We start from the raw sequence: 121,896 nt of genomic DNA, 5'->3' as shown, positions 1-121,896 counted from the left end.
TCTGATCTCTTGGGTGAGGATTATTGGCTGCTCTGGAGAAGAGACCCATTTTGTTTTCTTTCTTTGCTCCAGTTTTCATAAATCAGCCCCAATTTTTGCACATTTATGGGACATATAAAAAAAAAAGTGCAACAAATATAATACAAATAAAAAAAGGAAAAAATACAAAGTAACCAATGATGCCTCCTTTTTTATTTAATCATCCCAGAACATGAGCCTTGATTGGTATGAAGAGACCCACAATCAGCAGTTCTCGGCCACCTTTGCAAGTATAAGGATCACCTGTGTGCATAGCAGTCCCTGACCAATCAGACTGAAGCCCCGCCCTCTCTCCAGGGTATAAATCTCAGGTCAGGGCTGAGGGTCAGGATTACAAGTGATCATCAAGATGGGATCTTCCAGGACAGGAATGGGCTTAGCACTGCTGTTGTGGAGCTTCAGTCTGTCCTGGTTGCTGTGTGAGGCCAATGGACACTTTGAGAGCTCCTCGCTCCTCCACTGTGCTCTGGACAAGATGGAATTGTCCTTTTCTATGCCCAACGAAGGGGCCACCTCTTCCCTCAAAGTGTTGGGTAAGTCTGTTTCCTTTTTTTTTATTTCTTTCATATTTAACTTATTGTGGTTTAAGGTTGGAAATTGCACATGATGAATGGGGATCGGTGTGATATTATCCAGGATCTGCACTAGAATGTAGCCAATGTCCTGAGATAATAAAGATCTAGTGATTGGATGGGTATACCTCCTTATTATAAAGTGGAATTCAAGATTATTCCTCCCACCCTTACCAATCTACCCCACTGGAGAGATTTCACTTCCTGTACCACAAAATGGGAAGTGGGGAGAGACGGGGCACCCCCTTGCAATGAATGGTCTGCCCTACCCATGATTCATGGTGATAGGGCTGGATGGTGTGCCTATGCCTTCTACCTGCAGCGCAGTAAAACAAAGTCTTGGGTTGTCCCCAGGGCTTTTATATATATATATATATATTATATTTTTTTCAGCAGGAACGCAGTTCTGTCACCTCTAGCTCTGAATGTATGTAATGGTGTTCGGGGGTGGAACCAAGGAATGGTGCTCGGGGGTGGACACAAGGGGTGACTCAGGAGGGAGTTCCTGCACCTATTCTCTAAGGGGGGGGGGAGCCCTGGTAGTCCCCAGAAAAGTAAGGGGGTGGAATCTTCCAAAGAGGACACAATTTCGTGTGACCTGGGGGTCCCCAAGGGATTCCATTAATTTGCAGGTGTTTCCTCACTGCCATTTTTTTTATTTTTTTTGTTATGAACAGGAAGTAAAGGGAAATCTCCCTAATGGGACACAGATGGCAAAAAAACTGACAGGGGCTATAACCTTCCCTTACTCTATCTGAAATGTTGCCTATACTCCGAATTTAACAGTAAATGTGCTATGATGGCCAATGGGCTACATATAACTAAACCGTTCGGCCAACATTACTATTTGGGGGAGGGGGGGGATGTAGTAAAGTAAATATACCTTCCTATTTGGTTACTTCTGGCCTAGATCTGTTATGTCTGTAACTCCACACAGTAATGCAAGGCTTTCTCCCTGGTGTGGAGTGTCGCGCTCGCCCCCTCCCTTGGACTACAGGAGAGTCAGGACGCCCACTAACACACGGCTCCTTTAACTATCTGCAACATAGAGAGCGTCCTGACTCTCCTGTAGTCCAAGGGAGGGGGCGAGCACGACACTCCACACCAGGGAGAAAGCCTTGCATTACTGTGTGGAGTTACAGACAGAACAGGAAGTGAGGATTTCTCAGAAGAAATAAGGACATTTAAAAGCAAAATAGAAGGATGAGGTGAGTGAAGGAGGACTGCACTAAGGGAAAGGAAAATATTTAGGGGGGGTGAATTCCTTTACAACCCCTTCAAGATGCCCTCAGCTGGAAATTCCAGGGTTTCAAAGTAATTTCTCAATCAAAACTAATCATGGCTCCATTGGGGGGGGGGGGGGGTGTTCTATCTTTCTATCTCAAAGGAAGTGAAGGGGAATCCCTTGGACCACCAGGTCACCAGAACTAGTGTCCCCCCTCGCGTTTGGGAACAACCCACAATTCTGCACTTATAATTTCACTTTCAATGATCATAATATGTAGGACAAATGGAAGCGGGTGAATCCTAACAGACAGGTGTTCTAATCCCTCTCCACTCTGTACAAAAACTTTCGTTTTATTTCAGGTACTTGTATAGCGCAGTCAATTAACGTCGTACTTTACATATACATTGTACGTTCACATCAGTCCCTACCCTCAAGGAGCTTACAACCTAAGGTCCCTAACATAGGGTGACCAGACATTCCCGGTTTCCAGGGACAGTCCCCGGATTGAGGACACTGTCCCTGGACAAAGTTTGTCCCCGGATTGGATTTGAACAAGGGCTGGGGCAATTTCAAAAACAGTCAGTGCCGAATAAAAAAATCTGAACTGCACATCTCCACTCCGCCATTCCTACTAGCTTAGGGGGTGTATTTGTTTTCCGTTATCTGTGCCCCTTTCCGATGATCATGTGCTGGTCAGAGGGAGTATTTCTTCCATTTTGGGTGCATGCCCATTCGGCTCCGCTCGCATGTTCTTCTGCTTTGGCTCAAGTCCCGGCCAGCCTCCTGTTTATCTCCTTCCCTTCCTTGGCGGAGTGATCTTCCTTCGTTCCCCACCCAGTAGTAGCCGGGGCCCAGAGAGTAAAACTTGATGGTATGTGAGGCAGGTGACAGGCAGAGAGTCGCTGATTGCCACCATTACTAGTGAAAACAAAATATGTCCCCGGATTTCATATTAAAAATCTGGTCACCTTACCCTAACGCACATTCATACATAAACTAGGGCCAATTGACTTGCCAGCATGTCTTTAGAGTGAGCAAACCAGAGTACCTGGAGGAACCCACACAGGCAGATGGTGTCGTGGTTGGGATTCAAACCAGCAACCCTTTTTACTGCTAGGTGAAAGTGCTAACCACTGTGCCTTTTAGTTATACTTTAACTGTTTGTCTAACGAAGCATTTTCATGATTTGGTTGGTCCTAACAATCTTGTGCTAATCTGACTTCAGAAGTAAATGACACTTGGTTTGGCATAATGTGCCTTTAGTAAGCGACTAACTTTTTGTGTTCAGATTTCCAGGATAAATTTCAGGATCCTGCCAATGACTCTGCTTGTGGGATCTGGCTGAGTCATGGATCCAATAACACAATGGTGATCGCTGCTGCCTATGATGGATGCTACGTAAGGGAAGAGGTAAGCCTGACATCACTGACTTGGGCTTTTTGATGCGGTCATGGGACAACTCCTTTCAAAGATCTAGGTTTCCAATAGAATCCAAAAACTATAAATCTTATCTATGCTAGTAATGCATTCGTCGAGTGTATGTATAGCCAGAACATTAGCTCTGTAGAGCAAAGACTGCCTAGGTTTATTGTCCACCCCCTTAATGGGTCATCTGTCTGGCAACCATTGCCACCAATGGGAGATCATTTAGCTGTTACCAGAACAAGCGGTGAAGGGGAATCAAATGACAACGCATGTTCTGGTGGCATGTTTCGAAGGCAATGTCCTCCCTTTAGAATTCACGTGTAGCATCTTCAAAACCGAAGTGAAGGGAGAACTTCCAAATTGGACAGTACTGTAACCCTTCGTTGGCAAAAAAAATATGTCTAAGCATGCTTGACCTGTGCTGGTTATAAGTGGAAAGCCCCTGCTAACTTATAAAATAAGTGCCTGAATCCTTGGTAGGTGGGGAGGTTTAGCCATGGATCAGTAGGCTTTGGAACAAGGGATTGGGGCAACGCAACTTGGTTTGGTGAAATGCAGGGAGGTCTCCAAACCCGTCTGCAGGCTGAGTGGCCCTTGGTACACTAGTCGTCCCAGTGACCACAAAGCCTACAGCTTCGTTTGCTTCCACCAATTCCTCGGCATTGTCTACTCCCACTGACCGCCGCCCCCTAAAGTTTGAAAGGAAGAAAACGGGCCCTTTGTGTTCGAATTTGGGAGACCCCTGGTGTAATGCGTACTGGGTTTTATTTTTTCTCTAGGATGGGGATTATATGATGGTTCTGCTTCTGGAAGAAAATGATGATGGTGCTGTTGACCAATACAAGGCAGAGAAGAGATGTCCAATACAGAATGGTAACATGTCTAATCTTCTAAATGGGAATCTGCATTGTCCCCTGGGACAAAAGCACAATGTAGCTTCATTACTTTGGGGGGGGGGGGGGAGCTACTGGGACGGGGTATGTCTTGTTTCTGAAGTCCTAACTGTAGAAAAATCTAAATGTACTGCATGTTATACACTCTTCCTCCTTGTATAGAAGCCATGGATGCCCCCAGCCCTGATGTCTGCTCTGCCATAGCTAAAGAGGACAAACTGTCCTGTGCTGACACACCTGTAACCAGTGACTCCTGTGCTGCAATGGGATGCTGCTACTCCCCGGGCGATGCTACAATGCCCTGTTACTTTGGCAACAAGTGTAAGTAGGATGTTGCTTGATGCACTAAAGTTGGGAAGCCATATTGGCCTGAACATACTATGGCCAGTCTTTAGGTAAAAACATAATGATCTGATTTTTTTCATTTCATAATTGAGAAACTTGAAGCCCAGTCTAGAATGTACTTGTTATAACAATGGTGTTTAGAGCAAACTAGTACTAGTGTCTGTGTTTTTTTTTTTTTTTTTTTTTTTTTCTTCTAAGCCACACTTTGATCTTTTTTGGGTACAATGGGCAACCCTCTGGGTGTCTCTAACATTTTAGAGCAGACCGTAGAAGGTCTTGCACTCTTTTCTGCAATCAAACCTGTACAGATGCAAGTTGGATTAGGCAATTCATAAATACTGCAGTGGGCATGTTATCAGCGACTCAATAATTTCATATCTGGTCTACATGGTGACAACCCAATCTTGTGTTCTACAGTGACCACACAATGCAGATTTGATGGCAACATGGTGATTGCCGTGTCCAGTGAACTGACCGTGCCATCTTTGCTTCTGGACTCCGTCAGGGTGATTGGATTGGACTCCTGCAGTGGACTGACCAAAGATACCAGTGACTCCTTTGTAGTGTTCAGATTCCCATTATCCTGCGCCACAGCATATCAGGTAGGTATTGCAATACAGCCTGAATATAGCAGTCTGACCCTTATGGTGTTAGCAGGGCTAACCTTTGCACATTTTTCTATTTTGCATATGAAATTTGAGACATTTAGAACTGATGATTGAGGTTCTTGGAACTTATAAACTCTTGGCTACAGATCTGGTCTTTAGGCTGTGATATCACTTGGTAAAGGTGAATATTGGTTCAGCTTTTTCGCCCAAAATGGTGAGGATGATGGCACCTTTTGCTTCTAAAGATCATTGTGATGGAACTGTCGGCACCCAGCTTGGGTGCTTCCTTCAGTATACATCTTCCTCCAGTCTGGAACCAGGTGTTATAGCTGAGCACTAGGGTTGCCACCTCATCCCTTTCAAACCGAACACATATGAACTACACAGGTTCTGTGGCTGATCAAAGGTGGTAATTAAACGTGGTGCCTTATCTGCATTAAATTGGCCTTAGAACTTTATTTTTTTTCCAGGGGTTAAAGGGATGAGGTGGGCACCCATAATACTAGCTTGGGAAAACTGGAACTCTATTGACAATTTGCACAATTTATAGCCCAGATCAGGTAGAATCTGATCACATTACCCTCACAATGCAAACTATAAACAGGAATGTAACAGCAAACAGTCATTAAGCTAAATTAAATTCGCCATCCAGGTGACACAGTGCCCACCTAGATATCCAGCACCAAGCCCACAACTCCTGGATACAATGTATAATGCACATTATCATAAACCTCCCACAATCGTTCAATAAAATAAGTGGTCACATCTCCAAGAGATGATCAGACAATGGGTGACTTGATTAACAATGAAATGTACACAAATGAGACCTGCTTAACACCTTTAACAAGTGATGGTGAACTTTAGCATCCCAGATGTGTTAGAACTACATTTCCCATGATGCTCAACTACACTTCAGTGTACATGAACATCATGCAAAATGTAGTTCCAAAACATCTGGGGTGCCAAGGTTCACCATCACTGCCTTGGACTATAGCAGGTGACCCAGGATCTGTTTTCTTTGCGTTGATCATATTCACATCTTCTGTCTAGTCTTTGCTGTGGGGGTTCCCTCCTCGGTAGCATTCCCATAAAAGCCAGTGTCCATAGACCACCCTGCAGGCCCCTGTTTGGGTTGAGTCAGTCCAGCAAAGTTGCATAGTTGGTCAGGTTGAGAAGTCCATCTAGTTCAACCATAATAAATAAACCATCCCATATACCAGGGATATGCAATTTGCAAACCTCCAGCTGTTGCAGAACTACAAGTCCCATGAAGCATAGCAAGAGTCTGACAGCCACAAGCATGACACCCGGAGGCATGATGGGATTTGTAGTTTTGCAACAGCTGGAGGTCTGCTAATTGCATATCCCTGCCATATATTAATACTATACCCAGTTCTTCAAGGGGAAGGTAGAAAAACCCCAGCAGAGCATGATCCAATTTGCTACAGCAAGGGAGAAAATTCCTTCCGGGGCAACCCCCCCACCCACCAGAGAGGCAATTTTTTTTTTTTTTTTTTTTTTTTTTTTTTCCCCTGGAATAACTTTACCTATAAATGCCAGTACCTGTTATTTTGTGTGCACTTGGGGAAAGAATCCAGACCTTCCTTAAAGCAATCTACTGAGCTGGCCAGAACCACCTCTGGAGGAAGTCTATTCCACATTTTCACAGCTTACTGTAAAACATTTCCGTATTTAGAGATGACCTTTTTCCTATAGACGTAAAGTGAATAACTACATCAAGTTCACTATATGGACCCCCCCCCTATATAGTTGTACATGTTGCTCATGTCCCCCCCCCCCTTAATCTCATCAAGAGAATAAATGCAGTTCCTCTAATCTTTTCTCATACCTGAGTTCCTCCATGCCTCTCATCAGTTTGGTTGGCTATAGACCAGCTGAAATTCAGCCAATTTTGGATGACTGTTCAATTCATGAGTGATCCAACTACTTCCTTCATGAACTGGCCTAATTGGCACTCCAATACTCTACTGCACCATCAACCCTACTCCTGTGCTTATCTAAAACCTACTTAACAGACACTTCTGTAGGTTTCTTGTGCTGTACAAAAAGCTACTTTATTTCTATATGATGTAAGCACTTCTGGTGGGTGGTATTGCCTTTAAAAATGTCATTGACTACCTATCCTGGTTTGTTGGAATCACACTTTTCTTCACCCAGGTGCCCAATGGTCCCATGAACTATGAAGCTACTATTGAAGCTGGTAGACAAATCCAGACCTGGCAAGGATCTTCTATTACTAGGGACAGTACAATGAGGTAAGATGAGCAATCCTGCTGTAGTACATGATGGGAATGGGGGGGTGCACACTGCATCTAATCCTGTACTGTTTCTTTAGGGTGACTGTGCAGTGCAGCTTCATTCAAACTGGTATTGTGCCCCTGCTGAGTTTTACAGTCAACACTTTGCCACCACCTCTTCCTGTCAGTACATCTGGTCCTCTTGAGCTGGAGATGAGGATTGCACAAGGTGAGAATAAAACTTCAGCTTGACTAGTGGAAGCATATTGGCTTGCTTCTAGCTAGTGCCCATTGGTGTAATGCAGGGGTCACCAACTTTCTAAACCAAGGGCCAGTTTACTGCCCTTCATACTCTGGGGGGGCTCATATGTGGATAATGTCCTGGCATCAGGAGTAAGCTATGCCCCATTAAAGTAATGGTTTCTAACACAAGTTGTAATGAGCTTCTGTAATTTCTCTACAGTCAATCTTGTAGCTCTGAGCTCCCAGACTTACTGATCCACTGCCACTGGATCTCCTGAGCTTTTCCAACCTTCTCACTGAGTATCTTCCTCAAGTGTCAGCCCAAGACATTGTGCTGCCTGGGACCAAGAATGAAATGCTGCCCCCCCCCCAGAAAAAAAATCACGCCAACCAAAAGGCCCCCACATTCATTATTTTATATCATGATAACTAAAGGGGACCCGTCATGGCTCTATACATGTATAAAAGAGTATAACGAGAGACTGTCATGGCTCTATAGATGTATAAAGAGAACCTGTCATGACTCTATACATGTATATAGAGGACCTGTCATTACTCTTTACATGTAAAGGAATGTCAAGAGGACCGGTCATGGCTCTATAAATGTATATAGGACTATAAAGAGTACTTGGCATGGCTCTATACATGTATAAAGAGGGCCTGTCATGGCTCTATACATGCATATAGGCGTATAAAAGGACCTGCCATGGCTCTATACATGTATCCAGGAGTATAAAGGGATCTGTGAATTGCCGGCAGCCACAATGTCTTTTGCGCAAACTAATCAATGTACGCTAATTGTGTTTTTTCTCACCTCGTCTTTCAGGACAGCACCTGGAGAGAGAGCAGCTCCACCCACTTCCCAGGAAACACTGCAGTCAATGCTATAAATTCCGCCCCCTTCCACCATGGCCTCAGTTGTAGTGTTTCCTCCGGCCATGGTGGAAGCGCTGCAGGGAACCAGGGGTGTGCTGTTCTCTCCCCAGGCGGGGAAGGTGGATTGTGTTTGAGCATACCGGTGTTTTAGGTTAGGAGGTGATCCTCCAGAGGCGGACCCGACTTCTCCCCTGACGCGCGGGTGAAGGTCGGGTGCTTCTCCTCTTCGGTCCGGCGAGGACAGAGGCTGCTGGAGGTCCCGCTCCCTTAGTCCGGGCATCGTAGCTTGCGGGGGGGCGGTCAGGTGCCGTCCTTCCGGCATACGAGGCTCCGGAGCGGAGGGCGTAGTGACGTCCTTTCCGGGTGGGGAGTGAGCCTCGGCGGTGCTATTTCCGGGTCTCGCAGCGGCGAGAGGAACCCGGGAGATTTAAAAGAGCTGTCGCACGCCCGCAGCGTTCTGGGACCATGGAGCCAGAAGACGCAGCGGAGGTGGCGGGAGCAGGAGCCACAAGCACCAGCCCGGCCCAGGTAGGAGACCCAGCGAGGGTCAATGTACCAGGGTATTATGTCCCTCTTTTCTGCCCCTTCGGGGGAGGGGAGCCTGCCTCACTCACCCTAGTCACTTCTGTGGGTGCGTGTAGTTTTCTGGTACAGCGGTGATGGGTGCTGGTTTTTATTTGTTCACTAGCTGTGTGCACTTGTGTGTTTTGTTGGCTGGCGTACAAAGGTTAAACATAGCGTTGTTGTCCTTTGTGTCGTTTCAGAAAGTTAAAGAAAAACTTAAAGTGGTAGAACCTCCTCCTTCCAAGAAGCGGTGTGCTACTTGTAAAGCTTCCCTTAAAGGGAACTGGACCAAACCTTTATGCAAAACTTGTATTGCGGAGATTGTCAGGGGGGAAGCCTCTACTAGTTCGGCCTCTGAGCAGACCATCGTCAAGGGAACGGGGGAGTTGCTCTCTTCATTTAGGGAGGAGTTGCACCAGACTTTCCAGTCTTTTCGCTCCTTCCTGGACAAGGGTCCGACTAAAGGATCTAAGGCCAGGGCCAGTACCCCCTCCACATCTAGAAGGTTAGACAGTGAGTCCGAGGAGGAACCTGAAAATGCTATTTCAGGATCAGAGGCGGAGGATGAAGAAGAAGAAAGGGATACTTCTTCCTCACGCTATAAATTGTCCTTAGAGGAGGTTGATGACCTATTAAGGACAATTCATTCTACCCTAAACATTAAAGAAGATGCGACTCGGCTGTCATTGCATGACAGGATGTACCAGGGTTTGGATGAGGTAAAACATCGTACCTTCCCGGTACATAAATTATTGTCTGAGACAATTAAAAGAGAATGGAAGGACCCAGAGAAGGCACCCTTTTCTAAATCTCTGAAAAGGAGATTTCCCTTCGATGAGGATCCAACGCAGGCCTGGAATAAAAGGCCTAAACTGGATGCAGCATTCTCAAAAGTTTCCCGCAATACGGACCTAGCTTTTGAGGATACAGGTGCCCTTAAGGATCCCCTGGATAAAAGAGCAGATAGCCTGCTCAAAAAAGCCTGGGATACCTCCTTGATTGATCTTAAACCAGCTATGGCATCCACTGTGGTGGCCAGAAACCTTGAGCATTGGCTGGATCAGCTCAAGGGTCACATCGAGGCCGGTACCTCTCGTAGAGAGCTTTTGGAGTCCTTTCCAGTCCTTATGAAAGCGGTAGGCTATATAGCGGATGCTTCGGCTGAATCCGTGAAGCTCTCCGCCAGATCCTCGGCGTTGATAAATTCAACCAGAAGGGCCTTATGGGTTAAGACCTGGCAGGGGGACACAGCCTCTAAGCTGAAACTGTGTGGGTTACCTTTTGAAGGAGACTTGGTTTTTGGCACAGGACTAGACACCGTCCTAGATAGGACGGCGGATAGAAAGAAGGCTCTTCCTTTAAAAAAGGTAGATTTGGGGCCCAAGAAAAATTTTCGTCCTTTTTTCCAAGCCAAGGGTCCTAAGGAGGCACAAAGAGGTCAGGGTGGTAGACCCTGGAGGTCCCAGAGGGGCCGCGGGAAGCCTGGGGTGTTTCGCTGCCCCAGTGACGGTCTCCCAGATGTGGGTGGTCGGCTCCAAGCCTTCCTTCCACAGTGGGCAGAGGCGACGTCCAGTCCGTATGTGCTCAAACTGATTGCAGAGGGATACGCACTGGAGTTTTCGGGGAAACCACCGTCGCGGTTTTATGTGACCCAATTGCCCAGGGAGCAAGGGAAGTCTCAGGCTATGCTGACATTAGTGGAGGATTTTCTCCAACAGAGGGTGATTACGCCAGTTCCCCAGAGAGAACAGGGGGAGGGCTGTTATTCCCATATATTCCTTGTAAAGAAGCCGTCGGGCAAATTCAGGTTAATTTTAAACCTAAAAGTCCTGAATCTAGCTATCCGGTACAAGAGATTCCGCATGGACTCTATATACTCGGTGAGAAAGCTTCTTCCCTTGGGGTGCTTTCTAGCATCAATAGATTTAAGGGATGCATATTTGCACGTCCCGATCAGGACTTCCTCCCAGCGCTATCTGCGCCTAGCCATCAGTACAGAGAGCGGAGTGAGACATTTTCAATTCAGAGCCCTCCCATTCGGCCTTTCCTCCTCTCCCAGAGTCTTTTCAAAGGTGGTGGCAGAGGCCTTAGCACCCCTAAGGCTCAGGGGGATTTCTATAATTTCATACTTGGACGACCTCCTGCTGTTCGCCAAGTCGGAGGAGCAGCTTCTCCTGGACCTGAGGAGGACCCAGGCTCATTTGGAAGGGCTCGGTTGGATCCTGAACAAAGAAAAGTCAAGTCTAGTGCCCTCCCAGAGGATAGTCTTTCTAGGATACGTTATAGACTCTGTTCAGGGGAAAATCTTTCTACCAGAAGAAAAGATAGAGAAAGTTCAGGCTGCGGTGAAGACAATTCAGACGAATGTGCCGATTTCTGTGCGCTCAGCCATGTCCACAATGGGCTTACTCACGGCCGCCATTCCGGCGGTGCAGTGGGCTCGTCTCCATTCAAGGGGCCTGCAACAGGTGATCCTTCAGAATTGGACCCATGGGGAATCCCTAGAGAAGAGATTCAGAGTTCCGTCTTCAGTGAAGAGGAAACTTTGGTGGTGGAGAAGCCAGGCAAATTTGCGCCTAGGTCTGTCTTGGTCCTTCCTCACTACAAAGGTCCTAACTACGGACGCGAGTTCGTGGGGATGGGGTGCTCACCTGAACGGGCAGATGGCACAGGGATCCTGGACGAAGGAAGAGTCCAGAAGGTCCTCCAATTGGAGGGAACTCAGGGCCATTTGGTTAGGGCTAAGGGCCTTCCAGGAGCTGATTCTGGACCAGCATGTCCAGATTCTGTCAGACAACGCCACAGCAGTGGCGTATGTTTCCAGACGGGGGCACGAGAAGCAGAGTACTCCTCAGTCTGGCCCTACGGACTCTGTCCTGGGCAGAGGCGAACTTGGCTTCCCTATCGGCAGTACACCTAAAAGGCAGCCTAAACATGCTGGCAGACTTTTTAAGTCGGACGAGGGTTCTGGAATCGGAGTGGTGTTTATGCCCGGAGGTCTTCCAAGAGCTAGTAAACAAGTGGGGAACTCCTCAGATAGACCTGTTCGCGGCCCAGTCCAATGCCAAGGTTCCGGCTTATTTCTCTCTAAACAGAATGGACCAGGCAGAGGGTCTAGATGCGTTAGTTCAACGCTGGCCCTTCCGCCTGTGCTATGCCTTCCCCCCGGTTCAGATCATTCCCTTAGTGTTACGGAAGCTTCAGGAGGAGAAGACTACTCTGATCCTGATAGCCCCGTGCTGGCCCAAGAGGCCTTGGTTTTCGAGTCTGTTGGAACTGGCGGTAGAAGACCCCTGGGTTCTACCAGTCAGAAGAGATCTACTTTTTCAGGGCCCTCTACTGCATCCAGACGTGAGTCGGTTAAGGCTCACGGCCTGGTTACTGAAGAGCTAATTCTTAGCAGGAAGGGTCTATCCAAACGTTTGGTAGATACGCTACTTAGTAGTAGGAAAGAGGTCACGAGGGCCATCTATTTCAAGACTTGGAAGGTTTTCAATTCTTGGTGTGAAGTTAAAAATTATTCTCCTTTGAATACTTGTTCCGTCTTGGAGTTTTTACAAGACGGTATGGATAAGGGTCTGGCAGCCAGCACCTTGAAGGCGCAGGTGGCGGCTTTGTCAGTGTTTCTAGAGAGACGTTTATCTCTAGAGCCCTATGTCATCAGATTTTTTAAGGCCTTAGCCAGGGCTAGGCCTTCCCCGTTTAAATTTTTCCCCAAGTGGGATTTATCAGTGGTCCTGGGGGGTTTGACTCAAAAACCCTTCGAACCACTGGTAGACGCCTCTGTAAAGTTTCTAACTTTAAAATTGGTGCTTTTGGTGGCGGTCACCTCAGCAAGGAGAATTAGCGAGCTTCAGGCGCTTTCCGTTTTGGAGCCTTTTTTGTCAATCTTCCCTGATAGGGTAGTATTAAGAACTGATCCGAGTTTTCTTCCGAAGGTAGTGTCAGTATTTCATAGGACGCAGGAAATAGTGTTACCTACCTTTTGTTCAACTCCTTCTTGTCCGAAGGAGAGGGAATTCCATTCCTTAGATGTCAGGAGATGCATTAGACGCTATCTAGAGGTCTCTAGCAAGTACAGAAAGGCGAATTCGCTTTTCGTTCTGTTTTCAGGATCCCGCAAGGGGCATGGGGCTTCCAAAAGTACTCTGGCTAGATGGTTACGCATGGCTATCCATGAGGCATACAAAGCTAAAGGTTTGGATCCCCCTCCGGGAGTAATGGCCCATTCTACTAGGGCGGTGGCAACTTCCTGGGCAGAACGGGCTGGAGCTTCACCAGAACACATCTGTAAAGCGGCAACGTGGACGAGCTTTTCCACCTTCGCTCGTCATTATAGGATGGATTTGCTCTCTGTCAGCAGTCTTTTGGCAGGAAAGTCCTGCAAGCGGTGGTCCCACCCTAGAGTAATTACTCGGTTATCTCCAGGTGCTGTCCTGAAAGACGAGGTGAGAAAACCTTAGTTAGACTTACCGGTAACGGTATTTCTATGAGTCTTTCAGGACAGCACCGATAACCCGCCCTTTTATTATTAAAGATAATATATATATATATGCTAATGTGTGTAGTTTCTATGTTCTGCTTATCTAATTTCAGCGTGGCCGGAGGTACTCGTGAACAACTGAGGCCATGGTGGAAGGGGGCGGAATTTATAGCATTGACTGCAGTGTTTCCTGGGAAGTGGGTGGAGCTGCGCTCTCTCTCCAGGTGCTGTCCTGAAAGACTCATAGAAATACCGTTACCGGTAAGTCTAACTAAGGTTTTTTTTTTTTTTCTTTTTTTTTTTGGGTACCAAAAATATGTAGAATACATATTGGCCTAAACTGAAGAAAAGTTTATTCTAAATTTTGGGAATATTTATTATAGCAAAAAGTTAAATAAAAAAAAAAAAATTATATATATATCACAAAAAATAAAAAGCGCAGAGGTGATCAAATATCACCAAAAGAAAGCTCTATTTGTGGGGGGGAAAAAGGACATCAATATTTGGGTAGCGGAGCTGGCAGAACGGGTTGGTGGGCATCAGTGTGCTGCCTGGTACCACCCGGTCCCATCATAGGGTCAGCCCTGCCCCTGCTTGCCTACTGGGTCCCCAGCTTGGCACAAAAGGCTGCTTTCTAGGCATCACCTCTGCTGGCTTGATACCTGCTGAAGTTCCCCAATTCTTTACCGTCCCTGGTTGGTGAGAATACTGCTCTGGTACTTTCATTACTCGCTGGTAATAAGGTGGTTGGTCCTTTTAGTGGCAACAGGCTGGCAGAACAGTTATGGCTGCACTGCCAACCCTACTCAATTCTGAATAGGCCTAGCAGCCAGATGTCCCCCAGGGAAGCCCTCAGACTCTGGCCTAGCAGCACATGTCCACCCAGACAGCTTGTCCAGATGGCACAGAACTCAATCACCTGACTCCACCCAAATGGGCTCTCCCAGTAGGTCTAAGGACCCAAGAAGATCTCTGCCCATGGCTGAGATGCCCCATCTAGTTCTAATCTGTCCTTGCAATGCCCTGGTTTTATCTAATGTCACCAGATACCCGGCCATCTAGTGAAGCGCAGCAATTCCAGAAATGGGGTGGAATCACTCAATTGGCCAAGGCAACTATACCTGCAGGTAAACTTGCTAGCAACCCTGCCTAACATCAGGGTGCTACACACGGAAAGGGGCAAGGTATGTTTAGTAACACCTGAGGAAGGTGGAGATTCAAAGCTGTGCCTCAACTCCAAAACCCTATTATGCCTGTCGGTCATTCAGAGTAGCTGTTCTCGGATCCTAACATGGAGCTCTACCAGAGGGAGGTTCTCGCTGGTTCCATTAAAGTGCTACTAAACATTGACATGAAAAGTGGTGATGGCAGCCTAGTTCTTACTGCTAACCTGTTCTCTGCCTCATGAATTCCCTAGTAGCTCATGCTGGCTTCCCTTGGCTCTTGGATTAACAAAAGCTGCAATGTGTTGCGAATGGGTGACTGTTGTAGTTTAGCTAGGGTTATGGACATGCGATGGTGCTTATGGCTGGAACATTTCCATTCCCAGAAGTACCAGGTAGCTTCACTTGGCATTTAACTCCTTTGCCTTAAAATGCCATAAAGGACATGACCTCTAACAAAACGGGCCATGTAACTTGTCCAGTCTGTGGTATTGCATCAAAGGGGTGTGACAATGGCATAATCTCAAAGCAAGTGATCGGCTACCAGTCTGGCATGCTAACTGGCCTCTTGTTAACGTCTGCATCTGGGAATTTATTCATCAGATGTTATGCTTGTTGGGTCCATCATGACTTCACAAGTCATGACTTGCATATGTAGGTTTCCAAACCAGCTGCTTTAAGGACTGCTTGTAGTTCAGTTTACTTCTAGTTTGCCAGTCAAGCCCTGATGGAAGGGGGCACTTGGACCCCCAAAACACTTTTTTTTTTTTTTTTTTTTACACCCTTGCTTAAAAAAGTAACATTTGTATCTGGACCTCTTGGGTGTCAACTCCCATCACATGACTTGCATGTTCTTCCATAAAATGTTTTTCAGTTTTAGATGTAAAACTCTTCATCTGTTCAATAAAGCCTTGTGCCTTCCTCTTAGGGTTGGCTTCCCCAGGGATAAGATGTGTGTTTATTGGAAGAATTTCCTTTGTCTAGTAAAAGGGACTTCCTTTCATGGGGTTCATGAACCAACCACTTAAGAACTTTATAAAGAGAAAATTGTTGCCCTTGTGTAACATGTTCGCTATGTAATGCAGATTTCGACTATGCCTCATACTACACTGATGCCCAGTACCCTGTGGTCAAAGTGCTCAGAGACCCAGTCTACCTGGAGGTTCGTATCATCGGCAGAACAGATCCAAACCTGGTCCTTGTCCTAAATGACTGCTGGGCTACCAACTCTGCAGATCCTATACCCCTTCCTCAATGGCCCATCTTGTTTGACAGGTGAGTAATGGAATCTGTAGAATGGAAGTTATCCCATCTACCTTGTGCAGATCTCAATTCTCCAGTCTTTTGGCTTTTCAGTTGCCCTTTTAATGGAGACAACTACTTGAGCCAGCTGATTCCTGTTGGAGCTCTTTCACAGGCTGTACCTATACCAAGCTACTACCAGCGCTTTTTGGTCAGCACCTTCACGTTTGTGGACTCCACCACCCAACTTGCCCTTGAAGGACTGGTAAATGAATACAACGTATTGTATGTCTCTTTATCTAATGCTTTGCTGTGATTTAATTGTGTATAAACTTGCCTTCAGGTATACTTCCACTGCAGTGCTTCTGTTTGTGTTCCATCTGCCAGGGACAGCTGTGTGGTTTCTTGTGGTCAAAAGAGAAGTGAGTATTTTATATTCAGGTGGCAGAATCTTGGATTTTTCACGACTCGCTTTTTAAAGAATATCTACTATAGAATTTAAACTTGATCCTATTTTTAGGGAGAATGGCTGAACTTCAGTCTCTGAAGAACACAGTGACTTCTCAAGGACCTGTTGCATTTGTTTCTGTGGATGATAAAGCAATCCTAAAACTAGAAGGTAATCAATCTGGGGGGGGGATGGTTGGCTTCAGTTGAGATTCAAGACTTACACTTTTTTTTTTTCCTTCTTCTCTTAGGTACTGATCCATCAGATTACTCCGCATTGGACCTGGCTAGAGCGCTGGCAACTGCTGGGGTTGTTGGGTCTGTGGCTGTTGCTGTTCTAGGCTTGTGGATGTACCGCAGGAGTCAAACATGTAACCTGAAAACTGCAAATGTTTAAATAAATTATTTTTCTAAATCTGTCTCATAGCTTTATTCCCAACATGGTTCCTGAAAGACCTAAAATTGGCTTTGTTGCTTGAAATTAATGCTGGTCAAATGGTTTCCCACCCAAAAAATACACAACAGGTTATCCTTCAAAATGGGCTAGGATAGGACTTTTACCTGCTAACTTGGCTATTATCCTGCCTCAGTTTGGTTATGTATGTATTGGCCCAATCATGTTAAAAGCCTGAATGCTTAAAGTTGCTCTCAAGCAGCTTTAGTTGATGTAAAGGGATTTGTCAAACTGTTAGTGGTGCCACTGAGAATTTGTTCACCTTGAGCTGACTGGGGGCAGGGCTGCCATCAGGAATTATGGGGCCCCTTACACATCTTCATGCATGGGCCCCTAGAGCAGAGAACTGGGGGGGGGGGGGGCTGCCGCCTGAATTCGAGAAGCAGGGGGGTTCTTTATAAAAAAGGGGTTGCCATACAGGCCCTTTACAGGTGTACTGCCTGTACCCCCTTGATGGTGGCCCTGACTGGGGGACTGAATCATGGTGTCCCTCTTGCCTATAAGAGGGTTGTGACAACAGGAAGGGCTACAGACCTCTTGATGAAGGTGTAGCTATTAACTGATGTACAAGTGTTGTGTTCCCTTTAAAATCTAGGGCTGTCTCGTCACTAGATTGCCAGGAGGTGCATTACCTCTAGCCGGAACTTTGGCTGGGGGTAAGCTTATCTCCTGACTTCAGCCACTTTAGCTTTGCTCTTGTCCATCCTGGGCTTTCTCAAACCTAGCCTCATATTTCTAATGACTTTATTGGCTACTTGATGGCTGAAGTTTATTTCTCAGCAAGCTGAGATGGGGGTACTGTAAAGCTTGCCTCTGCTAGTAATGGGGATATTGGGTAAAGTAACAGTCTTTGCCCCAGACTGTAGTCATGCCTGATTGTGATAAGGGAACTGAAGAGCATGCTTGGTACCACTAATGTGAAGGAAGCTAAGGGCACCTTGCATCCTGACTTTTTTAAACCGCCCCCCCCCCCCCCCCCGAAAGACTTAGTCAAGTTAAGGGTGCTTGTCTTAAAGGGGTTTAAAGTGGTTTTTTTTTTTCTTTGTCAATCTCTCACTTCCTGTTTCTCCTCAGTAAGCTTTCCACCATCCAAGCCATGGTTGGTCAGCCAGAACAGCTTTCTGAGGAGGAACAGGAACTGAAAAATTCAGACAAGGGGGGTGGGGGGGTTAGGAAAGAAATCAAAGGTAAAGCTATGTTGGGTTCCATTAAGCTAGTGCATAGTGAACTATTTAAAAAAAAAAACCTTTACAACCCCTTTAACTGTATTATGGGATTGAGTCTATTGGGCATAGACAGAAGAGCTGCTAATATTGCTTTGCTGCTAGAAGCTTGCTGTGAAGAGGTGATGTTGCTGCTCCGCCTCCATGTCATATGGATCTAATAGCGATCTGGAAAGAAAGTTGGAGTCACCTGTCTCTTATAGAAGCTGGGGAATAACCTCCCGAGAGCTGACTAAAAGTTGTGTTAAACCATGAAGTAGCGGTGCTCATATTGACTTCTGGTGTGCAACCAGAATGGAGGTAGCCCGGTGTAAATTGACTAAAGCCGGTTTACATCCTACAGCTCATAGGGGAGGAGGGGGTCTGATTGACAAGACAATTGGACCTCTTAATGTAAAGGACGTGCACCCATAACCTTAGTGTTTCCCAAGGCAACCCCCTTCATCTGTGGTCCCATCCTTTAGGCTGTCTCTAACTGATTCTCTGTGTGGACCCTTGTGAACAAAGTAGGGGAGAAGTCACAATTGGATGTTGGTGTATAAACTTCAATCTGTGCTGAAAATCAAGTATTTAAAGTCCACCTTCAGCCAAATAACGCCAGGTCTTGCCAATGACTTCGGCACAACAGGCCTGTTGTGTCCCACTTTCATGTATTTTATGTCTTGAACTGCAATGGGGTTTTTTGCGTCACACAGACCTTAAGTCCACTTTCCCATCTATAGGAGCCCTAACGATATTAAAAAGGCAAAGACACAAAAACTGATTGCAACTAATGTATTGTCGGGTCTCAGTAATACAGATACAACTCAAAGGGCATTGGGTTCCCCAAAAGGTCTGGTATTAAGGGGAACCAAAATCCATACCAGGCCCTTCAGGTATGAATTTTAAGGGGAACCCTGCACCAATTTACTAAAAAGTGGCATAGGGGTCTCCCCAAGATTCCATTCCAGACCCTTATCTGAGCACGCAACCTGGCAGGCTGTGGAAAAGGAGGATGAGAGCGCTCCCCTCCTGAACCAGGCCACATGCCCTCATGGGGAGGGCTTCATCCCTTGCCCAGTGGTTGTGGGGCTTATTTGAGTCTGGAAGTCTCCCTATTTGATTTGGTAGCAGGGTACATTGTATGCCCCTGCCCACCATTTCACAAAAAAGTGGTAAGACAAAAAAATTATGTCCAGCGATGTATATCCCCCCAGAGACCAAAAATAAACAGTTAAACTCTGTGGAAGGCTCCCGCTAGTGACAGCTGTTACATACCTGAGGGCTGGGCCGTCCGGTGATGTAAACGGGTGACCCCACCCTCGGGTATATAATGGCTGTCAAAACGAGTCAGCAGGAGCCTCCAATGGAGGTGGAGCTGTTCAGCTAAATAGAAGATGAATGGACATCGCTGGACTTTTTTTTTATATATAATAAAGAACTTGTCCTGAAGTGTCTCCTGTCGTTTTTACCATCTTTGACACTTTTTTTGTGAAATGGTAGGGGTACCCCTTACCAATTCACATGGGGGTCGGGATCTAAGGGTCTAGATTTTGGGGGGGCCCTACGTCATTTAAAAGAAATTTGTGCAGGATTCCCCTTAACATCCATACTAGACACGAAGAGCCTGGTATCAATTTGGGGGGACCCCCACACTTTTTTGGGCTCCAGTTTACCTTAATATAAGACCCAAAGGGTCTGGTAATGGGGTGGGGGGGTTAGAAACTCATGCGTTTTTTTTATGAATTTTATCTGTATTGCCGGGACCTGACAATTCATTTGAAATGACAGAGCTCAATTCTTTTCGGATCCGTGGGTGGATGCCATCTGGTCCAGGTGCTTTATCCACCTTTATTCTGGGGAAAAAAAATTATTTGCCACCTGTCTCGGGTCACGGTGCTGTCCTCCACGCTCCCTCCAAGTCCTTGATGTCTTCTCCCCGTCTTCTGCTATGATTGGATGCCTGATAGTGCTGTTTAAGCAACATTGCCCCTGGCCTGGCACCCAGTATCAGGAGGGTTTACCATCCAACATTCGGGGTCTTCTAACTCCATGAGAGACTGAACCTGGAGGGACGGTGCAGTAGGGGGGGGGGGGAATATACATGCAACAACCAAAGTACCAACTGCAATCAACAGGTGACCTGGAAAATTACCAAAAAAAACCTCCAGTGGGGGAGGGGCTGTCTTCCAGACGGGCGTTAACCCATTGTGTGCTGACGTGAGGTAGGGCAAGGGAATTGAAAAGGTTAATCAAATAAGTTGTTATATCCTCTGTGTTGAGAGGGAGACAAGACTCTGGTCTGGTACAATGGATGTTTATTCAGTACATGTTGTACCCTAGAACATGCATCTCAGGACGTTACAGGTTATCTCTGCTTTCTACATGTGGTCTCTCTAAGATGGCTACTATGCCCCTTGACCCTTGTCATCACTGCTGGGTGGAGCCAGCCTTAAAGTGCCAGTACATGTGAAACCCTTCAGGTATAACACCTTCCACCCATCCCTAAAAAAAACAAAAAAAAACAAAAAAAAAAAAAACACAACAAAACAATAACAGGCACAAAACATTAACTGATAGCTGTCCAATAACAGTCCTCCAAACAAAGGAGAATTACGGGACTTCAAGCTTCCAGGAACCGTTGCGGGGTTAATATGTCATCGCATCACTTCCGTCGGCCCCGTCGAAAGTCTCGTAACCGCTCTTGCAACTGAAACCGGTCAGGAGGGCGACCGTATCGTTGAGGCCGGGCATCCAGCGATTCGGGACCGGAGGATACTGGGCTGGCCGGAATGGGTACCGGCGGGGCCAAGAAGGGATCCCCCAGCTCAGAGGGTAAACAGACCTCCGGACCAGAGCTGGAGGGCTCTGTTGGAGACGAGTTCAAAAGTTCAGAGTCCCCACAATCATCAGTCTCTGTGCATCCTGATTCGCTGGGAGCAGATCCTTGAGACACTGGTGGTTCAGCTGGCATCAGGGATTCGGGCAGTTGAGAACGAGGACGCAGTTTGTCCGCATGATGTCTGCAAATGGAACCATCTTCCAGGCGGACCTTGTACATCTTGGGTCCCAAAGTCTCTGCAATGACAGCAGGAAGCCAACGGGTGTTGGAAGCCCCATAAGATCGGGCCCATACCTTTTGTTGGGCTGTGAATCGGGGGAGCTCGTTGTGTTTGACCATTTTGTCTTGGGACTGTAGTACATGTTCCTGGACTGTTTGAGGGCGGAGCATATCCAAAACAGTCCATGGCTGCCGCCCCAGAAGGAGTTCTGCTGGAGTTTTCCCAGTGGTTGCATGTGGTGTGTTTCTGTAAGCAGAAAGGAAGGAGTCCAGCTGCTGGGGTGACAGGGACTGTTGTTTACTTGCAGCCACTGTAGCTTTGAAGTAGCGTTTAAAAGTCTGCACAAACCGCTCTGCTTGACCATTTGTAGCCGGGTGGTAAGGTGCGGTCAACTTGTGCTTGATGTTGTGGGAAGTCAGGAAACGCTGAAACTCCTGACTGGTGAATTGTGCACCGTTGTCTGTGACGATTTCTCTGGGGTATCCAAACGTAGCAGCGAGATGTAACAGTATGGAAACCGTTGCCTTAGTCGTTGGCTGAGTAGCAGGAATGACCTCAGGCCACTTTGAATGGGCGTCCACTATGATCAAGAAGGTGTGTCCTCTGATCGGGCCAGCAAAGTCCAAGTGTAGGCGAAACCAAGGAACCGTGGGCCAAGTCCAGGGCTGGACGCACCCTCGAGGAGGGTCTCTTGCCGTTTGTGCACATCCAGCACAAGCATTCACATATGTTGTGATATCTGAGTCTAGGTTTGGCCACCACACATAGCCTCTGGCCTTTTGTTTCATACGTGTGCTCCCGGGATGACCAGTATGTAGCAAGTCCAGAATGTGTCTCCGGAGGGTCTGTGGAATGATCACTCGGTCTCCCCATAAAACACAGTTGCCAGCCACAGTTAATTCCATACGCCTACGGAAATAAGGTTCATACTCCTGTGTGACAGTTGCAGGCCAACCGGAACGTACCCAGGAGAGTATGGTTTTCAGAAAGGTATCCTTGGTTGTATGGGCTGCTATCTCCCCAGAAGACAAGAAGGACAGGCTGGTGTAACGACAACTCTTGACCGGTGGAGAAGAGTCCATGGACCTCCCTGTCAGTCGGGACATAGCGTCCGCATTAGCATTGGCATCATGACCACGATACTGAATTTTGTAGCTGTATGCCCCAAGAATAGGGCATAGCGTTGGAGGCGGGCCGCAGTAGTCTGGGAGATGCCTTTGTCAGGGCTAAAGATCTGAAGGAGTGGTTTATGGTCCGTCAGTATGGTGAATTCCCTACCATACAGGTAAAGATGAAACTTCTTAATTGCCCATATCAGCGCAAGAGCCTCTTTGTCAATGTGTGAGTAATTGCTTTCTGCTTTTGTCAAAGACCTGGAGGCAAATGCCACTGGTTTTTCTGACCCATCTGGTAAGATGTGAGATAGTACCGCCCCCAGACCATAGGGTGAGGCATCACAAGCCAAGGTGAGAGGCTTCTGGAGGTCATAGTGCACGAGCATGCGTGACGCCAACAGCTTCCGCTTAGAAACTTCAAAAGCACGTTGGCATGCAGCCGACCAGTCCCATATGGAGTGTTTCTCCAAAAGCTTGTTCAACGGAAACAAGGTGTGTGCCAGATCTGGCAGGAATTTGTGGTAATAGTTCAGCAAGCCAAGGTATGATCGCAGCTGCTGGACGTTGGTTGGGGCTGGAGCTTTGACTAAAGCATCAACCTTGGCTTCCGTGGTGTGTATACCTTCTGCATCCACAAGGTGGCCACAAAACTCCAATTTAGGCACCATGAATTGGCATTTTGCTAAGTTCACTTTCAGACCCTGTTCTTGGAGTCTCGCCAACACAAGCTCCACATTCTGCTTGTGTTCCTGGTCGGTCTGACCTGTAATGAGCATGTCATCTAGCAGGCACTGAGTGAAAGGAATGTCCGCCAAAATCTCGTCCATTTTTCGTTGCCAAATGGCTGGGGCAGAGGCTACCCCAAACACCATCCGATTATATTGATACAGTCCCTTGTGGGTGTTGATGGTCAGAAACTTGCGGGAAGAAGGATGGACCTCAAACTGTAAATATGCTTGTTTGAGATCAAGCTTGGTGAACTTTTGACCTCCTGCAAGAGAGGCAAAAATGTCATCTACTCTGGGTAGGGGATACTGGTCTATTTCCAGTTGAGAGTTCAGTGCCATGCGGAAATCGCCACAAATGCGCAAGTCCCCATTTGATTTCTTTACCGGTACAACTGGTGATGCCCACTCGCTGTGCTCTACCTTTGAGATGACACCTTGTTCCTCCAGCCGACTTAGTTCTGCTTCCACACCTGCTCGGAGTGCGAAAGGTACTGTCCGAGCTTTGAAGAACTTAGGCTGAGCGTTGGGTTTCAGCTTGAGTCTCACACAGTCATGCTTTATTTTTCCCAACTGGTCATCAAAAATATTTGGGAACCGCTGCTTCAGGGACACCACCCATCCCTCATTATCTCCTAATGGAATGGTAACGGTGTTACAGGGACTTATGGCGATGTCTGGCATACCAAAGTGAGCAATCCAGTCTCTCCCAAAGAGAGGGGGTCCCCCATTTTCTAGGATATATAATGGCAGTCTCTTTGTCTGACCCTTGTACAATACTTTTACTTTTGCGTAACCCAGTGGGTGGAGTATCTGCTTTGAGTATGTCTGCAGTTTGATTGGTGTTGGGCGGACAGTTTTTCGTGTCTGAAGTTGTCTCCATTGTTTCTGGGTGATAACTGAAACTGCTGCTCCTGTGTCTACATCCATCTTGAGTCTCTTTCCCTCAATGGTTACATCTACAGTCATTGCGGAGGGTGCTGAATGCATATGATGTATGTCTAACCTGTGGAGCACAGCCTCATCCTCTGACTCAGATGATGATGTATATCTTCCCACCATATATGTCTTAGTCTTGGGGTTCAGAGGTTGTTTATCTCGCACCTTCTTGCTACGGCAAACTCGTTTCAGATGGCCGGTCCTACCGCAATTATGACAGGTCTGATCCTTAAACCGGCAGACTTTGTAATCATGGTCTGTATTCCCACAATGGTAGCAAGCTGACTCCCGGCTTGGTGGGGGTCTGTATTTCCAGTTTGCAGCAGTTGGTTTGACTGCTGTTCTGAAAACTTCCTGCTTCACCTCTTCCCTTCTGCTCTGGGGGTTCAATTCCTCTGTATCTTTCACAGCCATCTCCATCACTGAAGCTATCTCAATTGCCTTTGTAAGGGTAAGGTCTTTCTCTGTTAACAGTCTCTTTTGGGTCGACTCACAATTCAGTCCCATGACAAACTTATCTCTCAGTGCAGTAGGTAGGTAGTCCCCAAAAGAACAGGTAGAGGCTAGTCTGCGAAGGGCGAGCACATAAACTTTAATCTCTTCACCTGTCTGCTGCTGCCGCTGATAGAAGCGAAATCTTTCTGCAATCTCTAATGGTTTAGGCTGGAAGTGATCCTCTAGCAGTGTCAGCAGCTCTGCCAATGTCTTAGCTGCTGGTTTTACAGGGGAAAGCAGATCCCTCAGAGTGTCATATGTCTTGGCCCCAACCACTGTCAGGAACACTGCTACTTGCCTGTTGTCTGGGATGTCATTTGCACTGAAATACTGTTCCAGTCTCTCAACCCAGGAACTCCAGGATGTCTGTTCTCCATCAAACTCACTTAATGTCCCGATTAATGACATTTTCCTGCTGGGATCTGTGATTGCTTTTATCCAGGTGACAATCCACAATGTCTTTGTCTCTCTCTCAGACTGATAGACACTTTGTAAATCCCATCCTCGTCGCCACTGTTATATCCTGTGTGTTGAGAGGGAGACAAGACTCTGGTCTGGAACAATGGATGTTTATTCAGTACAGCTGTACACTGCAACATGCATCTCAGGACATTACATATCTCTGCTTTCTACATGTGGTCTCTCTAAGATGGCTACTATGCCCCTTGACCCTTGTCATCACTGCTGGGTGGAGCCAGCCTTAAAGTGCCAGTACATGTGGAACCCTTCAGGTATAACATAAGTAATAAAATGTTGGTGGCTCAATGCATCTGACACGTGTGCGTGGCACTACAGAGCACATCTCCCTCTTTCACGTTCCGCCCTACTGGGCCTGCGTCTCATATATCGCTATCTTCAACTATATATAATTGCAAACGGTATGTTGGTACCCCGAAAAAACAACAGTATCACTACATGGTAACAGTCTCTATAACCAAATAGGAACTTTTATGTATTACCTACGCATGTCACACGTGGAATGAATGTACAGAACAAAGGAAATATGTTTGTGTGTTGGAAAATTGTACATCTTTGTGGGAAATAAAAACGTTTGATTCAAAAAATAAGTAATAAAATAATAAGAATATAAAGTGTATTTAAATCACCCCCGTATGAATACGTAGGTCGCACACACGCATACATAAACAGCATTCGGATCACACGTGAGATATCGCCACCGACATTATAGTGAGAGAAATAATTCCATCACCAGATCTCCTGTGTAACTCTGAACTGGTATCTGTAAAGCATAAGTGCCCTCCAGCTGTTGCCGAACTACAATTCCCATCATGCCTTTGGGAGTCAGGCTTGTAACTATCAGCTTTGCAATGCCTCATGGGACTTGTAGTTCTGCAAGAGCTGGAGGGCCATAGGTTGAACACCTGTGCTGTAAAGGCTGATGAAGTGTCACCTATAGATATTTTTAAGCACCATAATTTGTCACCATTCCACGAGTGTTCACAATTTTAAAGCGGAGCTCCTGCGGCTGACTGTGCCCATTAAACACTGCCACTGTGCCCATCAAACGCTGATACTGTGCCATCAAACGCAGCCGCTGTGCCCATCAAACGCAGCCACTGTGACCATCAAATGCAGCCACTGTGCCCATCAAACGCAGCCACTGTGCCCATCAAACGCAGCCACTGTGCCCATCAAACGCAGCCGCTGTGCCCATCAAATGCAGCCGCTGTGCCCATCAAATGCAGCCACTGTGCCCATCAAACGCAGCCACCGTGCCCATCAAACACAGCCACTGTGCCCATTAAACGCTGTCACTGTGCCATCAAACTCAGCCACTGTGCCCGTCAAACACAGCCACTGTGTTCATGAAACGCTGCCACTGAGCCTGTCAAACGCAGCCACTGTGCCCATCAAACGCAGCCACTGTGCCCATCAAACGCAGCCACTGTGCCCATCAAACGCTGCTACTGTGCCGTCAAACGTAGCCACTGTGCCCATCAAATGCAGCCACTGTGCCCATCAAACGCAGCCACTGTGCCCATCAAACGTAGCTACCGTGCCCATCAAACACAGCCACTGTGACCATCAAACGCTGTCACCGTGCCCATCAAACACAGCCACTGTGCCCATCAAACGCTGTCACTGTGCCATCAAACTCAGCCACTGTGCCCATCAAACACAGCCACTGTGCCCATCAAACACAGCCACTGTGTTCATGAAACGCTGCCACTGTGCCCGTCAAACGCAGCCACTGTGCCCATCAAATGCAGCCACTGTGCCCATCAAATGCAGCCACTGTGCCCATCAAACGCTGTCACTGTGCCATCAAACTCACCAACTGTGCCCATCAAACGCTGCTACTGTGCCATCAAACGCAGCCACTGTGCCATCAAACGCAGCCACTGTGCCCATCAAACACTGCCACTGTGCCCGTCAAACGCCGTCACTGTGCCCATCAAACGCAGCCACTGTGCCCATCAAATGTTGCCACTGTGCCTATAAAACGCTGCCACTGTGCCCATCAAACACAGCCACAGTGCCCCTCAAATGCAGCCGCTGTGCCCATCAAACGCAACCACTGTGCCATCAAATACCATCACTGTGCCATCAAATGCAGCCACTGTGCCCCATTTAACTAGCACCCCCTGCCCGCTCGTTGTCTGACCGCCACTTACCCCATCTTGGTGGCAGGTCAGGCAGCGGGTGACGGCGGCGAGCAGTGTCTTCCATGCTTCCACCGTGCCCCTTTCTTCTTTCCTCCTGCTAGGCGTCTAATAGGTTTGCCTGTGCTGTCAGCCAATCAGGTGATGGGTATCAGACCCGCGCTTCCTGATTGGCGGAGAGGTGGGTCAGCGTTAGAAAATAAATATTCATTTGCTCTCTACCACACATGGGTGAGCTCCGAGCGCAAGGCTCTGCATTCCGAGCCCACCCTATTTTGAAGCCTATTAGAGCCTATGGCTCTAATCAGGCCCCCTCCTTAGCAACCAGATATATACAGTGTAAAAAATAAATAGAAACAAATCGCAGCAAAATCACGGTAAAAACTTGTGTCCAAAAACGCAGCAAGCACCGCAAAAAGCACCACAGAAACGCTCAAAATCAACATGCATAGATGTGAATGGAGCCTGAGGGCCGGACATTGGAAACTGGAAACGAAACCCAAATCTGATCTCTTGGGTGAGGATTATTGGCTGCTCTGGAGAAGAGACCCATTTTCTTTTCTTTCTTTGCTCCAGTTTTCATAAAATCAGCCCCAATTTTTGTACATTGAGAATAGGTTCACACTGCTGTGAATTCAAAATCGCGGTAAAATGCGCGATTTTACCGCGATTTCGCGGCCGCGATTTTGCCGCGATTTCGGCCGCAAATTAAATGTAAATCGCGGCCCGAAATCGCAAAAAGTAGTACAGGAACTACTTTTTGAAATCGCGGATGCGGCGTCGCACTGATTAGGACAGTGCCATTGCCGACAATTGCCGCCGATTTGAGATGCGATTTGACATGTGAAATCGCATCTCAAATCGTTCCAAATCGTACCCAGTGTGAACCAGGGCTCATGGAACATAAAAAAAAAGTGCAACAAATGAATGAACCTTGATTGGTATGAAGAGACCCACAATCAGCAGTTCTCGGCCACCTTTGCAAGTATAAGGATCACCTGTGTGCATAGCAGTCCCTGACCAATCAGACTGAAGCCCCGCCCTCTCTCCAGGGTATAAATCTCAGGTCAGGGCTGAGGGTCAGGATTACAAGTGATCATCAAGATGGGATCTTCCAGGACAGGAATGGGCTTAGCACTGCTGTTGTGGAGCTTCAGTCTGTCCTGGTTGCTGTGTGAGGCCAATGGACACTTTGAAAGCTCCTCGCTCCTCCACTGTGCTCTGGACAAGATGGAATTGTCCTTTTCTATGCCCAACCAAGGGGCCACCTCTTCCCTCAAAGTGTTGGGTAAGTTTTTTTTTTTTTATTTCTTTCATATTTAACTTATTGTGGTTTAAGGTTAGAAATTGCACATGATGAATAGGGATCGGTGTGATATTATCCAGGATCTGCACTAGAATGTAGCCAATGTCCTGAGATAATAAAGATCTAGTGACTGGATGGGTACACCTCCTTATTACAAAGTGGAATTCAAGATTATTCCTCCCACCCTTACCAATCTACCCCACTGGGGAGATTTCACTTCCTGTACCACAAACAGGAAGTGGGGAGATATGGGGCAGCTGCCCCCCCCCCCATAGACTCCAGGGCACCCCCTTGCAATGAATGGGCTGCCCTACCCATGATTCATAGCGATAGGGCTGGATGGTGTGCCTATGCCTTCTACCTGCAGAGTAGTAAAAAAGTCTTGGGTTGTCCCCAGGGCTTTTTTTTTTCAGCAGGAACATGGGGAACACAGTTCCGTAACCTAGCTCTGAATGTATGTAATGGTGTTGGGGGTGGAACCAAGGAATGGTGCTTGGAGGTGGACACAAGGGGTGACTCAGGAGGGAGTTCCTGCACTGATTCTCTAAGGGGGGGGAAGCCCTGGTTGTCCCCAGAAAAGTAAGGTGGGTGGAATCTTCCAAAGAGGACACAATTTCTGGTGACCTGGGGGTCCCCAAGGGATTCCATTAATTTGCAGGTGTTTCCTCACTTTTTTTTTTTTTTTTGTTTTGCTATGAACAGGAAGTAAAGGGAAATCTCCCTAATGGGACACAGATGGCAAAAAAACTGACAGAGGTTATAACCTTCCCTTACTCTATCTGAAATTTTGCCTATACTCCGAATTTAACAGTAAATGTGCTATGTTGGTCAATGGGCTACATATAACTAAACCGTTCGGTCAACATTACGATTTGGGGGGGGGATGTAGTAAAGTAAATATACCGTCCTATTTGTTTACTTCTGGCCTAGATCTGTTATGTCTAACTCCACACAGTAATGCAAGGCTTTCTCCCTGGTGTGGAGTGTCGCGCTCGCCCCCCCTCCCTTGGACTACAGGAGAGTCAGGACGCCCACTAACACACAGCTCCTTTAACTATCTGCAACATAGAGAGCATCCTGACTCTCCTGTAGTCCAAGGGAGGGGGCGAGCACGACACTCCACACCAGGGAGAAAGCCTTGTATTACTGTGTGGAGTTACAGACAGAACAGGAAGTGAGGATTTCTCAGAAGAAATAAGGACATTTAAAAGCAAAATGGGAGGATGAGGTAAGTGAAGGACTGCACTAAGGTAAAGGAAGCTACTTAGGGGGGGGGAAATCCTTTACAACCCCTTAAGATGCCCTCCGCTGGAAATTCCAGGGTTTCAAAGTACCATATTTATCGCGGTATAACGCGCTCCCGCGTATACCGCGCATCCCTAAAGTTGCCCCCGAAATTCCTGTAAAAAAAAAATGTTATGATTTTATTACTTACAGTTTTGGTGTCTTCCCAGCGTCGTCCGGTCTGTCTGCGGCCTCGATGGTGTCCTCCCGACTTCTCCAGCGCGCGCCTCAAGTCGAGTCCCCGCTTCCTGCGCTCAGTTCGAACGCCTCCGCCGACATATACCGAGTGCAGTACATTCGGCAAGGCTCGGCTTCGCTCGCGCTTACGCTCTGTGACGTTTATGCGTGAGCACGAGCGAAGCCTAGCCGAGTGTACTGCACTTGGTATATGTCGGCGCAGGATTTCAAACTGAGCGCCGGAAGCGGCTATCGGCGTATATCGCGCACCCACGATTTTCCCCTTATTTTAAGGGGAAAATAGTGCGCAACATACGCCGATAAATACGGTAATTTCTCAAGCAAATCTAATCATGGCTCCATTGGGGGGGAGGGGGGGAGGATTTTCTATCTCAAAGGAAGTGAAGGGGAATCCCTTGGACCACCAGGTCACCAGAACTAGTGTCCCCTTCACGTCTGGGAACAACCCACAATTCTGCACTTTTAATGATCATAATATGTAGGACAAGTGGAGAGGGTGAATCCTAACAGACGGGTGTTCTAATCCCTCTCCACTCTGTACAAAAACTTACATTTTTTTTGCATTTTATTTCAGGTACTTGTATAGCGCAGTCAATTAACGTCGTACTTTACATATACATTGTACGTTCACATCAGTCCCTACCCTCAAGGAGCTCACAACCTAAGGTCCCTAACATAGGGTGACCAGACATTCCCGGTTTCCAGGGACAGTCCCCGGATTGAGGACACTGTCCCTGGACAAAGTTTGTCCCCGGATTGGATTTGAACAAGGGCTGGGGCATTTTCAAAAAACAGTCGGTGCCGAATAAAAAAAATCTGAACTGCACACCTCCACTCTGCCGCTCCTACTAGCTTAGGGGGGTGTATTTGTTTTCCATTATCTGTGCCCCTTTCTGATGATCATGTGCTGAGCGGAATATTTCTTCCATTTTGGGTGCATGCCCATTCGGCTCCGCTCGCTTCTTCTGCTTTGGCTCAAGTCCCGGCCAGCCTCCTGCCTGCTTATCTCCTTCCCTTCCTTGGCGGAGTGATCTTCCTTCCCCCACCCGGTAGTAGCCGCGGCCCAGAGAGTAAGACTTGATAGTATGTGAGGCAGGTGACGGGCAGAGAGTCGCTGATTGCCACCATTACTAGTAAAAACAAAATATGTCCCCATATTTCATTTTAAAAATCTAATCACCTTACCCTAACACGCATTCATACATAAACTAGGGCCAATTGACTTGCCAGCATGTCTTTAGAGTGAGCAAACCAGAGTACCTGGAGGAGCCCACACAGGCAGATGGTGTCGTGGTTGGGATTCAAACCAGCGTTTCTTTTTACTGCTAGGTGAAAGTACTAACCACTACATCACTGTGCCTTTTACTTATACTATAACTGTTTGTCTAACAAGGACTTTTCATGGTTTGGTTGGTCTAACAATCTTGTGCTAATCTGACTTCAGAAGTGAATATGACACTTGGTTTGGTATAATGTGCCTTGGTAAGTGACTAACTTTTTGTGTTCAGATTTCCAGGATAAATTTCAGGATCCTGCCAATGACTCTGCTTGTGGGATCTGGGTGAGTCATGGCTCCAATAACACAATGGTGATCGCTGCCTATGATGGATGCTTCGTAAGGGAAGAGGTAAGCCTGACATCACTGACTTGGGCTTTTTGATGCGGTCATGGGACAACTCCTTTCAAAGATGTAGGGTTCCAATAAAATCCAAAAACTATAAATCTGTTATCTATGCTAGTAATGCATTTGATGGGTGTATGTTTAGTCAGAACTTTAGTTCTGTAGAGCAAAGACTGTCTAGGTTTATTGTCCACCCCCTTAATGGGTCATCTGTCTGGCAACCATTACCACAAATGGGAGATCATTTAGCTGTTACCAGAACAAGCAGTGAAGGGAAATCAAATGACAACACCTGTTCTGGTGGCATGTCTCAAAGGCAATGTCCTCCCTTTAGAAGCTTTCACGTGTAGCATCTTCAGGACAGAGGTGAAGGGAGAACTTCCAAATTGGACAGTACTCTAACCCTTCGTTGGCAAAAAATCTCTCTACGCATGCTTGACCTGTGCTGGCTAGAAGTGGAAAGCCCCTGGTAACTTAGAAAATAAGTGCCTGAATCCTTGGTAGGTGGGGAGGTTTAGACATGGATCAGCAGGCTTTGGAACAAGGGATTGAGGCAACGCAACTTGGTTTGGTGAAATGCAGGGAGGTCTCCAAACCCATCTGCAGGCAGAGTGGCCCTTGGTACACTAGTCGTCCCAGTGACCACAAAGCCTACGGCTTTGTTTGCTTCCACCAATTCCTGGGCATTGTCTACTCCCACTGACCGCCGCCCCCCCTAAAGTTTGAACGGAAGAAAACGGGGCACCTTGTGTTAGAATTTGGGAGACCCCCTGGTGTAATGCGTACGGTGTTTTTATATTTTTCTCTAGGATGGGGACTATATGATGGTTCTGCTTCTGGAAGATAATGATGATGGTGTTGACCAATACAAGGCAGAGAAGAGATGTCCAATACAGAATGGTAACATGTCTAATCTTCTAAATGGGAATCTGAATTGTCCCCTGGGACAAAAGCACAATGTAGCTTCGTTACTTTGGGCGGGGGGGAGCTACTGGGACAGGGTATGTCTCGTTTCTGAAGTCCTAACTGTAGAAAAATCTAAATGTACTGCATGTTCTCCTTTCTTGTATAGAAGCCCTGGATGCCCCCAGCCCTGATGTCTGCTCTGCTGTTGCTCAAGGGGACAAACTGACCTGTGCTGACACTCCTGTAACCAGTGACTCCTGTGCTGCAATGGGATGCTGCTACTCCCCGGGCGATGCTTCAATGCCCTGTTTCTTTGGCGAAAAGTGTAAGTAGGATGTTGCTTGATGCACTAAAGTTGGGAAGCCATATTGGCCTGAACATACTATGGCCAGCCTGTAGGTAAAAACATAATGACCTGATTTTTTTTTTTTATTTCATAATTGAGAAACTTGAAGCCCAGTCTAGAATGTACGTAAAACAATCTTTGCACAATGGTGTTTAGAGCAAACGTGTGTCCTCTTTCCTAAGCCACACTTTGATCTTTTTTGGGTACAATGAACAACCCTCTGGGTGTCTCTAACATTTTAGAGCAGACCGTAGAAGGTCTTGCTCTCTTTGCTGCAATCAAACCTGTACAGATGCAAGTTGGATTAGGAAATTCATAAATACTGCAGTGGGCATGTTATCAGCGACTCAATAATTTCATGTCTGGTCTACATGGTGACAACCCAATCTTGTTTTCTACAGTGACTACACAATGCAGATTTGATGGCAACATGGTGATTGCAATGTCCAGTGAACTGACCGTGCCATCTCTACTTCTGGACTCTGTCAGGGTGATTGGATTGGACTCCTGCAGTGGACTGGCCGTAGATACCAGTAACTCCTTTGTAGTGTTCAGATTCCCATTATCCTGTGCCACAGCATATCAGGTAGGTATTGCAATACAGCCTGATTATAGCAGTCTGACCCTTATGGTGTTGGCAGGACTAACCTTTGCACATTTTACATATGACATTTGAGACATTTAGGACTGACAATTGCAGTTCTCGAACCTTATAAACTCTTTGCTACAATTCTGGTCTTTAGGCTGTGATATCACTTGGTAAAGGTGAATATTGGTTCAGCTTTTTCACCCAAAATGGTGAGGATGATGGCACCTTTGAACTTCACTATTGCTTCTAAAGATCATTGTGATGGAACTGTTGGCACCCAGCTTGGGTGCTTCCATCAGTATACATCTTCCTCCAGTCTGGAACCAGGTATTGTAGCTGACCACTAGGATTGCCACCTCATCCCTTTAAAACCGAACACATATGAACTACACAGGTTCTGTGGCTGATCAAAGGTGCTAATTAAACTTGGTGCCTTATCTGCATTAAATTGGCCTACAACTTTTTTTTTTTAAAGGGATGAGGTGGGCACCCATAATGGATACTCGCTTGGGAAAACTGAACGCTATTGGCAATTTGCACAATTTATAGCGCAGATCGGGTAGAACCTTATCACATTACCCTCACAATGCAAACTATGAACAGGAATGGAACGTCCAACAAACATAATCATTAAGCTAATTAAATTGGCCATCCAGGTGACGCAGTGCCCACCTAGACCATCCAAGCCCACAACTCCTGGATACAATGTATATTGCACATTTATCATAAACCTCCCACAATCGTTCAATAAAATAATGGTCACATCTCCAAGAGATGATCAGACAATGGGTGACTTGATTAACAAAAATGTACACAAATGAGACCTGCTTAACACCTTTAACAAGTGATGGTGAACTTTAGCACCCCAGATGTGTTAGAACTACATTTCCCATGATGCTCAACTACACTTCAGATTGCATGAGCATCATGGGAAATGTAGTTCCAAAACATCTGGGGTGCCAAGGTTCACCATCACTGCCTTGGACTATAGCAGGTGACCCCAGTATCTGTTCTTTGCGCTGATCATAGTCACATCTTCTCGGTCTAGTCTTTGCTGTGGGGTTCCCTCCTCGGTAGCATTCCTGTAAAAGCCAGTGTCCATGGACCACCCTGCAGGCCCCTGTTTGGGTTGAGTCAGTCCAGCAAAGTTGCATAGTTGGTCAGGTTGAGAAGTCCATCTAGTTCAACCATAAAAAATAAACCATCCCATATACCAGGGATATGCAATTAGCGGACCTCCAGCTGTTGCAGAACTACAAGTCCCATGAAGCATAGCAAGAGTCTGACAGCCACAAGCATGACACCCAGAGGCATGATGGGATTTGTAGTTTTGCAACAGCTGGAGGTCCACTAATTGCATATCCCTGCCATATACCAATATACCCAGTTCTTCAAGGGGAAGGTGGAAAAGCCCCAGCAGAGCACGATCCAATTTGCTACAGCAAGGAAGAAAATTCCTTTCCGGGCAACCCCCCACCCCCCAGAGGCAATTTTTTTGTTTTTTTTCCTCTCTTCTGGAATAACTTTACCTATAAATGCCAGTACCCAGTTATTTTGTGTGAACTTACGGAAAGAATCCAGACCTTTCCTAAAGCAATCTACTGATCTGGCCAGAACCACCTCTGGAGGGAGTCTATTCCACAGCTTACTGTGAAGAAACCTTTCCGTATTTAGAGATGACCTTTTTCCTATAGACGTAAAGTGAATAACTACATCAAGTTCACTATATGGACCCCCCGTATATAGTTGTACATGTTGCTTAAGGCCCCCCCCTTTAATCTCATCAAGAGAATAAATGCAGTTCCTCTAATCTTTCCTCATAGCCGCGCTCCTCCATGCCTCTTATCAGTTTGGCTATAGACCAGCTGAAATTCAGCCAATTTAGGATGACTGCTCAATTCATGAGTGATCCAACTATTTCCTTCATGAACTGGCTTAATTGGCACTCCAATACTCTACTGCACCATCAACCCTACTCCTGTGCTTCTCTAAAACCTGCTTAACAGACTCTTCTGTAGGTTTCTTGTGCTGTACAAAAAGCTACTTTATTTCTATATGATGTAAACGCTTCTGGTGGGTGGTATTGCCTTTAAAATGTCATTGACTACCTATCCTGGTTTGTTGGAATCACACTTTTCTTCACCCAGGTGCCCAATGGTCCCATGAACTATGAAGCTACTATTGAAGCTGGTAGACAAATCCAGACCTGGCAAGGATCTTCTATTACTAGGGACAGTACAATGAGGTAAGATGAGCAATCCCGCTGTAGTACATGATGGGATTGGGGAGGGGGGTGCACACTGTATCTAATCCTGTACTGTTTCTCTAGGGTGACTGTGCAGTGCAGCTTCATTCAAACTGGTATTGTGCCCCTGCTGAGTTTTACAGTCAACACTTTGCCACCACCTCTTCCTGTCAGTACATCTGGGCCTCTTGAGCTGGAGATGAGGATTGCACAAGGTGAGAATACAAGTCTTCAACTTGACTAGTGGAAGCTTATTGGCTTGCTTCTAGCTAGTGCCTATTGGTGTAATCCAGGGGTCACCAACTTTCTAAACAAAGGGCCAGTTTACTCTGGGGGGGGGGGTCATATGTGGATAATGTCCTGGCATCAGGAGTAAGCTATGGCCCATTAAAGTAATGGTGCCCCACTGTGTGGGAGGAATAATGGCCATTGGTGTCACTGTCAGTAATTCCCCCAAGGGTCACAGTTTGTAGATTTATGTTGCATTACACTGATCTCCAGTCATCGCAAAAATCTGTGTAGCAAGGTCCCCTTTGGTCTGAGAACCTCGAGTTGTGGAGAGCCGACATCCTGTGTAGAGTGGGTTACAAGGCATAGTGGGTGTGATTCCTCTTGTAACAAACTGTATTTATATTTTTTTTGTTAACCACTTACCCCCCGGACCATATTGCTGGTCAAAGATCAGAGCACTCTTTTCGATTCGGGACTGCGTCGCTTTAACTGACAATTGCGCGGTCGTGCGACGTGGCTCCCAAACAAAATTGGCTTTTTTTTTTTTCCCCCACAAATAGAGCTTTCTTTTGGTGGTATTTGATCACCTCTGCGGTTTTATTTTTTGCGCTATAAACAAAAAAATGGATACTTTTTGCTGTAATAAATATCCCCCAAAAATATATAAAAAAAGTTTTCCTCAGTTTAGGCCGATACGTGTTCTTCTACGTATTTTTCGTAAAAAAAAATCGCAATAAGCGTTTATTGATTGGTTTGCGCAAAAGTTATAGCGTTTACAAAATAGGGGGTATTTTTATGTCATTTTTATTATATTTTTTTTACTAGTAATGGCGGCGGTCAGCGATTTTATTCTTTTTCGGTACTGCGACATTATGGCAGACACTTCGGACACTTGACACATTTTTGGGACCAGTGGCATTTTTATAGCAATCAGTGCTATAAAAATGCATTGGATTACTATAAAAATGCCACTGGCAGGGAAGGGGTTAACACTAGGGGGCGGGGAAGGGGTTAAGTATGTTCCCTGGGTGTGTTCTTACTGTGGGTGGGGGGGGTGGCGGCCTCACTAGGGGAAACACTGATCCTCTGTTCATACATTGTATGAACAGAAGATCAGCATTTCCCCTGCTGACAGGACCGAGAGCTGTGTGTTTACACACACAGCTCCTGGTCCCTGCTCTGTAACGAGCAATCGCGGGTGCCCGGCGGCAATCGCGCCGGGCACGGGAGTCCGGGGCGAGCGCGCCTCCGGCGGCGCGCACGCGCCCCTAGTAGCCGCTCTAAGAGCCGACGTAGTATGACGTGCTCTCGCCCAGGAGAGCCGACCTGCTGCCGTAGAATGACGGCGGCTGGTCGGCAAGCAGTTAAGCGCTGCACAAACTTTTGGCACTATATACAACCTGTGTAATAATGCAAGGTTAATTCATGGGCACCAGACACTTCGGGAAAATCTTTGCGTTCAAGAACAGAACTTTAGGGCCAGGACACCCTTAAGTAGTTGCAATGGTAATTAGACTCTGACTTCTATAAGTAGACAGCCATGCAGGAAAAGGCCCCCAGCTGGACACTGTCTGCATATGTAGGATTGCTGTCTCCTATGGCAACAGTTTCTAACACAAGTTGTAATTCCTCTACAGTCACTCTTGTAGCTCCCAGTCTCTCCTCACTAGACTTGCTGATCCACTGCCACTGGATCTCCTGAGCTCTTCCTACCTTCTCACTGAGTATATTCCTCAAGTGTCACCCCCGCTTTCCTGTTGGGTCCCTATCTTGGCACAAAAGGCTGCTTTTCAAGCGTCGCCTCTGCTGGCTTGATGCCTGCTGAAGTTCCCTGTAACGGTCACCACCGTTTACGACCTTATATCAACCCACAACAGCTTATCCGACACACCGACAAACCAGCAGACACGATCCATAACAATTCCCCAGAAAATGAGACTGACAGCTCTATTCTCTGCTTCAAAATGTATGAACACTTTTTTAATGGTAACTTTCAGTCTTGTATACAGTTACAAGGCATGTTTCAGTAATTGCAGGGACAAAACTCTCCACCCACACATCCCACCATGGGGGGCTTCAATCACATTCTTTTATCAATAGAATTCAAACAAAACGCCATCAGTTCCCCTCAATCCACATCTTTAGACAGAATAAACCAACACTTGGCTCATATTACAGGATCTTGAGATATTGCAATCAGTAATGTCCCCTGTCATGTAATTTCTAATTAATATTTCTGTTACCCTATGCCCAAAATGGACACGGGGTGACCCTAGACACAAGAGTTATTAGTGACGCTGGCACAGGAGTACCCCTCATCTTTCCAAAGTCTGTCATGGGTCATTCAGTTACATTCCCCAATTCTTCACCATCCCTGGTTGGTGAGAATATTGCTCTGGTACTTGCTTCAGCTACTCGCTGGTAATAAGGTGGTCGGTCCTTTTAGTGGCAACAGGCTGGCAGAACCGTTATGGCTAGACTGCAGTGCCAACCCTACTCTCTTGCTTCTGAATAGGCCCTCAGACTCTGGCCTAGCGGCACAACATATCCACCCAGACAGCTGTCCAGATGGCACAGAACTCGATCACCTGACTCCACCCAAATGGGCTCTCCCAGCAGGCCAAAGGACCCAAGAAGATCCCTGCCCATGGCTGAGATGCCCCATCTATTTCTAATCTGTCCTTGCAATGCCCTGGTTTTATCTAATGTCACCAGATACTGGCCATCTAGTGAGAGAAGTGCAGCAATTCCAGAAATGGGGTGGAATCACTCAATTGGCCAAGGCAACTATACCTGCAGGTAAACTTGCTAGCAACCCTGCCTAACATCAGGGTGCTACACATGGAAAGGGGCAAAGTATGTTTATTAACACCTGGGGAAGGTGGATATTCAAAGCTGTGCCTCAACTCCAAAACCCTATTATGCCTGTCAGTCATTCAGAGTAGCTGTTCTCAGATCCTAACATGGAGCTCTGCCAGAGGGAGGTTCTTGCTGGCTCCATTTAAGGGCTACTAATCATTGACATAAACCGTGGTGGTGGCAGCCCAGTTCTTACTGCTAACCTGTTCTCTGCCTCATGAATTCCCTAGTAGCTCATGCTGGCTTACCTTGGCTCTTGGATTAACAAAAGCTGCAATGTGTTGCGAATGGGTGACTGTTGTAGTTTAGCTAGGGTTATGGACATGCGATGGTGCTTATGGCTGGAACATTAACATTCCCAGAAGTACCAGGTAGCTTCACTTGGCATTTAACTCCTTTGCCTTAAAATGCCATAAAGGACATGACCTCTAACAAAACGGGCCATGTAACTTGTACAGTCTGTGGTATTGCATCAAAAGGGTGTGACAATGGCATAATCTCAAAGCAAGTGATCGGCATGCTAACTGGCCTCTTGTCAACGTCTGCATCTGGGAATTTATTCATCAGATGTTATGATTGTTGGGTCCATCATGACTTTCATATATAGGTTTCCAAACCAGATGCTTTTAAGGACTGCTTGTAGTTCCGTTTACTTCTAGTTTTCCAGTCAAGCCCTGATGGAAGGCGGCACTTGGACCCCCAAAACACACTTTTTATTTTTTTTTTATTTTTTTTTTTAAACCCTTGCTTAACAAAGTAACATTTGTATCTGGACCTCTTGGGTGTCAACTCCCATCACATGACTTGCATATTCTTCCATAAAATATTTTTTCAGTTTTAGATGTAAAACTCTTCATCTGTTCAATAAAGCCTTGTGCCTTCCTCTTAGGGTTGGCTTCCCCAGGGATAAGATGTGTTCATTGGAAGAATTTCCTTTGTCTAGTAAAAGGGACTTCCTTTCATGGGGGTTCATGAACCAACCACTTAAGAACTTTATAAAGAGAAAATTGTTGCCCTTGTGTAACATGTTCGCTATGTAATGCAGATTTCGACTATGCCTCATACTACACTGATGCCCAGTACCCTGTGGTCAAAGTGCTCAGAGACCCAGTCTACCTGGAGGTTCGCATCATCGGCAGAACAGATCCAAACCTGGTCCTTGTCCTAAATGACTGCTGGGCTACCAACTCTGCAGATCCTATGCCCCTTCCTCAATGGCCCATCTTGTTTGACAGGTGAGTAATGGAATCTGTAGAATGGAAGTTATCCCGTCTACCTTGTGAAGATGTCAATTCTCCAATCTTTCGGTTTCAGTTGCCCTTTTAATGGAGACAACTACCTGAGCCAGCTGATTCCTGTCGGAGCTCCTTCACAGGCTGTACCTATACCAAGCTACTACCAGCGCTTTTTGGTCAGCACCTTCACATTTGTGGACTCCACCACCCAACTTGCCCTTGAAGGACTGGTAAATGAATACAATGTCTTGTATGTCTCTTTATCTAATGCTTTGCTGTGATTTAATTGTGTATAAACTTGTCTTCAGGTATACTTCCACTGCAGTGCTTCTGTTTGTGTTCCATCTGCCAGGGACAGCTGTGTGGTTTCTTGTGGTCAAAGGAGAAGTGAGTATTTTATATTTGGGTTGCAGAATCTTGGGTTTTTCACGACTCACTTTAAATAAAAGGGAAACTTTTTGAAGAACATCTACTATAGAATTTAAACTTGATCCTATTTTTTTAGGGAGAATGGCTGAACTTCATTCTCTGAAGAACACAGTGACTTCCCAAGGACCTGTTGCATTTGTTTCTGTGGATCATAAAGCAATCCTAAAACTAGAAGGTAATTAATCTGGGGGGGGGGGATGGTTGGCTTCAGCTGAGATTCAAGACTTACACTTTTTTTTCTCTTCTCTTAGGTACTGATCCATCAGATTACTCCGCATTGGACCTGGCTAGAGCGCTGGCAACTGCTGGGGTTGTTGGGTCTGTGGCTGTTGCTGTTCTAGGCTTGTGGATGTACCGCAGGAGTCAAACATGTAACCTGAAAACTGCAAATGTTTAAATAAATTATTTTTCTAAATCTGTCTCCTAGCTTTATTCCCAACATGGTTCCTGAAAGACCTAAAATCAGCTTTGTTGCTTGAAATTGATGCTGGTCAAATGGTTTCCCACCCAAAAATACATAACAGGTTATCCTTCGAAATGGGCTAGGATAGGACTTTTACCTGCTAACTTGGCTATTATCCTGCCTCAGTTTGGTTATGTATGTATTGGCCCAATCATGTTAAAAGCCTGAATGCTTAAAGTTGCTCTCAAGCAGCAGATGTAAAGGGATTGGTCAAACTGTTAGTGGTGCCACTGAGAATTTGTTCACCTTGAGCCGACTGGGGGCAGGGCTGTCACCAGGAATTATGGGGCCCTTACACAGCTTCATGCATGGGCCCCCTAGAGCAGGGGGGTGCTGCCGCCTCAAATTGAGAAGCGGGGGGGCCCTTTAAAAAAAAAAAAAGGGGTTGCCATCGAGGCCTCTTACAGGTGTACTGCCTGTCCCCCCCCCCGATGGTTGCCCTGACTGGGGGACCTGCATCATGCTGTCCCTCTTGCCTATAAGAGGGTTGTAACCAGGAAGATCTACAGACTTCTTGATGAAGGTGTAGCTATTACCCAATGTACAAGTGTTGTGTTCCCTTAAAATCTAGGGCCGTCTCGTCACTAGATTGCCAGGAGGTGCATTACCTCTAGCCAGAACTTTGGCTGGTGTAAGCTTATTTCCTTACTTCAGCCACTTTAACTTTGCTCTTGTCCATCCTGGGCTTTCTCAAACCTAGCCTCATATTTCTAATGGCTTTATTGGCTACTTGATGGCTGAAGCCTATTTCTCAGCAAGCTGAGATGGGGGTTCTGTAAAGCTTGCCTCTGCTAGTAACAGGGATATTGGGTAAAGTAACATGGCTAACAGTTGCCAGTCTTTGCCCCAGACTGTAGTCATGCCTGATTGTGATAAGGGAACTGAAGAGCATGCTTGGTACTAATGTGAATGAAGCTGAGGGCACCTGGCTTGCATCCTGACTTTTTAACCCCCCCCCCCAAAAAGACCTCGTTAGGTCCAAGTTAAGGGGGCTTTGTGCTTGTCTTAAAGGGGTGGTTTTTCCCTCTCTGACCTAAAGTCAACTTTCCAATCTATAGGAGCCCTAAAGATATTGAAAAGACAAAAACTGATTGCAACTAAAGTATTGTCAGGTCTCAGTAAAACAGATCATTTATTATAAGTCATTGGGTTCCCCAATGGGTCTTGTATTAAGGGGAACCAAAATGAAGAAAAATTGTGGGGGTCCCCCCAAAATCCATACCAGGCCCTTCAGGTATGAATGTTAAGGGGAACCCTGCACCAAATGTACTTAAGTGGCAAGATTTCATTACAGAACCTTATCCGAGCACGCAACCTGGCAGGCCGTGGAAAAGGACGAGAGTGCCCCCCCCCCCCCGAACCAGGCCACATGCCCTCATGGGGAGGGCCTCATCCCTTGCCCAGTGGTTGTGTGGGGCTTATTTGAATCTGGAAGTCTCCGTATTTGATAGCAGGGTACATTGTATGCCCCTGCCCCCCACCATTTCACAAAGTGGTAAGACAGACAGCTTGGGACAAGTCCTTTATTAAAAAAAAAAAATGTCCAGCGATGTACACCCCCCCCCCCCCCCCCAGGAGACAAAAAAGCCGCAACAGTTCAGCCTCTGTGGGAGGCTCCCGCCAAGCAACACCTCTCCTGCTAGTGACAGCTGTTATATACCTGAGGGCGGGGCCGTCCAGTGATGTAAACGGGTGACCCCACCCTCGGGTATATAACTGCTGTCAAATCGAGAGAAGCGTGAGTCAGCAGGAGCCTCCAATGGAGGCGGAGCTGTTCAGCTGGATAGAAGATAAATGGACATCACTAGACTTAATATATAATAAAGGACTTGTCCTAAAGTGTCGTTTTTACTATCTTTGACACTTTTTTTTGAGAAATGGTAGGTACAATGTACCCCTTACCAATTCGCATGGGGGGGTGGAATCTAAGGGTCTGGATTTTGGGGGGGGCCCCTTACATCATATAAAAAAAATTATGCAGGGTTCCCCTTAATATCCATACCAGACACGAAGAGCCTGGTATCAATTTTGGGGGGACCCCCACACTGTTTTGGGCTCAGGTTTACCTTAATATAAGACACAAAGGGCCGGGTGGGGGGGTGGTCAGAAACTCATGCCGTTTTTCAATGAATTTTATCTGTATTGCCGGGACCTGACAATTCATTACAGCCACGAGTAGTTTTAATTTTTTTTTTTAGGAAATGTCATTTTGCTGCAAGACTGTTCTAAACACGGGAAAAATGTGCCACTTTACAGGTATACTATAGACCCACAAGCACACTCCCGAGGCACGTGTGCGCCTGCTAGGCGGCAAATTCAAAGGGACGTACAGGTACGACCATTTGCCTGCTCGTGCCATTCTGCTGACTTATATAGGTGGACGGGAAGCGGTTAAAGGAATATTTCATTCTTATTGTTTCACTATAAGCATGATTAAAATCGCTGCTCCCAGATGTTAAAGCTTTTTCTGCATTGATCCCTGGGGCAGGACCCGGGTCCCCAAACACTTTTTATGACAATACCTTGCATATAAGCCTTTAAAATTAGCACTTTGATTTTTCATGTTTGTGTTCCAAAGACTTAAACAATGTTCGAAATATATATATATATTTTTTTTTTTTTCCAAGTACTGGTGTGACCCGAACGGGGGGGGTGTTCGGCTCAGCCTTATATATTTGTACATGGTGGTCATCCCCCCCCTTAATCTCCTCGTCTCAAGAGAATAAATTCAGTTCCTCTAATCTTTCCTCATAGCTGAGCTCCTCCATGCCTCTTATCAGTTTGGTTGCCCTTCTCTGCACTTTCTCCAGTTCCCTGATATCCATTTTGAGAACTGGAGCCCAAAACTGAACTGCATATTCCAGATGAGGTCTTACTAATGATTTGTACAGGGGGGGGGCAAAATGATATCTCTCTCTGGAGTCCATACCTCTCTTATACAAGAAAGGACTTTGCTTGCTTTGGAAACCGCAGCTTGGCATTGCATGTTATTATTGAGCTTATGATCTACCGAAACCCCCGGATCCTTCTCCGCTACGGATCCCCCCAGATCCTTCTCCACTACGGACCCCCCCAAGATCCTTCTCCGCTACGGATCTCCCCCAAGATCCTTCTCCGCTACGGATCCCCCCACAAAGATCCTTCTCCGCTACGGATCCCCCCCAAGATCCTTCTCTGCTACGGATCCCCCCCCAAGATCCTTCTCCGCTACGGATCCCCCCCCCAAGATCCTTCTCCGCTACGGATCCCCCCCCCAAGATCCTTCTCCGCTACGGATCCCCCCCCAAGATCCTTCTCCGCTACGGATCCCCCCCCCCAAGATCCTTCTCCGCTACGGATCCCCCCCCCAAGATCCTTCTCCGCTACGGATCCCCCCCAAGATCCTTCTCCGCTACGGATCCCCCCCCAAGATCCTTCTCCGCTACGGATCCCTCCAGTTGTACTCACCCTCGTATGTATGATGCATATTCTTAGCCCCCAAGTGCAGAACTTTACGTTTTATTAACATTAAACCTCATCTGCCACATAGTCGCCCAATCAGACAGAGCATTGAGGTCGGCTTGTATATTGGAGACATCCTGTGAGGACGTTATTCCCCTGCATAGCTTGGTGTCATCTGCAAAGACAGAAATGTTACTTTTGATCCCAGACCCGATATCATAAAGATATTAAAAAGTAAGGGTCCCAACACTGAACCTTGGGGTACACCACTGAGAACCTTGGACCATTCAGAGTAAGAATCATTAACCACGACTCTCTGAATTCTGTCTTTCAGACAGTTTTCTATCCATTTACAAACTGATATTTCCAATCCTGTAGACCTTACCTTACACATGATCCAAGTGTGTGGAGCTGTATTGAACGCTTTTGCAAAGTCCAAGTATACCATGTCCACTGCCACCCCTCTGCCCACGTATACCACGCCCACTGCCACCCCTCTGTCCAAGTATACCACACCCATTGCCACCCCTCTGTCCAAGTATACCACACCCATCGCCACCCCTCTGTCCAAGTATACCACGTCCACGCCTCTGCCCTAATATACCACATCCACTGCCACCCCTCTGCCCACTGATTCCACGTCCACAGCCACCACTGTGATTTGCAGTCCAGGGACCTCGCCTGTGGAATGCACTACCAACCACCATCCGACTGGAGTCGGACCACTTGGCCTTCAGGAGAAAGATTAAAACCCATCTCTTCTGAGGTCAAGGGGTTCCTTACCCATGAAATGGATACAGCGCCCAGAGGCGATTCAGTTTGCATGTGTTGCGCTTTACAAGTCTCTCTCTCACCCCTCTGCCCACGTATACCACGCCCACTGCCACCCCTCTGTCCAAGTATACCACGCCCACCGCCACCCCTCTGTCCAAGTATTGTGTCAGTAAATTTCAATCTGGTAGGTTGGCAGGGTAGGGCCAGGAAATAAAAATGTAAATCAAATAAGTAATACAATTTTGCTGGCTCAATGCGTCAGACACGTGTGTGTGGCACTACAGAGCACTTCTCCCTCTTTCACGTGCCGCCCTACTGGGCCTGTGTCTCATATATCGCTATTTTCAACTATATATAATTGCAAACGGCATGTTGGTACCCCGAAAAAACAACTGTATCACTACATGGTAACAGTCTCTATAACTGACTAGGAACCTTTATGTATTACCTACGCATGTCACACGTGGAATGATTGTACTGAACAAAGGAAATATGTTTGTGTGTTGGAAAATTGTACATCTTTGTGGGAAATAAAAACGTTTGATTAAAAAAATAAGTGATAAAATAAAAAAATATATAAAGTGTATTTAAAACACCCCCGTATGAATACGTAGGTCACACGCATACATAACCAGCATTCGGATCACACGTGAGATATCGCCACGGACATTATAGTGAGAGAAATTATTCTATCACCAGATCTCCTGTGTAACTCTGAACTGGTATCTGTAAAGCATAGGTGCTCAACCTGCGACCCTCCAGCTGTTGCCCAACTACAATTCCCACCATGCCTCTGCCTTTGGGAGTCAGGCTTGTAACTATCAGCTTTGCAATGCCTCATGGGACTTGTAGTTCTGCAAGAGCTAGAGTGCCATAGGTTGAACACCCGTGCTGTAAAGGCTGATGAAGTGTCACCTATAGATATTTTTAAGCACCATAATTTGTCATCATTCCACGAGTGTTCACAATTTTAAAGCGGAGCTCCTGCGGCTGACAGTGCCCACCAAACACTGCCACTGTGCCCATCAAATGCAGCCACTGTGCCCATCAAACGCTGCTACTGTGCCGTCAAACGCAGCTGCTGTGCCCATCAAACGCAGCCACTGTGCCCATCAAACGCAGCCACTGTGCCCATCAAATGAGGCCACTGTGCCCATCAAACGCAGCCACTGTGCCCATCAAATGCAGCCACCGTGCCCATCAAACACAGCCACTGTGCCCATAAAACGCTGTCACTGTGCCATCAAACTCAGCCACTGTGCCCGTCAAACACAGCCACTGTGTTCATCAAACGCTGCCACTGTGCCCATCAAACGCTGCTACTGTGCCATCAAACGCAGCCACTGTGCCCAAACACTGCCACTGTGCCCGTCAAACGCTGCTACTGTGCCCGTCAAACGCTGCTACTGTGCCATCAAACGCTGTCACTGTGCCTATCAAACGCTGCCACTTTGCCTATAAAACGCTGCCACTGTGCCCATCAAACACAGCCACAGTGCCCCTCAAATGCAGCCGCTGTGCCCATCAAACACAACCACTGTGCCATCAAACACCGTCACTGTGCCCCATTTAACTAGCACCCCCCCCGCCCACTCGTTGTCTGACCGGCACTTACCCCATCTTGGTGGCAGGTCAGACAGCGGGTGACGGCGGCGAGCAGTGTCCTCCATGCTTCCACCGTGCGCCTCTCTTCTTTCCTCCTGCTAGGCGTCTAATAGGTTTGCCTGTGCTGTCAGCCAATCAGGTGATGGGTATCAGACCCGTGCTTCCTGATTGGCGGAGAGGTGGATCAGCGTTAGAAAATAAATATTCATTTGCTCTCTAACACACTTGGGTGAGCTCCGAGCGCAATGCTCTGCATTCCGAGCCCTATTTTAAAACCTATTAGAGCCTATGGCTCTAATCAGACCCCCTCCTCAGCAACCAGCTATATACAGTGTAAAAAATACTTAGAAACAAAACGCAAGTCACAAATCGCAGCAAAATCACGGTAAAAACGTGTGTCCAAAAACGCAGCAAGCACCGCAGAAACGCTCAAAATCAACATGCATAGATGTGAATGGAGCCTGAGGGCCGGACATTGGAAACTGGAAGCTAAACCAAAATCTGATCTCTTGGGTGAGGATTATTGGCTGCTCTGGAGAAGAGACCCATTTTGTATTCTTTGCTCCAGTTTTCATAAATCAGACCCAATTTTTGCACATTTATGGGACATATAAAAAAAAAGGTGCAACAAATATAATGAAAAAAAAATGAAAAAAAAACAAAGTAACAAATTCTGCTCTTTTTTATTTAATCCTCCCAGAACATGAGCCTTGGTTGGTATGAAGAGACCCACAATCAGCAGTTCTCGGCCACCTTTGCAAGTATAAGGATCACCTGTGTGCATAGCAGTCCCTGACCAATCAGACTGAAGCCCCGCCCTCTCTCCAGGGTATAAATCTCAGGTCAGGGCTGAGGGTCAGGATTACAAGTGATCATCAAGATGGGATCTTCCAGGACAGGAATGGGCTTAGCACTGCTGTTGTGGAGCTTCAGTCTGTCCTGGTTGCTGTGTGAGGCCAATGGACACTTTGAAAGCTCCTCGCTCCTCCACTGTGCTCTGGACAAGATGGAATTGTCCTTTTCTATGCCCAACGGAGGGGCGACCTCTTCCCTCAAAGTGTTGGGTAAGTCTTCTTCTTCTTTTTCTTCTTTCTTCTTTCTTCTTTTTTCTTCTTCTTCTTTTTCTTCTTTTTCTTGTTTTTTTGCTTTCATATTTAACTTATTGTGGTTTAAGGTTGGAAATTGCACATGATGAATGGGGATCAGTGTGATATTATCCAGGATCTGCACTAGAATGTAGCCAATGTCCTGAGATAATAAAGATCTAGTGACTGGATGGGTAGACCTCCTTATTACAAAGAGGAACTCAAGATTATTCCTCCCACCCTTACCAATCTACCCCACTGGAGAGATTTCACTTCCTGTACCACAAACAAAACAGGAAGTGGGGAGATATGGGGCAGCTGCCCCCCCCTAGACTCCAGGGCACCCCCTTGCAATGAATGGGCTGCCCTACCCATGATTCATGGTGATAGGGCTGGATGGTGTGCCTATGCCTTCTACCTGCAGTGCAGTAAAAAAGTCTTGGGTTGTCCCCAGGGCCTTTTTTTTTTTTTTTTTTTTTTTCTTCCCAGCAGGAACATGGGGGAACGCAGTTCCGTCACCTCTAGCTCTGAATGTATGTAATGGTGTTCGGAGGTGGGTAGGGGGTGGAACCAAGGAATGGTGCTCGGGGGTGGAACCAAGGAATGGTGCTTGGAGGTGGGTAGGGGGTGGGCACAAGGGGTGACTCAGGAGGGAGTTCCTGCACCTATTCTCTAAGGGAAGATATTTAGGGGGGGACAAAAAACCTTTACAACCCCTTTAAGATGCCCTCAGCTGGAAATTCCAGGGTTTCAAAGTAATTTCTCAAGCAAAACTAATCATGGCTTCATTGGGGGGTGTTCTTTTTTTTCTATCTCAAAGGAAGTGAAGGGGAATCCCTTGGACCACCAGGTCACCAGAACTAGTGTCCCCTTCACGTCTGGGAACAACCCACAATTCGGCACTTTTTAATTTCACTTTCAATGATCATAATATGTAGGACAAATGGAAGCGGGTGAATCCTAACTGACAGGTGTTCTAATCCCTCTCCACTCTGTACAAAAACTTAAAAGGAGTTGTAAAGAGAATTTCCCCCCCCCCCCCCATCTTAATGCAATCTATGCATTAAGGTGAAAAAAACATCTGATGCCACCCCCCCTTAGCCCCGTTTTACTTGCCTGACCCCTCGAAAGTCCCGTGTAGTCCCGAGATCCTCTTTTTCGCTCAGCCTGGTCGCTGATTGGCTAGAGCGGATGGATTGAGAGCAGCGCAGCCATTGGTTGGCGCTGCTGTCAATCACATCCAGTGACGCGGCTTGCCGAGGGGCGGGGCCGAGTGATACAGTGAGCGGCTATGGCCGCTCACTGTATCACGGGAGCGCGCCTGCAATTACTGACCACCATGCGAGCTCTCTCACGACTAGTCAGTACTTGCGGGAAGCACCAGAGACAGTCGCCGAGGGGCCACTCTGTGCAAAACAAACTGCACAGTGGAGGCAAGTATAACATGTTTGTTTTGGGGGGGGGGGGGGGAATGCTTTACTAACCCTTTAAGTTTTTGCATTTTATTTCAGGTACTTGTATAGCGTCGTACTTTACATATACATTTTACGTTCACATCAGTCCCTACCCTCAAGGAGCTCACAACCTAAGGTCCCTAACATAGGGTGACCAGACATTCCCGGTTTCCAGGGACAGTCCCCGGATTGAGGACACTGTCCCTGGACAAAGTTTGTCCCCGGATTGGATTTGAACAAGGGCTGGGGCAATTTCAAAAACGGTCAGTGCAGAATAAAAAAAATCTGAACTGCACACCTCCACTCCGCCGTTCCTACATTAGGGGGGTATTTGTTTTCCATTATCTGTACCCCTTTCTGATGATCATGAGCGGAGGGAATATTTCTTCCATTTTGGGTGCATGCCCATTCGGCTCCGCTCGTATCTTCTGCTTTGGCTCAAGTCCCGGCCAGCCTCCTGCCTGCTTATCTCCTTCCCTTCCTTGGCGGAGTGATCTTCCTTCCCCACCCAGTAGTAGCCGGGGGCCCAGAGAGTAAAATTTGATGGTATGTGAGGCAGGTGACGGGCAGAGAGTCGCCGATTGCCACCATTACTAGTAAAAACAAAATATGTCCCCGGATTTAATTTTAAAAATCTGGTCACCTTACCCTAACGCACATTCTTACATAAACTAGGGCCAATTGACTTGCCAGCATGTCTTTAGAGTGAGCAAACCAGAGTACCTGGAGGAACCCACACAGGCAGATGGTGTCGTGGTTGGGATTCAAACCAGCAACCCTTTTTACTGCTAGGTGAAAGTGCTAACCACTACATCACTGTGCCTTTTAGTTATACTTCAACTGTTTGTCTAACAAGGACTTCATGGTTTGGTTGGTCTAACAATCTTCTGCTAATCTGACTTCAGAAGTGAATATGACACTTGGTTTGGAATAATGTGCCTTGGTAAGCGACTAACTTTTTGTGTTCAGATTTCCAGGATAAATTTCAGGATCCTGCCAATGACTCTGCTTGTGGGATCTGGGTGAGTCATGGATCCAATAACACAATGGTGATCGCTGCTGCCTATGATGGATGCTACGTAAGGGAAGAGGTAAGCCTGACATCACTGACTTGGGCTTTTTGATGCAGTCATGGGACAACTCATTTACAAGATGTAGGGTTCCAAATAGAATCCAAAAACTATAAATCTGTTATCTATGCTAGTAATGCATTCATTGGGTGTATGTATAGCCAGAACTTTAGTTCTGTAGAGCAAATACTGTCTAGGTTTATTGTCCACCCCCTTAATGGGTCATCTGTCTAGCAACCATTGCCACCAATGGGAGATCATTTAGCTGTTACCAGAACAAGCGGTGAAGGCAGGCCCGGATTTCCCACAAGGCCACTGAGGCCAGGCCTTGGGGCGGCAGTGGCATGAAGTCCCCTGACGCCCGGAACATACAGTTAAGGACGGTAAGTTATGGGGAAATCCGCTCGCTAACAAGTGATTGCAGCGATGTCACCGAAATCACTTGTAAAATGTTTGCTCGCGTCTGTCCTCCGCTCTCCCCCCACCCCACATACCTCTTTGCTGGCTCTGTCTTCGGGACTCTGTCCTCCCCCCGGCCACCGAGTCTGTCTGCTGTCCATGTACACAGTGAGGGGAGAGCTGTGCTCTTCCCATCTCAGCTGTGACAGGAGTTCTAGCACAGTGCTAGGACTCCTGTTTTGGAGGTGACGGGGTCAATAAAGGGAACATGTCACCTCCAATTGCTATCACACAGGGAATTGTTTTCCCCTGTGATAGCAAAAAAGTTAAGTGAAAAAAATTGATAAAAAATAAATAAGTAATAATTAAATTAATAAAATAAAAATATGAAGGGGGGGAAAAAAAGGAAAATAAGAAAATTATACAAAAATCTAAAAAAGTAAGCGACAAGCTAAAAGTAAAAATTTTAACTAACCGTGCCGCCCATTCTCCTTTGATTTTGGGGGGTGGTTCGGTTGGCAGGGAGGGGGTGCATTGCGGAAGCTGGCCTTGGGGCGAAGGGAAATCAAATGACAACACTTGTTCTGGTGGCATGTCTCAAAGGCAATGTCCTCCCTTTAGAAGCTTTCACGTGTAGCATCTTCAGGACAGAAGTGAAGGGAGAACTTCCAAATTGGACAGTACTCTAACACTTCGTTGGCAAAATCTCTCTATGCATGCTTGACCTGTGCTGGCTATAAGTGGAAAGCCCCTGGTAACTTATAAAATAAGTGCCTGAATCCTTGGTAGGTGGGGAGGTTTAGATATGGATCAGTAGGCTTTGGAACAAGGGATTGAGGCAACGCAACTTGGTTTGGTGAAATGCAGGGAGGTCTCCAAACCCGTCTGCAGGCTGAGTGGCCCTTGGTACACTAGTCGTCCCAGTGACCACAAAGCCTACGGCTTCGTTTGCTTCCACCAATTCCTCGGCATTGTCTACTCCCACTGACCGCCGCCCCCCCTAAAGTTTGAAAGGAAGAAAATGGGCCCTTTGTGATAGAATTTGGGAGACCCCTGGTGTAATGCGTACTGGGCTTTATTTTTATTTTTTTCTCTAGGATGGGGAATATATGATGGTTCTGCTTCTGAAAGAAAATGATGATGGTGCTGTTGACCAATACAAGGCAGAGAAGAGATGTCCAATACAGAATGGTAACATGTCTAATCTTCTAAATGGGAATCTGCATTGTCCCCTGGGACAAAAGCACAATGTAGCTTTATTACTTTGGGGGGAGAGCTACTGGGAATGGTTATGTCTTGTTTCTGAAGTCCTAACTGTAGAAAAATCTAGATGTACTGCATGTTCTCCTTTCTTGATTAGAAGCCCTGGATGCCCCCAGCCCTGATGTCTGCTATGCTGTTGCTCAAGAGGATAAACTGTCCTGTGCTGACACACCTGTAACCAGTGACTCCTGTGCTGCAATGGGATGCTGCTACTCCCCGAGCGATGCTACAATGCCCTGTTACTTTGGCGACAAGTGTAAGTAGGATGTTGCTTGATGCACTAAAGTTGGGAAGCCATATTGGCCTGAACATACTATGGCCAGTCTGTAGGTAAAAACATAATGACCTGATTTTTTTGCATTTCATAATTGAGAAACTTGAAGCCCAGTCTAGAATGTACTTAAAACAATCTTTGCACGATGGTGTTTAGAGCAAACTAGTGTCGTTTGCTTTTTTTTTTTTTTTTTTTTTTTCTTCCCTAAGCCACACTTTGATCTTTTTTGGGTACAATGGACAACCCTCTGGGTGTCTCTAACATTTTAGAGCAGACCATAGAAGGTCTTGCACTCTTTGCTGCAATCAAACCTGTACAGATGCAAGTTGGATTAGGCAATTCATAAATACTGCAGTGGGCATGTTATCAGCAACTCAATAATTTCATGTCTGGTCTACATGGTGACAACCCAATTTTGTGTTCTACAGTGACCACACAATGCAGATTTGATGGCAACATGGTGATTGCAGTGTCCAGTGAACTGACCGTACCATCTCTGCTTCTGGACTCCGTCAGGGTGATTGGATTGGACTCCTGCAGTGGACTGGCCGTAGATACCAGTAACTCCTTTGTAGTGTTCAGGTTCCCTTTATCCTGCGCCACAGCATATCAGGTAGGTATTGCAATACAGCCTGACTATAGCAGTCTGACCCTTATGGTGTTAGCAGGGCTAACCTCTGCACATTTTTCTATTTTACATATGAAATTTGGGACTGATTGCAGTTCTTGAACCTTATAAACTCTTGGCTACAATTCTGGTCTTTAGGCTGTGATATCACTTGGTAAAGGTGGATATTGGTTCAGCTTTTTCACCCAAAATGGTGAGGATGATGGCACCTTTGAACTTCACTATTGCTTCTAAAGATCATTGTGATGGAACTGTCGGCACCCAGCTTGGGTGCTTCCATCAGTATACATCTTCCTCCAGTCTGGAACCAGGTATTGTAGCTGAGCACTAGGGTTGCCACCTCATTCCTTTAAAACCGAACACATATGAACTACACAGGTTCTGTGGCCGATCAAAGGTGATAATTAAACGTGGTGCCTTATCTGCATTAAATTGGCCTTAGAACCTTTTTTTTTTTTTTTTTTTTTTTTTTATATAATGAGGTGGGCACCCATAATAAATAACAGCTTGAGAAAACTGGAACGCTATTGACAATTTGCACAATTTATAGCGCAGATCAGGTAGAACCTGATCACATTACCCTCACAATGCAAACTATAAACAGGAATGTAACCGCCAACAAACATAATCATTAAGTTGATTAAACTAGCCATCCAGGTGATACAGTGCCCACCTAGACCATCCAGCACCAAGCCCACAGCTCCTGGATGCACATTATTATAAACCTCCCACAATCGTTCAATAAAATAAGTGGTCACATCTCCAAGAGATGATCAGACAATGGGTGACTTGATTAACAATGGAATGTACACAAATGAGACCTGCTTAAAACCTTAAACCAGTGATGGCAAACTTCAGCACCCCAGACAGTGGCGGCCCGTCCATAGGGGGTGCCCGGGCAACGACCCCCCCTCCTGTAGTCACAAAAAAACGGGGCCCTTTAAGAATTTTCCATAAAATGCCTTTTTTTTTTTTACTTATACTAACTGCAGTGATGGCGGTCCGTCTAGAGGGTGCTGCAGCGCCGCCCCCTCTGGCTCTCGCAAATGACATACATTCATGCATTGCACGAAAGTATGTTATTGTTGCCGGCTGCTGCTGGTCTATTCAGATGGCCAGACTTTGGGCGCCGGCTACCTGAATAACAGCAGCTGGTTGGCTGTGCGGAAGTGCCTATCAGAGCCAGCGGCTTTCCAAGTACAGCTTATCCAGGGGGGGGGGGCCTTAGCGTTCCTTGGATAAGACTGACGGCCGTCTCAGCCACGCCGATTGTGGTTATCGGTAACCTGATTGGCTGAAGTGTCATCGCGGGAGAAGACATCGAGAGACGTGGAAGCAGAAAGGTAAGTGCATTTTACAGGGCACAGTGGTGACAATGGACAGTGACTGCATTGCATGGCACAGTGAGGCTGCAATTTTTTTTTTTTCGTTTGAGCACCAGCCGCCACTGACCCCAGATGTGTTGGAACTACATTTCCCATGATGCTCAACTACACTTCAGAGTGCAATGAACATCATGGGAAATGTAGTTCCAAAACATCTGGGGTGCCAAGGTTCACCATCACTGCCTTAGACTATAGCAGGTGACCCCAGTATCTGTTTTCTTTGCGCTGATCATATTCACATCTTCTGTCTTTGCTGTGGGATTCCATCCTTGGTAGAATTCCCATAAAAGCCAGTGTCCATAGACCACCCTGCAGGCCCCTGTTCGGGTTGAGTCAGTCCAGCATAGTTACATTGGTCAGGTTGAGAAGTCCATCTAGTTCAACCATAAAAAATAAACGATCCCCTATACCAGGGATATGCAATTGGCAGACCTCCAGCTGTTGCAGAACTACAAGTCCCATGAAGCATAGCAAGAGTCTGACAGCCACAAGCATGACGCCAAGAGGCATGATGGGATTTGTAGTTTTGCAACAGCTGGAGGTCTGCTAATTGCATATCCCTAGCATATACCAATACTATACCTAGTTTTTCAAGGGGAAGGTGGAAAAACCCCAGCAGAGCATGATCCAATTTGCTACAGCAAGGGAGAAAATTCCTTCCGGGGCAACAACTCCCCCCCCCCCCCCCCCCCCAGGCAATTTATTTTTTTATTTTTTTTATATTCCAGAGGGGGAAAAAAAACTTTACCTATAAATGCCAGTACGCAGTTATTTTGTGTGCACTTGGGGAAAGAATCCAGACCTTTCTTAAAGCAATCTACTGAGCTGGCCAGAACCACCTCTGGAGGGAGTCTATTCCACATTTTCACAGCTCTTACTGTGAAGAAACCTTTCTGTATTTAGAGATCTTTTCCCTGTAGACGTAAAGAGTCCCCTGTTGACCGTAAAGTGAATAACTACATCAAATTCACAATATGGACCCCTTGTATAGTTGTACATGTTGACCATATCCCCCCCCCCCCCCCCTTAATCTCATCAAGAGAATAAATGCAGTTCCTCTAATCTTTCCTCAATCGTTCCATGTCTCTTATCAGTTTGGTTGGCTATAGACCAGCTGAAATTCAGCCAATTTTGGATGACTGATCAATTCATGAGTGATCCAACTATTTCTTTCATGAACTGGCCTAATTGGCACTCCAATACTCTACTGCACCATCAACCCTACTCCTGTGCTTCTCTAAAACCTACTTAACAGACACTTCTGTAGGTTTCTTGTGCTGTACAAAAAGCTACTTTATTTCTATATGATGTAAACACTTCTGGTGGGTGGTATTGCCTTTAAAAGCTCATTGATTGCCTATCCTGGTTTGTTGGAATCACACTTTTCTTCACCCAGGTGCCCAATGGTCCCATGAACTATGAAGCTACTATTGAAGCTGGTAGACAAATCCAGACCTGGCAAGGATCTTCTATTACTAGGGACAGTACAATGAGGTAAGATGAGCAATCCCGCTGTAGTACATGATGGGATTGGGGAGGGGGGTGCACACTGCATCTAATCCTGTACTGTTTCTCTAGGGTGACTGTGCAGTGCAGCTTCATTCAAACTGGTATTGTGCCCCTGCTGAGTTTTACAGTCAACACTTTGCCTCCACCTCTTCCTGTCAGTACATCTGGTCCTCTTGAGCTGGAGATGAGGATTGCACAAGGTGAGAATAAGTCTTCAACTTGACTAGTGGAAGCGTATTGGCTTGCTTCTAGGTAGTGCCCATTGGTGTAATGCAGGGGTCGCCAACTTTCTAAACCAAGAACCACTTTACTGCCCTTCATACTCTGGGGGGGGGGGCCATATGTGGAGAATGTCATGGGCACCAGACACTTCGAGAAAATCTTTGCTTCAAGAACAGAACTGTAGGGGAGAGGTTAGGGCCAGAACACCTTAAGTAGTTGCAATGTTAATTAGACTCTGACTTCTATAAGTAGACAGCCATGCAGGAAAAGGCACCCAGCTGGACACTATGTCTGCATATGTAGGATTGCTGTAACCTATGGCAACAGTTTCTCACACAAGTTATTATGAGTGTAGCGCCCCCTTACTTTCAGTAAAGGCACTACGCTAAAGTTAGTGGAGGAATTAGAGAGATAAGTTGCTCTCATTCAGAATTATGTCAAATTTGGCTGTCGCCAAATCTGGATTGTTCTGTGTGCCAGACTGCGTTTTAGGGATGAGGTGCCATCCCTGGGCTGCAGGTGGCGCCAGAGGGGTCCAGGTGGAGCCGCTTCTTAGCAGCCAATTGGAGTTTTTCCCTCGCGAGGCATACTGGGGAGGAGTATTTCTGTGGCGGAAGCCGTTGTTCTGGGTGCGGCACCCACCTTTAGGGTGTGCGCACATCGCGGTGCCCACCAGAATGAATGAATGAAAAACGTATAAAGCGCGGCGCATGCGAACTGAATCGCTTCTGGGCGCTAGTTGTTCGTGTCTCATGACATCAAAAGAGCAGAGTTTTGATCTGTCTTCTGAAAGTCAGGTGGTTTTCCTCCAACCGAATGCTGGTTGGTAAAGCGTTCCATAGTCTAGGACCCTGAAAAGCAAACCTTCTTTCTCCTTTGGACTTGTATTTGGTTTTTGGTACCCTGACCAGATTTTGGTCGGTGGATCGCAGAACGCGATTCGAATTGTGAGGTTCTATCTTGTCGCAAAGATATTGTGGAGCCTTCCCATGGATGCACTTATGTGTCAGGCAGAGTGCTTTAAATACAATTCTGTCTTTTACTGGCAGCCAGTGAAGGGTTCTCAACGAAGGTGAGATTGATTCCCATTTTTTTTTTTTTTTTCCCAGTCACCAATCTGGCGGCCGTATTCTGAACGACTTGCAGACGGGAGATTTGGTACTTTGGTACTTTGGGAGTCCGAGGTACAGGGCGTTAGCATAGTCCAGTCTGGAATTCACGATTGTTCCCACCACGACTGCTACGTCTTCTTTGGGGATAAATGGAAACAGTCTGCGTAGTAGGCGCAACAGATGGTGCGCTCCGCTGACTACTGACCCTATTTGTGCGTCCATTGTCATGAAGGTGTCGAAGATGACCCAGAGACTTTTGACTTTGGAGCTAGGGGTGATGATTTGGCCCAGAATGGGCGGGGGTGTCCAGGTTGTTGCCAGTTGACTCTTTCGGCTGGCGTGAAACATAAGGAGTTCTGTTTTTGAACTGTTGAGTTTAAGATAACTCTTTGTCATCCAGTTTTCTATCGGAGAGACATTTCTCTAAACTGGGATGATGATCCTTTTTGTTGCAGATGCGAAAATACAGTTGCGTATCGTCTGCATAAGAGTGATAGAGTAGTTCTTGGCTACTGATAATATCAAAGAGAGGGCGAAGATAGATGTTGAAAAGCACCGGTGACAGGGGGGATCCTTGGGGGACTCCACATGACACCGTGCGCTTTTCCGACGTGAAAGAACCCAATTTAACTGTTTGTGATCGGTTTTCAAGAAAGGAAGAAAACCATGGTAAATCACCTTCTGCGACTTCTGCTACCTTGGCTAGTCGCATCAGTAACAGTTTGTGGTCTACCGTGTCAAAGGCTGCGCTTAGGTCCAGCAGAACCAGGAGACAAGATTCTCCTTCGTCTGCTGCCTCGAGGGCATCGTCCCATATTTTGAGTAAGGCCGTTTCTGTCCCGTGTCCGGGACGGAAGCCTGATTGTAATGGATCCAGTAGATTGTGGGTATCTAGATGCTGTTGCAGCTGTTGTACCACTACTTTCTCCATTATCTTGGAGAGAACATTTAGGCCTGTTATGGGACGGTGGTGAGTTGGGTCCTTGGGATCCAGGTTAGGTTTTTTCAAGATGGGCTGGATTGTGCCCTCTTTCTACAGGGATGGCACTGTGCCTTACTTAAATGACTGGTTTATAAGCTGTGTGATGGGTGGAACCAGGATGTCGGCACATTCCTTCAGCAGTTTGGTGGGGATGATATCATTGGGCGATGTGCTGTTCCGCAAAGCACCAATGATATTTTTTGTGGTATCGCTAGAGATCGGTTCCAGAGTGAACTTTGTTGATTGTAGAGCGTTTCTGTGGGTGTTTTGTGGTTGGTTGAGGGGGGTATTGTTTTGCAAGATGCTTTCCCGGATTCTTTCAATTTTGTTGATGAAGAAATCCGATAGTTCATTACAGAACTCTTGGGTGTCTGAATTGGGGACTTCAAGACATCCTGGATTCATGGTCTGGGTGACCATCTTGAAGAGTTCGCGGGGGCGGTTTAGGGTGCTGTTAATCGCCATAGAAAAATGATGTTTCTTGGCTTTGAAGATTTCTTTATGATATCATGTTATTGCCTTGTAGATGAGGTTATCCTCTGCAGGGCTTCTTTTCCAGGCGCTTTCCGCCCTTCTGCGCTCTTGCTTCAGAAGCGACAGCTGGTTGTTGAACCAGCCAGACTTTCTTTTTCGGATGCAGGCTTTGCGTTTCGGTGCTACTAAATCGGCTGACTGTAGCAGGGCTGCGTTTATGGCATCTAGTGTATCTGCGGCTGTTTGATGTGGATGGATTGTTTTGATTCTGTTTCCCAAGGTAGAGTTAAAGAGTTCCGAATGGAGCTTCTTCTGAGATCTAGCCCAGTGTGTTGTCACCGGCTTGGGTGCTTTTATCACTGGGGGAATTTTGGAGATTATGAAATTAATTGCATGGTGGTCTGTCCATGGCAATGGTTCATTTTCTAAAATGCTTATTTTCAGATTTTGTCTGAAAATTAGGTCGAGTGTGTGACCTGAAGCATGTGTTGGCCCGCATATAAGTTGCTGTAGCCCTAATCCCTCCAGGTGATCGATGCAGGCGTCCGCAATGGGATCCTGTGCGGAGTTGGCCCACAGATTAAAGTCCCCGAGCAGCAAAAGGTGTTTGCTGTTAAGGGTATAAGTGGATATAAACTCCGTTAAAGATGGCAAAAACTGCGATTTTGGCCCAGGTGGCCTATAGCAGAGGAGAATGTGAACAGTCTCCTGGGGGGAAGTTTGAAGTTGAAGAGTAAGGGTTTCCATGAATGGAAGAGGATTTTGAAGGGCTGGCTTAGTGATTGTGATGTGATTCTTGTGGATCACCGCCAGGCCTCCTCCTCTTTGCCCTATTCTGTTTTCCGTTATAATGCGATGGTTTTCTGGCACCAATTCTCCGAGAATGGTGTTGCAGTCTGAGAGCCAGCTTTCTGTAATAAAGAGGCAGTCTAGATCGTTTTGTAGTAAGAAATCGTGGATTTCTAATCGGTGTTTTACTGCCGATCTTGTGTTGATCAAAGCACATGATATGTGCTTGAGCTGGGTTAAATAGTTTACATTTTTGATGGTCAATCGAATCTCAAAAGTTGCTCTATTAAGGCCTTTTTGGTGACGGCTGGTAATGCTGTTGCGAATTGTCTCAGACCCCGAATAGAGTCCGCAGATTAGCCATTGTCGCCAGTCACATTGTCGTCAGTCTTTCCTGATTGCGGCGGCCGCGAATGAGGCCTGGTCTGGCGCGGATGCGGGAAGAGACGCCGGATGTGATGGGTGGAAGACTGTCCAAGTGAGCCGTCACTCGTTGAGCCTTCTCTCCCCGATTGGTCCAGAGGAAGGTGAAAAACCCCAGGCGTGCTGTGCCAATCTGCAGCGATCGGGGCAAAAAATTCCTTCCTGACCCCTTAACGGCGATCGGTGCAACCCTGGATCAATTGGCTAGGGGGGTGTGGGGGGGGGGGTCTTAGTTTTTTTTGAGCTGTGTCTGCCGCACCTGAGAGCTGGGAGGACCCTGCCTGGCTGCACTATCCCTGGGGAGAGCCGACTCGTTTGAGAGCGTCCTGCTCTCACTATCCCTGGGGTGAGCAGACTAAGATGAGAGCGTCTGCTGCACCGCTGAATCTATATAGCAAGAGTTCCAACTTTATTAGCTGCAAGCTTGTTCTGGATCAGTGATTGAAAAAAAAATAATGAAGACTCCTGTCTTACCTCCTGTTTCAAACTCCTGGTTTTTAACTCAGGCACTTTTGATCAAAGAATGCACTTCTGATCAGAGAGTCCACATGTGAAGCCACCATCATTGGGAGCCAGCTCCTCTGGGAGCTTGTACAGCCACTTTATACTCACCTGTGAACAAACACTATGGTCTGGGGTCGCACGCAACACGGAGTTCCTGACTCTGGGCCCTCATGGCCTGGAGCGACTGATGCTGTCAGGGGCCCCAGTGACTTGCTGGGTCCCCAACTCTACTGAAGAGATCCTAAGCTATGTGCTGTGCGGTGGGGATCGGCTCAAGGAGAACCCGGAGGCAGGTTGTCTGAGAGGCTTGAACGAACCATCGGGGATCTGGGTGACCGCACACTGACGGATAACCTTAGCACTGTCAGTCGGTGACCCCAAAGAGACTGGGGAGGATTCGCTCTGCTGTTCACCATTGAGCCTGTGGCAGAGGCCTCATCTGGCATCTTAACCTAATTGGATCAGAGCCAAGTCCGTGGCAGGGACTTGTTCCTCCCAGTAACTTTAAAGTGGCACTTCAGCTGCCAGGCTCGTGGCCGGAGTCTGTCCGGGGTCACTTCACCCACTCTGGCTAGAGTGGCAACAAACTGTATCTACTACTACTACTGAGGGCAGGATTGCTTTCCTCTTATCCAAGCCTGATACCACAATGTTCTCTTGCTTCATCAGCCTTGTGTCTACATCATGTTGATGTTGGGCCAAGAAATGAAGCATTTAGAGAACCTTACTTGCTGATTGGACATTCGTTTACTGCTCTACTCGCTACAATCACCCCTAGACAACGATTAACTTAATACGCCGAAGGTAACTTAATACGCCGATCCCAAAACAACCAGCGGCTCCTGAGGGGGTAGTGCTACACACGGAAAGGGGCAAAGTATGTTTAACACCTGGGGAAGGTGGATATTCAAAGCTGTGCCTCAACTCCAAAACCCTATTATGCCTGTCGGTCATTCAGAGTCACTGTTCTCGGATCCTAACATGGAGCTCTGCCAGAGGGAGGTTCTCGCTGGTTCCATTGAAGTGCTACTAAACATCGACATGAAACGTGGTGATAGCAGCCTAGTTCTTACTGCTAACCTGTTCTCTGCCTCATGAATTCCCTAGTGGCTCATGCTGGCTTCCCTTGGCTCTTGGATTAACAAAAGCTGCAATGTGTTGCGAATGGGTGACTGTTGTAGTTAAGCTAGGGTTATGGACATGCGATGGTTCTTATGGCTGGAACGTTTCCATTCCCAGAGCTACAGGTAGCTTCACTTGGCATTTAACTCCTTTGCCTTAAAACGCTATAAAGGACACGACCTTTAACAACGGGCCATGCAACTTGTCCAGCCTGTGGTATTACATCAAAGGGGTATGACAATCGGCTACCAGTCTGGCATGCTAACTGGCCCTCTTGTCAACATCTGCATCTGGGAATTTATTCATCAAATGTTATGCTTGTTGGGTCCATCATGACTTTCATATATAGGTTTCCAAACTAGTTGCTTTAAGGACTGCTTGTAGTTCACGTTTCTTGTTTGCCAGTCAAGCCCTGATGGAAGGGGGCACTCGGACCCACAAAACACACAACCTAACATTTTGTATCTAGACCTCTTGGGAGTGTCAACTCCCATCACATGACTTGCATATTCTTCCATAAAATGGTTTTTTCAGTTTTAAATGTAAAACTTCAGCTGTTCAATAAGGCCTTGTGCCTTCCTCTTAGGGTTAGCCTCCCCAGAAATAAGATGTTTGTTCATTGGATGCATTTCCTTTGTATAGTAAAAGGGACTTCCTTTCATGGGGTTTGTGAACCAACCACTTAAGAACTTTATAAAGAGAAAATTGTTGCCCTTGTGTAACATGTTCATTATGTAATGCAGATTTCGACTATGCCTCATACTACACTGATGCCCAGTACCCTGTGGTCAAAGTGCTCAGAGACCCAGTCTACCTGGAGGTTCGCATCATCGGCAGAACAGATCCAAACCTGGTCCTTGTCCTAAATGACTGCTGGGCCACCAACTCTGCAGATCCTATACCCCTTCCTCAATGGCCCATCTTGTTTGACAGGTGAGTAATGGAATCTGTAGAATGGAAGTTATCCCGTCTACCTTGTGCAGATCTCAATTCTCCAGTCTTTCGGTTTCAGCTGCCCTTTTAATGGAGACAACTACTTGAGCCAGCTGATTCCTGTTGGAGCTCCTTCACAGGCTGTACCTATACCAAGCTACTACCAGCGCTTTTTGGTCAGCACCTTCACATTTGTGGACTCCACCACCCAACTTGCCCTTGAAGGCCTGGTAAATGAATACAACATCTTGTATGTCTCTTTATCTAATGCTTTGCTGTGATTTAATTGTGTATATACTTGTCTTCAGGTATACTTCCACTGCAGTGCTTCTGTTTGTGTTCCATCTGCCAGGGACAGCTGTGTGGTTTCTTGTGGTCAAAAGAGAAGTGAGTATTTCATATTCAGGTGGATTTCTTGGATTTTTCACGACTCGCTTTAAAAGGGAAACTTTTTAAAGAACATCTACTATAGAATTTAAACTTGATCCTATTTTTAGGGAGAATGGCTGAACTTCAGTCTCTGAAGAACACGGTGACTTCTCAAGGACCTGTTGCATTTGTTTCTGTGGATAATAAAGAAATCCTAAAACTGGAAGGTAATCAATCTGGTGGGGGGGTAGTTGGCTTCAGCTGAGATTCAAGACTTACACTTTATTTTTTCTTCTTAGGTACTGATCCATCAGATTACTCCGCATTGGACCTGGCTAGAGCGCTGGCAACTGCTGGGGTTGTTGGGTCTGTGGCTGTTGCTGTTCTAGGCTTGTGGATGTACCGCAGGAGTCAAACATGTAACCTGAAAACTGCCAATGTTTAAATAAATTATTTTTGTAAATCTGTCTCCTAGCTTTATTCTCAACATGGTTCCAGAAAGACCTAAAATCAGCTTTGTTGCTTGAAATTGATGCTGGTCAAATGGTTTCCCACCCAAAAAAATACACAACAGGTTATCCTTCAAAATGGGCTAGGATAGGACTTGCCTGCTAACTCGGCTATTATCCTGCCTCAGTTTGGTTATGTATGTATTGGCCCAATCATGTTAAAAGCCTGAATGCTTAAAGTTGCTCTCAAGCAGCTTTAGTTGATGTAAAGGGATTTGTCAAACCGTTAGTGGTGCCACTGAGAATTTGTTCACCTTGAGCCGACTGGGGGCAGGGCTGTCATCAGGAATTATGGGGCCCCTTACACAGCTTCATGCATGGGGCCCCCTAGAGCAGGGGGGTGCTGCCGCCTGAAATTGAGAAGCAGGGGGGGCCCTTTAAAAAAAAGGGGTTGCCATCCGGGCCCCTTACAGGTGTACTGCTTGTACCCTCCCTGATGGTGGCCCTGACTGGGACTGAATCATGCTGTCCCTCTTGCCTATAAGCGGGTTGTGACAACAGGAAGGTCTACAGACTTCTTGATGAAGGTGTAGCTATTAACTGATGTACAAGTTTTGTGTTCCCTTAAAATCTAGGGCCGTCTCGTCACTAGATTGCCAGGAGGTGCATTACCTCTAGCCAGAACTTTGGCTGGGGTAAGCTTATTTCCTGACTTCAGCCATTTTAACTTTGCTCTTGTCCATCCTGGGCTTTCTAAAACCTAGCCTCATATTTCTAATCGCTTTATTGGCTACTTGATGGTTGAAGCTTATTTCTCAGCCAGCTGACATGGGGGGGGGGGGGGGGGGGGGGGGTAGTGTAAAGCTTGCCTCTGCTAGAAATGGGGATATTGGGCAAAGTAACAGTTGCCAGTCTCTGCCCCAGACTGTAGTCATGCCTGATTGTGACAAGTGATAAGGGAACTGAAGAGCATGCTTGGTACCACTAATGTGAAGGAATCTGCTGAGGGCACCTTGCACCTTGCATCCTGAATTTTTAATCCCCCCCCCCCCCCCCGAAAGACCTAGTCGGTTAAGTCCTCAAGGCGGCTTTGTGCTAAAAACTCATTAAAAGGCATTGGGTTCCCCAATGGGTCTGGTATTAAGGGGAACCAAAATCCATACTAGGCCCTTCAGGTATGGATGTCAAGGGAAACCCTGCACCAATTTACTAAAGTGGCATAGGGGTCTCCCCAAGACTCCATTCCAGACCCTTATCCGAGCACGCAACCTGGCAGGCCATGGAAAAGGAGGGCGAGAGTGCCCCCCTCCTGAACCAGGCCACATGCCATCATGGGGAGGGCCTCATCCCTTGCCCAGTGGTTGTGGGGCTTATTTGAATCTGGAAGCCTCCCTATTTGATTTGGTGGCAGGGTACATTGTATGCCCCTGCCCCCCCACCATTTCACAAAAGTTGACAGACAGCTTGGGACAAGTCCTTAATTTAAATAAAAAAATAAATAATTATGTCCAGCGATGTATATCCCCCCCCGGAGACAAAAAAAGCCGCAGCAGTTCAGCCTCCGTGGGAGGCTCCCGCCAAGCGACGCCTCGCCCGCTAGTGAGAGCTGTTATATACCTGAGGGCGGGGCCGCCCTGTGATGTAAACGGGTGACCCCACCCTCGGGTATATAATGGCTGTCAAAGCGAGAGAAGCGTGAGTCAGCAGGAGCCTCCAATGGAGGCGGAGCTGGATAGAAGATGAATGGACATCGCTGGACTATCCTTGTGAAAAGGTAGGGGTACAATGTACCCCCTTACCAATTCACATGGGGGGCGGGATCTAAGGGTCTGGATTTTGGGGGGACCACTATGTCCTTAAAAATTTGTGCAGGATTTCCCTTAATTGATACCCGGCTCGTTGTGTCTGGTATGGATATTTGGGGGGGACCCCCACACTTTTTTGGGCTCAGGTTTACCTTAATATAAGACACACAGGGCCTGGGAATGGGGAGTCGGAAACTCATGCCGTTTTTTCAATGAATTTTATCTGTATTGCCGGGGCCTGACAATTCATTATAGCCATGAGTAGTTTTAATTTTAAGAAATGTTGTTTTGCTGCAGGACTGTTCTAAACACGGGGGGGAAAAGTGCCACTTTACAGGCATACTATAGACACCCCCCCAGGTTGGATATTTAACCACTTCAGCCCCAGAAAAATTTACCACTTTCCTGACCAGAGATTCTTCACTGTCGCTTTAGCTGACAACTGCACGGTCGTGGGTTCTCCTCAAGCCGACCCCCCCCAATCGAGCGGCACCCAGCCTGGGATCTTCTCAGTAATATGGGGGACCCAGCAAGTCACTGGGGCCCCTCTCAGCAACATGGAGCTCCGCGTAGCATTTGACCCCGGCCTGGAAGGCCATCGCCGGGGTCTGCTGGATGCGCACACCCTAAAGGTTGATTCCGCACCTGGAACCTGCGGGAAGAACCAATAAAGATGGTGTCTGCCACAGATATACCCTTCCCCAGCATGCCCCGCGAGGGAAAACTCCTCTAATTGGCTGCTGGGGAAAAGTGGCTCTGCCAGAACCCCTCTAGCGCCACCTGTCGCCCAGAGGTGGAAACAACACCCCTGGAGCGCAGACTGGCACATAGGACAGTTCAGGAATGACAGCAGCCCAAATTTGACAAATTATCAATGGGAGCAAAGTAACTCTCCCATTCCCCACTAACTTTAGCGTAGTGCCCATACTGAAAGTAAGGGGGCGCTACAATTAATTTTCTGTGCCCCTTTCTGATGATGTGCTGGTCGAAGTAGAGGGAATATTTCTTCAGTTTCGGGCGCATGACCATTCAACTCCCCTCCTATGTTCTTCTGCCTTGGCTCAAGTCCCGGCCAGCCGCCTGCCTATTTATCTTCTTGCCTTCCCTGGTGGAGTGATCTTCCTCTGCTCCCCACCCAATAGTAGCCGGGACCCGGAGAGTGAGACTTGACAGGTCGTGAGGTGGGCAGCAGCGACGGCGCTGATTGCCAGCGTTACTAGTAAAAAAAAAAAAAAGTCCCCGGATTTCATTATAAAAATCTGGTCACCTTACTATAAATAGCCACTGATTACTGTATAAATGAGACTGGCAGGGAAGGGGTTAAAAACTAGGGGGTGATCAGGGGGTTAAGTGTGTCCTAGAGTGATTTTTAACAGGAGGGGGATGGGCTACCAGTGACATGACAGTGATCACTGCTCCTGATCACAGGGCGCATAGCAGTAGATCTGTCCTATCACTAGGCAGAACAGGAAAATGCCTTGTTTACATAGGCATACCCCCGCCCGTTCTGCCTCTCCTCACAGCAATCGCAGCTCACGGCGAACATCAAGTTTGTGGGACCCACAAGCACACTCCCGAGGCACGTGGTGGGTGCGCGCCTGCTAGGTGGCAAATTCAAAGGGATGTACAGGTACGACCATTTGCCTGCCCGTGCCATTCTGCCGACGTATATCGGTGGTCGGGAAGCGGTTAAAGGAATATTTCATTCTTATTGTTTCACTATAAGCATTTCTAAAATCGCTGCTCCCGGATGTTTTTAAAGCTTTATTTGCATTGATCCCTGGGGCAGAACCCGGGTCCCCAAACACTTTTTATGACAATACCTTGCATATAAGCCTTTAAAATTATCACTTTGATTTTTCATGTTCGTGTTCCAAAGACTTTAACAATGTTTGCGTGAATTTTTTGCCTCTTTGGAAGTACCGGTGCGACCCGAACCGGGGGGGGGGGGGGTGTTAGGCTCAGCCTTATATATTTGTACATGGTGGTCATATCCCCCCTTATTCTCCTTCTCAAAAGAGAATAAATTCAGTTCCTCTAATCTTTCCTCATAGCATGCCTCTTATCAGTTTGGTTGCCCTTCTCTGCACTTTCTCCAGTTCCCTGATATCCCTTTTTGAGAACTGGAGCCCAAAACTGAACTGCATATTCCAGATGAGGTCTTACTAATGATTTGTACAGGGGCAAAATTATATCTCTGTCTCTGGAGTCCATCCCTCTCTTATACAAGAAAGGACTTTGCTTTCTTTGGAAACCGCAGCTTGGCATTGCATGTTGTTATTGAGCTTATGATCAACTAAAACCCCCAGATCTTTCTCCACTACGGATCTCCCCCGGGTTCCTTCTCTGCTACGGATCTCCCCTGGGTTCCTTCTCCACTACGGATCTCCCCCGGGTTCCTTCTCCACTACGGATCTCCCCCGGGTTCCTTCTCCACTACAGATCTCCCCCACGGATCCTTCTCCACTACGGATCTCCCCCACAGATCCTTCTCCACTACGGATCTCCCCCACGGATCCTTCTCCACTACGGATCTCCCCCCACTACGGATCCCCCCCACGGATCCTTCTCCACTGCGGATCCCCCCCACGGATCCTTCTCCACTATGGATCCCCCCAGATCCTTCTTCACTACAGATTCCCCCAGTTGTACTCCCCCTAGTATGTATGATGAATATTCTTAGTCCCCAAGTGCAGAACTTTACATTTATCAACATTAAACCTCATCTGCCACATAGTCGCCCAATCAGACAGAGCATTGAGGTCGGCTTGTAAATTGGAGACATCCTGTGAGGACGTTATTCCACTGCATAGCTTGGTGTCATCTGCAAAGACAGAAATGTTACTTTTAATCCCAGACCCGATATTTATAAAGATATTAAAAAGTAAGGGTCCCAACACTGAACCTTGGGGTACACCACTGAGAACCTTGGACCATTCAGAGTAAGAATCATTAACCACGACTCTCTGAATTCTGTCTCTTAGCCAGTTTTCTATCCATTTACAAACTGATATTTCCAATCCTGTAGACTTTACCTTACACATGAGCCGTGTGTGTGCAGCTGTATTGAATGCTTTTGCAAAGTCCAAGTATACCACGTCCACCGCCACCCCTCTGCCCAAATATACCACGTCCACCGCCACCCCTCTGCCCACAGATTCCACGTCAACAGCCACCCATCTGCCCACGTATACCACGTCCACAGCCACCCCTCTGCCCATGGATTTCACGTCCACAGCCACCCCTCTGCCCACGTATACCACGTTCACCGCCACCCCTCTGCCCACGGATTCCACGCCCACCACCACCCCCTCTGTCCAAGTATACCAAGTATTGTGTCAGTAAATTTCAATCTGGTAGGTTGGCAGGGTAGGACCAGGAAATAAAAATGTAAATCAAATAAGTAATAAAATGTTGGTGGCCCAATGCATCAGACACGTGTGTGTGGCACTACAGAGCACATCTCCCTCTTTCACGTGCCGCCCTACTGGGCCTGTGTCTCATATATATCGCTATCTTCAACTATATATAATTGCAAACGGTATGTTGGTCCCCCGAAAAAAACAACTGTATCACTACATGGTAACAGTCTCTATAACTGACTAGGAACCTTTATGTATTACCTACGCATGTCACACGTGGAATGATTGTACTGAACAATGGAAATATGTTTGTGTGTTGGAAAATTGTACATCTTTGTGGGAAATAAAAACGTTTGATTAAAAAAATGAGTAATAAAATTAAAAAAATATAAAGTGTATTTAAAACACCCCAGTATGAATACGTAGGTCGCACACGCATACATAACCAGCATTCGGATCACACGTGAGATATCGCCACGGACATTATAGTGAGAGAAATAATTCCATCACCAGATCTCCTGTGTAACTCTGAACTGGTATCTGTAAAGCATAGGTGCTCAACCTGTGACCCTCCAGCTGTTGCTGAACTACAATTCCCATCATGCCACTGCCTTTGGGAGTCAGGCTTGTAACTATCAGCTTTGCAATGCCTCATGGGACTTGTAGTTCTACAAGAGCTGGAGGGCCACAGGTTGAACACCCGTGCTGTAAAGGCTGATGAAGTGTCACCTATAGATATTTTTAAGCACCATAATTTGTCATCATTCCACGAGTGTTCACAATTTTAAAGCAGAGCTCCTGCAGCTGACTGTGCCCATCAAACACTGCCACTGTGCCCATCAAACGCTGATACTGTGCCATCAAACGCAGCCACTGTGCCCATCAAATGCTGCTACTGTGCCATCAAACGCAGCCACTGTGCCATCAAATGCTGCTACTGTGCCCATCAAACGCAGCCACTGTGCCCATCAAACGCTGCTACTGTGCCGTCAAACGCAGCCACTGTGCCCATCAAATGCAGCCACTGTGCCCATCAAACGCAGCCACTGTGCCCATCAAATGCTGTCACTGTGCCATTAAACTCAGCCACTGTGTTCATCAAACGCAGCCACTGAACCCGTCAAACGCAGCCACTGTGCCCGTCAAACGCAGTTACTGTGCCCGTCAAATGCAGCCACTGTGCCCATCAAACACAGCCACTGTGTCCATCAAACACAGCCACTGTGTCCATCAAACACTGCCACTGTGCCCATCAAACGCTGCCACTGTGCCCATCAAACGCTGTCACTGTGCCATCAAACGCAACCACTGTGTCCATCAAACACAGCCACTGTGCCCATCAAACGCAGCCACTGTGCCATCAAATGCTGCCACTGTTCCATCAATTGCAGCCACTGTGCCCCATTTAACTAGCCCCCCCCCCCCCCCCCCCCCCCCCCGCCCACTCGTCTGACCGGCAACTTACCCCATCTTGGTGGCAGGTCAGACAGCGGGTGACGGCAGCGGGTAGTGTCTTCCATGCTTCCACCGTGCGCCTTTCTTCTTTCCTCCTGCTAGGCGTCTAATAGGTTTGCCTGTGCTGTCAGCCAATCAGGTGATGGGTATCAGACCCGCGCTTCCTGATTGGCGGAGAGGTGGGTCAGCGTTAGAAAATAAATTTTCATTTGCTCTCTAACACACTTGGGTGAGCTCCGAGCGCAATGCTCTGCATTCCGAGCCCACCCTATTTTAAAGTTTATTAGAGCCTGTGGCTCTAATCAGACCCCCTCCTTAGCAACCAGCTATATACAGTGTAAAAAATAAATAGAAACAAAACGCAAATCGCAACAAAATCACGGTAAAAACGTGTGTCCAAAAAACGCAGCAAGCACCGCAGAAACGCTCAAAATCAACATGCATAGATGTGAATGGAGCCTGAGGGCCGGACATTGGAAACTGGAAACTAAACCAAAATCTGATCTCTTGGGTGAGGATTATTGGCTGCTCTGGAGAAGAGACCCATTTTGTTTTCTTTCTTTGCTCCAGTTTTCATAAATCAGACCCAATTTTTGCACATTTATGGGACATGAAAAAGGAGCAAAAAAATAAAATAAAAAAAAGGAAAAAATACAAAGTAACAAATTCTGCTCTTTTTTTATTTAATCCTCCCAGAACATGAGCCTTGATTGGTATGAAGAGACCCACAATCAGCAGTTCTCGGCCACCTTTGCAAGTATAAGGATCACCTGTGTGCATAGCAGTCCCTGACCAATCAGACTGAAGCCCCGCCCTCTCTCCAGGGTATAAATCTCAGGTCAGGGCTGAGGGTCAGGATTACAAGTGATCATCAAGATGGGATCTTCCAGGACAGGAATGGGCTTAGCACTGCTGTTGTGGAGCTTCAGTCTGTCCTGGTTGCTGTGTGAGGCCAATGGACACTTTGAAAGCTCCTCGCTCCTCCACTGTGCTCTGGACAAGATGGAATTGTCCTTTTCTATGCCCAACGGAGGGGCCACCTCTTCCCTGAAAGTGTTGGGTAAGTCGTCCCCCTGCCCCCTTCTTCTCCCCCCCCCCCCCCCCCTTTTTTTTTTTTTTTTTTTTTTTTTAATTCAATTATTTTTAGTTTAAGGGTGGAAATTGCCAAAAGTAGGGATGCTGTTCCTACTAATTGGCTGGTAGTTCACAGTACATGGAGGATGGGAGTAACACATGATGAATAGGGATCAGTGTGATATTATCCAGGATCTGCACTAGAATGTAGCCAATGTCCTGAGATATTAAAGATCTAGTGACTGGATGGGTACACCTCCTTATTACAAAGTGCACTCAAGATTATTTCTCCTACCCTTACCAATCTATCCCATTGGGGAGATTTCACTTCCTGTACCACAAACAAAACAGGAAGTGGGGAGATATGGGGCAGCTGCCCCCCCCCCCCAGATTCCAGGGCATCCCCTTGCAATGAATGGGCAGCCCTACCCATGATGCATGAAGATCTACAGATTTTTATAACAGGCTGCTGGCCATGGGGCTGGATGGTGTGCCTATGCCTTCTACCTGCATAGTAGTAAAAAGTCTTGGGTTGTACCCATGGCCCCCCCTTTTTTTTCAGCAGGAACGCGGTTTCGGCACCTCCAGCTCTGAATGTATGTCATGGTGTTTGGAGATGGGTAGGGGGTGGAACCAAGGAACGGTGGGTAGGGGGTGGAACCAAGGAATGGTGCTCGGAGGTGGGTGGAACCAAGGAATGGTGCTCGGAGGTGGGTGGAACCAAGGAATGGTGCTCGGAGGTGGGTAGGGGGTGGACACACGAGGTGACTCAGGAGGGAGTTCCTGCACCTATTCTCTAAGAAAAAAAGCCCTGGTAGTCCCCAGAAAAGTAAGGGGGTGTCATCTTCCAAAGAGGACACAATTTCTGGTGACCTGGGGGTCCCCAGGGATTCCATTAATTTGCAGGTGTTTCCTTGCTGCTTTTTTTTATATGGAACAGGAAGTAAAGGGAAATCTCCCTAATGGGACACAGATGGCAAAAAATAAACGGATAGGTTATAACCCTTCCTTACTCCAAAATGGGGACAATTTTGCCTATACTCCTAATTTAACAGTAAATGTGCAATGATGGTGAATGGGGTAAATATAACTAAACTGTTCAGTCAACATTACTATTGGGTGGGGGGGGGGGGGTGGATGTAATACAGTAAATATACCGTCCTATTTAGTTCTGGCTTGGATCAAAATGTCATCCCAGGGGGAGGAGGGGCTTTCTCAGCTAAGCATATCTGCCTGGGTTAAGGGCAGATGGATTTCAAGAAGTAAATGCTACTTGATTCATCTGCCCTAAAGTGTTACTATGCCCTGACCCTGCATTTGTATATTCCATATGTCTGTTCTCATACGGTACGTGCAAATGTGTAGTGTTTTTTTGTTTTTTTGTTTTTTTTCTTTCTCGATAAACTGCTAAATGCTTTTTTTTTTTTTTTTTTTTTTTTTTTTTTGAATACACTGTTTAACAAGAAGTCTCAGTGGTTTGGTTGGTCTAACAATCTTGTGCTAATGCACCCCCCGTACTTTCCGAGGATAAGCTTCCAGGAGACGAGGGCTGTACTCGGAAAGCCCATCAGAGCCGCTGGCACTTCCGCACAGCCAACCAGCTGCCGTTATTCAGGTGGTCGGCGCTCAATTTCCGGACATCTGAATTAGAACAGCAGCAGCTGGCAACAATAACATACATTAATGCAATGTGTTATTTCAGTGGCGGAGCCACCAGAGGGGGCGGCGCTCCAGCCACTGTGTGACACTTTGGTTTGGTATAATGTGCCTTTAGAAATCTACATAAGATTTTATGTTTTTGTTCAGATATCCAGGATGAATTTCAGGATCCTGCCAATGACTCTGCTTGTGGGATCTGGGTGAGTCATGGATCCAATAACACAATGGTGATCGCTGCTGCCTATGATGGATGCTACGTAAGGGAAGAGGTAAGCCTGACATCACTGACTTGGGCTTTTTTGATGCTGTCATCGGACAACTCATTTCAAAGTTCTAGGTTCCCAATAGAATCCTAAAACTATAAACCTGTTCCAATGAATGCATTACTAGTATAGATTGGGTGTATGTATAGCCAGAACTTTGGTTCTGTAGACCAGACTGCCTAGGTTTATTAATGACAATGCCTGGTGACATCTCTCTGAGGCAATGATGTCCCTTTAGAAGTTTTCACTTGTAGCATCTTCAGGACAGAAGTGAAGGGAGAACTTCCAAACTGGGCAGTACTCTAACCCTTCGTTACCCAAAACAAAAATTCTGGCTTGACCTGTGCTAGCTATAAGTGTAAAGAGTCCCGGAGCTGAGAGGGAAACGATAGGAGGAGGGATGACGTGACAGGAAGGGACAGTTCAGGGAAACGTGGTCTAGAACAGGAGGTTCTTTAAGGGAATAGGAGTGGCTGCTGGGATATTAGCCTGGAAGTGACGTAGCGTCACTCCTCCATCTTGCAGCAAGGGAGAAGCGTCCCACCCACCCTCCCCATGTTGCAGGAAGGGGGCGGGGGCGGTGTTGGGTCTCTAAAAGAGGAGAAAAGGCAGGAAGTTTTAGGAAAAACGGTGGTACCCATAGGTGGTATGGGGGTTACGGGTACCTTTCGGTTGACCAGGAAGGAGTTGACATGTAGGTCACTGCGGACAGGTGTACTGCCTCTGAGTTGGGGGCTTGCGACTGAGGCCAAAGTTAAATAGTTTATTGCCCCAGTGTCCAATTGGAGTTGTGGTCTCTCAGACCACAAGGATGTTGTAAAGTTTTGTATAAAGTTATTTAAAAAAACTGTTTATGTTAATTATAGAATTTGTTAAATAGGCCGTAAGGCCAATTTTACTCCACAATGTTGCCAGTCGTTTATTGGAAAAGTGGGAGGTGGGGTAGGTTATGCAAGGGGTGGTCACTAATCTGAGGATCGGTCCTTAACATGTCAAGTGCCATACTCCTGGGTAAGATGGAAGCTTTAGACTTGGATCAGCAGGCTTTGGCAGAATGGACTGAGACAACTCAACTTGGGTGATGCAGGGAGTCTCCAAACCTGCAGGCAAAGTGGCCCTTTGCTTGCCTTGATCTGGCTTTTGGGATGGTGTTTCTCCCACTGACCACAAAGCATACGGCTTTGTTTCCTCCTAATGTCGGGGCACCTTCTACTCCCTGTGAGCCCCCCCCCCCCCCACTGAAGTTGTAATGCATGCTTTTTATTTTTTCTCTAGGATGGGGAATATATGATGGTGCTGCTTCTGGAAGACATTGTTGATGGTGCAGTTGACCAATACAAGACGGAGAAGAGATGTCCAATACAGGATGGTAACATGTCTAATCTTCTAAATGGGAGGGGGGGTTGGTACAGTAATATCGGGAACCCTCATGCCATTGTCCCCTGGATTGAGGGCACAATGTAGCTTCATTATGGGGGGTAGTTATTGGGACAGGGTACATCTCTCTTTAATCTCTAAAGTCCTAGATGTACTGCATGTTGCTCTCCTTTCTTGTATAGAAGCCCTGGATGCCCCCAGCCCTGATGTCTGCTCTGCCGTTGCTAAAGAAGACAAACTGTCCTGTGCTGACACACCTGTAACCAGTGACTCCTGTGCTGCAATGGGATGCTGCTACTCCCCGAGCGATGCTACAATGCCCTGTTTCTTTGGTGACAAGTGTAAGTTGGATGTTGGGTAGCCGTATCAGCCTGAACATGCCTAGGGCCAGCCTGTAGTTTACTTTTTGTCAGATAAGGTTGCTAGTACCTTAGCTAAAGGCACTTTAAGATTGAATTTCATAATTGGGTGACTTGAAGCAAAGTCTAGTATGTGTTTGTTAAAATGTTTTCACAATGGTGTCTTGCCAGCTTGACTTATTTTGGACTAAGCCACACTTATTGCTCTTATGGGTACAATGGACAACCCTCTGGGTGTCCATAAGACTTTCTATGATCTTCACTGCAATCAAACTCATCTACAGATGTGGGTTAGATTAGACCAGTGATGGTGAACCTTGGCACCCCAGATGTTTTGGAACTACATTTCCCATGATGCTCAAATACACTTCAGAGTACATGAACATCATGGGAAATGTAGTTCTAAAACATCTGGGGTGCCAAGGTTCACCATCACTGGATTAGACTATTTGGAAATACTGCAGTGACTCAATCATTTTATGTCTAGTCTACATGGTGACAACCCAATCTTGTTTTCTACAGTGACCACACAGTGCAGATTTGATGGCAACATGGTGATTGCAGTGTCCAGTGAACTGACCGTGCCTTCTCTGTATCTGGACTCCGTCAGGGTGATTGGATTGGACTCCTGCAGTGGACTGGCCATAGATAACAGTAACTCATTTGTAGTGTTCAGGTTCCCACTATCCTGCGCCACAGCATATCAGGTAGGTATTGCAACACAGCCTGACTATAGCAGTCTGACCCTTGTGGTGCTAGCAGAGCAAAAGGCCTGTACACACGATCGGATTTTCCGACGGAAATTGTGTTTTGAAAGGGTTTTGTTGAAAAATCCAACCGTTTGTTAACTCCATTAGACAATTGTCAGATTTTCCAACAACAAATTCAGCCATGAATAAGCACTAAGTCAGTGCGAAACGTCGGTTATCCTCCTGTTTCTGTTGCTGTGATCTGGTATGTTTTTGCTGTTCGTTTAAATAAAGACAACCTGTTTGGTTTGGAGTGCGGCCATCCATCCTTCATTTTACGCCAATGCTTGCCTAGTGCACTGCCAGCACCCTTGGAATCCTACACCTGTGTATGACCCTATAGCAGACCCACCTTGAGCAGTGATTTTCCTTCAACAAATGTGTGATGTCGGATTAGCCAAAGTACAAACGCACATGCTCAGAAGCAATGCTCACCATAAGACCACATTGGCAAAAGTTGCCCAAAGGGTGGCACTAAAGAGCTGAAAAACGCCTAGCTTCTGTTGGACGACAATTCTTTGCCGTTTTTTTTATATGAAATTCAAGTTCACGGCCAACGCCCTTCAGACAAAAGTCCTATGCTTTGTCTGTGGAAAATCCGATCTGTACCAGGCTTTAGCTTTACACATGCTCTATATACATCCGATCTGTACCAGGCTTTAGCTTTACACATGCTCTATATACATCCGATCTGTACCAGGCTTTAGCTTTACACATGCTCTATATACATCCGATCTGTACCAGGCTTTAGCTTTACACATGCTCTATATACATCCGATCTGTACCACGCTTTAGCTTTACACATGCTCTATTATACATTTGAGACCTTACAACTGCAGTTCTTGGTCTTTATAAACTCTTGGCTACAATTCTGGTCTTTAGGCTTTGACCTTACTTGGTAAAGGTGAATATTGGTTCAGCTTCTTTGCCTGAAATGGTGAGGATGACACCTTTGAACTTCAGTATTACTTGCTTCTAAAGATTGTTGTAACGGAACTGTCCAGCACCCAACTTGGGTGCTTCCATCAGTATAGATGAGCATCCATGAGACACTAGCTTTTAATGCTAACTGAAACTCGCTTTATTGACAATGCGTACCCATTTATAGCACAGATCAGGTAGTGCCTGATCACATTACCCTCAACGCAAACTGTAAAGAAATATAGCTAAGGAACAGCCACTAAACCTAGTCGTTGAGCTAATTAAACTGGCCATCTAAGTGACTCGGTGCCCATTTGGCACGAAGCCCACAACTCTGTATATGTTGCATATTATCAGAAGCATAAACGGTCCATGGAGATCCAACTGCTTACCTTCTTGTTGAACCAAGGGACGGTGGGTGACTCCAATCAACAATAGGAGGCACATAAATGACTGTTCTGCTTAACAGAATATAGGAGATCCCAGTATTGGGTTTCTTTGAGATGATCATATTAACATCTGCTTAGTCTCAGTCTAAAGTCATTGCTGGTTTGGGAACAAAGGACCCAAATCTGTTTTGAGGAGACATGGACCTGGATCCAAAGCAAGGCCACTCAAAGGGTCCTCCAGGTACACCTCCCAAAGAGTAGCATTCCATTAAAAGTCGGAGCCCGTAGGCAAGAGGCCATCCTGAAGGCCCCTTTCTTGGTTGGGTCAGTCATTCAGCATAAATTAAAGTTTGCTATAGACCAGTTGGAATTCAGCCAGTTTAGTATGGCTGTTCCATTCATGAGTGATCTAACTATTACCTTCATGAACTGGCTTAATTGGTATTCCAATACTTTACTGCCCCATTAACCCTACTCCTTTGCTTATCTAAAACCTGCTTAACAGACACTTCTGTAGGCTTCTTGTGGTGTACAAAAAGCCACCCGTTGCAATTTTCTGTCTCGTATTGAAATATAAAGACTTCTGGTGGATGGTATTGCTTTTAAAAGCTCATTGATTGCCTATCCTGGTTTGTTGGAATTTTAAACTTTTCTTCACCCAGGTGCCCAATGGTCCAATGAACTATGAAGCTACTATTGAAGCTGGTAGACAAATCCAGACCTGGCAAGGATCTTCTATTACTAGGGACAGTACAATGAGGTAAGATGACCGATCCTGCTGTAGTACGAACGTGATGGGTATTAGGGGGCACTGTATCTAATACTGTACTGTTTCTCTAGGGTGACTGTGCAGTGCAGCTTCATTCAAACTGGTATTGTGCCACTGCTGAGTTTTACAGTCAACACTTTGCCACCACCTCTTCCTGTCAGTACATCTGGTCCTCTTGAGCTGGAGATGAGGATTGCACAAGGTGAGAAGTCTTCAGCTTGCTAGAATTAACCAATATGCTTCCACTAGTCTAGTGCCCATTACTGTAATGCAGGGCTCGCCAACTTTCTGAGTTTACTGCCTTTCTTACTCTAGGGCAGGGATCCTCAAACTACGGCCCTCCAGATGTTGTAGAACTACACATCCCATTAAGGGAATGGTAACACACTGACATTCACAGACATGACTAGGCATGATGGGAATTGTAGTTCCTTAACAACTGGAGGGCCGTAGTTTGAAGACCCATGCTCTAGGGCAGTGGTCATCAACCCTGTCCTGCAGGGCCCACTAACAGGCCAGGTTTTATGTATTACCTTGGGGAGATGCAGACTAGAATACTGCAGTCACTGAGGAGAAAATGATATCAGCTGTGATGTATTTCAGTTATCTTGCAAACCTGGCCTGTTAGTGGGCCCTGCAGGACAGGGTTGATGACCACTGCTCTAGGGCATCTCAAACTGGCGGCCCTCCAGCTGTTGTACAACGACAAGTTCCATCATGCCTCTGCCTGTGGGAGTCATGCTTGTAACTGTCAGCCTTTCAGTGCCTCATGGGACTTGTAGTTTTGCAACAGCTGGAGGGCCACCAATTTGAGACCCCCTGCTCTAGGGGCAGGGGTTGGCTGGTTGGAGTAGAAAATGTCCTGGCATCAGGAATAAACTATGCCCCATTGGGGGGGGGGGCAGGGCCGGACTGGCCTACCGGGATACCGGGAAAATTCCCAGTAGGCCGCTTGCTTTTCTGCCTGTCAATCAAATACAATCAGCGGCGGCCGTAGTTGCGGCCGCCATCGCCGCCGCCGCTCTTTTCAATTGTGCACGGGTGTCGGCTGCACTGAGTTTCCTGGGGCTGCTTTTGACTAGCTCCAGACTGTCACTGCCTTAGCTAAAAGCAGCCGCAGGCCGGCGGGTTGCGGCCGCCATGCTCCTCGCCGCACTTCCCTTCTTACCTAGCCAATCAGTGAGCAGCGCCAGCATCACTGATCATGTGTCTAAGGGGAGGAGCCGAGCAGGAGAAACAAACGTCGGGACGTCACATGTTCCATCTTCCCGCGCGGCGCCAGGACAGCCCACGATGTCTCTGCAGGGTCACGAGTGAGGGGATAGGGAGAGAGCCGCAGAGGAGAAGTGTCGACTTGGAGGCTGGAGCACAAGGTATTTTTCTAATATTAGAGGGGACGGACAGGATAGGACAATTGGGGGGGGGGGGGGGGGGGGGGTTATACAATGTACAGGGAGGGGCGATTCTGTATGAAAAGTTCTCCATCACCTGATCCCAGTACTCCCCTCCTTCATCCCAGTGTCCCCCCTGTACTCCCCTCCTTCATCCCAGTGTCCCCCTGTACTCCCCTCCCTCATCCCAGTGTCCCCCTGTACTCCCCTCCCTCATCCCAGTGTCCCCCCCTGTACTCCCCTCCATCCCAGTGTCCCCCCCTGTGATCTCCTCCCCATCCCAGTGTCCCTCATCCCAGTGTCCCCCTGTACTCCCCTCCCTCATCCCAGTGTCCCCCTGTACTCCCCCCCCCCCCCCTCATCCCAGTGTCCCCCTGTACTCCCCTCCTTCATCCCAGTGTCCCCCTGTACTCCCCTCCCTCATCCCAGTGTCCTCCCCCATCCCAGTGTCCCCCTGTACTCCCCTCCCTCATCCCAGTGTCCCCCCTGTGCTCCCATCCCAGTGCCCCCCCCGTACTACCCTCCCCTATCCCAGTGTCCCCCCCCGTACTCCCCTCCCCCATCCCAGTGTCCCCCTGTGCTCCCATCCCAGTGTCCCATATCTGCACCCCCCTTCTCTCTCTGTCACCTACCTTTGCTGCCCTTGCAGTAAAATTGAAATCTGTATAATAATCTCAGAGGATGGGGGGAGGGGCATGTGACTTGGGCTACTTTCACACTGGGGCGTTGCGCCGTCGGCAGTAAAGTGTCGCTATTTTAGCATCGCTTTACTGTCGTTTTTGCGGCGCTATTAAGCCGCTAGCAGGGCGCCTCAAGACTTTTTTGAGTGTCCTGCCAGCACAATGCTAGCGGTCCAAAAGGATAAAAAAAAACGCCCGCAAAGCGCCGCTGCAGCAGCGCTTTGCTGGCGGTTCAGCGCCGCTGCCCATTGATTTCAATGGGCAGGGGCGCTTTAGAAGCAGTGTATACACCGTTCCTACAGGGCCTCAAAGATGCTTTCGCATTGGAGTGAGAAGAGAGGCTATTTCAGGGCATTTTGAAGGCGCTATTTTGTAGCGCCTGCGAAGTACCTCAGTGTGAAAGTAGTCTAAGACCCCTTTCACACTGAGGCGCTTTGCAGGCGCTATAACGCAAAAAATAGCGTCTGCAGAGTGCCCTGAAAGAGTGGTTCCATTCACTCCAGTGTGAAAGCCCAAGTGCTTTCACACTGGAGTGGTGCGCTGCCAGGACATTAAAAAATTTCCTGCAAGCAGCATCTTTGAGGCGCAGTAGGAGCGGCTCCTAAAGCGCCCCTGCCCATTGAAATCAAAGCGGCGCTTTGCGGCCATTAAAAGCACCCCGCTAGCGGCTGAATAGTGCCGCTAAAAATAGCGGCGCTTTACTGCCGATGCCCCCACCGCCCCAGTGTGACAGAGGCCTTAAAGTCATCATCATGTGCGATTGTGTGATGTGCTAAGCAGACAGAGCCGCTGGTGATCCTACTCCCTCTCTCCCCTGTACAGTGTCAGAGACACTGGCGCAGCATTGGCAGAGGACTGTATCCCTGCACAGCTGCGTGTCCCTGACCATCACAGTGCCACTGCCAGTGAGTGTGACCTGTATGTGTACCACTGCGTGCAGTAACTGTCTGATGTTCCATTCCACTCTGCCTTTCTGCCCAGTGCCGCCCATGATACACCGCACGATTCCTCTGCATTATTGGGTGCTGATATTGCCGCATTTATGGGTGCTGATATTACTGCATTTATGGGTGCTGATATTACTGCATTTATGGGTGCTGATATTGCTGCATTTATGGGTGCTGATATTGCTGCATTTATGGGTGCTGATATTGCTGCATTTATGGGTGCTGATATTGCTGCATTTATGGGTGCTGATATTGCTGCATTTATGGGTGCTGATATTGCTGCATTTATGGGTGCTGATATTGCTGCATTTATGGGTGCTGATATTGCTGCATTTATGGGTGCTGATATTGCTGCATTTATGGGTGCTGATAAGGCCATATTTATGGGTGATAAGGCCGCAATTATGGCAGCCCGGCCCCTCTCTGGCTCTCTCATGGATTTCTCTCTTTTTTTTGGGCTGGTATATTAATGCTGTGGGGCTGGTATGAAATTATTTCCAGGGCTGGTTTTCATTCCCAGTCCGGCCCTGGGGGGGGGGGGGGGTAGTAATGGTGCCCATTGGTGTCAGTTTCAAACTATTGCTGATTGCACTGAACACTATGCTACTTTCGACTACCCCCTGACTTGATGGCTTCTGCTTCATCTCATCACATGACTTGCATATTCTTCCATTAAATGGTTTTTCACTTTTAGGATGTAAAACTCTTCAGCTATCAATAAGGCCTTGTGCCTTCCTCTTAGGGCTAGCTTCCCCAGGGTTGGGTATTTGTAGTGCCCCTTCCCCCAGGGTTAAAGGGTGTTTGTTCATTGCAGGAATTCCTTTTTTGTCAAGCAAGAGGGACTTTCTTTCAAGGGTCCCTGAACCCAACCATTTAAGAACTTTATAAAAAAACTTGTTGCCCTTGTGTAACACATTTGTTATGTAATGCAGATTTCGACTATGCCTCATACTACACTGATGCCCAGTACCCTGTGGTCAAAGTGCTCAGAGACCCAGTCTACCTGGAGGTTCGCATCATCGGCAGAACAGATCCAAACCTGGTCCTTGTCTTGAATGACTGCTGGGCCACCAGCTCTGCAGATCCTATGCCCCTTCCTCAATGGCCCATCTTGTTTGACAGGTGAGTAATGGAATCTGTAGAATGGAAGTTATCCCGTCTACCTTGTGCAGATCTCAATTCTCCAGTCTTTCGGTTTCAGTTGCCCTTTCAATGGAGACAACTACTTGAGCCAACTAATTCCTGTCGGAGCTCCTTCACAGGCTGTACCTATACCAAGCTACTACCAGCGCTTTTTGCTCAGCACCTTCACATTTGTGGACTCCACCACCCAGCTTGCCCTTGAAGGACTGGTAAATGAATACAATGTCTTGTATGCATTTTATCTATTGCTTTGCTGTGATTTAATTGTGTATAAACTTGTCTTCAGGTATACTTCCACTGCAGTGCTTCTGTTTGTGTTCCATCTGCCAGGGACAGCTGTGTGGTTTCTTGTGGTCAAAGGAGAAGTGAGTATTCAAGTGTGACTGGTGGCAGAATCTTGCTTTTCATAAAACTCACTTTAAAATCTTAAATTACATCTACTATAACATTTTAAGTGTGTGGGGTGTTTTTTTTTTTTTTTTTTTTTTTTTTTTTTTTTTAGGGCGAATGGCTGAACTTTCTCTGAAGAACACAGTGACTTCTCAAGGACCTGTTGCTTTTGTTTCTGTGGATAATAAAGAAATCTTAAAACTGGAAGGTAATCAATCTGGGAAGTGGGTGGAGGTGTTGACTTAAAAATTGAATTCTTGAATCTCAACTGATTGTTTCCCTCTTTCCTTCATAGGTACTGATCCATCAGATTACTCCACATTGGACCTGGCTAGAGCGCTAGTAACTGCTGGGGTTGTTGGGTCTGTGGCTGTTGCTGTTCTAGGCTTGTGGATTTACCGCAGGAGTCAAACTTCTAACCTTAAAACTGCAAATATTTAAATAAATAATTTTCCTAAATCCTGTCTCCTAGCTTTTATTCCCAACATAAAGCCTAAAATCAGCTTCGTGGCTTAACATTTAAGCTGGTCAGAAATGGGTTTCCACCCAAAAATACAGAGCAGGTTATCCTTGATGGGCTAGGATAGGACTTTTACTTGCAAGGCTATTATCCTGCCCCCAGTATTTTGTATTGGCCCAATCGTGTGATATGCCTAAAGTTTGACGAATCCTTTTACAGCAACTAAAAGATGAGAGCAAACAGAAAAACCACTGAGAATTCACCTTGTGAGTCAATCGTGCTATCCCTGTTACCTATAAGGCCTCATTCCCACTGACATTTTAAAAAAACTGGCTGTAAAGCTAGTACAGACGCCACGAAAAAGCAGCATTTTTTACTTTTATATTCAAAATCAATGGTTCCCTATGGGAGCCCATTGACTCGAATAGAGGTTGCACCAGAAGTCGGATGAAGATGATCTGACTTGCAGGGCCACTCATGTGCGGATAATCTTAAAGGGGAACTCCCGCAAAAATTAAAACTTTTTTTTGCGTGAGGTTCCCCCCCAGGATGATGCCAGACCCTTCGGTCTGGTATGGATCTTAAGGGTCTGGATCCCCCACACTGTTCCCCTGTGTGGGGGATTCCCCTTATCTGAGCATGCAGGTCAGGAAGGGGGGTGAGCGAGCGTCCCCCTCCTACACCAGGCCACATGCCCTCAACATGGGGGGGGGGGGGGGTGCTTTGGGGCAGGGAGGGTACTGTGCCCCCCACCCCAAAGCACCTTGTCCACCATGTTGGGGACAAAGGCCTCTTCCCGACAACCCTGGGTGTTGGTCTGCAGGCGGGGGGCTTATCAGAATCTGGGAGCCCCCTTTACCCATTCACCGGTAGGAAAAGTGTCAAACACTACACAGGTTTTTTTTTAAATCCTTCATTAGTCAGCTCTGGGGGTCTACTGACTTCTCCGCTCTCCAGGGGTCTTCTGACTTCAGGGGTCTTCTCCGCTCTTTTCTCCTGCGCTCCGGTGCCTTCTTCGGGGCTGGCCGTCACCATCTTCTTGCAGCTCTTTTACTAGCGGCGGCCAGCCTGGTCTTCCTCATCGCCGCCTTCTCTTCCGATGTTGCCACGACGCTCGTTCCTGCTGTAATGCCGGGTGTGCGGTGCGCAACAATTTATATAGGCCTCTTATGACCTCACAGTCCCAGCATATTCCAGGTAGTGATGACACAAGGGGCGGGGTAATTAGGTCATTGCCACCCAAAGCATACTGGGATGTCATAAGGTCTATATAAATCCTTCTTACACCCCCCCCCCCCTCACTAGATTGTAGGTGACTGATGGAGGTTCACTACCTCTAGCCATAACTTGTTGGGGTTGGCTCATCTCTGGTCTTCAGCCACTTTTTAACTTTGCTCTTCCTTAAACCTAGCCTCTATCTGATAGCTAATAAAGCCATGTGGTGATGGCTGAATATTCTTTCTCAGCAAGCGCCCAATTTTTTGCAAAATGCAAACAATGCATAGGTGTGAATCAAGCCTAAGTGGCCAGAGACACGATGACTACCGTGTTTCCCCGAAAATAAGACTGGGTCTTATATTAATTCTGGCTACAAAAAACACACTAGGGCTTATTTTCAGGGAATGTCTTATTTATTTATGGTATGTACAATAAAGTTTCTCCCCCTGTCAGCTCTGGAGTCAGCATTGTGAAATTCTGTAATCCCAAAAATAAACCTTTGTTTAAAGACCTTATAAAATGATGTAATCTGTTCTGTAAAAAGATAATATGTGCAGTGTGTCTCCTTGTGTAACAATATTGTGGAAAATACCTTACTTACAGTGCCGCTCATGTGAGCCGCTGGAGCTCTTATTCCCTACTCCAAATACTGCAGAGGGAGGGGCCAAGATCCCCAATGACGTCAGCCCCACTCTGAGTACTGCAGTGGGAGGGGCTTGATAAAGTTTTATTGGGCAAAAAAACGGCTGACATCAGCCGGGAGGAGAAGAGCTCCGGCGGGTCATGTGAGCGCCCAGCAGTGCTGTAAATAAGGTATTTTCACAATAAAGTTACAAAAGGGAGACACACTGCACATTATATAATCTTTTTACAGAACAGATTACATGTTTTTACAAGGACTTTAACTAGGGCTTATTTTTGGGGTAGGGCTTATATTGCAGCCATCCCAGAAACTCACGCTAGGTCTTATTTTCGGGGTAGGGCTTATTTTCGGAGAAACGGGGTACATGTGACGGGCTTTTTTTATTTTTTTTTTCCCCTCCTCTCTCTGGCAGCATCCACCAGAATGCATTTGCTGCTGACATCAGTGGCTGCATGCAGGGTGAATATCTCCTAAATCGTACAAGTTTTAGGTAAAATAAATTTTTACCTACAGTAGGTGTTTGTGATATTGTGCTTTTAGCACGACAGCGTCGCGCTGATACTCGGCGACATGGTGCCGAGATCTCGCCGACATCTTGCACTCACTGGAATAGTGACAGCACATCCCAGCAAGCGCGTCATAGAAGCGAAGGGAGATCCGACTTGGATTCCCGCCAATTCTACACGTGTGCGGCGTTTGTTATGAATCCTGAGGGGGAAGTCCCCGCCGGATTTTAAATAAAAATCCGGCATGGGTCCCCCCTCAGGAGCATACCGGGCGCTTAGGTCTGTTATGGGTTGTAAGGAGAGCCCCCCCCTACGCCGAAAAAACGGCGTAGGGGGTCCCCCTACGATCCATACCAGACCCGTATCCAAAGCACGCTACCCGGCCAGCCAGGAAGGGAGTGGGGACGAGCGAGCGCCCCCCCCCTCCTGAGCCGTACCAGGCTGCATGCCCTCAACATGGGGGGTTGGGTGCTCTGGGGCAGGGGGGCGCACTGCGGCCCCCCCACCTCAGAGCACCCTGTCCCCATGTTGATGAGGACAGGGCCCCTTCCCGACAACCCTGGCCGTTGGTTGTCGGGGTATGCGGGCGGGAGGCTTATCGGAATCAGGGAGCCCCCTTTAATAAGGGGGCCCCCAGATACCGGCCCCCCACCCTAAGTGAATGAGTATGGGGTACATCGTACCCCTACCCATTCACCTGCAAGAAAAGTGGTAAAAACACGAATAAACCAGTGTATTAAAATATTTTATTTTTCTGCTCCGGAGGCCCCCCCTGTCTTCTTTATTAGCTCTTTTACCAGGGGGAGCTTCTTCGAACGTCTTCGGGTGGGTGGGGGCCGCCGTCTGGTTCTCTTCCACCGCCGGGGGGGGTGGCTTTTAAAAAAGCCCCCACCCCCCCGGCGGGTTTCCTCCGGCGTCTTCGGCGGGGCTCTTCTTCCGCTATCCCGACGGGTCTTCTCCGCTATCCGGGGGGTCTCGCCGCTGTTGACTCGTCGCACCCTGGTTCTTCGTCTCGCAGTCCGGTCCCTTCTTCCGTGCTGTACGTCTTCTTCCGCGCTGTGACGTCATGTTCTTCACTTCTCTTCTTCTCCCGATGTTGACTCGCCGGTCCTCCTCGCTGAAATGACGGATGCGCGCCTTGCATCGGACCTATATAGGCCTCACAGTCCCATCATGCTCTGTACCTACCCATGTGATACCTACGCGGAAGAAGACGTACAGCACGGAAGAAGGGACCGGACTGCGAGACGAAGAACCAGGGTGCGACGAGTCAACAGCGGCGAGACCCCCCGGATAGCGGAGAAGACCCGTCGGGATAGCGGAAGAAGAGCCCCGCCGAAGACGCCGGAGGAAACCCGCCGGGGGGGTGGGGGCTTTTTTAAAAGCCACCCCCCCCGGCGGTGGAAGAGAACCAGACGGCGGCCCCCACCCACCCGAAGACGTTCGAAGAAGCTCCCCCTGGTAAAAGAGCTAATAAAGAAGACAGGGGGGGCCTCCGGAGCAGAAAAATAAAATATTTTAATACACTGGTTTATTCGTGTTTTTACCACTTTTCTTGCAGGTGAATGGGTAGGGGTACGATGTACCCCATACTCATTCACTTAGGGTGGGGGGCCCCCTTATTAAAGGGGCTCCCAGATTCCGATAAGCCTCCCGCCCGCATACCCCGACAACCAACGGCCAGGGTTGTCGGGAAGGGGCCCTGTCCTCATCAACATGGGACAGGGTGCTCTGAGGTGGGGGGGCCGCAGTGCGCCCCCCTGCCCCAGAGCACCCAACCCCTCCATGTTGAGGGCATGCAGCCTGGTACGGCTCAGGAGGGGGGGGGGGGGCGCTCGCTCGTCCCCACTCCCTTCCTGGCTGGCCGGGTAGCGTGCTTTGGATACGGGTCTGGTATGGATCGTAGGGGGACCCCCTACGCCGTTTTTTCGGCGTAGGGGGGCTCTCCTTACAACCCATAACAGACCTAAGGGCCCGGTATGCTCCTGAGGGGGGACCCATGCCGGATTTTTATTTAAAATCCGGCGGGGACTTCCCCCTCAGGATTCATAACAAACGCCGCACACGTGTAGACTTGGCGGGAATCCAAGTCGGATCTCCCGTCGCTTCTATGACGGCTCTGTCTCCATCGCGGCAAGCCAGCTCGGCGATGGGGCTCGTAGGTGCTCAATCTCGCCGAGAAAGAGAGCGAGATTGACACAAAATCGGGTTCACCTACTGTACACGACAGAGGCCCAGAGAAAAAAGACAAAAGAATGCAGTAAGCGCAGGGTCGGGCGTGACAGGACTCAGTAAAGCCAGGGAGGAGTGGATTGGTAGAGAGGGCAGTGGGGAAGAGTTGTTAAATAGAATACGCCCCCCCCCCCCCATAGAATGCAGTGGTGGGCTTTGCAGGGGAAGGAAGATACCTCAAAGAAGGATTTCAGAACCTATCGGTGGTATGGGTCCTGAGGGTGGTATTTTCAGTTAACCAAAGTGTAGCTGGAATATTATGTTAATGGAGGCACTGCCCCCATATAAAGCACCCATTTCCCCAATGTTGAGGGAATGCATGCTGGTATGGTTTAGTGAGGGGGGGGGGGGGGTCTACTCACCTGCCACTTTTCTGACCTGCTGGGCTGCATGCTCTGATAATGGTCTAGAATGCATTTTGGAGGGGGCAGGCATGTACTGGCCATTGGGACTGCAGGGAGTTTCCCGGTGGGCCGATGGCTCAGTGGGCCAGTTTCAGTGACAGCCTGTCAAAGTAATGGCTGCACGGCTCACCCTCCACTTCATCCAATGATGTGGGGAGGATGAGAAAAATTGAGGAGAATAAGTGAAATAATAAGATGTGAGAGTGAGGACTCATGTTATGCTACTTATATTTTTTTTGCACAATTGCGTATAGTTTATGTACTGTTTTTATGCTTGTTTGCAAAATTAAAGTGGGCCGGTTCTGGATGAAGTCCAGGGCCAAATTTTTGTCTCAGTCCAGCCCTGGGGGGGGGGGGGGAAACCTACGCCATTTTTATGGAAAATGTTGACCTGGTGGGTCCCCTCTGAATCCATACTAGACCCAAAGGGCCTTGTATGTACCGGGGGGGTTGACTTCACGCTGTGTTTTTTATTTTTTGCAATTTTGTGTGTGTGTTAAGGTTGTTAAGGGCGCAGCAGCTGGCTTCCCGATCCCCTCCTTAGCAACCAGTTTATATACAGTGGGCCGGATTCGGATACATTGGCGTATCTGTCTGGCCCGCGTAACATATCTCCGATACGCTGCTCTAACTTTGGGCGCAAGTTCTTTATTCACAAAGAACTTGCGCCCTTAGTTAGAGCGGCGTAGCGTATGTGTTGCGGCGTAAGGCCGCGTAATTCAAATGGGGATGTAGGGGGCTTGTTTTATTAACATTTTATGTTGACCCCGAGTTTATGACGTTTTAGTTGAATGGCGCATGCGCCGTCCGTAAAATATCCCACCGTGCCTTGCTCCAAATGACGTCATTGGTTTCGATGTTAACGTAAATTACGTCCGGCCGTATTCGCAAACGACGTAAAAAAATTCAAAACCCGGCGCGGGAATGACGGCCATACTTAACATAGGATACGCCGCACTTACCCCTCCTATAGCAGGGGTAACTTTCCTCTGGAAAAAGCCAAACGCAAACGACGTAAAAAAAAGCGGCGGTCGTTCGTTTCTAAATCGGCAAATGCTCATTAGCATATTCGACGCGTAAAGGATATGGAAGCGCCACCTAAGTCACTTACACCTGTCAGATCTTGGGCATATCTATGCGTAACTGATTTTCTGAATCAGGCGCATAGATACAACGGCATATCTTTCTGAATCTGGCCCAGTGTGTTAAACCGCTTCAGCTCCGGAGCACTTTTTGCGATTCGTCACTGCGTCGCTTTAACTGACGGTTGTGTGATGTGGCTCCCAAACAAAATTTTGTTTTTTCACAAATAGAGCTTTCTTTTGGTGATATTTGATCACCTCTGTGTCTTTTTTTTTTTTTTTTTTTTTCCGCTATAAACAAAAAAGAGCGACAATTTTGGGAAAAAAAAGCTAATAAATATCCCCACAAATATTTCATCCCCCCCACAGTTTAGGCTGATATATATTTTACATATTTTTAGTAAAAACAAATTGCAATAAGCGTTTATTGATTGGTTTGCACAAAAGTTATAGCGTTTCCAAAATAGAGGCTAGTTTTATGGCTTTTTTCTTTCTGTTTTACTAGTAATGGTGGCGATCAGCTTTTTTTTTTTTTAAACGTAAGTGTGACATTAAGGCGGACACTTTTGGTGCTATTTTGGGAACATTCAAAAAGCGATCGGTGGTATAAAAATGCACTGATTACTGTGTAAATGTGACTGGTGGTGAAGGGGTTAAGTGTGTTCTAACTGTAGGGGGGATGGGCTATGTGTGACACGACACTGATCCCGATTACAGGGAGAGGTGATCAGTGTCCTGTCACTAGGCAGAATGGGGAAATTCCTTGTTTACATTAACATTTCCCCGTTCTTCCTCTCCGTGAGACGATCGCGGGGCTCGCCTGCAAACCCGGTCCTCAAAGGCTGTACGCACACGCCCACCCAGCTGCGCCATACGTATATAGTCGCGCAGTGGTTGACAAGGGTGTGAAGAGGGGAAAAATACATGACAACTCCATGCAAAAGCACATAAAAAAAAGGTTTAAAAATGTGAAACGCACGGCAAAACGTGCCTAAAAAAAATGCATTATGCGCAGCTGCATAGGTGTGAACCTAGACCAGTGATGGTGAACCTTGGCACCCCAGATGTTTTGAAACTACATTTCCCATGATGCTCAACTACACTGCATAAGCATCATGGAAAATGTAGTTCCAAAACATCTGGGGTCAGAGGCGTTGCGCGCAGCACCCGGGTGACACCCGTGGGTAGTGGCAGCTGTGGTGCTGCTAATGCTGCCCTACACTAACCTGCACCGCGTAGGGTTGCCACCTGTCTGGAATTCACCTGGACAGTTCGGGTTTGGAATCATGTGTTTGGGTTTCAGACCACCTGAAACCCGGACACATTATTCAGATCAGACTATGGCTTCCCGGCAGGGTTACTGGCTGCAGTTGTGTACGCCGAGAGTGTCTGTTACACTATCTTTCCCACTGCTTAAAGCCAGCACCTGTCAATTTCCCCTCCCACCACACAGACGGGAGAGGAGAGAGGGCTTCATCTGCAGCTCTTCCCCCTACCCCTCTGTGTCTGCCCACACTCCAATCCCTGGTGCTGTGCCTCAGAAAAGGAAAGTGGGGGCTGGAAATTTTGAAATCCAGCAGCCTCGTCTACATCTAGACGAGAGGTGCTGACTGTCAGGGGTGAGTGAGCTCTACATCACCCCCGTCTGTGACTGAATTAGGGTGACCAGACATCCCCAGTTTCACGAGACAGTCCCCTGATTGAGGACACTGTCACCGGACCAAGTCTGTCCCTGGTTTTGGCTCCAGATTGGATTTAATAGGGGGGTAGGGGCAATTTCAAAGACAATCAGTGCAGAATTAAAAATAAAATACATTTGAATTACACCCCCCCCGCCGCCGTGCCTACTAGCATAGGGGGGGTTGTATCATCCTAACTGATGACCATGTGCTGGTCGGAGCGGAGGGAATATTTCTTCAGTTTCGGGTGCATGCCCATTCAGCTCCGCTCGCATGTTCTTCTGCCTTGGCTCAAATCCTGGCCAGCCGCCTGCCTATCTCCTTGCCTTCCCTGGTGGAGTGATCTTCCTCCGCTCCCCATCCAGTAGTAGCCGGGGCCTGGAGAGTAAGACTTGAGAGGCTGTGAGGCGGGCGGCGACGGGCAGAGAGTCACTGATTGTTGCCATTACTAGTAAAGAAAAAATATGTCCCCGGATTTCATTTTAAAAATCTGGTCACCTTAGACTGAAGTCTTCCCCCCCCTTCTCTCTCCTGCTTCTGAGTAAGTAAACTAAGATAAATCAGGGTTCTCAGAGCACCCCTTACATCAGTTTCCATTTACACTAGAGGCCACAGTGTTGCCCCTTAAATCAGGGTTCACAGAGCATCCCTTATGTTGGAGTCCCCAGAGTTTTCCGTTACTGCAGAGTCTGCCCCCCCCCTTTTACAGTGTAAGGAAACTCTGATGTAAAGAAGACTCTTGTGCTTAACGTCAAAATATATGTATAGCTTATATATAAAAAAAATTCTGTGCGCCGCTAAAGTGTCCGGGTTTGACTTGAAGAAAAGGTGGCAACCCTAGCACCGTGCTCTGTGTCAATGGAGTGGACTGAAGCCGCCGGTGCCTCCTCCTCTCTGTTTACATCCAGTGAGGAGGAGCAGCCTGAGGGACACACCGCGGCGTGTACACATCCGCGGCCGCGCTGTTTTCTGAGGTCTGTACTGTAGTTACACTCTAGATGGACATGTGCGGGGGGAGAGGGGTGTCTATTCTGCGGGGGGTCTGTACTAAGGGGGATTCTGTACTAAGGGCTGTCCCTTTACTGATACGAGGGGATCTGTACTAAGGGGGGTGTCTACACTGATGGGGGGGATTCTACACTGATGGGGGTGTCTGTGCTTAGTGAGGTGGTCTGTACTGCAGGAGGGGGGGGGGGGGGGTCTGTACTGAGGTGGGACTATAGTTGGTGGACAGTGGGGTGACATTAATTGACGCCGCCCCTGGTGATGCCACTGTCTGGGGGTGCCTAGGTTTGCCATCACTGACCTAGACTAACTTCAGGAGCAGGTGAGCCCAGGCAGCCCTTCCAGAGGCAGGCAGAATCTGAGACAACACCGGTCAGACTGTCTAACCCCCGGGAGCACAGGAGGGGAGCAAACGGCAACAAGTCTTTACCTCACCAGAGAAAACGGTCAGGACTGCAGAGAGATAAGAGAAACAAATACCTCTGCCGGCTCTAAGGCGGCATTCACACCTGAACGCGGCGTATTGTACCGCGATTTGCCGCGACAAAACGCGTCGTTTTTTAACCTTTTTTTCTGCTGGAGGGGCGATTTACACATTGTCGGCTATGCCGAACGCCGAAGCCGCCTGAAAAAAGGGTCAGGGACTTGTTTTGAGCTTCAGGCGTACGGCGTGGAGATGTGAACCATCTCCATAGAGAACAATGTTAAATCACCCCTCCAGCGTATTTTAGGCTGCAATAGCGTCGGGCTTCAGGCGTTAAAACGCCTAGGTGTGAATGGAGCCTAAGACTGTTTAAGCTGCTGCTTGGTGACTGGCGGTCACTAGTACCCCGGTGACGCCCCCCCATCGCCTTGCCCTCTGTGACATCATCCACCGCTGCTCTGATAATAACAAAGCCCGGAGAGCAGTGCGGCACGCTGCTTATACAAGACCTGAAAACCCCCAAAGGAGAGGCCAATGGTGACATTGCAGAGCAGCCAATACCACGCCTGGAGAATATTTGTGCAACATTGCCCGCGGCCCGGCACACAGTATCAGGAGGGTTTACTATCCAACATTCGCGGTCTTCCAACTCCAGGAGAGGCTGAACCTGGAGGGCCGGTGCAGTAGGGGGGGGATGGGAGGGATATACATGCCACAACCAAAGAACTTACCATCTGCAATCAACATGTGGCCTGGAGCATGACCAAAAAATAGAACGTGGGGGGCTGTCTTTTATATAGCGAGAAGGAGGTGGTCCTGTGGCTTCCAGAGGAGGCGTTAATCCGATGTGTGCTGACATGTGGTAGGGTCAGGAATTTTTTTTTTTTTTCTTAATACCGGTAATAATAAAATAAAAACATTTAAAGCTTTTTTTTTTTTTTTTTCGGGTACTTGTATAGCATCCTAGGAACAAAAAAGTGTGAGAACTCTCCCAAAATCCCCCCCCCCCACCTCAAAAATAAAAAAAGGTGTTCCCATGCGTTCCTGCAGGACTCAAGCCCTGCCCCCACAGCACTGTCCTTCTCTGCCCCCTTCACCCCCCTGTAATGTGTACCTCTGCCCCCTTTACCCCTCCCAGTAATGTTCTCCCCTGCCCCCTTCACCACCCCCTGGTAATGTCTACCTCTGCCCTCTTCACCCCTCCCAGTAATGTTCTCCTCTGCCCCCTTCACCTCCCCCTGGTAATGTCCACCCCTGTCCCCTTCACCCCTCCCAGTAATGTTCTCCTCTGCCCCATCACCCCTCCAGTAATGTTCTCCTCTGCCCCCTTCACCCCTCCCAGTAATGTTATCCTCTGCCCCCTTCACCCCTCCCAGTAATGTTATCCTCTGCCCCCTTCACCCCTCCCAGTAATGTTCTCCTCTGCCCCCTTCACCCCTCCCAGTAATGTTCTCCTCTGCCCCCTTCACCCCTCCCAGTAATGTTCTCCTCTGCCCCCTTCACCCCCCTCCCAGTAATGTTCTCCTCTGCCCCCTTCACCCCCCTCCAGTAATGTTCTCCTCTGCCCCCTTCACCCCCCCAGTAATGTTCTCCTCTGCCCCCTTCACCCCCCCCCAGTAATGTTCTCCTCTGCCTCCTTCACCACCCCCTGGTAATGTCCACCCCTGTCCCCTTCACTCCCCCCCACACAGTAATGTCCTCATCTGCCCCTATCCCCCCCTAGTAATGTCTTCCTCTTCCCCCTTCACCCCCCAGTAATGTCCACTTATGCCCTCTTCACCCCCCCCCCCCAGTAATGTCCTCCTCTGCCCCCTTCACCCCCCCCCCACAGTAATGTCTTCCTCTGCCATCTTCAACTCCCTCCCACATTGATGTCCTTCTCTGTCCCCTTCACCCCCACCCCCACCAATTTTCACCTGTGCTCCCTTCATCCCCCACAGTAATGTCCTCCTCTGCCATCTTCAACTCCCTCCCACATTGATGTCCTCCTCTGTCCCCTTCACCCCCCCCAGCAATGTTCACCTTTGCCCTCTTCACCTCCCCCCACCCCACAGTAATGTCCACCTCTGCCCCCTTCACCACCCCCCCCCAAGCAGTGTCCTCCTCTGCACTGTTCACCTCCCACCCAGTAATGTCCACCTCTTTCCCCTTCACCCCCCCACAGTAATGTCCTCCTCCTGTCCCCTTAACCTCCCCCCCCACAGCACTGTTCTCTGGCCCCTTCACCCCCCCCCCCCAGTAATGTCCACCTTTTGGCCCCTTCCCCTCCCCCCCAGCAATGTCCTCCTCTGCCCCCATCACCCCCCCCCCCACAGTAATGTCTTCCTCTCTGCTGTGGTGAGGCGCCGGTGAGGCGCCGCCGAGACCCGAGTGTCTCAGAAATAGTACCAGGTGGTGCCTTTACAACACTGTGCATGCCGAAAATAGACGATCATGTACAAGCTTCGGAATGGTGCATGCGCAGTCAGCCCTGCAGGATGCGGCGGCTGCTAACGGGAATGGTGTTCTTGCTGTGAAGAATGTAGAGGAACCCTGTTCCTGCAGGACTCAGCCCTACACAGGGAGAACGTGCAAACTCCAGGCAGGAAGTGTTGTGGTTTGAACCAGTGACCCTTTTGCTGCTGGGTGAAATTGCTAACCACTACACCACCTTGTTGCATTTAAAGTTCCCCTGTGCAAAGGCGAGTACGTAGGTCACACAGGTATACATACAAACTCTAAACTGGTAACCTAAAGGCTTATAATGTGTCTCCTATGGACAGGGCAGCCATCACAAATTTTGGGGCCCCTTACACAGCTTTAGGCAGGGCCCCCCTGGAGTAGGTGTAATGCAAAAAAAAATGGGAGGGGGCCAGCAGGGCCCCTGCGGACCATCGGGCCCCTTACAGGTGTAATGCCTGTACCCCCCCCTAATGGCGGCCCTGCCTATGGATATTTTTAGGCACCATAATTTGTCGTCATTCCACAGTTTTAAAGTGTGACATGTTAGGTATCTATTTATTCGGAGTAACATCATCCTTTATATTTTACACCAAAAAATGGGTATTATCAGTGGCGGCTGGTGTTTTTTTTTTGGGGGGGGGCAAACAACCCCCCAAAAAATGGGGTAAGTGCCGGTGCTCCAGCACTTGCCCCATCTAGCTGGTAGGTGGCCGGCAGCAGGAATTGGGCAGTGGACAGAGGCTCCGTGTCCTCTCCTCCATCATGGCGGCTTCCGCTGTGTGTTCCTTCCCCCTCCTCCTAGACATCCAATAGGATCACCTGTACTTTCAGCCAATCAGGTGATGGGTCTCAAGACCCGCTTCCTAATTGGGCGAGAGGAGGATCAGTGTTACAATAGTGAATATTCATTCGCTGTTGTAACACACCTGGGTGGGCTTGGTTCCCAGTGCTCTGCGCCCCAAGCCCACCCTTTTTTGAAGCCTATTAAAGCCTCTAATCAGGTGCTTCAAAAAACACCCCCCCCCCATTGGAATCCATGCATCCAGCGTCCTGCAAGGGGCCGGACGCATAGATAGGGGGGCAGCGGCCGTGCGCCCTTAATGGCCCCTGGGTATTATATTGTGTTTGTGTTCACTAAAATTCAATAAAGTGTATTTTTTCGAAACAATTTGCATTTAAAAAAACTGCTGCGCAAATATTGTGTGACATAAAAAAAATCAAGCCATTTTATTTTCTAGGGCCTCTACAAAAAAAAAACAATGTTTGGGGTTTTTTAGTATTTTTTTGCAAAAAAATTATGATTTTTACATGTAGCAGTTAGAAGCCTGGGGGGGAGTAGATAAATCCCAGCTGGTAATGTCTCTGCAGCTTTTACTTTTATAATTTGTTTGCTACAAAATGAAAAAAATGTTCCACAATAATACAAAATGTACACAACACCTCAGAACCTCTAAGGGCTTCACATTGGAAACTGGAAACTAAACCAAAATCTGATCTCTTGGGTGAGGATTATTGGCTGCTCTGGAGAAGAGACCCATTTTGTTTTCTTTCTTTGCTCCAGTTTTCATAAATCAGACCCAATTTTTGCACAATTATGGAATATATAAAAAAAAGAACAAAACAACAAAAATGTAATAAAAAAAAAAAAGGAAATAATACAAAGTAGTAACCAATTATACATGGAACATATAAAAAAAGGTGCAATATATATATAATATATATATATAAAGGAAGAAAATACTAAGTAACCGATTATGCTCCATTTTATTTAATCCTCCCAGAACATGAGCCTTGATTGGTATGAAGAGACCCACAATCAGCAGTTCTCGGCCACCTTTGCAAGTATAAGGATCACCTGTGTGCATAGCAGTCCCTGACCAATCAGACTGAAGCCCCGCCCTCTCTCCAGGGTATAAATCTCAGGTCAGGGCTGAGGGTCAGGATTACAAGTGATCATCAAGATGGGATCTTCCAGGACAGGAATGGGCTTAGCACTGCTGTTGTGGAGCTTCAGTCTGTCCTGGTTGCTGTGTGAGGCCAATGGACACTTTGAAAGCTCCTCGCTCCTCCACTGTGCTCTGGACAAGATGGAATTGTCCTTTTCTATGCCCAACGAAGGGGCCACCTCTTCCCTGAAAGTGTTGGGTAATTATTTTTTATTTTATTTTTTTCATTTTTTATTTATTGTGGCTTGGGGTGAAACTTGCCAAAAGTAGGGATGTTGTTCCTACTAATTGTCTGGTAGTTCACAGAACATGGGGGGGGGGGGGGGGGATGGGAGTAGCTCATGATGAATGGGGATCAGTGTGATATCATCCAGGATCTGCACTAGAATGTAGCCAGTGTCCTGAGATATTAAAGATCTAGTGACTGGATGGGTATAACCAGTGGTGGATGGTGCTCAATTTTTGGGGGGGCGTAAAAAAATGCCAAATGCAGCCACTGAACCCATTAATTGCTGCCAGTTTGCTCATAAAATGCTGCCAGATCCCCCCCCCCCCCCCCCCTGCCTGGCACTTTCCATCCTCGGATCCTCCTCCACGATCCCTCGATGTCGCTTCGGCCAATCGGGTTACCGGTAACCAGATCCAGTGAACCTGATTGGCTGAGATGCGTGTCAGTGTTAACCAGGGAATGCACACCCTGTGCGTCCCCTGGTTAACTATCTGGAAGCCGATTACAGCCCTCAGGCTGAGGGCTTTTGCTTTTAAAAGGGGGCACCTTGCATCCTGACTTGCACCTCATCCCCCTCCCAAATAGGCTAGGCTGCTTGCAGGCAGGGCCGCTGATAAGCCAGTACAACTGGCCCTGTTGTAGCGGGCCCCGGGCCAGCAGGTGCCCGGATGGCAACCCCCTTAAAAAAAACAATTAATTTTTTAGGGGTCCGGAGGTCCACAGGGCCCCAGATGACAACTTCCCTTTTTTTTTTTATTAAAAATATATATATTTATTAAAGGGCCAATTTTTTTTCCTTAGGGGTACGGGGGTCCCCAGGGGCCTGGAGATCCCCAGGGCCCCGGATGGCAACCCCCCTTTTTTTTATCAATTTTTTTTTTTTTTTTTTTTTATTAATATATATGTATGTATATGTGTGGGGAAAAAAAAAAGAATTTAAGGGTCTAAAGGGTGCACCTATAACGGGAGTTTCCAAAGGATGGGAACACAGATGAAGGTGTTTCCCTTCAGACTCACTCTAACTGATTCTCTGTATGAACCCTTCCCAACAGTGGAGTAGAGAGGGGGGGGGTTGTCACTCTCGCATTCAGCTGTTAAGAATATGTTTCCGGACACTCCATGGCAGTGTGTTTCAGCCCTGCTCTCGCTCCTACCCCATAGGCTGCCACTCCCATACATTTTCAGGCAGATTTAGCCCCCCCCCCCCCGCTTTTTTTTTTTTTTTTTTTTTTGGGCTGTGATGGACAGATTAAATACTTTTGAGACTTTTTTGGGACCATTGATACAGCAAGCAGAGCTCCACCCTAAAGTGGAACTTCCACTCATTGGATTCCACCCCCCCCCTCCAGTGCCACAATTGGCACCTTTCGGGGGGCACAGGATGCCTGTCTTTGACGGGTATCCTTTCCCACTTCCGGGAGTCTGGCCACGGCAGTGACATCACCGCGGGGGCTCCCTCCTCCCCTGGCCAATAGAGAGGAGCCTCATGCATGTGCAGTAGGGTTCTTGGCATGAAGCCGAAAGCCTACACTTACCCGCAGTGTAGCCTTTCGGCTTCATGCCGGGAACCCTTCTGCTGTCATCGCTGGACTCCAGGACAGGTAAGTGTCCATTTATTAAGCAAGTAGCTGCTGGCTTTTTTTCCCCCCCCAGACCTCCTTTTAGATTAGCAACTTATTACTGTATACATCTTACTGGCAGGGAAGGGGGTTTAGTGTTCCCTAGGGAGGTGTTTCTAACTTGGGGGGGGGGGGGCGGAGAGATCGCTGTTCCTGATCACTAGGTACTGCAAATCTCTCTACTTCTCTGCCAGAACAGAGATCTGTCTGTTTACATGAAGTTCTCTGAAGAGTGATCGGGGTAGCCGGCGGCCATGCACATCGGCTCTGGCATCATGCCCACTGCACAGCTACGGCAATTCGCGCAGGGGAGCCAACCAGCCTCTCTATACTGACGACTGCAGGGATATAGGAAATAGACACTGACACATGTACACAGGTTGAATTGGATGGACTATTGTCTTCAACCTTACCTACTATGTAACATTATCTCATGAAATGGCGCTGTTTAAATCTTTTATGGAGAATTAAGTTACAAAATAAACGTTATCAATGCAGCTTTTCAGTGCTACAGTGGGCCAACCTGTCTCAGACACTGTTTTGAAGGACATGCTCCTTTCTCTGCATTGATCCCTTCTCTCAGACATTCTTTCATGAGTGCACCCATTTAAAGTTGAAGTTCAGGAGCTGGTGAACATGGTAGAAACCTCTAGGAATGATGTCCTGCAACACAATGGTGGATGCCCACATTGCACACTCTAAAGATATCACCTGGCTAAAGGATAAGGTAGCGGACCTGGAAGATGGGTCCAGGTGAAATAACATCAAAATTGGGGGTAGCACAGGACCAGCTACTGCAGTATGCGCAGGAGCTCTTTTCCTTCCTTGTACCTTCTCTCACGTCGATGGACCTTCTTATTAATGGGATCCACAGATGATTAGCGGGGGGCCCCATACTGTTCTGTCGACAAAAAAATAAATACAAATTCTGTCCATCCACGGCCAGACCCCTGGGGATGATGGGGGGGGGGGGTCTTACGTGTGTGTGTGTGTGTGTGTGTGTGTGTTCTTACAGACACAAACCGGAAGTGACATCACGCGGCAGCTCCGTTCTTTACAGTGCCTAAGCAGAGCTGGCCACCATGCCTCGTGGTTCATTCATACAGTATATGGATTGGAATTCTGTAGTGTCTGATCGACCCTCAAAGTCAGCAGTGCACTGGTCCTGGAGTTGACCTGATCCCCCATCCACCTCAGAGCCTGTTATTGTAGTTGGACTGCTGGGACTTGTAGTTCCCCATCTTCTCCTGGGGCTCAGGTGCATGCAATCCACACCCATCCACCTCAGCCTTATTGTATGTATAACCTGCTGGGACTTGTAGTTCTCCATCGTCTCCTGGGGCTCGGGTGCATGCAATCCACCATCTATGGGACTACAAGTCCCAGCACCGAGAGAAAAACTGAACAAAGATGGTGGATAGCATGCACCTGAGCACCAGGAAACAATGGAGAACTACAAGGAGGATGAGTGGTCATGCTGTGTGTTTTTTTTTTTTTTTTTTTTTTTTTTTTTTTTTTTTTTTTTAATGCTGGGACTTGTAGTAGTGTTGTACTTGTAAGAAGAAGAGGCTGCAGTGTCTGCCCTGCCACCCTGTGTTAGTCTGGGGAGGGCGGGTTGATTGCTGTGTCCATGTGTATAGTGTAGCACTGTAGCTGACCTGATTGGGGGGGGGGGGGTTGCAGATGCGTGCGATTTACAGGTGGGAACCCCTCATTTTTAACAGTGTAAATTTTTTTCAGTTGGTTTGCGCTGATCTGTAAGGCTGCACTATATACATTTATACTCTGAAATGGGATGGGCGGGGTTTTGAGCCCCCCTCTTAAAACTTCACCAGCCGCCACTGCGGTTGGCAACACTGAACACTACGTTTAATAAATGGGAAGGTATATCGTACTACAGTTGGTTTCTGGCCTAGTTCAAAATGTCATCCTGGGGAGGAGGGGGCCTTTTCAGCTAAGCCTGAGCTAGGGACATAGGGATTCCAGGAAGTAAATGCTACTTGCTTCATCTGCTCTTAGTGTTTCTAAACCCAGGACCCTGCATTCCCTATGTCTGTCCTCCCCACAGTACATGGAAATGTAGTAATTTTAGTAAACTGATAAATGCCTTTTTCTCATCAGAAGTCTTTTGGCTTCTATCAGTGTCTGGTTATACAGGTCAGGCTCAGTATACACCCTGGGACCGGGGGACCCCCTTATCTGCCCATACTTTGCACAACTCTGTTTAGCAGCTACTCTCTCCAGCACTCAAACCACTTGCGGGACCACCCCGGACATGGATTCCAGGCCGCGCTGCTAGTTGAGGTTCAGCAGCTTGGAGCCCAGGCTCTTGGCCATGCTGTACACATCCTCCAAAGACAGAACAGCAGGAGCCTGCCGCCATACTGTCCCCACCCTCCTCCTAGGCCAATGGACTTCATTGTTCATGAAAAAATGCAATCAGACGAAAACAAATGCACATGTCTACTAGGACCTTTTTATGGTTTGGACGGCATAACAATTCTGTGCTGTTAATCTGCCTTCAGAAGTGAATGTGACCCTTGGTTCGGTATAATGTGCCTCAGTAAGAAATCGACTAACGTCTTATGTTTGTTTGTAGATTTCATGGATGAATTTCAGGATCCTGCCAATGACTCTGCTTGTGGGATCTGGGTGAGTCATGGATCCAATAACGCAATGGTGATTTCTGCTGCCTATGATGGATGAAGAGAAGAGGTAAGCCTGACATCACTGACTTGGGCTTTTTGATATAGTCATTGGACAATTAATTCCAAAGTTCTAGGTTCCCAATAGAATCGTGTAACTTTAAACCTGTTTGCATATGCTACCCAATGCATTCATTGGGTGTATGTATAGGCAAAACTTTGTTTCTGCCCCTTAATGGGGGGTCTCTTTTCTGGAAACCATTGCTGCAAACGGGAGGTCATTTAGCTGTTGCCAGAATAAGCGGTGAAGGGAAATCAAATGGCAACACCATAGGGTGTGGCCACTGCCCAGGCACACCTAACAACCCTGTGCTGGGCAGATTCCCCCTGCTACTTGGCTGCAGAGAAAGGAACTGGGGAATCTCTGTCCTCAGACCCCTGATGTCTTACTTTTGAGACAGAGAAAGGGACTGTTTGGACCCCTGGTGTTTCACTTAGGCCCCCATGATATTGTAAAACGCAATATATTGTAAAAAAATAAATTGACACCAGTCTCTGCCCTTTTTACATCATCCACTGCTCTACCGACACTGTCCATTGCCCTATTGCTTTGTGGTGCACACCCTAATGCAATAGGCTGCACACCCCTATAGGCGACACCTGTTCTGGTGGTGAATCTTGAAGGCAATGTCCTTCCTTTAGAAGTTTTCACTTGTAGCATCTTCAGGACAGAAGTGAAGGGAGAACTTCCAAATCGGACAGTAATCTAACCCTTCATTAAACAAATTCTGGCTGTGAGTGGGAAAGCCCCTGGTAACTTGTAAAAAAAGAAAGTTCTGACTCCTTGGTAAGTGGGGAGGTTTAGACATGGCTCAGCAAGTTTTGGGAGAATGGACTGGGACAATGCCACTTGGTTTGGTATAAGCCAGGGAGTCTGCAAACCTACCTTCAGTCCAAGTGGCCCTTTGCTTGCCTTGATCTGGCCCTTGGGGTCACTATTTCCCCCACTGACCACAAAGCCCACCATGGCTTTGTTTACTCCTACCAATGTCAGGGCATCTACTACCACTGATCCCCCCCCCCCCCTAAAAAAAAACCTGAAAAGCAGTAAACTGGCCCTTTGTTCCATAGGTTTGGAGACCCCTGGTGCAAGGCATGTGTTTGTTTTTTCTCTAGGATGGGGATTATATGATGGTTGTGCTTCTGGAAGAAATGGATGATGAATTGAACCAGTACAAGATGGAGAAGAGATGTCCCATACAGAATGGTAACATCTAATCTTATGAATGGGGGGAAGGGGTTCAGTGGTATTGGGCAGTGGCGGCTGGTGCTCAATTTTTGGGGGGGCGCAAAGGGAAAAAAATGCAGTCTCACTGTGCCCAAACGCAGCCACTGTGCCATGCCATCAAATGCAGCCACTGTGCCATCAATTTGCACCACTGTGCCATGCCATCAAATGCAGCCACTGTGCCATCAATTCGCACCACTGTGCCATGCCATCAAACATGGCCACTGTGCCATCCATTGTCACCACTGTGCCCTTTAATGGTCGCCGCTGTGCCAATTGTCCCCACTGTGCCCTGTAAATTGCTTTCTCCCCCGCCCGGCACTTACCTTTACTGGAGTCAGGCATCTACGTCCCGCGATGCCTTCTCTCGCCCTCGATGACTGACAGGCGTCTCAGCCAATCAGGTTACCGGTAGCCAGAACCGGCCAACCTGATTGGCTGAGACGCCTGTCATCTTATCCAAGGGGCGTACAGTCTGTGCGCTCCGAGAATAAGCTTCCGAGGGCTGTATTGGGAAAGCCTATCAGAGCTGTTGGCTTTGATAGACATTTCCGTACAGCTGGCGTTATTCAGATGGCCGGACATGAACGCCGACCATCTGTATAACAGCGGCGATAATAACCTAGATTCGTGCAATGCATGAATCTGTTATTTCAGTGGCGGTGAGAGCCAGAGGGGGCGGCGCTCCAGCGCCCTCTATGGACGAACTGGTATTGGGAACTCATGGCATTGTCCCCTGGAACAAGAGCACAATGTAGCTTCATTAAGGGGGAGTTGATGTTGTTGGGACAGGGTATGTCTCAACTAGTTTCTAATCTCTGAAATCCTAACTAAAGAGAAATCTAGATGTACTGCGTGTTATAAGCTCTCCCTCCTTGTATAGAAGCCCTGGATGCCCCCAGCTCTGATGTCTGCTCTGCCATTGCTAAAGAGGACAAACAGGCCTGTGCTGAAAGATCTGTAACCAGTGACTCCTGTGCTGCAATGGGATGCTGCTACTCCCCGAGCGATGCTACAATGCCCTGTTTCTTTGGCAACAAGTGTAAGTAGGATGTTGCTTGATGTACTAAAGTTAGGGAATCCGTATCCTCCTAAACCTACTATGGCCAGTCTGTAGGTAAAACCTAACAACCTGCTTTTTGGCAGGAAAGGTTGCTAGTACATTGGCCATAGCTAAAAAGCATTTTAGGATTGCATTTCATAATTGGGCGACTTGAAGTTCAGTCTAGAATGTATTTGTTAAAACCATATTTGCTCAATGGTGTCTTTGCAGCTTGACAACCATTTTGGCCTTCACCATACTTGGTGAGCTTTCAGGTACAATGGACAACCCTCTGGGTACCCATTAAAGTCTCTATGGTCTGCTCTGTATACAGATACTACAGATGTGAGGTAGATTGGATAATTCAAAAATATAAATACTGCAGTAGGTACATCAGTGGCTAGATAATTGCATGACTGGCCTACATGGTGACAACCCAATTTTTGTTTTCTACAGTAACCACACAGTGCAGACTTGATGGCAACATGGTGATTGCATTGTCCCATGAACTGGCCATACCATCTCTGCATCTGGACTCCATCAGGGTGATTGGATTGGACTCCTGCATCTGGCTGTCAGAAGATACTGGTAACTCCTTTAAGGTCTTCAGGTTCCCGTTATCCTGCGCCAAAGCGCATCAGGTAGGGTATTGCAATACAGTATGAATGGCAGTCTGGTCATTATGGTGCTAGCAAGGCTAACCTTTATTATACAAATGAAACTTGAGACCTTAGGACTGATGCTTGCAGTTCTTGGACAAAGTATAAAACTCTTGGCTGCAATTCTGGTGTTTGAGCTAGGAGACCACTTGGTGCAGGTGAAAATTGGTTCATACTTACCCAAAATGGTGAGTATGATGGCACCTTGGATTTCAGTATTGCTTCTAAAGATCATTGCGATGGAAATGTCCAGCTCCCGGCGTGGGAGCTTCTATCAGCATAAGTCTTCCTCAAGGTGGTATAGCTAACCCCCGGAATACTAGCCAACACTAGCTTGGATGCAAACTGGAACTCTCTTGAAAATTCATATAGATCAGGTAGAACCTGATCACAATGCAAACTGAAAATGGGGGGGGGGGGGGGAATAGATAAGGGATAGCCAACAAACCTCCATTAAGCTAATTGAACTAGCCATCTAGGTGACTTGGTGCCCACCTAGACCGTTCAGCACCAAACCGACAGCCCTGGATACAGTGTGTATTAAACATCCCTCAATGGTTAAGTGGTCACTATATTGGATCTCCAATAGATGATCAGATGATGGGTGACAATTTAACAATATAATGCACACATGACAGGGACCTGCTTAACATCTTAAACAGACTATAGCAGGAGACCCAGTATCGGGTTTCTTTGAGCTGATCATATTAACATCTGACTAATCTCAGTCTAAAATCATTGTTGCTTTGGGCGCAAAGAGCCCAAATCTGTTTTGGGGAGATGTGGACCTGGATCCAAGTAAGGCCACTCTATGGGTCCACCCAGGCACACGCCTCCCGTAGAGTAGCTTTCCTTTTTTAAAAGCCAGGGCTCATAGTCAGTAGGCATGAGGCCACCCTGCAGGGCCCTCCAAAAGCCCCTGTCCTGGTTGGGTCATTCCAGCATAAACTAAAGCTGGCTGTAATTCAGCCAGTTTAGCATGGCTGTTCCATTCATGAGGGATTTATTGCCTTCATGAACTGGCTTAATTGGTATTCCAATACTCTACTGCACCATCAACCCTACTCCTGTGCTTATCTAAAACCTGCTTGACACACTTCTGTAGGTTTCTTGTGGTGTACAAATGGCCACCAAATATATTTCAATATGATAAAAAAAAAAAAAAGTTGTAAAGACTTATGGTGGGTGGTATTGCTTTTTTTAAAAGCTCATTGACTACCTCTCCTGTTTAAATGTATATTCATCCAGGTGCCCAATGGTCCAGTTAAGTATGTGGCCACTATTGAAGCTGGTAAACATATCAATACATGGCAAGGATCTTCTATTACTAGGGACAGTACAATGAGGTAAGATGAGCAATCCTGCGGTTGCACAGGATTGGGGGGGGGGGGGGCATTCACACTGTATCTAATACTGTACTGTTTCTCTAGGGTGACTGTGCAGTGCCGCTTCATTCAGACTGGTATTGTGCCACTGCTGAGTTTTACAGTCAACACTTTGCCACCACCTCTTCCTGTCAGTACATCTGGTCCTCTTGAGCTGGAAATGAGGATTGCACAAGGTGAGAATAAGTCTTCAGCTTTGCTGGAAGCAAGCCAACATGCTTCCAAAAGTCTAGTGCCCTTTAATGTAATGCAGGGCTCGCCAACTTTCTGAACAAAGGGCCAGTTTACTGCCCTTCATATTTTAGGGGGGCTGGCATGTGGTCACTGGGAGTAGATAATGCCCTGGCATTAGTCGTAAACAATGCACCTTTATTGGAATTAGGGGAAGTAATGCTGCCCCATTGTCGGTGGGAGGAATAGTGTCCCATAGATGTCAGTGACAAACTGTCCCCCCCTTGTAGACAGGGGGAATAGTGCCCCAAGGGCCAGATAAACGCAAAGGGCAACAGTTTGGAGACCACAAGTACCGCAACATAAATCTAGAGTCATTAAAAGAAAATCTGTACTAATTGACTTCACATGGTTGTGGCCCTCCTGCAATATAGAGATGTTTTTGGTTTGCCTTAAACATTGTGTCCAGACTGCCCATCCATTTTTATATAGGTGGAATGACTTCTGTGCTCCTGCAATATTGGATGAAACCCATTTCATATCCCAGGAGGCTTTGGGCTCCTACAGCTGTTGGGGGAGGCAGAGCTTGTGTATGACAGTTGTCTGAACCAGACGGGCCAGCTGGGCATCTGACAGCAGAAGGTGACGCGGGACTAGGCTTGGAGTGGCAGGGCGACACTGGATTTGCAGGACTGAAGTGTTTTGCCACCAGAAGGAAGCCTTTCCTTTGTCATCTTCAAGTGGTTCAGATTGTAACAGCTAGGCTTCCTTTCCAATTTGGAACAAATGTGTAACGTGCAATACCAGGCTACTCAACTTTTTTTTTAAAAAGCAGAAAGTTCTAGTGTGGTCAGTAAAGTTATACAGGACCAAAAAAGAGATCCACAAGAGTCCAGGCACCGCCCTCCCTCTCCTGGCACCGCTCTAATTGCCACTTTACAACCACTTTAAAGTGGTTGTAAACCCTTTACAACAACTTTTTTAGGCTACAGGTAAGGCTTACCTGTAGCTACCCAAGATATCTCCTAAACCTACACGGTTTAGGAGAGACCTCGGCACATGCACACTTCAGTCCATGTGCTGCTACGGTAGCTCCTGCATGCATGTGCAGGAGTGATGTCATCACGGCTCCGGCCAATCCCAGCACGAGCTGCAATACCAGGAAGCAAACCCCCCCCCCCCCCCCCCGGGGAGATATTTCAGCTGGAGGGGGTGAGGACCACTGTGGGGGCTTCGCTCTAAGGTAAGTAATTCATAATCAGGTTTACAGACCCTTTAAGAACTTTATAAACTTGATGCCATTTATATGTAACATGTTTATTATGTAATGCAGATTTCGACTATGCCTCATACTACACTGATGCCCAGTACCCTGTGGTCAAAGTGCTCAGAGACCCAGTCTACCTGGAGGTTCGCATCATCGGCAGAACAGATCCAAACCTGGTCCTTGTCTTGAATGAATGCTGGGCAACCAGCTCTGCAGATCCTATACCCCTTCCTAAATGGCCCATCTTGTTTGACAGGTGAGTAATGGAATCTGTAGAATGGAAGTTATCCCGTCTACCTTGTGCAGATCTCAATTCTCCAATCGTTTGGCTTTTCAGTTGCCCTTTTAATGGAGACAACTACTTGAGCCAGCTGATTCCTGTTGGCGCTCCTTCACAGGCTGTACCTATACCAAGCTACTACCAGCGCTTTATGGTCAGCACCTTCACGTTTGTGGACTCCACCACCCAACTTGCCCTTGAAGGACTGGTAAATGAATACAACGTCTTGTATGTCTCTTTATCTAATGCTTTGCTGTGATTTAATTGTGTATAAACTTGTCTTCAGGTATACTTCCACTGCAGTGCTTCTGTTTGTATTCCATCTGCCAGGGACAGCTGTGTGGTTTCTTGTGGTCAAAGGAGAAGTGAGTATCTTCATGGTGTCAAACCACGACTGGTGGCAGAATTTTGGGTGTTTTCATAAAACTCGCCTTAAACAAAAGGGGGAAACGTGGTCAGCTTGCTTTCAAAGAACATCTACTAATGGAATTTTAAGCTTCGACATATGTCAATGCAATATCTTGGCCCAGGCCTACGGCAGCATGAAAAGAATCCCTGTGGCTTGCGCTAAACTTTTTGTGTAGCGCCAGTCTTGGGGGTGGGCTGAGCCGGGAGGCAAATCGGTCTAGTGCTGGTATAATGCTGGCAGGGCCACCATCAGGGGGGCAGCCCATACACATGGAGGCTAGGGCAGCAGACCCCAACCAATGAGTTGTTGTGCGGGGGGCAGGGAGCTTCTAGTTTTGGCTATCCTAACAGTTGACCTTTCATCTGAGTTCTCGGCTAGAGACGGATGCCATGTCGGGAGGCTAAAAACGGTCAAAGTCAGCTGACAGGCTCATGGCAAAACAGGAAGTGAGTAAATCCCTGCAAATTAAGGGACTCTACTGCCCCCCCAAGGCCCTTGGTACTAGTGTCCCCACTAGAAAATGTCAGGGTGGGTCTTATATTGGGGTGTGGCCTTGACAGGAAGTTGTGGGTCATATTTAAATTGGGAGGGGGATGTGCATTAGTTTGGTCAGGCCTAGGGCAGCACAAAACCTAAATACACCACTGTGTCGGTGTATGTATGTGTGTGTGTGTGTATATATATATATATATATATATATATATATATATATATATATATATATATAAAATTTTTTTTTTTTTTTTTTTTTTTAGGGCGAATGGCTGAGCTTCATTCTCTGAAGAACACGGTGACTTCTCAAGGACCTGTTGTATTTGTTTCTGTGGAAGACAAAGAAATCCTAAAACTAAAAGGTAATCTGAGATGTGGTGATTATTTTTTGGGGGGGGGGGGGTGGGAGGAGGACTTCATTTGAAATTCAAAACTTTTAACTTCTTTTTTTCTTCATAGGTACTGATTCGTCGGACTACTCCACATTGGACCTGGCTAGAGCGCTAGTAACTGCTGGGGTTGTTGGGTCTGTGGCTGTTGCTGTTCTAGGCTTGTGGATTTACTGCAGGAGTCAAACATGTTACCTTAAAACTGCATATGTTTAAATAAATAAAAAAATCTAATCCTGTCTAATGGCTTTATTCCAAAATGGTTCCAGAAAGGTCTAAAAGGTCCAAAGTACAGGAACCGGTTATCCTTCTAGTTGGGATACAAGGACTCTTGCTTGGTATCTCAGCTATTCTGCCTCAGTTTTCATATATCTGTCCAATCATGCGATGAGCCTGAATGCTTGGTTGCTTCCAAGTGTCTTTATTTGCTGGATAAATGTTTGTCAAGCAGTCGGTGATACCATGGAAAATTTACCTTGTAAGTCAACTGGGGGGGGGGGGGGGGGGTGTATTCCTCAATGTACAAGTGTGCTGTCTTTACATTAGAAGCCTCCATAGAGGTGACACACAACCACCAGCCGTAGCTTTGGTTGGTATAGGCTCGTCTCCCATCTATGTGGCCACTTGACTTTGGCTTCTGTCCATGGTCACATGTCAATCCTGGGCTGCCTCGGGAGAGGATTTGCCCACTTAACAAAAAATGATCAGTCTAATTTTGATGGTAGGTTTATTTTAACAGTGAGACAAAATAACAAATATCCAGCAACACACTTCAAGTTACATTGATTTACATTTTAATTAATAAAATGTACTTGACCCCCATTGCAAAGTTGGCCTCCAGGTTCTCACACATCTCGGGAGGGATTTTTGTCTTTGCAGATCCTCCAAGTCATTTAAGGTTTTGAGGCTGATGTTTCGTAACTTGAGTCTTCAGCTTCCTCCACATATTTTCTATGGGATTAAGGTCTGGAGACTGGCTAGGCCATGTTTTTGGGTCATTGTCATGCTGGAAGACACACCCATGACACATTTTCAATTCCCTGGCTGAGGGAAGGTTTCCACCCAAGATTTGACAGTACATGGGCCCTGTCCATCATCCCTTTGATGCGGTGAAGTCATGTCCCCTTCGCAGGCAAACGCCCCACCAAAGCATAATGTGTTTTTTAATCTCCATATTTGACAATGGATGGTATTGGCCATAGACGGCATTCCGCCTCCAACACGTTGAGTTAAAATGTAGACATTTGCGTTCCCGTTCGTAACGAATGGATTTTCGTACGAATTTGTTAGTTTTCGTATCAATGCGAACATCCGAAAAGCTGAAAGAACCAAAATACGAATGAGCAAAATAACGAACAAGCGAAAATACGAACGTACGATTGGACAATCTTACTAAAATACGAAACGCCAAGAATGAAAATGACATCTATAACGGAACGATTTGCATTCCGTATTTTAAATCCTTAGTCTGTTCGTATTTTCATTTGTGTGTTTTGTAAATCCGTTTCTTTGTCTGTTCGTAAATTTGTGTACGTGTATCGTTCTTTCGAGTGGGCAGTGTAGTTAGTGATTACTTAATATCTTAGCCAATCAGCTTATCTCTTTTGTGCTGAATCACATTGGACAGTGTAAAGCCTCGTACACACAATCGGACTTCAAACAAACCTTTCTGTGGATTTTTGTCTGAACTGAGTTCGCCGGACTTTTGAAACCGAAAAAGTTTGTCCGATAGAGCGTACACACGGTCGGATTTTTTTGGAAAATGCTAATTTTGACGTTTGTTGGCAAAGTCCGACCGTGTGTACGGGGGTTAAGAGAAAGTCCTATCTTAATTTGGATTAGCCGCGTGTTGCGATGTATTTACGAAAGTACAAAATTACGAATCCATTAAACAAAATTTATCTAACAAAATTACGAATTTCGAATCAACGAAAATAAATTGGACAGAATTACGAATCATTCCGTATGAACGAAAATAAAACTGTTCCGAAAATACGAACGGGGTCCGAATAGGAAAACTTGAGTCTTACGATATTACGGAATGAAACGGAACAAAAAAAAATACGAAAATTTTTGTTGTGCACATGTCTATTAAAATGTACTGGAGATTTAATCAACTAAAACAATTGACCAAAACGCCATTTTAGCCTTAAGACTAAAATCGAAATTTGCTGCCAAAATTAACACGTTGAGTTGATGCCACAGATCTCGATTTCGGTCTCCTCTGACCACAACACTTCCCCCGGTTCTCCTCGGAATCACTCAGATCTTCATTAGAAGACTTCAGACGTCCTGTACATGTGATTTCCCAATCAGGGGGACCTTGCGGACGCTACAGGATTTCAGTCCTTCCCGGTGTTGTGTCACCGATGGTTTTCTTGGTGACTGTGGTCCCAGCTGAGATCAGTGATAAGATTCTCCCGTGTAGTTCTGGGCGGATTCCTCGCCGTTCTCATGATCATTGGACCTCCACGAGGTGAGATCTTCCATGGAGCCCCAGACTGAGGAGAGTGACACTTATTTTGTGTTTTTTCCATTTACGAATAAATCCCACCAACTGTTGTCTCCTCTCACCAAGCTGCTTGGCGATGGTCTTGTAGCCCATTCCAGCCTTGTGTAGATCTACAATCTTCTCCCCAACATCCTTGCCAAATGTGCTGCAGAAATCTCCCTCCACTGAATCTGGCTGCATCCATTTTAACTGTGGGCAGCTGAAATGCTGTCTTTTTTTCCTTACTGTCTTTACAGACACACGTTTTTGCTCTAGCTTTGCAGCTCTCATTGACCCTCTTATGCCTCACCCCCCCCCCCCTTCTGGCAAGAGATGTGCATGATGTCAAAAGCCTAACTTACTGACCAGACAAGAAAATAAGTGGGCTGTAAAAGGTTTTTACTGGCAGAATTTTTTTTTACTGTCAAGTTAAAACGAGAAGGGCAGAAGATTTAATAGATGGAAAGATGAAACATTGAAGTTCTGCTTTTAAACCATGTTTACCTGTGGGGTCAAAACATTTTATATTGACAGATAAAATGCTACGCTAGACTGCAAGCTGGTAATCTCACTTTGCTACAAGAAAAGCTCACTGTGAAGGGGTGTTGCTGCACTAACTTCCATGTACAGTGGATCCTCGGATTACGAGAATAATACATTCCAGGAGAACGCTCGTGATCCAAAGCACTCGCATATCAAAGCGACTTTCCCCATAGAAGTCAATGAAAATGAAAATAATTTGTTCTGCAATACCGCATGCGGCCAGAGGTGGTGGCGCCGGAGAGCCTTGGTACATAAATGGTATCTCTGGCTGGAGAGCTTCCTAAGGACTGTGTTGCACAGAGGCAGCTCTATGCTTTGTCCAGGCACAACGTCATCCTGACAATGGAAGTGCCTAGTCTGATGGTCATCTCGGCGAGCCGCTGAGAGACTGAGGCGGCCAATCTCCCCTGCCCCCTCCACAGCTCAGTGCTCTTGGAGCGTGGAGGACCAGGTAGGTGAGCTGCTATTGTATTTCCGAAATTCGAATTTCAGAAGATAGCTGTTTAGTATTTCTATTTTATTCTTTTCCTATTTTTTTTATTTGATGCTATTCAGGTTTTTTCTATTGTCTTACTCTATTCGGTTTTACTCTATTCTATATTCAAATTTTGGCACAGTTATATAATTTCTATTTTATTTTATTCTATTCTTTTCAAATTTCGGCACAGTTATATCCTTTCTATTTTATTGTATTTTCAAATTTCGGCACAGTTATATCCTTTCTATTTTATTGTATTTTCAAATTTCGGCACAGTTATATCCTTTGGGCTAGATTCAAGTAGCCCGCCGTAAGTTTGTGCGGGCGTAGCGTATGTTATTTACGATACGCCGCCGCAACTTAGACGGGCAAGTGCAGTATTCACAAAGCACTGGCTCCGTAAGTTGCGGCGGCGTAGCGTAAATCACCTGGCGTAAGCGCGCCAAATTCAAATTTGCAAGAGGTGGGAGTATGCGCCGTTCGTGAAAGAATCCCAGTGCGCATGCTCGAAATTCCGCCGCAAATCGCCAATGCTTTCGACGTGGACGTAATTTACGCAAAGCCCTATTCGCGAACGACTTGTGCAAACGACGTAAAAAATTCAAAATTCGACGCGGGGACGACGTCCATACTTAACATTGCGTACGCCTCATAGAAGCAGGAGCAACGTTATGCCGGAAAAGCCTTACGCAAACGACGTAAAAGATTCCGCCGGGCGTACGTACTTTTGTGAATCGGCGTATCTAGGTCATTTGCATATTCTACGACGGAAGCGCCACCTAGCGGCCAGTGTAAATATGCACCCTAAGATACGACGGCGTAAGAGACTTGCGCCAGTCGGATCTTAGGCTAATTCCGTCGTATCTTGCTTTCTGAATACAGAAAGAAGATACGCCGGCGCAGCTTTGAATTTACGCGGCGTATCTATAGATACGCCAACGTAAATCCTTGCTGAATCTAGCTATTTCTATTTTATTGTATTTTCAAATTTCGACAGTTATTATATCCTTTCTATTTTATTCTATTCTTTTCAAATTTCGGCACAGTTATATCCTTGCTATTTTATTGTATTTTCAAATTTAGGCACAGTTATGTCCTTTTCTATTTCATTGTATTTTCAAATTTCGACAGTTAGCATAAAATAAAGGATATAACTGTGGAAATTTGAAAATAATAGAATAAAATAGGATATATTATTTTCAAATTTCGGCACAGTTATATCCTTTATTTTATTCTTTTCTTTTCAAATTTCTGCACAGTTATATCCTTTGGGGCAGATCCACAAAGATCTGCACCGGCACAGCGTATCTGAGATGCGCTACGCCGCCGTAACTTACCTGGCTTTGGTTTGAATCCTGAAAGAATTTGCGCCGTAAGTTACAGCGGCGTAGTGTATCTCTCGCGGCGTAAGGGCGTGGAATTCAAATGCGGCAAGTAGGGGGCGTGTTTCATTTAAAAGAAGCGCGTCCCCGCGCCGAACGAATTGCGCATGCCCCGTCCGTCAAAACTCCCAGGGTGCATTGCTCCAAATGACGTCGCAAGGACATCATTGTTTTCGACGTGAACGTAAATGGCGTCCAGCCCCATTCATGGACGACTTAAGCAAACAACGTAAAATTTTCAAAATTATACGCGGGAACGATGGCCATACTTAAAGGGGTGGTTCCCCCTAAAACACATTGCTAACAATAGATTCGTAAGACCCGTTACACTGCGGGTAGGCTGGCTTTTTTTTTTTTTTTTTTCGTACATACCGAGATCTCCCCGTCTCGTACCTTGTCGGTGGGCGTTCCTACTTGATTGACGTTCCTCGGACGGGCGCATACGTGACGTCAGGACGAGACGGGGAGATCTCGGTATGTACGAAAAAAATAAAATAAAAGCCAGCCTACCCGCAGTGTAACGGGTCTTACGAATCTATTGTTAGAAATTTGTTTTAGGGGGAACCACCGCTTTAACATTGTGTACAGCAGCTTTAACTATACGCCGGAAAAAGCCGAACGGAAAAGACGTAAAAGAATGCGACGGCCGCTTGTACGTTCGTGGATCGTCGGAAATAGCTAATTTGCATACTCGACGCGGATTACGACGGGAACGCCACCTAGCGGCCACCGAAAAATTGCATCTTAGATCCGAAGGCGTACAAACGCGGGAATTTTGAAATTACGCCGGCGTATCACTAGATATGCCGGCGTACTTTCTTTGTGGATCTGCCCCTTTCTATTTTATTCTATTGTTTTCAAATTTCGGCACAGTTATATCTTTTCCATTTTATTCTTTTCAAATTTCGGCACAGTTATCCTTTCTATTTTATTGTATTTTCAAATTTCGGCACAGTTATATCTTTTCCATTTTATTCTTTTCAAATTTCGGCACAGTTATCCTTTCTATTTTATTGTATTTTCAAATTTCGGCACAGTTATCCTTTCTATTTTATTGTATTTTCAAATTTCGGCACAGTTATCCTTTCTATTTTATTGTATTTTCAAATTTCGGCACAGTTATATCCTTACTTTTTTTTCTATTCTTTTTATTTTCCTTTCCCTTTCTTCCTCTCTAGTCATTGAATGAAATCCAACAATATTTTTACATTTTGAATTTGTTACTACAACGATTTTTTTTTTCCAAATTTTAATTTTAATTTTACAAATGAAAAGAACGGCACATGTCCAGTGATGATCCTTAGCTGGGGTCTGAGGAGGTTTGTCGATCCATAATGCAGCATTAGAAAGGGAACGATGAGGCCCAACGCGGTTATCGGCTGACACCAGACAGATGTAGAATATCACAGCTGGCGGCTGATGCACCGCGGACTTTTCCGATGACTTTTATAGGCAGAGCCGGCCGGGAAGTGGCAGCTTCTGATCCGTCATCTGCAGCTCCATTTATGACCTTCCTGATCACCTTGATGTGGAAGTCATTAGAGATGTCCTATAAAATGGCCCCGATGTTTCCCTGACCTCTCATAGAAGGTTCCTCTTCTGTTACCCACAATGTGTCCCTACGACGTCTCCTATAAAGCCGCTATCCCTGGAATCCTGCAACGGGTCAGACTTTCTAGCCACTTCATCCCCGGACCATTTGGCTGCCCGAAGACCAGTCCAACGTTTTTGCGATTCGGCACTGCGCCGATTTAACTGACAATTGCGCGCTCGTGCGACGCGGCTCCCAAACAAAATTGGCGTCCTTTTTTCCCCACAAATAGAGCTTTCTTTTGGGGGTATTTGATCACCTCTGCGGTTTTTATTTTTTGCGCTATAAACAAAAATAGAGCGAACATTTTGAAAAAAATTCAATATTTTGTACTTTTTGCTATAATAAATATCCCCAAAAAATATATAAAAAACAAACAATTTTTTTTCCTCAGTTTAGGCCGATACGTATTCAAATTTTTGGTAAAATTTTTTTTGCAATAAGCGTTTATTGATTGGTTTGCGCAAAAGTTATAGGGCCAGATTCAGGTAGGGCAGCGTAACTTTGTGCGGGCGTAGCGTATGGTATTTACGCTACGCCGCCGCGAGTTAGAGAGGCAAGTGCTGTATTCACAAAGCACTTGCTCCCTAAGTTACGGCGGCGTATCGTAAATGGGTCGGCGTAAGAGCGCCTAATTCAAATGAGGAAGAGGTGGGCGTGTTTTAGGGAAATAAAGCATGACCCCACGTAAATGACGTTATTAACGAACGGCGCATGCGCCGTCCGTGGATGTATCCCAGTGCACATGCGTCGGATAGAATGCCTAAGATACATCGAACACTGCCTACGACGTGAACGTAACTTGCGCACAGACCTATTCGCGTACGACTTACGCAAACGACATAAAAAGATAGGCTTGTTCCGACGTCCATACCTTGCATGGGCTGCACCACCTAGGGAGCAGCTTTATCTTTAAGCCGGCGTATCTCTTACGTAAACGGCGTAAATAATTGCGACGGGCGCACGTACGTTCGAGATTTGGCGTATCTAGCTCATTTGCATATTCGACACGGAAAACAACGGAAACGCCACCTAGCGGCCAGCGTAAATATGCACCCTAAGATACGACGGCGTAGGAGACTTACGCCGCTCGTATCTTAGCCTAATTTAGGCGTATCTGGTTTCCAGAATACGCTTACATTTACGACCGCGTAGATTCAGAGTTACGACGGCGTATCTACTGATACGCCGGCGTAACTCTCTCTGAATCTAGCCCATAGTGTCTACAAAATAGGGGATAGTTTTTGCCATTTTTATTATTATTATTTTTTTTTTACCAGTAATGGCGTCGATCTGCGATTTTTAGCGTGACTGCGACATTGCGGCGAACACATCGGACACTTTGCCATTTATACAGCGATCAGTGCTATAAAAATGCACTGATTACTGTGTAAATGACACTGGCAGGGAAGAGGGTTAACCAGTAGGGGGCAGGGAAGGGGTTAAGTGTGTCCTAGGGAGTGATTCCAACTGTGTGAGGGCGGGGCTTACTGTGACGCGACACTGATCGCTGCTCCCGATGAGAGGGAGCAGATGATCAGTGTCCTGTCACTAGGAAGAACAGGGAGATGCCTTGTTTACACAGGCAACTCCCCGTTCTGCAGCTCCGTGACATGATTGCAGGACACCGGCGGACATCGGGTCCCATGAGCGCGGTCATGGAGCTTGCGGCAGGGGTGCGTGCACCCACACAGCATCAAATTTAAAGGGACGTACCTGTACGCCCGTTTGCCTGTCCGTGCGCTGGTCGGCAAGTGGCTAGAATATGCCCCCCTCCTATTTCATTCCTGAAGTGGTCCTTGGGTTTTAGACTGATTGTGAACTAAAAAGGTTATTTCTCGAGGACCAGTCCACCCAAAGGTCATTTTGGGTATAGAGATTTAGATCCTGATGTCTTATAAGTCTTTAATACTCCAAGAGCGATGGTGGGAACCCCTCATAATGGGCACAGCAAATCTTCAGACCCGGGAACTCAGCACAGAGATGGTGGGAACTCCTCATAATGGGCACAGCAGGTGTACAGACCTGGGAACTCAGCACAGGGATGGTGGGAACTCCTCATAATGGGCACAGCAGGTGTACAGACCCGGGAACTCAGCACAGGGATGGTGGGAACCCCTCATAATGGGCACAGCAGGTGTACAGACCCGGGAACTCAGCACAGGGATGGTGGGAACTCCTCATAATGGGCACAGCGGGTGTACAGACCTGGGAACTCAGCACAGGGATGGTGGGAACCCATCATAATGGGCACAGCGGGTGTACAGACCCGGGAACTCAGCACAGGGATGGTGGGAACTCCTCATAATGGGCACAGCGGGTGTACAGACCCGGGAACTCAGCACAGGGATGGTGGGAACCCCTCATAATGGGCACAGCAGGTGTACAGACCCGGGAACTCAGCACAGGGATGGTGGGAACCCCTCATAATGGGCACAGCGGGTGTACAGACCTGGGAACCCAGCACAGGGATGGGGGGAACCCCTCATAATGGGCACAGCGGGTGAACAGACCCGGGAACTCAGCACAGGGATGGTGGGAACCCCTCATAATGGGCACAGCGGGTGTACAGACCCGGGAACTCAGCACAGGGATGGTGGGAACTCCTCATAATGGGCACAGCGGGTGTACAGACCCGAGAACTCAGCACAGGGATGGTGGGAACCCCTCATAATGGGCACAGCGGGTGTACAGACCCGGGAACTCAGCACAGGGATGGTGGGAACTCCTCATAATGGGCACAGCGGGTGTACAGACCCGGGAACTCAGCACAGGGGTGGTGGGAACCCTTCATAATGGGCACAGCGGGTGTACAGACCCGGGAACTCAGCACAGGGGTGGTGGGAACCCCTCATAATGGGCACAGCAGGTGTACAGACTTGGGAACGTGGGGAGAGAAGAATCCATTCTCCTCTATTGTAGACGAGGTGAAGATGCATTTAGTTGATGGTTCCCTTCCCCCTTCCCTGGTCTGGGCACGGATTCCATTGGATGATATAACTCCCGGGGATCTGTGGTCCTCCGCCAGCCAAACACATGCTGTAAACACGATTGGGTCTGGGGCCGGGCCAGAGATATTGTTCTGTTTACACAATGTGAGGAGAATGAGACATTTGTATCTCGGAGAGAAGTCGTGTTTTGAACTTGTGAACACAGTGTGAGTGTGAGGAGGGGGAGGGGGGCGGAAAGACTGCGGGAAACAAGAGGCGCAGTGTGCGGCTCATACACACAATACACATAAAGGGCCAGAGAGGGGGCCCAGGGGGCTTCCCCTGCTCGGGGTCGGAGGTCTCTTTACCACTTAAAGCCAAACTTCAGCTATTTTATTTTTTTTAAATAAAAGGGTCCCCCAGGAACAGCTTAATATGAGAAAAAATCAGCACTAACTGCAATGCTAATCTTCAAGCCAGAGCTGTCCACTGCGGTACTTCTTTTCACCACAAGATGTCCTCAGTCTTCCAGGTTGCATGATGTTGAAGGGTGTCGTGGGATGTATGAGCATTGTGTGTTGTCAAAAATCCCCCTCCCCCAATAAAAATTGAGCACTAATCTGCATGCTTACCCCCCCCCCCCCCAAGCATAAATTCCCCCTCCTCCCAGGACAAATCTTCCCCCACCTCCAATCCCCTCTCTGTGGATTGAATTTATGGTCACTGCCCACTGACTAGACATGTGCACTGCCGAAAAATTCTTTTTTTTTCCTTGTGTTTCGTTCGTTTTTTATTTTTTTTCGAAAATTCGAAATAAAAAAAAATTTGGGGTGTTTTTGTTTCATTCGTTCTTATTTTCGGAAATTTGGGAAATTCTAAAAAATCTTTTTTTTCCTTGTGTTTCATTCGTTTTTTTTCTTTTTTCGCAAATTCGAAAAATTATTTTTTTTGGGGGGTTTTTGTTTCATTCGTTCTTATTTTCGGAAATTTCGAAAAAAAATGTTTTTTCCGTTTTAGAGTTTTTTTGCTTTTTTCGGAAATCTGAATTGAATCCGAAAAAGCAAAAAACAAATGAAACGAAAAAAAACTAATTTCCGAAAATGTGGATATTAAAAAAACTCGGAAATTTCCCATTTTCGAAATTTAGATTTTCGAATTTTAAAATTTCGAAATGTCAATTTTTTTTTTTTTCGCATTTTTTTAAATTCTGAAGTTCTGAAAAATTGAAAATGAAAAAATTCCACAATACGAAAAATCAGAATTTCGAAAGTTCCGAATTTTTCGAATTTTTGGGAATTCGAAAATTCGGAATTAACGTATTTCTCAAAAATTCGTTATAAAACGAATTAGAAATTAAACTAATTGCACATGTGTACCACTGATCATAAGATCAATTAGGTAGATTCAGGTAGGGGCGCGCAAATCTAAGGCGTGTTTACACTACGCCGCCTTAAGTAAGAGAGGCAAGTACTGTATTCTCAAAGTACTTGCCTCCTTACTTAGGGCGGCGTAGTGTAAATGCGGCGGGCGTAAGGGCGCCTAATTCAAATGTGTTGGAGGGGGGCGTGTTTTATGGTAATGAGGCTTGACCTCACGTTTTTACGTTTTTATCTTAACTGCGCATGCGCCGGGCGCCTACATTTCCCAGTGTGCATTGCGGCTAAGTACGCCGCACGGGCCTATTGATTTCGACGTGGACGTAAATCTCGATTCGCAGACGACTTACGCAAACAACGTAAAAAATTCGAATCTCGCGGCGGGAACGGTGGCCATACTTGAACATTGTTATTCCACCTAATAGATGGAATAACTTTAGGCCGCCTAAGGCCTTACGGAAACGGCGTAAATCTCCTGCGGCGGCCGGGCGTACGTTCGTGAATCGGTGTATCAACTCATTTACATATTCTACGCCGACCGCAATGGAAGCGCCACCTAACGGCCATCCGAAAAATTGCAACCTAAGATACGACGGCTTGCGCCGTCGTATCTTAGATATGTTTAAGCGTATCTCTGTTTGAGCATACGCTTAAACATAAGTCGGCGTAGATTCTGAGTTAGGTCGGCTTATCTACTGATAAGCCGGCCTAACTCTTACTGAATCTACCTAAGAGTTTCTGCAATAACAGTGGCAGCTGGTGGGTTTTTCTTTTGGTGGGGGGCGGCAAACAAACCCCCCCCCCAGCGGCGTGGCATGTCATTGAAACAGCACCCACCCTGCGCGGTCGGTCACTTATCTGCTTGTGTTGCGGGGCTGTGGCGTCCCGACTTCCTCCGCTGTGTCTCCTCTTCCGCCAAAGTGCTAAACATCCAATGGAATTGCCTGACGCTTTGGCCAATCGGGAAAGGGTCATTCATTTGCTATGGTCACACAACTGGGTGGGTTCGGAGCGCAATCCTCTGCGCCCCGAGACCACCCTTATTTGAAGCCTATTAGAGCCTCTGGCGCTAATCAGGTGCTTAAAAAAAAACACCCCCCCGCTTTGGAATCCATAGTCCGCCGCCACTGATATGTAGATCAGGGGGCGGATGCATGTATAGGGGAGGCAGCGCACGTGCGCCCTCTATGGATGGGCCGCCACTGTGCATTAATCATTCATTTGGTAACGGTGGACTGATCCTTTAATTGGAGGATTCCAGTCCAGTTCCCAGCCGCCAGCGTGACGCGATGTGTAGATGATTCATAACGCCTCCATGAGTCACCGTACACAGCTGAGAACACAACGCGTTGCGGGGTCTCGTGAATTACAAGGGGGCCAATGAATGGAACCTGGGTGGAAGAATGGGCCTCTTTGTAGCCCACGCCAACCAGATGGGTGACTACCTTCCCATTCATTCCCACAAGAAACGCCACAAGACGCCTCTGATGGCAACGCAGACGTTTATCCTGAAGATGAGCAAACTGATCTGTTCCCAGCGTGTATGGAAACCCCCGACAATGGACTTCTCTGATTCGCTGGGCTGGTAAATATCCCTCTGAAAGGGTTTCAGTGCTCAAAAGTCTGCATACCCTTAGTTCTATAAATTGCATATTGCCCCCTTTTATCATCAATGACAGCAGTCAGCAATTTTTGGGGGGAGCAAACAAACTGAAAAATAAAAAAAACATCAAGCGCAGCCACTGTGCCCATCAAGCGCAGCCACTGTGCCCATCAAGCGCAGCCACTGTGCCCATCATGCGCAGCCACTGTGCCCATCATGCGCAGCCACTGTGCCCATCAACTGCAGCCACTGCCCATCAATTGCAGCCACTGTGCCCATCAAGCGCAGCCACTGTGCCCATCAACTGCAGCCACTGCCCATCAACTGCTGCTACTGTGCCCATCAACTGCTGCCACTGTGCCCATCAAACGCAGCCACTGCCCATCAACTGCTGCTACTGTGCCCATCAACTGCTGCCACTGTGCCCATCAAGCGCAGCCACTGTGCCCATCAAGCGCAGCCACTGTGCCCATCAAGCGCAGCCACTGTGCCCATCAAGCGCAGCCACTGTGCCCATCATGCGCAGCCACTGTGCCCATCATGCGCAGCCACTGTGCCCATCAACTGCAGCCACTGCCCATCAATTGCAGCCACTGTGCCCATCAAGCGCAGCCACTGTGCCCATCAACTGCAGCCACTGCCCATCAACTGCTGCTACTGTGCCCATCAACTGCTGCCACTGTGCCCATCAAACGCAGCCACTGCCCATCAACTGCTGCTACTGTGCCCATCAACTGCTGCCACTGTGCCCATCAAGCGCAGCCACTGTGCCCATCAAGCGCAGCCACTGTGCCCATCAAGCGCAGCCACTGTGCCCATCAAATGCAACCACTGTGCCCATCAAACGCAGCCACTGTGCCCATCAAACGCAGCCACTGCCCATCAACTGCTGCCACTGTGCCCATCAAGCGCAGCCACTGTGCCCATCAAACGCAGCCACTGTGCCCATCAAACGCAGCCAGTGTGCCCATCAATTGTCGCCAGTTTGCCCATCAAATGCAGCCAGTGTGCCCCATCAATTGCCGCCAGTGTGCCCATCAATTGCCGCCAGTGTGCCCCATCAATTGTCACCAGTGTACCCCATCAATTGCCGCCAGTGTACCCATCAATTGCCATCAGTGTGCCCATCAAACGCAGCCACTGTGCCTATCAAACGCAGCCACTGTGCCCATCAAACGCAGCCACTGTGCCTATCAAACCCAGCCACTGCCCATCAACTACAGCCACTGTGCCCATCAAGCGCAGCTACTGTGTCCATTAAACGCAGCCACTGTGCCCATCAAACGCAGCCACTGTGCCCATCAAGTGCAGCCTCTGTGCCCATCAAACGCAGCCAGTGTGCCCCATGAATTGCCGCCAGTGTGCCCATGAATTGCCGCCAGTGTGCCCATCAAATGCAGCCACTGTGCCCCATCAATTGCCGCCAGTGTACCCATCAATTGTCACCAGTGTGCCCCATCAATTGCCATCAGTGTGCCCATCAATTGTCCTTAGTGTGCCCCATCAATTGCCATCAGTGTGCCCATCAAACCCAGCCACTGTGCCCATCAAACCCAGCCACTGTGCCCATCAAACCCAGCCACTGTGCCCATCAAACCCAGCCACTGCCCATCAACTGCAGCCACTGTGCCCATCAAGCGCAGCTACTGTGTCCATTAAATGCAGCCACTGTGCCCATCAAACGCAGCCTCTGTGCCCATCAAACGCAGCCAGTGTGCCCCATGAATTGCTGCCAGTGTGCCCATAAATTGCCGCCAGTGTGCCCATCAAATGCAGCCACTGTGCCCCATCAATTGCTGCCAGTGTGCCCATCAATTGCCATCAGTGTGCCCATCAATTGTCACCAGTGTGCCCCATCAATTGCCATCAGTGT

The 121,896-nt window shown here is 47.3% G+C and overlaps 4 protein-coding genes across 5 annotated transcripts; all 4 read left to right on the top strand.

The window, feature by feature from the left end:
• The first annotated feature begins 325 nt into the window (after nt 1–325).
• LOC120938111 (zona pellucida sperm-binding protein 4-like) lies at nt 326–16,801 on the top strand. Its single transcript, XM_040351828.1, has 12 exons — nt 326–572; nt 3,128–3,249; nt 4,044–4,137; nt 4,320–4,478; nt 4,920–5,104; nt 7,289–7,386; nt 7,467–7,597; nt 15,783–15,972; nt 16,054–16,204; nt 16,283–16,361; nt 16,460–16,558; nt 16,638–16,801. Exons 1-12 carry the CDS (start codon nt 389–391, stop codon nt 16,781–16,783), a joined length of 1,638 nt encoding a protein of 545 aa, XP_040207762.1. The 5' UTR covers nt 326–388; the 3' UTR covers nt 16,784–16,801.
• An 11,261-nt stretch (nt 16,802–28,062) lies between these two features.
• LOC120938113 (zona pellucida sperm-binding protein 4-like) lies at nt 28,063–62,991 on the top strand. 2 transcript variants are annotated; one of them, XM_040351832.1, is made up of 12 exons: nt 28,063–28,290; nt 31,299–31,417; nt 32,221–32,311; nt 32,484–32,642; nt 33,065–33,249; nt 35,400–35,497; nt 35,582–35,712; nt 39,633–39,822; nt 39,902–40,052; nt 40,131–40,209; nt 62,660–62,758; nt 62,831–62,991. In XM_040351832.1, exons 1-12 carry the CDS (start codon nt 28,107–28,109, stop codon nt 62,974–62,976), a joined length of 1,632 nt encoding a protein of 543 aa, XP_040207766.1. In that variant the 5' UTR covers nt 28,063–28,106; the 3' UTR covers nt 62,977–62,991. The 2 variants fall into 2 exon arrangements, with proteins under 2 accessions (XP_040207766.1, XP_040207764.1); XM_040351830.1 differs by lacking the exons at nt 28,063–28,290; nt 31,299–31,417; nt 32,221–32,311; ... (5 more) ...; nt 39,902–40,052; nt 40,131–40,209 and adding exons at nt 47,358–47,598; nt 50,043–50,164; nt 51,640–51,733; ... (5 more) ...; nt 62,242–62,392; nt 62,471–62,549.
• A 7,487-nt stretch (nt 62,992–70,478) lies between these two features.
• Nucleotides 70,479–82,154, top strand: LOC120935796 (zona pellucida sperm-binding protein 4-like). The gene is made up of 12 exons (XM_040347858.1): nt 70,479–70,662; nt 72,483–72,604; nt 73,874–73,967; nt 74,158–74,316; nt 74,857–75,041; nt 77,056–77,153; nt 77,234–77,364; nt 81,113–81,302; nt 81,382–81,532; nt 81,610–81,688; nt 81,826–81,921; nt 82,009–82,154. The coding sequence occupies exons 1-12, from the start codon at nt 70,479–70,481 to the stop codon at nt 82,152–82,154; spliced, it is 1,635 nt and encodes a 544-aa protein (XP_040203792.1).
• A 13,514-nt stretch (nt 82,155–95,668) lies between these two features.
• LOC120938117 (zona pellucida sperm-binding protein 4-like) lies at nt 95,669–107,860 on the top strand. Its single transcript, XM_040351835.1, has 12 exons — nt 95,669–95,953; nt 100,202–100,317; nt 101,424–101,514; nt 102,419–102,577; nt 103,034–103,218; nt 104,485–104,582; nt 104,667–104,797; nt 106,126–106,315; nt 106,397–106,547; nt 106,626–106,704; nt 107,504–107,602; nt 107,700–107,860. Exons 3-12 carry the CDS (start codon nt 101,436–101,438, stop codon nt 107,843–107,845), a joined length of 1,317 nt encoding a protein of 438 aa, XP_040207769.1. The 5' UTR covers nt 95,669–95,953; nt 100,202–100,317; nt 101,424–101,435; the 3' UTR covers nt 107,846–107,860.
• Nucleotides 107,861–121,896: the final 14,036 nt, after the last annotated feature.

The sequence above is a fragment of the Rana temporaria genome, chromosome 4 (genome assembly GCF_905171775.1).
Source record: "Rana temporaria chromosome 4, aRanTem1.1, whole genome shotgun sequence".
Lineage (NCBI taxonomy): Eukaryota > Metazoa > Chordata > Amphibia > Anura > Ranidae > Rana > Rana temporaria.
This window is presented reverse-complemented; position numbering and strand designations above follow the sequence as displayed.

What these genes read in the sequence shown, in the direction of transcription:
- LOC120938111 (XM_040351828.1), top strand. Translation starts at nt 389, where the DNA reads ATGGGATCTTCCAGGACAGGAATGGGCTTAGCACTGCTGTTGTGGAGC. An exon ending in GATGCTACGTAAGGGAAGAG is followed by an intron (nt 3,250 to 4,043) that starts GTAAGCCTGACA and finishes TTTTTTCTCTAG; the next exon opens with GATGGGGATTATATGATGGT. An exon ending in GAGATGTCCAATACAGAATG is followed by an intron (nt 4,138 to 4,319) that starts GTAACATGTCTA and finishes CTCCTTGTATAG; the next exon opens with AAGCCATGGATGCCCCCAGC.
- LOC120938113 (XM_040351830.1), top strand. Translation starts at nt 47,415, where the DNA reads ATGGGATCTTCCAGGACAGGAATGGGCTTAGCACTGCTGTTGTGGAGC. An exon ending in TGGCCCATCTTGTTTGACAG is followed by an intron (nt 62,163 to 62,241) that starts GTGAGTAATGGA and finishes TTTCGGTTTCAG; the next exon opens with CTGCCCTTTTAATGGAGACA. An exon ending in TTCTTGTGGTCAAAAGAGAA is followed by an intron (nt 62,550 to 62,659) that starts GTGAGTATTTCA and finishes TCCTATTTTTAG; the next exon opens with GGAGAATGGCTGAACTTCAG.
- LOC120935796 (XM_040347858.1), top strand. Translation starts at nt 70,479, where the DNA reads ATGGGATCTTCCAGGACAGGAATGGGCTTAGCACTGCTGTTGTGGAGC. An exon ending in GATGCTACGTAAGGGAAGAG is followed by an intron (nt 72,605 to 73,873) that starts GTAAGCCTGACA and finishes TTTTTTCTCTAG; the next exon opens with GATGGGGAATATATGATGGT. An exon ending in AGAAATCTTAAAACTGGAAG is followed by an intron (nt 81,922 to 82,008) that starts GTAATCAATCTG and finishes TTTCCTTCATAG; the next exon opens with GTACTGATCCATCAGATTAC.
- LOC120938117 (XM_040351835.1), top strand. Translation starts at nt 101,436, where the DNA reads ATGATGGTTGTGCTTCTGGAAGAAATGGATGATGAATTGAACCAGTAC. An exon ending in ACTAGGGACAGTACAATGAG is followed by an intron (nt 104,583 to 104,666) that starts GTAAGATGAGCA and finishes CTGTTTCTCTAG; the next exon opens with GGTGACTGTGCAGTGCCGCT. An exon ending in TGGCCCATCTTGTTTGACAG is followed by an intron (nt 106,316 to 106,396) that starts GTGAGTAATGGA and finishes TTGGCTTTTCAG; the next exon opens with TTGCCCTTTTAATGGAGACA.